This window comes from Filicampus tigris, chromosome 4 (assembly GCF_054856515.1).
Source record: "Filicampus tigris isolate MCC_2025a chromosome 4, RoL_Ftig_1.0, whole genome shotgun sequence".
In the NCBI taxonomy this organism is placed as follows: Eukaryota; Metazoa; Chordata; class Actinopteri; order Syngnathiformes; family Syngnathidae; genus Filicampus; species Filicampus tigris.
In genome coordinates this window covers 1,859,284-2,003,462 of record NC_141220.1, presented here as the reverse complement: position 1 = coordinate 2,003,462, position 144,179 = coordinate 1,859,284, and the positions used below count along the sequence as shown (strand labels likewise).

General features: G+C 42.1%; 3 protein-coding genes, 1 long non-coding RNA gene and 1 pseudogene across 5 annotated transcripts; 3 read left to right on the top strand and 2 right to left on the bottom strand.

Moving 5' to 3' along the window:
- The first annotated feature begins 27,350 nt into the window (after window positions 1-27,350).
- Window positions 27,351-31,477, top strand: LOC147148082 (uncharacterized). Its single transcript, XR_015086559.1, has 4 exons — window positions 27,351-27,422; window positions 28,548-28,581; window positions 29,948-30,049; window positions 30,341-31,477. It is a non-coding gene; the product is annotated as an uncharacterized LOC147148082 (long non-coding RNA).
- Window positions 31,478-35,257: 3,780 nt separating this feature from the next.
- LOC147148081 (uncharacterized) lies at window positions 35,258-40,644 on the bottom strand. Its single transcript, XM_086028204.1, has one exon. It carries the CDS (start codon window positions 39,684-39,686, stop codon window positions 37,317-37,319), a length of 2,370 nt encoding a protein of 789 aa, XP_085884330.1. The 5' UTR covers window positions 39,687-40,644; the 3' UTR covers window positions 35,258-37,316.
- A 3,842-nt stretch (window positions 40,645-44,486) lies between these two features.
- dnajc24 (DnaJ (Hsp40) homolog, subfamily C, member 24) lies at window positions 44,487-63,089 on the top strand. Of its 2 annotated transcripts, none has more exons than XM_086028212.1 (5): window positions 44,487-44,803; window positions 45,078-45,181; window positions 46,297-46,432; window positions 59,686-59,754; window positions 61,765-63,089. In XM_086028212.1, exons 1-5 carry the CDS (start codon window positions 44,776-44,778, stop codon window positions 61,965-61,967), a joined length of 540 nt encoding a protein of 179 aa, XP_085884338.1. In that variant the 5' UTR covers window positions 44,487-44,775; the 3' UTR covers window positions 61,968-63,089. The 2 variants fall into 2 exon arrangements, with proteins under 2 accessions (XP_085884338.1, XP_085884339.1); XM_086028213.1 differs by having other exon boundaries at window positions 44,487-44,829.
- A 25,436-nt stretch (window positions 63,090-88,525) lies between these two features.
- On the top strand, window positions 88,526-89,170 carry LOC147148079 (uncharacterized; annotated as a pseudogene).
- A 2,119-nt stretch (window positions 89,171-91,289) lies between these two features.
- pax6a (paired box 6a) lies at window positions 91,290-139,784 on the bottom strand. The gene is made up of 11 exons (XM_086028141.1): window positions 139,647-139,784; window positions 135,890-135,943; window positions 109,583-109,713; window positions 109,100-109,315; window positions 108,336-108,489; window positions 105,259-105,417; window positions 104,528-104,610; window positions 99,311-99,461; window positions 97,700-97,809; window positions 96,164-96,308; window positions 91,290-92,037 (listed from the first exon to the last, which is right to left on the bottom strand). Exons 1-11 carry the CDS (start codon window positions 139,657-139,659, stop codon window positions 91,952-91,954), a joined length of 1,302 nt encoding a protein of 433 aa, XP_085884267.1. The 5' UTR covers window positions 139,660-139,784; the 3' UTR covers window positions 91,290-91,951.
- Window positions 139,785-144,179: the final 4,395 nt, after the last annotated feature.

The following is a 144,179-nucleotide window of genomic DNA, read 5'->3' as shown; positions in this document are numbered from 1 at the left end:
AAGTAATGTGGTCCAGGCATTTTCTACAGTGGAGTGATTTGGTAGGATGTAGAAATACAGTATTTGGGGGAAATGATGAGTTGAGGCTTTTCGATCTCATTTCATGGAGACATCATTAAAGCTGACATCACATCATAACCATGTGTAAAAAAAAATCGGTGGCTTGATCTACGTGGCTGAATTCCTACTATCTCCACTTTATGCTTCATATTTCATGTGGGATTAAATTAAAGTCAAATATAAAGTCTACATTGTAACTCAAAACATCTTTGCAGATTCAATCTCCCAACTCCCTGCACTCTCCCTCTGCCCACATGGAGTGCATTTTGGACGTCAATGACGATGACGTAAATGTTGGATATATGCAACCTCGTCGTTCAGACTGCAGTCGCATTGCTAAAATAAGTGATACGTATCCAATCTAGGATCACATATGAAAGTGTCCCAAGTCGGATTTGAAAAATTCGGAATTGAGCCATTCAGACTGTCATAAAAAAATCAGATACAGGTTGCATATAGGCAAAAAAATCAAAATCAAGTCAAGTCAATTCAAATTTATTTATATAGCCCATAATCACATGAAAGTCTCAAAGGGCTTCACATATGCACCAGATCATATACACGGCATCCCCTGATCTTAACCCCCAGGAGGGCAAGGAAAAACTAAAAAAAAACATCTGGGGAAAAGTGAGTAACCTTGAGAAGGGACCACAGATGGGGGAATCCCCCTTCCAGGATGATCAGGCTGCAATGGATGCAGAGTGGGCAATATTGAACACACATTATAGTACTACACAGTGTTTGTTAAAGTGATGTGAAAGTTAATCAAATGAAGTGTTGCAGGAAAATGACATCGTGAAGTGAGCAATGGTCAATGTAGAAATCTCCATAGCAACGCCTCAGAGGATGTGGTCACCCTCTGATCTTGTAGCAGTCAGTTGAAACAGCAACCTCCAATTTGGTCATCACCTAATTCCCAAGCCTGGGAAAAGGGGCAAATAAAAAATAGAAGCGGCAGTAAAGGGGCCAAAACAAACAGTTCAACTAAATGCAGGATCGTACAAATAAGTCTTAGATCGTGTTTTAAACCTTTCTACTGAGGTAGTGCCTCTAATATCCGCGGGTAGGGCATTCCAAAGCATCGGTGCCCGGACAGAAAACGCTCTAGAGCCTGCAAACTACTTTTTGTCTCTCGGGATCACTAAAAGGCTGGCATTTTGTGACTGAAGGTTTCAGAACATATGGTATCACTAAATTGACGAGATAGGAAGGTGCTAAGCCGTGCAGTATTTTGTAGGTAAGTAGCAAAACCTTGAAATCGCATCTCAAATGGACTGGGAGCCAATGCAAATTGGCTAATATCGGAGTAATATTATCGAACTTTCTCGTCCTTGTCAAGAATCTTGCCGCGGCATTTTGGACTAACTGCAGACTTTTAATACTAGACATGGGAAGACCAGAGAGCAAAACATTACAATAATCGAGGCGAGGCATAACAAATGCGGGGATTAAAATTTCTGCATCACTATTCGACAGAATTGGACGAATTTTGGCAATATTACGGAGATGGAAAAATGCGGTTCTAGTTATATTCTTAATGTACATTTAAAAAGACAGAGGTGGGTCGAATATAACACCAAGATTTTATGTTGAATCACTTCGGGTAATAGTACATTTACCGAGCCTCAGAGTGGTGTTCTTAAATAGGTGCCGATGACGAGCAGGGCCAATAATCTACATCTCGGTTTTATCGGAGTTAAAAAGCAAAAAATTGAGAGACATCCATTGTTTAATCTCGTCACGCCTCGAAATTACAGCAATTAGCCGGGTTTGTTATCTCGAGCAGCATATATAATTGGGTATCGTCAGCATAACAATGAAAACTAATGTTATATTTACATATAATATCACCAAGCGGAAGCATGTAGATGCTAAACAATAGGGGTATTAGTACGGATCCCTGCGGGACTCCACATGTAACTTTACAAAACTCAGAAGTCGCATTGCCATGAATTACACGGTGCGTCCTTTCTGAGAGGTAAGAATTAAACCAACAAAGTGCTGTGCCTGATATATCAACACATCCTTCAAGGCGTTCTAATAGTAAATTATGATCGACGGTGTCAAAAGCAGCACTAAGATCAAGTAAGAGTAGTATTGAGGTGTCATAGTCCATAGTTAGGGGAAGATCATTAGTCACTTTAACAAGAGTCGTCTCAGTAGAGTGATGGGCTTTAAATCCTGACTGAAGAATTTAGTCAAATAATTAGACCGGAGCCATGGTTTGATGAGAGCATTCGCACAGCTAAACATGAATGCTGCAGAGCTGAACGCAGATGGAAAAAAGACAGGCTGCAGGTCTCTTACCAAATCTTAAAGGACTGCTGGTGTTGTTACCAGAGAAAGGTGAAGGAGTCCAAGAGAGACCATTTGTCGAGTCTGATTCAGGCAAATCGCCAAAATCCACATGCTCTATTTAAAACAATTGACTCTGTACTCAAGCCCCGTCAACCGACTTGCACAGAATCGTCCCCTGAAATGTGCGATATATTCATGCAGTTTTTCATTGACAAAGTTGCTACAGCTAGGGCTCTTGTTTCGAAAGCCACATTTGACCCATCTGTCCAAGTTCCTTGTTCAGCAGTATTCGATTCCTTTGAGCCGGTTTCATTGACATTTTTGGAGGAAGTGGTTTGCCATATGAAACCATCGGGCTCCCCTTATGACTCCATTCCTCCACACTTCTTTAAGGAGATTGTCCCGACAATTGGAAAAATCGGTTTTGGCCATTATCAACAGCAGCCTGTCTTCTGTTGTGGTCCCCCAACATTTTAAGCATGCTGTAGTGCAGATTCGGATATCTCTCGGGTTGGAGCCTTGATTCATGTCAGCCCACTTGGTGCAACACCTCCCCAAGGTGTAATCACTATGTTACATTGCAGACTAACAAGCATATATAAAGCCTGCTTCACATGGCAGGATAATCGACCCGATTTTAGCCCCGAATCTCCCCTCCCGACAATCTTAGGTCAGGGCCGACTCGTAATGGCTCCAAAGATAATCTTAGCGGATAATCCTGCCGTGTGTGGGTTAGGGACATCCGACCTCAAATCAGGGATATTCAACATATTGGATTTTGTTGGGCCCGACTTCGCATGTGTGCTGTGCCCCAAGGACAATCCAGCAGAGCTGGTCTCTTGACCCTTTTTTGCCCCTCCCTCCGTCCTCCATCCTTGACCTGGGTACCCTTCCGGCCGTGTCCCTCCGTCCTTATTCAGAAAAATTATCGTCCTCCAACCCTGTCCATCCCTATCCTTTTAAAGCGGTTCCGTGCTTATGTCAGCCCCCACCCACCCAAAAAAAAACGTCCATGCATGACGCTAACGTCAGAGGTTTATTTAAAGCTCATTATCTGGCTAATTTACGATTCAAACCTGCCGTGGACACGCTTCAAACGTGCCACTAGTAGTTACCCAACTACGCCTACTACTTTCCATTAGGAGCCCCGGCGGGAATGCAGTGCACTGCACACGTTCGGTCTACATGGAGGGGAGTGTCAGCCACTTGATTGCGATGTTGAAACCTTTTTTTTGTTTTGCCAGTTGTCGTCTTGTACCAAGCAAAAGCTCCCCGTCTACGACATGCGTGAATGAAGCGGCTGCGGCATTCAGGTTTCAAATTTCCTGCGGTCAAATGCCAGCGCTCCTTCTTCTTCGGCTCATTATTCTTCTCCTTCCTTTTCTTCTCTCCTCCGTGCAGACTGAACGTGTGCAGGGCATGCATGAACTCATCCTTGAATTGTAACCCGCCATACCATGGCCTCCGGAAGAGGAAGAACAACTTTTGAGGGTTACAAACAAATAAGTACACGTTGGGTAACTGGTGGCATGGTTGAAGCGTTCAGAGGCAATTTTTGTCATTTGTGCATTGTGCATTTCAGGCTTCTTTATACTCCCGCGGGCGACATCCGCGAGCACGTCACTGCGCACAGTTTTCCTTTATACTCGCGCACAAACCCACACGCATCGTTTTGAGAATGTGTTAGTTTCATTCCAAGTCGGAGGGCGTTGTTCCGGCTACTGACGAGGACAACGCAAGGCGGAATTTCCTTTGCCTTTTATGGCCAATTCCGTTTTTTACTGCCGAGCAACTATTAAAAAGACAGTGACAACAATGGATATCGTGCCTGCCACAACAAAGGGACCTAGATGACTAGACAATGCATTTAATTGTGTTGCGAAAACGATCTAGAAGGTGGCGGCGAAGGTGGTACGTGTGTGCGTAGCTTCTTTACACACATTCGTGACATAACACCCACACCACTGCCAAGCTAGTATGCTTCGCAGCAGCAACGAGCTCTGGATCAGCAGCAATGGATCCTCTCCTCCGTGGTAACAAATAAATTGCCGGACCGAGCCAGCGAAACCTGTACGTCATCGCAACATGTGACATAACGGACCAATCCTGAGAGAGTATGCGCGCGAAGTCGGATACCCAGCAACAACGTGTGCGCGGCATGTGTTGCAGACCTGTTGCCAACAAATGTGGCAGTTGTCGCCTGCGCCAACGTGGGAGTGTAAAAGAAGCCTAAAGAAGCCTTTCGCCGAGTAGGTTGAGATGAACTTTGGCCCCCTCGCGACCACGTCACACGCATGAGGGCCTGAGGGCCGATTAGTGGGCCGAACTAAAATCCACCTTCGCCCTTGCTTATGAATGTGGGTCGTGTGGCTGCACACCACACACGGTACATTCAAAACTGTAATACTGTTTTTTTTTCTAGTCACGTATGGAATCTCGCAGAGTTTGGAAGTCGACCGACAATTTTAAAATCTGGCCGTGTGAACCAGACTAAATGTGATGCAGGTGTTATTTTTGGGAATGGAAATTTTCAGGTTGATTCCATATTTTTCCCCTCAGAATTATTATTAAGATTCTCGTTCTAAAAGATTCCCCTGTCCGGGTAACGCATTTTTACTAAGTACAATCGTGAAACAAGAACAGCTCATCATTATCTGTATTTGTACTACAGGAAAATCCTCATTGGGTAACTATTCATCTATTCATGCTTCACGCTCAGTGATTGGCTAGTCACACACAGAGATCGCCCCTCCCTAGACAGACTTGCCAGCAAGAGGAGCCTGCATTGCTCTTTCACACTCAGACAGGTACTGATGAGGTCTCTGTGCTTGCTTGGTTTGATTCAAATCAGTACTCAGCTCGCCTCTATTTCGCTTTGTATGATATTTAAAGTTACCGGTAGCGGGCAAACTTGTTTCGTAAGGTACGTTGAGCATTTGACAAGACAGAACTGTAAACTGCTCGTGATGCGTTGGTCACTGCCTGTGTGTTTTATAACTTTAGGTGTTTAAGAGGTTTTGACTCCTTTTTTTAAATTGTAATTTTATTTTTATCTACTGTATATGTATGGTTCAGTGGTCATCTGTGATTGGCTACAGAGAGAACTTTGCTACCACTTGTTAAGCCTTGAGCTGTGGTTAGCCATCACGGTAACTTTTATGCCTTAATATGTTCATGAACTAAAAGAACATTGATTAATATCAGTTAACCTAAGTTGGATCGGGAGTTTTTGAATGACAATAATTATGCCACTTGGAGTAGGCTTAAGAAACATTTAATCCTTTTGGAAGAAACGTTCACTCCAATGTATGAAAACCATTGCTGTGTATCTGCCCAAATGTATGTAACATAACATTATCCTTGCTATAGGGTCCGTGCACCGCGTCATCATGACGTCATCATCCGCCATGTTGGGAGCTACGGTGAATGACACACGTTAAAGGCTGTGTATTTGTCGATTCAAAAACATGCAAGAAATTGGTGGAGCTTTACAAGAATAAATTAGACAGTGACGCCAAAGACAGATATCTTGCTAAAATTGACATTATAAATGGTTTGTCACCGAATCGTATTGTATTGTACTCATATCTGCACCATTGCTATGCCAAGTGCCCGACACATCTGACATTTTGGTGGGAGAAATATCTAAACTTTACACCTGCTGGAACTATGTCTAAACTTTGACACGGGTAGTCTAATTTTGATGCAGGTATTCTAACTGTAATTTGGTGACTTTGATTGGGGAACTAAAAGACAGATAAAGCCCCTAATAACTTAGCACCTTGGGTCATTGGGACACACAGACCACTCCACCATAATAAGGTGACTGCTCAAGAGAGTGAATAGCAAAGTGACACTATAGAACAAATGTGCACAAGACAGCATTGTTTTCTGTATCTGAACATGAAGGAATTGCAGTGAAGAAGCCTAACCTATGTGACACCTGCTGTTGACATTCATACAGCAGAAGAGCTTTCCGTTCAACTAAACAGGCCCACATTTCACACTGGAAGTAAATCTGTGAGTAAATTGAGACAATTTGTCAATAATTCACGCAAATGTCACGAAACAAAATGTATATACTGTATACAATTTTTTGTGAGATTTTTGTTTAGTGGTGTGCTATAGATCAGTGTTTTTCAAACTCTGTGAGATATTGTCAGGTGTGCTGTGGGAAATTATCTAATTTGTGCGGTCTAGCGCTTGGCAGCGTAATCATGTCTTACTACATTGTAGTACTTTTCCATATCAGCAGGTGGCAGCAGGTAGCTAATTGTCTTTGTTTAGAGACAAGCGAATTAGTGACGCATGTTTATCCAAACAGGCCCATGTTTCACACTGAGTAAGTATCAATATGAAACATTATAAAATATTTTTTTTCTTTGTGTTTATTTAATTCCTTTTCAAGAAGTTATAATATAACGTCATCCTACAATGTTAAAAAATGCTTATATTGTTAAAATAAGCTTTTTATTTTTCACAATTTCAGCTGGTGCTGTGCCGCGGGATTTTTTCAATGAAATAAATGTGCCTTGACTCAAAAAAAGTTTGAAAAACACTGCTATAGATTATAGATGTTGTCAGGCCTGATTGAATCTTCTGATCACACCCACTGTGTAAGATAATGATCATACCCATATAATCAAGGATCCAGAAACTGAAACCCAATGAATGTATTCCTGAGGTAAAATAGTTAAACTATATTGTAATCTTTTACTTAGGCAAAAAGAAGTTGTTTTAGGAATTTACTTTTACTTTTTACTAGAGGTCCTGTAAACAATATCATTTATTTTACATTACATTACATTACATGTACATTGTTGTATTTTGCACTGTATATGAAGAATTGTGATTATAGACAAGAATAAAATTGTAATGTATCCTTTCTGCAAAATCAACAAACTATTTACTCCACTTTTTTGGTTTTCAGACTACTGTATTTCCTTGTATTGACTGAAAATTAAGTCACATTAACGACCTCCTCTGCAATAATACCAATTGCCACATGATGGCAGCCATGTGTTTCTGTAACAATTGTTTGTTTCTTACTCATTTTTTTTGGGGTGGAGATACTGTACCGACCGCTTCCCAGTTAAACAATATTTTGACGTACTGGCATGAATAATGAATAAAAACAAATAATTAAAAACACCACGCTGAATGTAGTTGTTTTAATTAGTGGGTGTCCGGCTCATGTTTCTCTTCAATGAGCCGGCACCATCTTAGTGTAATGGGAGGCAATGACCCGAAGTGTGTTAGATACGCCCAATCTACTCTGTACTTTTGTTTTGGTCCCTGTCATTGCACGATAGGATGTTGTAAATGGCAGTTTTGAGAGCTTCATAGTATATGATAAACCAGCATTTTAAATAGGACTGTTGCTAGAATGCCACTTTCTGTTTCCTAAGTTTTAGGTTCGCCTTCTATCTCATCATCTGGCCTTTTCCAAACAAGCTCTCTAAAGACATTTATTTTCTATTAATTTTTGGTAGTTATGGGGCTTCCTTTTTCATTCCCAGCGCATAATGTAACTTAGATGCTTGGTCTGACATTGATAAAGGCACTGGCGGATGTACCTGATTTTCAAAATTAATCAAATTAAATAGATAAAATTCTCTCAGAACTTGCTCAATAACATTTGTTTTTTGTTCATGCGCATATGGCCCGGTACTAAATGTCATGCAGAGCAGTACCGTGATGGCCTGGAAATACATTGGCTGTTTGGGAAAATTTACACATATTACCAGAAATTCAAAATGGCCACCTTGCCATTGGCTGTTGTGTTCCACTGTATAGAGAGCTGGTAGCGCACGCCATGCACTTCTCAGAGCTGGGCATTCCGTCGCAGGAACGGAACAGTCCATTCGTCCACCCTGGACAGAGGCTCATTTTGTGGATGATCGGACGGAGGACGAGAACTCTTTTAAAAAGGACGGACTAAGCAAGGACGGAGGTAGGTTTTCGTCCATCCTGCTAATCGCCCCTATCCGGGTGAAGTCCCAACTGACGTGTTGTGTTGGGTTCTATTAAAAAGCAGGAGTGCTCTTTTTCATGTGTCCTCCCTACCTGCAGTATTGTTCTCACAGGCATAGTCTGCCCTCTAGTGGACGCCCATTTCACTGACGAGGGAAAAAAACCCACTGAAAGCTATGATCCGGAAGTGGAAGATGTCCGTTCTTCTCCTAAAATAACATTGCCTTATTTTGCAATAATTATTTTTATTGCGAAATAACGCAACAAAAAGTGAAAACGTGCAACAAAATCACCCAATAGTATTGTGTTATTAGTGTCAGTCAACGCAAACATATTTTTTTCAAGAATATGTTCTATGAAAGCCCACTAGTTGAAACGGGGCATTCTGATAAATATTGCATTCGTGGAATGAGTGTTAATCCACTCGTTTTTAGCCAGGTTCAGAAAAGAGGTCAGCCGTGATTGGTGATTGGTCCTCAAATGAAGCCACTGATTAGCAAAACTGCTCCTCAAAGAAAAAAGCTTTGTTGAACACCACAAGTCAATGTGGTTAATGTGTATGTGGCTGCATGAAAAGGGACTAGAACACCCCCCATCCCTCCAAAAAATGGTGAAATTATTGCTCAAAATATAAAATTGATGTAATAAATATTTAGCTCATTCTGTTTATTTGCATAAATAATACAGCACAATTACTGGAAAACATCCAGGAACAACAGAGACACTTAGATTTAGCCCTGAGTAAACACTGAAGAAAATAGTAAACAGCACAGAAGAAAATGCCCAAACCTGTTCACTCAATCAGCCAACATCGCAGCACCTTCAGCGCTGCATCTCTTGTTAGTTTTATTGTTTGTTTGTTGGGGGCGTTTATCTTGTGGTTTTCAGCTCATTATTTTTGACTGCGTATTGTTCGCCAGACAGTGATCGGATGACAGCATTTGTTGGCACTCCGCCTTGGAACAAAATGCTCCAAGGCACCTTTTCAAACCCATAACAGGTCTACTCCACCCCTGGCAAAAAAAACTCACACACGTATTGACATCATAATTACACTGTAGAGACACACAAACAAACCTACACAAATTTTCACTTGAGGATGGGAAAGGGTCACAGGGGCACTGAGAGTCATCAGGTCTTTGATTGGATGTTTACAAAGAAGGGGGTGTCATCATTTGTCATCTCACTAAATATCGACCTAGAAGTCCATCACTGATAGACAGATGTAGACAAGATGTGAGAATACAGACTAACTGACACAAAGAAAGACCAGCAAAAGATACAGAATTATATTGTTAAACCATTTAATCACGCATGCACGTTATATAAGATCTCGGGTGCATGTTTATTGTTGTACATGCATTCCCAGAGATTGATTACTTATTGGTAAATATTTATCTGTTAAAGTCAGGTGATTTCAGAGTTGCAAAAATATGATTGAAGAATAATGTAAAAATCTAATGGAGAAAACATTCACTATAGTGCTATTTATTATGACAGTAATCAAATTAGATGTGATGACATATTAAAGTATCATATGGTAAAGAGAGGTTGGTAATTTGTTGGTAAAGCTGATTTCGCTCTTATCGTGGAGGCGAAATCGGAAATGACGGAGGACGTCACCGCATACGTCAGCTGAGTAGTAATAATAATAATGTAATCTTTATTAGTTCCACATTGGAGGAATTTGCATTGTTTCAGCACCAATAGTGGATACAAGAAATCGAAAAATAGTATTCCAGAGAGGTTTTGTACATCGCACAAAGTTGAAACCTGAAATATTGTCAGTGCATTAACTATCCAGTGAAATCTGTCAGCAATGTTATTTGTTATTTTGCGTGCTAATTGTTCATTTGGAAGTTTGAGATCTAATTAATCTAATTGAATAGACTTGCTCTCTTTACATGAATCAGGGTGTCCCCTGCCTACTGCCCGAAGACAGCTGGGATAGGATCCAGCACTCCCTGCGACCCTTGTGAGGATAAGCGGTATAGATAATGGATGGATGGATGCTCTCTTGACTCCAGTTGAAAACAGAATTGTTAAAGGCTAATTAATTTACGGGCACCGTCATTTTAATGAGTTCTAGAAAACTAGCATCTAATTCCGATTTGAGATTTGCACAATAAATGTTATCCTTATTCATATTTGATATACAGGTGTTTATTTGATCAATTTAGTTTATCTAATGGAGTATATAATCAAGCTTTTCAGAAATGATTCACTTTGTAAAAAATGTTATTAATTTAACGGTTTTTACCCTTCATTTTATATTGTGATATATACCGTTACCATGAAGGTCTGCAATTGGTACGGTGACATGAATTTTGGGCCATGTCGCCCAGCCCTCGCATCAACAATAGGAGGGGCATATGCCTTGGACTGACGGCCATAAAGTAAAAGCGCATCAGGCGGTGGATATACACAGTAGACACCTCCCATTCTCCTCCCCTCATCAACAATTATCCCAGCATGTATGTTTTGGTAAAATGATAGAAGGAACCGCAGAAACCCACACATTACTTCGGTGACGATACAAACTCAACAAATATGACCGAGCCAAGAGTCGAACTTTGAAGCTTTGAATTGTTCAATGAATTTTAAACTAAGAAATACATAAAAATCCTGCCTATCCGTCGACATCACTCCAAGTTTTTTTAGATCTGACAGAAAAGTTGTGAGATGTCAGGACTTTTTTTCTCTCTTCTCCAGACAATGTCATTTTGACTGAACCATGGCCCATCTGTGTCTGTGATAGGATTGTGACGACAATGATGAAGACAACGATGAAGACAACGATGATTATGATGGAGGGGAATTAGTTTTCGATCAGCAGCAATGTCAGGTCATTGTGCTGCATCTCACCTCTATGTCTGTGTGCCTGATCAATACCAACAGCTCACAGTCCATTAGCAACTTTTTCTCACCTCACTCTCTCCATCCTTCTCTCTCCTGCAATAAGAATTACAGTTATCAATATTATTGCCCCTCTAAGCAACTTCAGATCTACATCTCTTTGATACCTCGCTTTTATTTCAGTATTTGCCCTCATTTTGGTCAATATCCTATACTGTACATCTGTTGGTACACTAATACTACATGGTTGCTTTTTTAAGACATTATTAGTATTAAAAGGAGTCAACTGGAAAAAAAATCTTGACAATATGTTCTATGAGCCTCTACTACTCCATTCTGATTAATATTGCATTTGTGGAATATGAGTTAAAGGGGCAATGTGTAGAATGTTTTGATTTTTCAATGCTCGTTCATAAAAAAACAACAACACTATTAATTAATCTAATATGTAATAAAATCTGTTCTATCACATCAACGTAATTTTTTTAATATAATCGTAGGTGAAGAAACCACTTATTATATTACAAAGGGCGTGCCTCAAACTTAGCCAACATAGCTCCTCCACATCATGACTACAGCATGTGTGACAAATGCAATGCTTTGTCACTTGAGGGAATACGAGAAGTCGTTTGTGACAACATTTTGCTTGTACCTCTGCTGAAGAAACTGGTGGAAGACTTGCGACGTGTAGTTTCTATGAGCCACCGTAGTGTGTATGCTTCAAAATACACGCGCTTCGAGCGTTGGTCGTTACATTCTATAAGTTCACCACTAGATGGCATTAAATTCTCCACAGTGTAGAATCCACCAATTTTGGTCCATCTCAGGCGTTTATTTTGTCACTTGCGGTCAACTGAAAATGACTTCACAGTTTCTCAGAGCTCAGGTAACAACCATAGCTCAGCTTCAGAAAAAAGATGAGCCATGATTGGTTGTTACTTGAGCCCTGAGCAACTCTGATGTCATTTTCAGTCAGCAATATGGCAAAATGGCGGCCCCTGAGATAAAAACGAGTGGATTTTGCTGCTTAAAGTGGAAGTAGCCCCAAAAATGTTTGCGGTAGTATAATCTCTGCGCCTTCACTAGTCTAAACCTGGCATTCTGATTAATATTGTGTTTGTTGAATATTAGTTAAGCAGCAAATTGCACCAGTTTTTATCCCTCTCAGGGGGCGGCCATTTTGTCACTTCTGTTGAAAGTGAAAATGATATGACAGTTACTCAGGGCTCGGATAACGACCAATCACGGTTCACCTGTTTTCTGAAGCTGAGTAATGATTGGTTGTTACCTGAGCAACTGTGATGTCATTTTCAGTTGACAGCAAGTGGAAAAATGGCCGCCCCCCGAGATGGACAAAAACTGGTTGATTTTACTGCTTAAATCATATTCCACAAACACGGTATTAATCAGAATGCCATGTTTGGACTAGTGGAGGTGTATAGAACATATTCTTGTAAAGAATTTTGGGGGGTAGACTTCCACTCTAATTAGTATTCCACAAATGCAATATTTATCAGAATGCCGTGTTTAGACGGGGTGCAAAAATGGGTGCAAACTTAAAGAGACTTTAATTGGCTGAACATTGAACCCCCACCTCCTCCCCAAAACACTCAGCAATTCTGGGCGACCTCCTGACCAGCCAAGACAATCACCTCATGACCGGTGTCCCGGACGCCCACCAGACTTGCCACGATAGTAAACGTTTCAGGGCATTATGAAGCAGCAGCTGAACTACCGCATCCTCTGTCAAGCAGTTCTGCCTGCACGAACAGTAAATTGGGGTTGGTTCTTTGAGGCTGTTATAATATTTTAGACGTGCCTCAGGACCAACCTCTCCAAGCGAGAGTGGGTCAAAAAATCTCATAAGCTAAATTGCTTTCTCTCACCTCCTGCTGTGACATGCTTGTTTCTATGTGTGCAATGGCCTTAATTCAAGAGGACAAAGAGCCTTGTCAAGGCAACAGCAGCAAGCCAGGCAAATAGAAATGTGTGCACACATGCACATATTTCTATAGACGTACATACAGCAGCTGCAGTGTACTTATATGTGGGCATGTATTATTAGGAGAGCATGCTGCTCTGCTTCAGAGCCATTTAACATTACATCGTATTAGTCTCTCTAATGAGGTGGGTTTGAAACATGCAATAAGAAAGTCAAAAATAGACTGACGTTTAATAATTTTAACAGTTCAGTAGACTTGGTCTTTCATCTTTACAAAGCATATAAAGAAAACCTAAGATACAGTGATTTGAGTATTACATTATTTATTCATATTTCAGTTTTTTGGGTGTTAAGCAGTGCCCTGCGACTGGCTGGCGACCAGTTCGGGGTGTAGTCTGCCTTCGCCCATTGACGGCTGGGATAGGCTCCAGCAACTCCCCGCGACCCTGTATAGGATAAGCGGTTTGGAAGATGACAGATGACATGGGTGTTAAGCATTGGGCAGTCATGAGGCTTATTTTAGGTGGCTGAAAATCCAGTCCACCTTGCTTGCAAGTGGTACCTGCAGTGTGTGGTGAGTACACTGTGTGCGCCTGAGACTCAGCTCTGAAATTGAACTCTATTCAATGCTAAATCATCTTCTTTCAGCTCATAGTAACATGAAGACCTTTGGCAATTTAGCATTATTTAAAAATGTTACAAATCCTTGATTTACCCTTTTCCATCCTTGCAGCGGAATTTATTTATGAAAAGCACAATTTTATGAGCAAAAGTCGTTCCCCACAATCTTTTTGCCTGAACCCTTCCCTCCCCCTCAGTTTTCATGTTTTCATGATAATAGAGTCAAGGGGGTGTGTCAGGGTGTGACATGCAGGTGGACCCAAATAGGCTTGATCCCCTCTGAGGCTCTGCTTGGTCCTCGGCACCTCGAGCAGGGCCTGGTCCGCAGACCTGAGGCTGCGGGAAGGTGCGTAGGAGTGGAGTAGCTCTGAGAGGTACGCCGGGGCGAGGCCATATAATGATTTATAGACAAATAGGAGAATCTTAAACCCTGAAATGCACTGGGAGCCAGTGACGGGAGGCCAGAATTGGTGTTATGTGCTCGATTTTCCGAGCTCCAGTTAGTAGGCAGGCAGCAGCATTTTGGACCAACTGGAGACGTTTGAGGGAGGACTGTCTGACTCCAAAATAAAGTGCATTGCAGTAATCTAGCCGAGATGTAACAAAGGCATGGGTGGCTGTTTCTAAGTGCTGATGGGAAAGGAGGGGCTTTAACTTAGCTAGCTGTCTAAGGTAAAAGAAGCTCGACTTTACAACAGCACTGATTTGCTGGTCCACTTTAAAACCTTTAGGTGTGAGGACAGGGGGCCCAGGTCAACAGGGTGGGATGGAGACGAGCCACTGGGACCGAACACCATAACTTCTGTTTTCTTTTTGTTGAAATTTAGGAAATTTAGTGACATCCAGTCTTTGATGTCCTCTTGGCAGGACAAAAATGGTCTTAAGGAGAAAGCCTCTTTTTTGCTTAGCGGAATATAGATTTTACAGTCGTCCGCGTAGCAGTGGAAGGAGATTCCGTGTTTTCTAAGGATGGAACCCAGGGGCAACAAATACAATGAGAACAGCAATGGCCCCAGAATAGAACCCTGTGGAACACCATACGATAGAGGGGCAGAGCGGGACTCAGAGGAACCTAGGCTAACAGAAAAAGTCCTGCCAGCTAAGTAGGATCCAAACCACTCTAGAGCGCATCCACTAATGCGCACTTGGTGTTGCAAGCGAGTCAAAAGAATATTGTGGTCTACCATATCGAAAGCTGCAGTCAAATCCAACAGAACGAGACATACGTGGTCTCCAGTGTCATTTGCCAGGAGGATGTCATTGAAAACACATAGCAGGGCTGATTTTGTGCTATGCATCTTCTTGAAGCCTGACTAGAAAACTTCCATGACATTGTGTTCATCCAAGTAAGATCTTAGCTGTGAGTGCACCACTTTTTCCAGGATTCTAGACATAAAAGGCAGCTTGGAAATGGGTCTAAAATTTTATAGCACTTTCAATTTGGTGCAGCGCGTGGCTGGCTCCACTCACAAACAGGACATACTTTAGACCTTGTCCTTTCTTATGGTCTATCGGTCTGAAATTTGAAAGTTTTGGACAATGTGTTGTCGGATCATATGACTGTTTTCTTTAATGTAATGTTTTCCAGTGCTGTCAGAGCTAATGCTAGCGAGCGCAAGGCCCGGGTTTTTAACCACTTCACTGCTAGTCGGTTCTCTGATGCCTTTGATCGGCCTCTTCAAACACAGAGGAGCTCAGCACTTGGTTCCATTCATCTTGCCGTAATATTTTGCACCCCGTGGCTCCATTAAAAATGATATGGCAAATAATTAGACCGGAGCCATGGTTTAATGAGAGCACTCGCACAGCTAAACAGGGATGCCGCAGAGCTGAACGCAGATGGAAAAAAGACAGGCTGCAGGTCTCTTACCAAATCTTAAAGGACTGCTGGTGTTGTTACTAGAGAAAGGTGAAAGAGTCCAAGAGAGACCACTTGTCGAGTTTGTTTCAGGCAAATCGCCAAAATCCACATGCTCTATTTAAAACAATTGACTCTGTACTCAAGCCTTGTCAACCGACTTGCACGGAATCGTCCCCTGAAACGTGCAATATATTCATGCAGTTTTTCACTGACAAGGTTGCTACAGCTAGGGCTCTTGTTTCGAAAGCCACATTTGACCCATCTGTCCAAGTTCCTTGTTCAGCAGTATTCGATTCCTTTGCTCCTGAATCCGACGCATCAACCTCTACCACAAACGGATAGTCAGGGTTAGGATGGGTTAACACGGGTGGGTTAATAAATAATGCCTTAAGACTAGCAAACGCTGCTTTGGCTTTCTTGGTCCACTTAAATGAAACTTTATTGGAAGTAAGTTGGGTCAATGGTGCTGCTCTTTGACTATAATTTCGAATAAATCTCCTGTAAAAATTTGCGAACCCCAAGAACCTGAAATTGTCTGCGAGAGGTGGGGGATGGCCAGTCTACCACGGCTTGTGTCTTGGATGGATCAGCTCGAAGCTGACTCTTTTCGACAATGAAACCCAAGAATTGCACTGAGTTGGCATGGAACTCACACTTCTCAGCTTTTACGGCCGGAAGGGTGCCCAGGTCAAGGGTGGAGGGTTGCGGCCGGACCAGCAAAAAAAGGGCAAGTGCCCAGCTCTGAAAAAACCCCAAACCAAAAGTGACCAAAAGACCATTTTTGCAATGTGGGAGGAAACCCGAGTACCCGGAGAAAACTCACACAGGCATGGGGAGAACATGCAAACTCCACACAGGAAGGACGGGCCAGATTCGAACCCACAACCTCTGCACTGTGAGGCAGACGTGCTAAGCAGTCGACCACCGTGCCGCCTGAGTTTGGCAAATTTTAAAGTTAATGTCCGAGGATCAGGCCTGGCTGGGAAAAACTGCCAAAAATCAGTAGGGATAGTGGAGAGTCCAACTTGAAATCACTGATTTAAAGTTAATTAGTAGCAGGTTTGGGGAGTAACAAACTACATGTGACAATATGATGTAATCTAACTACAAAATATATGTAACTGTAATCAAGTATATTACTCTGAGAAATGATAAGATATTCAATTATAGTTGCTTTTGGAAAGTTTGATGATCATAATTTTGGTTACATTTGCAAAAATGGCCTACAAAACTTGGATGATGAAATATTTGATTTTCCTTCCTCCTTTGCACCTTGTAAAGCCAACACTTGTGAATAACATTGGCCGTCTCTGGCCATGTGCCATTATCCATGACATCGTTTTTCCTTCAATATGGCATCATATCTGCACTTTGTGGTGTAATACTTTGTACATTCGTTTATCTGAGAATGTGGAAGAAATGCTTCAAAGACGTTTGACTTTTAAATGGTTTCATCTTTATAATTTTGGACTTTTTTGGAGGAGCGTTAATGCCATCGCTTAAAAATACATAAACATGAATTTTAAAAAGTAACCAAAATATAATCAAATGAAATTAGTTTTAATCACTTTGAGAAAGTAATTGAAATAGATATGTTACTCGCCTCACAGTGCAGAGTTTGTGGGTTTGAATCTGGCCCCCTGTGATTTGCATGTTCTCCCCATGCCTGTGCGGATTTTCTCCGGGTACTGCAGTTTCCTCCCACATTCCAAAAACATGCATGGTGGATTAATTGAACACTCCAAATTGTCCATGTCTGCCTGCAGCGCTCCATCTGTTTAGCTAATATTGTATGGAACTATTTTATGTGATAAATATTGCCCACTCAGCATTCATTAGAGCATGGTCCCTTCTCAAGGTTTTTTCTTCTTTCCCCAGATGGGGTTTTAAATCAGGGGAAGTCCCCAATATTTGTCAACTGTGGCTCTTTAAAAGTCCTTTGTGACTCTTTTGTGATTTAGGACTATAAAAATTTACCTTTCCCAGCACTGATTATTAGCATAGTTCACTGACTTAAAATGTAATGTCTCTTTTATTATCCCGTTGCCAGGATGTCTGATTGATTACTTCAGATTAAATTGATTTGTTCTCAGTTCCAGGGTGCATGCCAAAGCAGAGTCTTGCACAGGTTGCCATTCAAACCAGGATCGCCCCTGCGCGTGACCAAAATTCATTGATCACGCTCCAAATTAGCCTCAGTATTAGCCGCAACCATCTGCTCTATGACAATTTTTTGTCTACTCATCTAATCCTCATTTTGTAATGTTGATACATTATAAAGTATTCTTTATGAAAATAAAAACACTTTTGAGCACAAAAATGTGATGTGTAGATAGGCCATTTTCAGATTTTTCAATGGTGACGTCCGCGCGAACCATCACATTTTAGACAATGCCAAAAGCTAAATAATCATCAGATTCGCATCAAACTTCACAGAACAAAAAGTTACAAAAAACTATTTGAATTGTAAATTTGGTTTTGATTTGAAATATGCGTGTACATTGAATCGAACTGAATCTAATTGTTCTACTTTATAAATATATCGAGATACCGATTGAATCATCTTTTATTGGAGGATATTTCTTTGAAGGAAATGCCACATTTTTAGTGCTGACATGTTCAGTCATATGTATAAAATAAATAAATTAATTCAAGGACAACAAGAAACTCATGTATCATACCCTCTGTAACTCAGCCGTACGAATTTAATCGTCAGCCCATAGAATCAAAACGTTACACTTTAAACTCAAACATTCCTAGAATCATATTGCTGATGTTTATCAAATTGTGTTTTATTGGAGAGATGCACACCCCTAATAATTGTTAATCACATTTCAATTATGACAAAATCCTATGAACGTATGATTTTGGACCGCACCACAAAGTGTATAGAGGGAGTTGACTGGGTAACACAAAGGACGAGCACAAGTGGACAAAGCCTGCTTGACAAACACGCGACAAAGAAAATGAACCAACAAAGACTGAAGGAAAGCAGGCCTTGCGCCGCCTTAGCAGAATCGGAGGGCAGTAGCAGAGCTTGCGCTGCCATTGCAGAATCGGAGGGTGGCCGCAGAGCTTGCGCCACCATAGCAGAATCGGAAAGTGGCCACGGGCCTCGCGCCGCCTTAGCAGAAGCGGAGGGCGGCCGCAGAGTTTACGCTACCGGAGCATGGTCGGAGGGCAACTGCAGAATCGGATGGCGGTGCAAGCAGAATCGTAGGGCGGCCACAGAGCTGGCACTGCCGTAGCAGCTGCCGAGGTGCTAGCACGGGGGCCTGCCTCATCAACCTGCCACCATAGAGGTTGGGAAGCACAAGAGACATGATGGGCTGGGAGTGTATATAGTGAGGAAGGAAAACTAGAAGAAGCGGGATGAACGGGACTAGGTGAAGAAGTACACGGTGAACAAAGTGACAAAAAAGGCGGGGAATAATGTGGCTTGGGTATAGGTTTGGACAGACGCGACTTGGAAAATGCGGGGATTTACGGGAGGAACCAGAGCCTTTACTTGGGCGCCTACGTTGGCCACGCTGGAGAGGTCCCGCGTAAATGGCCAGCCGGGCACTCAAGTAAGGGTCTGAAGGGAAGGGTTCAGCGGTGGACGCTAACAGTACAGTTTCGGAATGACGCGACTTGGAAAAAGCGGACGTACGGGTGGAACCAGAACCTCCACTCGGGCGCCAACGTTGGCCACCCTGCGGGGGTCCTCTGTAAATGACCAACTGGGCGCTCAAGTAAGGGTCTGATGGCAAGGGTTTTGGTGTGGACACTAAGGGATCAACATGAGAAAAACGTGACAAAAACTGACAAGGGCTCCAATAATTATTGGGGAAGGGACCAGGAAAACCTAAATCAATGTCAAAATGGGAATTGGAATCAGAAAGGCGTTTAACTAAGTCGTGGCCATATTCACAGTCAGAAAAACAGTCTAACAACAAAACATTGGGTGGTGCTAGAAGTGGAACGTGAAAAACTACGACAAGTAGATGGCAAAGGTGAGAGGGACGGGAAAGAAAAGACAGAGCTTATACAAAGGATGTTGGGGTGGTCGGCAGGCTGAGGGCAGTAGCAGGCAGAGTGGGACTTGCGACGCCCTGGGCATCTGTCATTGTGGAGGAGCGACAAGAGGTTCCCAGTGAAAAGGCCAAACAGCAGCCGGTGGGACAATCACTCCCTGATTGGCGGTGGAGGAATGGTTTGGAGCAGTTGGTGACGTCTCCGACTTGATGGATTGTGTCTTGGTCCACGACTAGTCAGTATGTTCTGTCACGTGAGGAGCGGCATTTGGCCTCAATAGCAGATGTGACACGAAAGTTGAAAAGTAAGTCTTCATCCACGAAAATACAAAGTAACTACAAAGAGCAGGACTGGAGGAATTCTGACTGGGATAAAACTTGCATACTCACTGAAAGAAGGTTTGACGTACTGACAAGGTGTCACTCAGTAACTCAAGCTTATAAACTGAAAGACATCAGGCCTATATGGCATAATGAAGGACAAAGCATAAAGGACCATAGCAACTGCATAGCAACTGATACAACAAGGAACAACCAGTCACACCAGAATGATATTCTATTGCCAAGGCTTTTTTTTTTTGTTTTTGTTTTAGCATTTCAAAATGACTGCTTTGAAAAAATCCGTTAATACAACAAAGCTCTGTTTCTACTGCAAGTTGCTCCTTTTTGTTTAAGTTTACAGGCACTCTTGTACTGCATGGATGCACATGCACATACAATTAATACAGTGCACGCTTCAACACACACACACGTAGAATTAATTCAGTGCATGCATGAATTCATGTCACACGTCACACGCCTCAGCATACACACACAAGCATTGTACACACACAAGCACACATACACGCACACACAGAGAAAAAAAGTATTCACAATCTTTAGTGGATAAAGGGCATTGCAGACATTTTTGACATGAATGTAACTTATACAAATATCTGTGTGTAAGAAATATAGACAGAGTTTAAATTTTGATGTTTCAGAAAAGCAGATATAGTTCCTTGTGTCTGATCTATTTATCGTTTGTTAAATCATTTTTGAGTGTTCTCTTCTCATTCAATATACAAAGTATATTGCAGTGCTAATACACACGCACACACACACACCCACACAAACGCACACATCCACGCACACCCACACACACACACACGCACACACACACATATACCCTAACACGCACACATTCCAATATGGTTTGTGGACAATGTGGCAATGTGGCCTCCTGTGTCGCCGTTACTAAAAATAGGGTTAATTGGATTACTAATAGTAAAAAAAGTAATACAAGAGGACAAATGAACCCCAAAAAAAGAGTGTCACTGTAATGTTAATTACTAACTCATACAAGAACACTAGCAAAATTTAGGACTGGGACTCGATTAAAAATAAATAAATAAATAATTTTTTATTAATTGCATTTTAATTGCATAAATATATTTGTCTCAAAAGGCATTCTTTTAGTTTAGTTTAAGTGGATTTTAATGGACTACTGAACCAAATGTGAGCCAAATATGACTGAACCACAAATGCCTATATTGTTATCCCTGGAAAAATGCATTGCAATTGCATTTCAATAAAAAAAACAGTACACAGCAAAAATGGGAGAGTTAAAATGTCAGGGTTAAATTTTTGGGAGGTGATTTTATCTCCTGAAGAGTAATTTAAATATTTTCAGAGTTAAATTGTGTCCATAGTAGGTATTATTTTACAGAGTTATAGATTAACTCTGCAGAGATGTAATTAAGCTCCGCCTTCACACTGGCACTTCTGAAGTTTGAGAGGGACGAGTGTAACAGAGTTACTTTGGTACTGGAGTGATTCCACTTGTTTAGACATAATGGCTCAGCAGCGCCCCCTCTCTGTCATGCGGTGGATATAAATATCTGGGTGTGTCGCAATTGTCGCCAGTAGGGGCGGGCGATACTGGGAATTTTGATATCAATCCAATACCAAGTAAATACAGGGTAGTATCGGCCGATACCGATACAATACCGATACTTTTTGCTTGGAAATGTTATGATCCCCCTTGAGTTTGTATATGGAGAAAAGTGTTTTTCACATGACAGCGACGAAATATAACAATGTGAAGTTGACAATTATAATACCTTCCAATGCACAATATTTTGTAAATAAAGTCAGAAAGTGCAAATGGAGTAAATAATACAATGTAAAAACTTTTAATACTATAAAAATTAAAATACTTCTACTACAACGACTATTGAAAATCCTCTGCCAGAGTACATTGTCTCTGTGTCCGCGGGCGTGTTCTGGCTTGGGGATCTCCCCCCCTCCTCCTCCTCCTTCCGCAACGTCTTCGCTTGCACCTCGTTGCTCTCTGTAGGGTCAGCTTTTTCATGTTTGTGTAAATTTGTAGTGTTACCACAGTAGCGGAGCACTTTATTACACAAATCACACTTGGCACTGTCCTTTTCTGTTGTTGTAAAAAAAAAGTCCACACCGCGCTAGCCTCCCTCCGTTACTTGTTTGGCTCTGCCATTGCTTTAGGTTCCGGCCGCTCTCTCACTCTCCCGTCGCCCTTTCTGCCAGGGAGGGGCAAAAAGTGTGCCTGGGAGAGAGTAGCAGGGCGAGAGAGAGGGGGGGGGGGGGTGCGCTATTTGCGCAGAGAAGTGGCGCTTTGAGGAAATTGGTGGAGGAGCAAAGTATCGATCACAGGACAATGGTATCGATCCGATCCAAGTACTTGCTTAGTATCGATAATATTGGTATTTGGATCGATCCGCCCACACCTAGCTGCCAGTCCATGTGTGTCGCTGCCGAGGTGAGTTGGGTGCCGCTGTGCATTTGTTAGTAGACAATTAGCCACAAATGCTAACTTAACAATTTACCCCGTAGCGTGCCGATAAGGCTTTCTGGAACTGACCAGCGCACGTCGTGTGTTTATACAGAAGGAAGTAAACGAGTCGAGCAACCGTTACGTCTCCTGTCACAAATTCCAGCATAACACAACACAGAGAGCAGGAGATTTGAGGTCCATTCAAAACAAAAATGGTTACACGAGTCAACGCTATTTTCCTCCTCCTCGCTTGTCACAGAAACGCCGACATTCGTACAAAAGGCATAAAGTCATTTTCACTCTCAGATGAGACGAAGAGACTTCCCAGCCAAAAAAGTGAAGTGTTAAAGTTTGGGTCTTAAACATAGACATTATTTTTTACTTTAATTCGTTTATTCTGTCATCGTATAGTTACACATTCCACAATATACGCACCGCAACAGCCAACAGTCATACAGTATACTGGTCGGCGACAGAATGGCACCGGCAGAAGAAATACTTATTTAAGCCTGGCTTGATTTGTTTTAAACTGCGGCCTTGTTAATTTAATACATTCTGATTGAAACAGCATCCAGTCTTGGGGTTGATTGGAGCAGTGACGAGTAACTAGGCAGAGTTGCATGCTCCTCCCACACCTCCCTTGCATTTCTCTAATTTTCCCTCTCTCTTCCCTCGTCGGTTGGAAAAGTAAATCATGTCACGGCATTCTACAAGGTAAGTCTCATGTTTGACTTTGTAAAACAATTTTCAACTAATGCTATTAAGTACAGTATTGTGTAAAGTAAAAGATGTCTGGGTTGAATTTTTTTTTTTTTTTTTTTTTTTTACTGTAGTGTCAATATGTCTTGCCAGGACAGAACATTAAGGTTAAAAGTCATGACAGGGGTGGGGCCAGAACGTGGTTAATGGGTGGGCCTGGAAAAATCAGGGAGGGCCTGAATATTTCTCTCACTTCGTTCTGTAAATGCAGTAAATATAAAAATTTTCAACATAGATAGGTGAGGCTTATATAAAGGTGCAGCTTATTGAAAGTTTTTCAGGCACCGCGCGAGTGGCTGCCCGCTACAGCAGCTCCGGCTCACTGGTGAGCCTTTTCGTGTGTTTTTTCTACCTTACTATTATCCTACCTCATACCTTTTTCACATAGTTGATGATCGTAAACTTGCGTAGCAATGGACACCAAAATTGCAGTATTCTTGCTGCTGCTGGTGGCTATTTTTTGCACGATCGTGTCCGGAGACTTGGCTCGGAGCCGCGCCCCCATTGTTTACAGCCGGAATCAGCTGTTAGCATTCCGTGCTAACCCTGTGCCAGCTCCCGGGTGAGACCCGATATCCCCCGTGAGCTGAGGAGGAAGAGACTGGGATCTCGTGCAAGGGGTAAACGCCGGGAAAGGAGGAGACGATACCATCCTGTCCTCCTGTCTGTTATCATGGAGAATGTTAGATCTCTCCCTAACAAGATGGATGAGCTAGTGGCGCTTAATCGGCATGAGAGGGACTTCCGGGAGTCTAGCCTGATGCTATTCACGGAGTCGTGGCTAACAGCGCTAACGCCGGACGCGGTCATTGAATTGGATGGCTTCCAAATTATACGCGCGGACAGGACGCTGGAGAGTGGTAAGAGGAAAGGAGGAGGGCTGGCTGTGTTTGTGAATGATAGATGGTGTAATCCTGGGCACATCATGATTAAGGAGCAGCTTTGCAGCAGGGATATTGAGCTGTTAGCTGTTGGCTTGAAGCCATTCTACATCCCGTGAGAGTTTAGTCATGTGATCGCGGTGACTGTCTACGTCCCCCCTGCTGCCAACGGCGACACAGCCTGTGATGTCTTGACTGCAGCCGTGAGCAGGCTACAAACACAGCACCCAAATTCCCTGCTACTCATCTCTGGCGACTTCAATCATGCCTCCCCTTCCTCCTCAGCCTTCATTCACACAGTATGTCACCTGCCACACCAGAGACAATAAAACACTGGACCTTTTCTATGCCAACACCAAGAAGGCATACACATCACTGCCCCTCCCCCCGCTGGGCAAAGCTGATCACAACCTGGTGGCTCTCCAGCCTGTGTACAAACCTCTGGTCCACAGGCAGCCAGCTGTGACCCGCACGGTTCAAAGATGGTCTGGTGAGGCTGAGGAGGCCTTAAAGGACTGCTTCAGCACAACTGTGTGGAAAGTATTCAGCTATGCTCACGGGGAAGACACTGACACTGTTACAGACCATTGCTCACGGGGAAGACACTGACACTGTTACAGACCATATACATTTCTGCATGGAGAACACCATACCCACTAGGACAGTGAGGTGTTTCTCCAACAACAAACCCTGGATCACACCAGACATAAAAGCTCTCCTGAAGGAGAAGAGGGCTTTTGCGTCAGGCAACAAAGAGGAGCGGAAGATTGTGCAGCTGCTGCAGAATAATGCCAGGGGAGTCTGGAGGGGCCTGGAGACCATCTCAGGCCACGGACGACAACCCAAGACCCGGACTGGGGGGACCTGCAGTGGGCAAATGAGCTGAACCTCTTTTTCAATAGGTTAGATCAGGTGCCTGCCCCCACTCAGTCTCTCCTGCTGCAGCCTCCACCTACTCCTCCTGCTGGGTGTGTCACAACCTGACCTCCCCCCCCTTTTTTCTCCATAGTCTGCAGCTCCCGGCTACACCAGACAGCCCCCACTCCCTCCTGCCCAGCCTTGGCCTTCACAACATCTCAGGTGAAGAACCAGCTGAAGAAGATGAAGGCGAGGAAGGCAGCGGGTCCAGATGGCATCAGCCCCCAGCTCCTCAAATCCTGCGCAGACCAGCTGTGTGGAATTGTCCAGCACATTTTCAACCTGAGCCTGAAGCTGGGCAGAGTCCCCCAGCTGTGCAAAACAGCCTGCCTGGTCCCGGTGCCAAAACCCCTCACCTGAAGGAGCTCAACAGCTTCAGATCAGTGCTGACGTCTCACCTGATGAAGACCCTGGAGAGACTGGTCCTCGTCCACCTGGCCCCCTGTTGAGCTCCTAAATGGACCCAATCCAGTTCGCATACCAGCCTGGCATCAGTGTGGATGATGCCATCATCTACCTCCTCCACACTTCACTCTCCCACCTGGAGAAGGCGGGGAGCACTGTGAGGATCATGTTCTTTGATTTCTCCAGTGCTTTCAACACCATCCAGCCCACCCTATTGGGAGACAAGCTGGAGTGGGCTTGAGTGGCCCACCACCTCACCACATGGATCCAGGACTATCTCACAAACCGGCCACAGTATGTGAGGACACAGGACACAGGGCCCCGCAGGGAACTGTCTTGGCTCCCTTCCTGTACACCCTCTACACCTCGGACTTCAACTACAGCACCCCTACCTGTCACCTGCAGAAGTTCTCTGACGACTCTGCGATTGTCGGCCTCAACACAGGCGGAGATGATCGGGAGTACAGAGAAATTACTCCGGTTTTTGTGGACTGGTGCCAGCAGAACCGCCTCCTGATCAATGCGGGAAAATCCAAAGAGATGGTGGTGGATTTCTGTAGGCGCCATCACTCTGCACCTGCACCAGTGAATATCCGGGGAACAGATGTTGAGAGGGTCTCAACTTACAAGTACCTGGGTGTTCATCTGAACAATAAACTGGGCTGGAGCAACAACACAGTTGCTCTCTATAAAAAGAGTCAGAGCTACTCAGGAGACTGAGGTCTTTTGGGGTTCAGGGGACACTCCTCAGGAACTTTTATGACTCGGTGGTTGCATCGGTCATTTTCCAGGGAGTGGTCACCTGGGCAGGCGGCGTCTCGGCCCGGGACAAGAAGAGGCTGGACAAACTGGTCAGGAGGGCCGGCTCTATCCTGGGCTGCTCCCTGGACTCTGTGGACTCAGTGGGGGACAGGAGGATGATGGCCAAGCTGTCATCAATGCTGGACAACCCGGCCTACCCCCTCCAGAGCACCCTAACAGCACTCCACAGCTCCTTCAGTGACAGACTGTTACACCCTCGCAGTGCAAAGGAGAGATTCCGCCGCCCTTTCTTGCTTGCTGCTGTCAGACTCTTTAACAAGAACATTGTGTAGTCTCTACAAACTGGCGGACATTAGTGCAATCGTGCAGTCCTGCACCTGCGCTTGTATATCGTGCAATACTCAACATTCCCCACTACTGTTAGTCTAGTTTTATTTTCATCAAATGCTGTTCCTTATATTTCACTGCACCACTGCAGCACTGTCACTTACTTAGAGTATCTTTTCCTCTGTACTATGTACAGGTTAAAATGAGTGTTTCTTCATACTTTATATGTATATGTATGTTGGTATGTATATACATGTGTTTATACATGTGTATATACAGATAGTTACTGCGTATATTTACATAGGTTTGATTCTGAATGTTTGCCGTTAATGTTATACATTAATGGCTCCATTATGCCGCCGTCTCTATGTGACCTATATCTTTGCTGCTGTAACACTGAAAATTTCCCCACTGTGGGATCAATAAAGGCCTTCTTATCTTATGTTATATTTCCCAAAATGTTCTTAAAATAGAGCGGGTGCGGCTTATATGCGGCATGTAGCCCGGAAAATACGGTGGTTCTCCGCTTTCTTTCAGTCTTTGTTTGTCTTGTCACTTGTCAAAGTCGAGTCCAGTCCTACACTGTAAAAAGCCTGACTGGGCAAAATTAATATTTACAAAATAAAATATAGTAACCTATCCATAAAAAAACAACACTGTGTAGTTTGCTATAATATTTTGTCAGTGTAATCAAATGAAACTCATTAATCAATTTATTTTACTCATTTTTCTTTGAATAAAATAAGATAAAATTAATGAATATAATTCAATTATATTTTATTAGGAATGTCAGCAAAGTGGTAAAATTAATAAATGCTGTTTAATGGCATCTCTTCGGTTTTAATCGTTGTACACTTCCGGTCGGCGCCCACTTCCAGGGCCATTTTTTGAGTGTGCCATGAAAAAGTATACATCTGTCCGCCATTGCTGCATCCGACTGCAATTTCCTCAACAGGTAAGAGGTTTCACTAACACCAAACACACACACACCGACATTTAACTTCGTTAATCCAGCAGTTGAACGTTGTTTTGTTACTGCGAGTTACAAAACAAGTTTAATTATAGAAAGTGTAATTTTGACGTCGTGATTCTGAGTCAGCCGGGTTTACCCGCCTCAACTACCTTAACTAGTTTGCTAACAGTCGTACCAGTGAGCTAATATTGTTCTGAGAGGCGAGTACAAATAAAGTTTAGAGTTTTCAACTACGTATAATTGTGTTCGAGTATAACCCGTTGTAAGGGGCATATTCACAGGCTATATTCCTTTTCCGTACAGTACTAGCAGGGAAGTTTTTTTTTGGGGGGGGGGGGGGGTAATCCTCCCCACACACACGCACACGCGAACGCACGCACACTATCCTGATTTATTCTGGTTTCCAATAGTAGAAAATGGGTGGATTGTTCTTTGTCGTGGCGACAACACATTAATTACGCTGTAACGCCGACTACGAACGGTGTTACTGACCAGTAAATGCCATGCGCACATTTGTGTTTTTCCCTAGCTAGAGCATATTATATAGCTTACTTGATATTATTTATTTTGTTTTCTGCTTGGTTCGAGGGTTAGGGACCACCTGCTAAGATGCAATGCATCATCTGATATTCACTATTATGTCAGGTTTTGTCATTTATTCTCCTATGCCCGTCCATGGTGTCTGTATGATTTTGCAATTCACTGCTAATTTCGTCTTGAGGTCAATGAAAAGGTTTGACAAGTTGAAGGATCTATTCACAATTTTTGCTATAGGCTACACCTGAATAAAACGTATGGAATTAAGTCGTTGAGCACTGTAACTATGTACCACGGATATGTTTATGTATTGGCATGGGAAATTCTGGTCACTAGTAAGACTAAGAAATTATCATGTAGTATATTAAAAAGGGATGACCATGTGAGCTTGAGGAACGAAAAGCATTATCATTACAATCCAAATCATTGCCCATATTTACAAAAGCAAATGTAACATTTTATTGCATCTTATCTTAGTTGATTTTCATACCTCCTTCTGAATTTTTGATAAAAATGTTAATTCATCCAAATGACTCGGAACTATTCTTCCCTACTCGATTTCTTTTCTAGGTCCAAAAAGAATCATTTCAAGTCGAGACAGCAGGTATGTATTACACTTAATATACTGTATGTTACATTTTATATACAGTAAAGTAAACCCCCCTCCATCACGGCATTTACATTCCAGACCTCCTTTCCACACGATAAAGGAAAACCCGTGACACAGATATACTATATTTTCAAACACCCGATATTTAGTTACATTTACCGTACTTGATTTTTTAAAAACATTTTTAACAACAAATACAAAAGTATTTAAACAATTTTAATACAATGAGAGCACAAAAGCAACGGATAACACAGCAACGTTGTACTGACAGTATTAAAAAAAAGAAGAGTAAGACCTATAACAACACCCCAAAAACATCATATACTACAATTACGATGAGCAAAATAAAACAGAGTTTTATTATATATTGTGTGGTTTTGGCGCTCTTTTTCCAATACCATGATTCTAAATTACATAAAAAATATCCTTTGTATCAGCGTTTGTTTTTTGAGCAGTCTGATAGTTCACTCTGAAGTTGCAACTTGAATTTGAATTGAAAGCATAAATTACAGAATTTTTTTTAAATTTAGTTTGTGAGTAGAAGAGTGTCCAACCTCTCTCGAGAGGACTGGTGCCAGAGCCCAAGCCCAATATTGATTGTAAATACTATGGAATATCTTGGTTTTAGTTTTTATAATGTTCCATAATGGACGAACAATAAAACAATTGTGGGCATCAGTACGAGGAGTGCTTCTTTACCAGCGTAGATACACTGCTTGTGCTGCGAATTAGTGTGACATAGTAAGCTCTCGACGCCGATTGGCTCTTGCTGACGCGAGGTCGCTAACGAAGATCTTACGGTCCTAAAATATTTGTGATGAGCTGTCGTTTAGCTGATGGAACAGGGTCTAAAATAACGATGACGGACTGACGGTCCTAAAAGAGCGGTGACGAACTGTAATTTACAGATAATATAATCGTTGTTAAAATAACGATGACAGTGTGACATACTGACATAACAGTTTTGGTTCGGCTTGACATAATGACGGACTGACAATGATGGACGCGTGGGTAGCCCGGTCGCTGGCGAATGATGACTGGCAGACTGGCAAAATTTACTGATGCGCCAACCTCTGCTAATAATGTATTCTAAGCGTGAATATACAACTTACAGGTATTGCATCTTAATAGGCATATCAGAAGATTGACATGGGTACAGTTGAGTTAGAAAAACGTTCTGTGAGCCATTGATATTGGCCACACTTAGTATCGGCTACTTGAAAATAAGTCTGGTATCAGCGAGATACTGAAACCCGGTATCGGTATTTGCCCATTCCTAGTTTCTATAAATTTAAGTAAGCTTCTTAATTTAAAGACCTGTATCTTTATCTTGAGTAGGCTGATGTTTATGTTACTCCAGGCTCCAAGCAACCCGTCGATCAATGACACCAAAGAGAATGTCATCCGGTGTCTGCTGTTATACCTTCGAGAATCGGTTGATGAGCTCCTCAAAGAGTATGATGTAAGTTGGAATTCATCTCTCTCTCTCTCTCTCTCTCTCTCTCTCTCTCTCTCTCTCTCTCTCTCTCTCTCTCTCTCCTCTCTCTCCTCTCTCTTCTCTCTCTTCTCTCTCCTCTCTCTCTCTCTCTCTCTCTCTCTCTCTCTCTCTCTCTCTCTCTCTCTCTCTCTGCCTCTCTGCCTCTCTGCCTCTCTCTCTGCCTCTCTCTCTGCCTCTCTCCCCCTCACTCACACACACTCACATCCAACTTCTTTAAGTAACTATAGTCTAAAATACCAAATATTTGTTTTGTAGGATGCAGACAGCAATATGGAGCTGGACCTTGCTCTGCAATGGCTGAAATTTTTTAGCACAACAAAGAATATGTCGGAAGGTAAAAAGAAAATAGGGATCATTGTCAATGGGACAAAGGCCCTGACTGGTCTCGATAACTTCTCAAGGGCTTGTGCCATGCTGAGTGGCTTGGCTTATGCACCTAATCTTTCCTATCCAAAGGAGCTCAAATACACATTTGAAGCCTTCCAAAAACTTTTTCTTGAACCGGACAATTTAAAGCTTTCCCCAAAAGTGAACAGCCTCAAGAACAAACTAGTGGCTTAAAGTGGAGGTGGTTTAAAAATGTTCTTTATAATAATATGTTCTATGCGGCCCCACTAGTCTAAACATGGTATTCTGATTAATATTGCGTCTGTGGAATCGCAAATCAACTAGCAAAATCTGGTGTGTAAAAAGGGGTGAATTTTGCTGCTGGATTCATATTCCACAAACATAAGAATATTAAACAGAATACTGTGTTTAGACTAGTTAGAATAGAATAGGATATACCATTAAGATTTTCTCTGTGTTGACTTCCACTCCAAGGGTCCTCTAGCACTCAATTTTGTTCTTAAGTCAAATGTTTAATTTGTTGGAAATGTTCATACTCATTTGAAGGGTGTGATGTAGAAAATATGTGAATGCTGAGGCTGAACTGGATGAGCTGAACAGTTGAAATGAAGTTGAAAAAAGAATTTCGAATGGTTTGAGTCAGCGGAAAAATTTGGAACTCTGGTTGTAAATATTTATAATGGTGTTAATTTAGGGCTTTTAAATAATGTTAAATTTTGGCAAATAGAATGAGTTGCACAGTGTGTATTTTGAATGGTTCAGTCAATAAATGCAGAAATTGGAGGTAAATTAATTACTATATTAATACATATATAGGAATATTCAATGTAATATAATATATAGTAAATATATATGTATACATACATACAGTACATGTATATATGTATAATTGTAAATATTTATGTAGATATATGTATGTATTAATGTGTATACATAAATGTATGTATATATGTGTATATGTTTATATTTATTTTGCCTGTATTTCACTGATTTAAAAAAATGTACATGTATTCCAAACCAAAAATTCTTTTGAAAAATGTTGAAAATGTGTTTAACAAGGTTGCACAATTAAATGTTTCTTTACTGTTTTAATATGTGTGTGTCACTTATTGCTACAAGAAGACATGACAAGTAAATTTGACTCGAAAAAATTATGACAACAAAGTGACAATCAATAACATTAAATAGATTTAAAGTAATGTGGTACCAAATATAACTTAATGCAACATATTTTAGTTATTGAATCCAAATCATTATTTTTCACACATCTAGAAAGATAGCCTCAATTTTACCCATAAAATTAGTACATCTAAACCAATCTCATCCAGATATTTAAGAAGTGGAACTCACGTTCATTGAAGATAAGATAAGATAAGATAAGAATGCCTTTATTGATCCCACAGTGGGGAAATTTTCGTTGTTACAGTAGCAAAGATATAGGTCACACAGGGGCGGCGGCATAATGTGGCCATTAATGTATAACATTGACGGCAAACATTTAGAATCAAACCTATGTAGATATACGCAGTAACATGTGTATATACACATGTGTATACACACCAACCTACATCTACATAAAAAATATGAGGAACACTCATTTCGGCCTGTATATAGTACAGAGGAAAAAATACTCTAAGTGACAGTGCTGCAGTGCTGTAGTGAAATGTAAGGAACAGCATTGGATAAAAATAAAACTAGACTAACAGTAGTGGGGAATGTTGAGTATTGCACGGTATTACAGTAGTGGGGAATGTTGAGTATTGCACGGTATTACAGTAGTGGGGAATATTGGGTATTGCACGATATGAGCTCAGGTGCAGGACTGCACAATTGCACTAATGACCGCCAGTTTGTAGAGACTACACAATGTTCTTGTTAAAGAGTCTGACAGCAGCAGGCAAGAAGGAACGGCGGAATCTCTCCTTTGCACAGCGAGGGTGTAACAGTCTGTCACTGAAGGTGCTGTGGAGTGCTGTTAGGGTGCCCTGGAGGGGGTGGTCCGGGTTGCCCAGCATTGATGACAGCTTGGCCAACATCCTCCTGTCCCCCACCGAGTCCACAGAGTCCAGGGAGCAGCCCAGGACAGAGCCGGCCCTCTTGACCAGTTTGTCCAGCCGCTTCTTGTCCCGGGCCGAGACGCCGCCTGCCCAGGTGACCACTCCCTGGAAGATGACCGATGCAACCACCGAGTCATAAAAGTTCCTGAGGAGTGTCCCCTGAACCCCAAGAGACCTCAGTCTCCTGAGTAGGAAGAGTCTGCTCTGACTCTTCCTATAGAGGGCGTCTGTGTTGTCGCACCAGTCCAGTTTATTGTTCAGATGAACACCCAGGTACTTGTAAGTTGAGACTCTCTCAACATCTGTTCCCCGGATATTCACTGGTGCAGGTGAAGAGTGCTGGCGCCTACCGAAATCCACCACCATTTCTTTGGATTTCCCCGCATTGATCAGGAGGCGGTTCTGCTGGCACCAGTCCACAAAACCCTGAGTAAGTTCTCTGTACTCCCGATCATCTCCGCCTGTGATGAGGCCGACAATCGCAGAGTCGTCAGAGAACTTCTGCAGGTGACAGGTAGGGGTGTTGTAGTTGAAGTCCGAGGTGTAGAGGGTGAACAGGAAGGGAGCCAAGACAGTTCCCTGTGGGGCCCCCGTGCTGCAGAGGAGCACGTCAGACACACAGTCCTGTGTTCTCACATACTGTGGCCGGTTTGTGAGGTAGTCCTGGATCCATGTGGTGAGGTGGTGCGCCACCCCCGCCCGCTCCAGCTTGTCTCCCAGTAGGGTGGGCTGGATGGTGTTGAAAGCACTGGAGAAATCAAAGAACATGATCCTCACAGTGCTCCCCGCCTTCTCCAGGTGGGAGAGGGAAGTGTGGAGGAGGTAGATGATGGCATCATCCACACTGATGCCAGGCTGGTATGCGAACTGGAGTGGGTCCATTGAGGAGCTCACCAGGGGGCGCAGGTGGACAAGGACCAGTCTCTCCAGGGTCTTCATCAGGTGAGACGTCAGCGCCACTGGTCTGAAGCTGTTGAGCTCCTTCGGGTGGGGGGTCTTTGGCACCGGGACCAGGCAGGATGTTTTCCATAGCTGGGGGACCCTGCCCAGCTTCAGGCTCAGGTTGAACATGTGCTGGACAATTCCACACAGCTGGTCTGCGCAGGATTTGAGGAGCTGGGGGCTGATGCCAGCTGGACCCGCTGCCTTCCTCGCCTTCATCTTCTTCAGCTGGTTCCTCACCTGAGATGTTGTGAAGGCCAAGGCTGGACAGGAAGGAGTGGTGGCTATCTGGTGTAGCTGGGAGCTGGAGTCTGTGGAGAAAAGAGGGGAGGGGGTGACACGCCCAGCAGGAGGAGTAGGTGGAGACTGCAGCAGGAGAGACTGAGTGGAGGCAGGCATCTGATCGAACCTATTGAAAAAGAGATTCAGCTCATTTGCCCACTGCAGGTCCCCCTCAGTCCGGGTCTTGGGTTGGAATGGATATAAATCAATTTAACGTAATTAATAAATCTGAATCAATATATTTCGGATATTTAGTTAATACAAATCAATTTCCATAAGATAATTGGTATGTATAAATTAACTTCAACTAATTAACTAGTGGCGGCACGGTGCTCGACTGGTTAGCACGTCCGCCTCACAGTTCAGAGGTCGTGGGTTCGATCCCGGCTCCGGCCTCCCTGTGTGGAGTTTGCATGTTCTCCCCGTGCCTGCGTGGGTTTTCTCCGGGCACTCCGGTTTCCTCCCACATTCCAAAAACATGCACGGTAAGTTGATTGGATACTCTAAATTGCCCCTAGGTGTGATTGTGAGTGCGGATGTTTGTCTCTGTGTGCCCTGCGATTGGCTGGCAACCAATTCAGGGTGTCCCCCGCCTACTGCCCAAAGACAGCTGGGATAGGCTCCAGCACGCCCCGCGACCCTTGTGAGGAGAAGTGGTACAGATAATGGATGGATGGATAATTAACTAGTAAATCTAAATCAATATCATTCAGATATTTAGTAAATATAAATCAATATCTTCTACACAATTAGTATGTATAAATTAATTTCACCCAATTAATTAGTAAATCTAAATCAATATCTCCCAGATATTTTGTAAAAATAAATCAATTTCCTCAAGATAATTAGCATGTATAAACTAATTTCACCCAATTGATTAGTAAATCTAAATCATTATCATCCAGATATTTAGTAAATAGAACTTGATTTCATAAAGATAATTAGTATGTATAAATTAATTCCACCTATTTAATTGGTGAATCAAAATCTAAATGACTCATAAATTTAGTATATCTGAATTATTTTTTTTCAGACATGTAGTAAGTTTTAATCAGTTTTCGAGGTGACATTGATGTAGATTCACTTTACCTGTGCAATATTATTAGTCAATCCAAAATATTTAAACCAGTGATTTCATTATTTTGTATTTAATAGTTTTGTTTGAATCTACTTCATTAAATCATCCATCCATCCATTATCTGTACCGCTTCTCCTCACAAGGGTCGCGGGGCGTGCTGGAGCCTATCCCAGCTGTCTTTGGGCAGTAGGCGGGGGACACCCTGAACTGGTTGCCAGCCAATCGCAGGGCACACAGAGACAAACATCCGCACTCACAATCACACCTAGGGGCAATTTAGAGTATCCAATCAACTTACCATGCATGTTTTTGGAATGTGGGAGGAAACCGGAGTGCCCGGAGAAAACCCACGCAGGCACGGGGAGAACATGCAAACTCCACACAGGGAGGCCGGAGCCGGGATCGAACCCGCGACCTCTGAACTGTGAGGCGGACGTGCTAACCAGTCGACCACCGTGCCGCCTTCATTAAATCAATCGTTTTTAACCAAAGTTAAGGTAGTAAAATCTATTCAATTATATCAATTGTCACTTTGTTGCCTCAATTTATTTATGTAGATGATGGTCAAGCTTTTTACAGTGTAGTCCTAGTGTTTGTTTGTTTTGTTTTGTTTTGGTCCTCGTTGTTTTTTGGACTTCAACATTTTTGTTGTCACAGTACCTTGCTAGCCTTTTTGTTTTTCTTTAATTAAATACTTGATATTGCACTCTAATTTTGCCTCCTACGTTTGGGTCCTCCTCCACAATAACCTCACAAAATTTGTGGTTTAAAAAAATATCAATACATTCTTCCAATGCATTTCAATGGGCGTCAGTGATCAGATTTTCGCTATTCATGGGACGGCCTATCCCTTGTGAATAGTGGGGGTCCCCTATTTGTCCCCAGTGTCATGTTTATCGTGGAGGAGGGCCCAAATTCAGGAGGCAAAAATAGTGTGCAATATAAAGTATTTAATGTAAAACAAAAGGCAAACAAGGTGCTGGGATAATACTAAACTAACAAAAATGTCGAAGACCCAAATAACAAGGAACAAAACAACTAAAAAAACATTACGACTACGACTTACAGAGACAGGATAGAACAGACGAACTAACAAGGGCTGAACGAAAGCGGGGAACTAAATACAGACAAGTTGACGATACAACGAGGAACACCTGGACAAGACACAGAGGGTAGGGTGGAGCTGATTGACTAACACCAGGGACCGGGATGACAAGCACAGGTGGATTCAACTTAACGAGAGACAGAGAAGGAACACAAGGAAAAACATGAAACTACAGTCAAAAACCAAACTCAAAACACAGACCATGACAATCCAGTATATCAGTTGTGTCGTCTAAAGAGTCATTACTGTGTTCAGCTGATCTTTTCTGCCGCTAATGAAGCAGAGCTTGTTGCTATTATATTCTGTTATTCTTTCAGTTCACACGTTTCTAATGAACATCTGCTCCATTCCCCTCATTGGCAACCTGCAACACAGACTACTTTTTTTAAATTAAAAAAAACAGCCCATTCTAAATATTCTGACAACAGTGGAAGCCCCAAAGTTAAAACCTTCTCTAATTTGAAACTGATTTTTCCCACTGAGGTTCCCACAAAAATACCCCTTTAACTAAAAAATGAGGGAAACAAAAGTCATCATGTTCCACCTCACAGGTCTATTTGTAACTTTTTTTTGTTTGTAAACTTATAAAATCATTCTACAACATCCAAGTGAGCATGTGATGTCAAATCAACATCAATATGACATCAAACGCTGATATCAAATTGCCATAACAATTTGGTCAAAAATGTAAATCAACATGACAATTATTTTATGAGAATTATTGATGGTATTTTGGTATTTTGACATGAGCTCAATATCAAGCTTCTCTGAAATGTCACCCAAATAATGATATCGATGTGATTTTGAAATTGTTTCTGTCAAACCTCTGCAATAAAGGAAGAAGACGCAAAGATGCTGTACCATCTTGTATTGCAAACCGTGTTGGCTTCATTTATGTAGATGAATATTCGGTCTCACAGGATCTTCATCATGATTATAAATGATAAAGGTCCTGCGAGACGAAAACGACCTAAATGAAAACAATTCTGTTTGAAATACAAAACAATGCACAAGATCTTTGCATTTTTGCAGTGTTTCATGCACATGACCTTTAAAATGGCAATTCCATAAAGTGTATTATCTACAGTTTTGTAATTGTAATCTGTTCGGCATCATCTACGCTGAGTTTGTGTTCTATAATTATTGCTCCAATAGTTTCCCCCACAGCATTCTTTCTAAATTATCAAACATACAAGTACATTTTTATTTTGAAATGATCATCCCTGTTTGGGTTGATTTCCACAGCTATGCAGCTGTGCTAACAGGTAACTGACTAACTACAGGTGTAAACTACATCAATCAATCAATCACATTTTATTTATATAGCACTTTTCATACATAAAAATGCAACTCAAAGTGCTTTAAAACATTCAAAGCAAAACATAGAATTATCTTCAATCAAAAGAAAAGATAAATTATTTAAAAGTTGTTGAAAGCCAAACTAAAAAGGTGTGTCTTGAGCTTCCTCTTAAAAATATCAACAGTCTCTGCAGACCTGACATCCTCTGGCAGGCTATTCCAAAGGTGAGGACCAAAATGGCTGAATGCAGCCTCGCCATGCATTTTGGTCCTCACCCTTGGAATAAATAAAAGGCCGGCGCCAGAGGACCTCAGGATCCGCGAGGGCTGGTATGATAAAAGCAAATCAGATAAATAAGATGGCCCAAGACCATTAACACATTTATAAACTAATAAAAGTACTTTAAAATCGATCCTGAAACACACAGGGAGCCAATGCAGCAATTTCAAAACTGGCGTAATGTGCTCCCGCCCTCTGGTTCTCGTCAGCACCCGAGCGGCTGAATTCTGCAGTAGTTGCAGTGGTGAAATGCTCTTTTTCGGGAGGCCAGAGAGCAGGGCATTACAGTAATCTAAACGACAGGAAATAAAGGCATGCATCAGCACTTCCGTGTTAGCCTGAGAGAGAAACGGGCGGACTCTGGCGATATTCTTAAGGTGATAAAAACCAATCTTGGTTACATTTTTAATATGAGGAATAAAACTGAGCTCAGAGTCAAAAATGACGCCAAGGTTCTTCACACAGTGTGAGGGATTAAAAATGTGTAGTTTTGGTAAAAGCTTCTCTCTCTGACCTTCGGGACCGATAACTAAGACCTCAGTCTTGTCCTCATTGAGCTGTAGGAAATTATCTGCCATCCATGACTTGATATCTAAAATGCAATTTAAAAGGGTATCAATGGGTCCTGTGTCATCAGGAGACACGGCAATATACAGCTGCGTGTCATCAGCATAGCTGTGAAAGCTGATGCCGTGTCCCCTGATGACATCCCCGAGGGGAAGCATATAAAGATTAAAAAGTAAGGGGCCTAAAATCGAACCTTGAGGAACCCCACATTTAATTTCATGAGTTTTAGAGGAACAAGTATCCATACTTACAAAGAAATATCGGTCTGTGAGATAGGAATAAAACCAGTCAAAAACAGTACCAGAGATGCCCACTAGATTTTTAAGTCTATTTAATAAAATTTGGTGATCTACTGTATCAAAAGCAGCGCTTAGATCCAGTAGCACCAAGACTGTGAGTTTTCTCACGTCTGCAGTGCACCTAATATCATTTAAGATCCTTAAAAGAGCAGTCTCCGTACTGTGGTTCATCCTAAAACCAGATTGATATTTCTCCAAAATATTATTTGTATTTAAAAAATGATTCAACTGGATGAAAACCAGTTTTTCTAAAATCTTACTTAAAAACGGTAAGTTGGATACGGGTCTGTAGTTATTAAAAACGCTCGGGTCAGAACCGCTCTTCTTCAGAAGGGGCTTCACCACCGCCGTTTTAAAGGCAGCTGGGAAGACGCCTGTCTGAAGAGAGCAATTGACTATATTTAAAATTTGTTCTTCAAAAAATCCATAAAATGTCTTAAAAAGAAATGTGGGAATTGGATCCAAAAGGCAGGTTGTTGGGTTTACCTGGGAGAAAACTCGAACAAGTGTCCTTGCATCAACCAGGGCAAAACTTTCCAGTGTTTCCTCATGTAAATATGATTGTCCGGGTTTATTAAAACTTGTGTTTTGACGGGCTAAAAGACTGGATCTTATGTCATCGATTTTACTTCTGAAGTGGTCTGCAAAGTCCTCACAGAGAGCATCTGTTGGTCTCTGTGGGGACTTATTAAAATCAGAACTAGTTAAAAGTTCAAAGGTGGAGAAGAGAACCCTGGGGTTGTTTTTATTGACTGTAATGAGGTTTGAGAAATAGGAAGATCTTGCCAGTTTTACTGTTTTATTGTAAGATTTCAGTTGTTCGCATAAAATTTCATAGTGTACTGTAAGTTTACTTTTTCTCCACCTCCTCTCTGCACTCCTGCATTTTCTCTTTGATATTTTGATAGCATTGTTTCTCCACGGGGGTACAGTCTTTGTTTTTGTTGTTTTAATTAAAAGTGGAGCTACTGAATCTAATGATGATTTAAGATGTAGGTTAAAATTGTCAACAATAAGATCACAGGGTGCAGGTAAAATGTCAGCAGGAGTGTTTTTTAAGATCTCGATAAAATTTGCTGCCACCTCAGAAGATAGGTAGCGTTTCTTCACTGTTCTGACCGGGACTGCTAGATGGTTAAAACTGGCGATGTTAAAATAGACACAGTAGTGGTCTGACACTGCCAAGTCAACAACAGAGGACACACCAGCAGACAAGCCATAGGTTATAACCAAATCCAGGGTGTGTCCTCTGTTGTGAGTTGGCTGCAAGACGTGCTGTTTAAAATCCAAGCAGTTTAAAAGGTTTGAAAAATCTCTGGATAGTGGGTCCGAGATGTTGTCCATGTGTATATTAAAATCGCCAGTTATTAATATTCTGTTATAACTGGAATATAAAATGGATAAGAATTCTGAAAATTCTGTAATAAAAGAAGTGGAATGATGGGGAGGTCTATAGACGGTAATGCAGAGAATAGGGGGACTGCTAAAAACAAAGGCATGGTGTTCAAACGATAAATAGCTGCTAAAAATGATCTCCTTTGATAAAAGAGTATTAATAAAAATTGATGCAGTCCCGCCTCCTCTTTTGCCATCCCTTGTAGAAAATAAAAAGTTAAAATTCGGTGGGCAAGCCTCGTTGAGAGCAACTGGAGCATCTGTACCAAGCCATGTCTCAGACAAAAGTATACCATGTAAATTATTGTCTAAAATCAGGTCGTTTATGATAAAAGTTTTGTTTAAAAGGGAGCGCACGTTCAGCACGGCCAGATTAATTATTGTGCTGGACGTGCGCTCATGGTGGTACGAATGAGCAGTATTAACATATACTAGATTACCACTGTTAAAACCACGTTGTTTGTGTGTGCAAGGGAAGCGTCTGCCGGTGATGGTTTCAATGGGAAAATTGTCCGATAGTGGTAATGATAATGAGGGCCTGCAGGGGGAGCTAGTGAGGGTGGTGGTACTGTGAGCAGCTGGTATTGGCCTGTAAGTGATGGTAGTGACATTGTCATTGCAGCGTTTATGAGTAGAAGAAGAAATATGATTGGTAAACAAGAGTCAGCTGGGAGTGGAATTGGTTACGACATGGTGGATGTTAGCGGCTAAAATCTTGCTACCAAGAGAGTTCGGATGAACACCATCCGGCTGGTAAAAAGACGGGCGATTCCAGAATAGGTTAAAGTTGTCAATAAAAGCAAAGTCAAGGTGGCCACAAGTGCGTAGGAGCCACGTGTTCAAGCTTAAAAGGCGGCTGAAGCGCTCGGCTCCGCGAGACAATGCCGGCAAAATGCCACTCACCCAGACCGAGAGATCGCAGGTTCTTAACAAGGCAAAGAGGGCGTGAAAGTCTCTCTTCGTCTGCTCAGACTGTCGGCGTATTGTCTCGTTTGTCCCAACGTGAACGATGAGCCGGGTAATGGATGATGGCAGAGAGTCAAGAACACCCGGCAGGATGTTAACTATGTCCATGACTTTCGCTCCGGGAAAACAGCGGGTGACGCAGCCGGGATAGTGAGTACGTCTAATGGTGCTGTCGCCAATTATAACGGTGGTCGGTGGGTGACGTGAGGAGGGAACGCCAAGGGACTCACCACCGGCGGAAGATTCACGACCCCACTGTCCAGGATGGCTCCGCCGAGGCCGAGTGAAGACGGTGGATGACACCGATGAGTGTCGCCGATGATGCTGGTGATGACGACCACCCTTGTACCGGGACACCGCGTCCCGGAGCAGCCCGACGCGTGAGTGGACGGCCGTGTCACCGGCGGACCCGCCCAACATGGGGTTCCCGGCCGAGGTCGTCGCCGTGGGTGGCGGGGAATCCGAGGGAGCCCCTGGGAGCACAGCGTCGGACGCAGCAGTCGGTGTCTCCGACTGCTGTAGTGCATGTCCAACACAAACAGCACGAGTGAACATAAATGCAATACAGAACAGATTGCCCATCATAGTTGAGCTCGGCATTCCGCCTAGCTCTCTGCTAGCCTATGACGGACGCCTATTTTGCAGGCGATGAACGGGAAATTTAATAAAAAGATGGAATAAGCGAAAGTGGATTTTTGCCCGTCTATGTAATCGTCTATAACCTGATAGAGCCCCTGTGGCGACCAACCGGCTGTTGGCACGTCACGCTGGAAAAATACACCGCAACGACAGACCATGAAAGTACCTTCTGCGCATGCATAAGATGTAATACCCTTCCATACAATCGGCGGCGGTAGTCACTATTTCTCATTGTTAGAAAAATCCAACCGGAAAGCTGTTGGCCGGGGACGGATTATAGAAACGTAAACAATGCATTCAGCTATATTCTTTGCTCACGATGAACTCCCACGCAAAGTAAACAATCACGTTCTTGGTATTGTGAAATACTTAAATTGTCAACCCTCGCTCTTGTACTTGTAAGAAGATTAAGGCAGCAAAGGCGTGCTCACTGTTTATCCGCATTTGTCACTTCCCGTTGGTGCTCCGAGTGCTGATTTGCTAGCTAACAGCCAATCAGAGTGACCAAACGTCACGATTGGCGACGCCGATTCAATATGCGTAAAAGCCCCCCAGACGCTTACTTACGGGTTATGACACTACGACGGTGGTCGCTACACCAATCAGATGTCGCATATATATATATATATATATATATATCTTAATTATTAATATTAATAAAAAGTGAAAATGTGCAACAAAACCACCCAATAGTATTGAGCATTAAGACCTATATATATATAGGTCTTAATGCTCAATTAAATTTTTTTGGTGTGTAAGTGTTCATATTACATTATAAATACGACCTCGGTCTTGTCTGCTGTATGAACACATCCGTCGTCAAAGTGAGCCGCATGCGCAGAAGAAGAGTCACTGCCGACATGTTTGCAGAAGTAAATGTGGTCCAGCATGGCGGGGCATTTATACAGTGAAGCGATTAGGTAGGAGTTTGAAATAAATACGGTATTTGGGGGAAATTATAAGGAGAGGCTTTAATATCTCATTTCATGGAGGCATCACTAACGATGACGCCACGTCATAACCATGCGTAATCAATCTGAACCATGGCTCAATTACTACGATCGCCAAAAATGTCCATTTTATGCTTCATGTTTCAAGTGGGATTTAATTAAAGTAAAATATAAAGTCAATAGTGTTATTCAAAACAACTTTGCAGATTCGATCCTTTGCTGTCAGCACCTGACCTGCCTGCGTGGAGCGTATTTTGGACCCCGGATGACGTCACTGTCTGATATATGCGACCTGGCCGTTCAGACCGCGGCCGCATTGAAAAGAATCGGATACGTATCTGATCTGGGACCACATATGAAAGTGACCCAGGTCGAATTTGAAAAAATCTGAATTGAGCCGTTCAGACTGTCATAAAAAAATCAGATACAGGTTGCATATCAGCAAAAAAAAATCCAACCTGGGTAGCATTTGCCTGCGGTGTGAACCTAGCCTAAGATACGTCAGGCGTTGTGTCTTTGGAAGAAGTTACAATGCACTTCAATGGGACACTCCGAATGTATTTTCCCAAACTACACAGAACCGCAACATAAGATGAAAGAGCCGCAGGTTGCCAACCCCTGGTGCAATGTGTCCCAATTCTCTAAAGTGCTCCATTGCTACACCTGTTTTGCGCTCTTCCTCCACACTTCGGTTGAGCAGGCATCTACGACCCCTCAGCCAAGCATATTACCCGCAATTCATTGCGGATTTGACTAAAACAGCGGGAAGCTGGCGGCGTTTGTAGGAATTCCTGCGCTAAAACGGCTTTTCAAGTGTAAATATGAAATTATTACATACTTTATCATTTGTATATGTGTAATTTCAATCAATGTTTTAAAGTCACCTACGTATTTTTAAAGTCACCTGTGTACCTATGTTATTTTCCCAAACTACACAGAACCACAACATAAGGATGAAAGGATGGTGTCCTAGTGTAGTCGCCATACTTGGCGACCTTATGCGCATGCGCCACATATCCTGCAGTGGCCACAAATAGTGCAAATAACGGAGCAATAGCTGCCATCGACTGGTAGCCTGAGTCCGAATTTTTACTTCACTACTAATTTACTACAGTTTGAACATAATTTTAAGCAGAAAAATTACAAAAATAACACCGTGTTTGATGACCCATATCCAACACAGGTGGAGTAAATTGACCACGTCACATGCACTGTCTCAAATCTGCAATTTTCTTTCGCTTCAATGAGGACTGTAGGGTGTATTGTGGGTATTGGGATTGAGCCATAGTCTGCTTCAATCTCATGCATTGATTCTCTAGGTAACAGCCAATCAGAGTGATCAATTGTCTGACGGGCGAGGCCATTTTGCATACTACGATGGCTCAATGGCTCATTCATTCAGATCATATCTAAAAGGCACAATGACACAAACGAAATATTTTAATTCTTCCCAATTCTAAATGTTGCTTATTACAGGTTTGTTCCAGTTTATATTACGATTGTGTGTGCAAGAATGGTATATGTGTGCATTGTATTTCATGAAACCATGACCGTGGATTGTATGATAAACAATTAGTTCTCTGCCATGTTGTCTGCTTGCTATGGTGTGAAAGTAATACTTTTGATTGATGTTGACTGCAAGAATTCAATGTTCTTTACTTAAAACACATTATTATAGTTTGTTTGTACATTTGTTCTTGAGATATGCCATTAATAGTAATAATAAGAAAAAAAAAACAAGTGGCAGAGTGTCAGGGGCTCTAAGAATACTGCATCCATGGAAAATGGCAGAAAAATCATTGAAAATTTTCCCCAGAGGGTATGGGTGGCCACAGAGAGACAAGGGGTAGCCTAGCCACCCTGTAGCTCCCTCTGGTCATGGAGCCTCGCAGAGCCAACTTCAATATAACTGAATCTCAGTATTGTGAATTATGATTTACAGGAGTTAGGTTTACATTCCACAGTAATATTTTTTTCTTGATGTACTTTGCTTTAATTTCACTGTTAATTGCTCAGACGAATCTATAGCACTCAGAGATATGAGAAAATTTAATTTCATTCATTTTTTTCTCATGGGCTGTGTCCGAATGTCCACATTATTCCCTATATAGTGCACTACTATGTTTGGATTAACAATAAATTATAATATATTCTTATTGCACCGATGAGGCTGACAGGAACGGTGGTCACGTGACATACGACGATGAGCAAGTAGTTAGCTGGCTGTCCGAATCGCCAAAACGAATGAGGGAACGATTATATATTATGCGCAACAGACGTTCCGAAATCGGATATTGGCATGAAATTAGCACTCCTGCAGTATAAAGCCAGCCTTCTCTTGCTTCAGCTGAAGAGTGTGTACACGCTTACAGTCAGAAGTCACACGCGGAACAAACAGTTGCATCCTTGTTTCCTGCGGACTCACAACAACAGCGGCAACTTGCCTCTCAGGAATGGAGGCAACATGAAATCTCTTTAAATATATGGCGAACGACAACAGCATTTCCCCAGGTTTGAACTCTTACGACAAACAAAATGTGTGTAATTTGACAAAACGTGAGGATGAATGTGTATTTGCATGTAGACATGTAGACAAATTCCAACGAATACATTTCGTTATATTTAAGTCATCGCTGTGATATAATACTGTCTACATATGTCCCATATGTGGAAAAAAGCACGCCTAATTCTGACTAGAAATACAATTAAATGAGTTGAGTTGGGCAGATTGTTTCCCTTTTTTGGGTTTCTGTTAATGTTGATTTTTTTTTTTTTTATATACTAGGTATGTGTGACATAGCAGAGAAGGATTTGTATTCTGTTCTCGGAGCCAGCCCTTCAGATTCAGTCCAGCAGCTCCGACACAGATATCAGAAGCTGGCCTTACAGGTTGTCTGTCTGTCTGTCTGCCTACCTACCTACAGTACTTTGATATATTTCAAAACCTGATTCTATAGTAGAGCTGTGTTTGCATTGTTTTCGATATAAGCAGAGGCTCGTTACCTTACTTTAATAGAAAATTGGGGTATCAATACTTTAGTGGAGTAGTTATTTTTAAACCAACTTTATACTTCTACTCCTTATATTTTTATGCAAGTATTTGTACATTTTACTTCTTACACACAAACAAAAGCCTCGTTACTATTTCATTTTGGATCATGTTTATTCCAGTTTATTATTGTTCAAAGCACCAATCCACATCAATTGTGCTAGGACAGACTGAGTGATTTTGTTTGTAGTTGGATGAGAAGTATAAACTTATTCAACATTCCCACACTATTGGTTGTACGCAATGCATTGAGCCTGCACGTGACACAAATCAATGACCACTTGCCACACTCAAACTAGTACAGCCGTGTCCTCTCCCATCCGAGTACCAAAAAAGAAAAGGTTTGCAGCCAGAAAAGCGAACCAACCATCGCACGTCCCTGGTAGTACTTGGAGGAGTTATTCTAAAACAACTCGTTTCAAATGTACTTCAAACTTTGCGAACCGAACCAAAGTGCCACCAGCTCATGGCTTTCAAAATCTCACCTTCAAGCTTGAAAAATAATATTGAGGTAAGCTTGAAAGTTTATCATCAAGGGTGTCAAGGATGTGAGACTTCATTAGATTTCAGTCAAATGTTATATAAGTTTCATTTATCGCTATACAGGAGGGTTGTAAAAAATGGGTTTGAACCGGAAAATCTTTTTTTTTTAAATCTAAATTTAAAAGATGCATCGAATTGAAATATATCGAGACAGGTATCGTCTTTTATTGGAGAGAGATTTCTTGGATAGAAATGGTGCATTTTCATAACTGACAAGTACAAATATATGTAAAATGACAAAAAAGTTGTTGCATCATACCCTCTCAAACTGTCTTTTGACACCACTGGATAAAAGTCGTTTGCACTTGTGCTGCACATGAAATGTTTTTCTTCAGAATGTCAATCTCTTTCTCGTGTGTGTGTGTGTGTGTGTGTGTGTGTGTTTTCTCCCAATGCTTGTGTGTTTTAACAGTGCCACCCTGACCGCCTTGGAGATGTATGTGACTCAGAAGCAGAGTCTGCTAGAAGGAAGTTTCTTGAAATTGATGCAGCCTGGAAAATCCTCTGTGAGCACAAAACTAGGAAACAATATGATCAACAGAAGAGAGGTAATAACCTTATTAATAAGATTATTATTATTATTATCTTATTAATAATAATAATCTTATTTCGATAGTAGCGGTTGAAAGAGTATTAAAGGTTAAAAGTAGGAGGGCCTTTTGCACTGAAAAATGGCGTAAAACAAATGTGATTCAGCTTGTCAATGTTGTGCATGTGAGTGTTTTTTTAAGTGGTGCAGACCTATAAAACATCATGACAACAGTTGTTTGTAAAATTCTGACCATTAATTTAACTACATGTGTGAAAATATGAAATATTGCTCCAAAGCAGCTGTATTTTATAACAGCAGGAACCATGCAGCGCGATCGACCAACTGTTTCTCATTCATTTATCTGACACAATTTACATTAAAATATACCCATAACAGAATTTTAATCAACAAAATACCCTTATAAGACACTCGAGCAGCGAGTAATAATCTTTTTAGTCGATGAAGTCATTGCCAGAGTGCAATCAAAGTCACGTGCGTAAAAATGACTGCTCTCGTATAGTTCTAAATCCAAGCGGCGCTTGAACAACAAGTCACTCTCAAGACGAAATAAACATATCTGTCAGAACAACACTAATGTAAATGATTGTGTGTGTGAATGCGCGGATGCGTGTGGGTGCGTGCGTGCGTATAGGTGTGTGCGTGTGTGTTTGAAAGGGGTCTGTTTGTGTGAGTTGAATCCAATGCTTGTTTTTTCAATTGAAGGGGAAGTCAACCCAAACATTTTTTTTTCAAGAATATGTTCTATACAGGCCCCCTAGTTGAAACAAGGCATTCTGATTAATATTGTGTTTGTGGAATATGAGTCAAGCAGCAAATTCTCAGGGGTCGGCTATTTTATCACTTCTGTCAACTGAAAATGACATCACAGATGCCCTGACGGCTCAAATAACGACCAAACTCAGTTTAAGAAAACAGGTGAGCTGTGATTGGTTGTTACCTGAGCTCTGAGCAACTGTGATGTCATTTTCAGTCGACAGACGTGACAAAATGGCCGCACCCCAGTGGTGGCTAAAAACAGGTGGATTAACTCTTAAAAAATATGTTTGGGTTGACTTCCCTTTAATAAAACATTTGCATAAGAAAATCAATTCCCTTATTCATGTTAAGGGTATTACAATTCAAGAAAATAATGAGACAGAAAAATCAAGGGATTTTTTTACAATTAATAAAATATGCGATTAACTGTGATTAAATATTTTAACCGCTTGACAGCACTAATATATATATATATACAGCACTAATATATATATATATATATATATATATATATATATACACACATTTATTTATTTTAGAGGTGTAACGGTACGCTAAATCACATTTCGGTTTGGTTTCTTGAAAACTTCGGTTCTGTATATTTTCGGCACAAAAAAAGTGATTTAAAAAAAAAAAAAAAATTATTTTGAAAAGATGACAAGTAAATGTTACATTTTTTTTTTAGAAAAAAACCCAAAAGCGAATCATTCGGGTGATATTCTAAGAAATTACACCAGGATAAGAAATCGACTAACAATAAAGTTCTCTTAATTTTGTAAATTATTAAGACACTGAAACCTTTAAACACTCAGCAGCAACATCCTATGAAAGACACATCTAAGTATTCAAGTTTAAGACAAGTTGGCATTACAGTACATATATACACTTTTTGTGATTAAAAAAAAAATACATGCAATAACAGTTACATTTATTGCAAATGATATTAATTAAAACTCTTTTTGTAATGAAATACAGTAACTTTAAAGTCTTTATGAAATTATTTACACTTTTTAGGCATTGAAATCTTTGAATGTTGAACAGCATATTGTAACAAATTGGATTATCTGTGTTGTGGTCGGATTTGTGTTTTGCTGAGTTGTGATGTTTCCAAGGTTCATGAATGTATCGTACGGCTAGCGAGAGGAGCAGCGGAGAACGAAGAACAGAGCTGTTGTACTTTGTTTTTGGCTAAAAAGACTGCTTGCTTCCTTGTCTAAGAAACATTCAAAGTCGGATATTCGTTATTACGTTAGACGTGTTACCTGCAACATCGCCGCCAATCTCATGTAGCAATGTCGTCACACAACTTTGGGACTTATACACGTACCTTTCCCCATCGGCGATTTTAACGGGAAAGTTAGAATGTTCATAAACAGGAGACCGCAGTGGGCGGGGGCACCTTTGAACTATGGCTTGTTTGCGTATGCCATTATAATGCCATTTATCCATGCATTTATGATTTATCACGGCTTCTGGCGTCCTGGCTCCTCTTTAGTGCCGCCGCCCTCCTCTCCCGCATGCAACACTCAATAGCGCCCGTGCGTAAACTCGCGCTAATAATAAAAACTGGTCAGAAACGATATGCAATTTGGACCGAACCGAACATGTCATACCGAAACGTATTAATACACTCACCTGTACCGTTACACCCCTAATATATATATTAGGGATAGACCGATTATCGGCCGGGCCGATTATCGGCACCGATATTTGGCTTTTTGACGAAATAAATATCGGCATCTGCCTTTTTGCTGATGGCCGATAAATCAATTTAAAACGGTGGAAATCAAAACAAAGATATGTGAAAAGTTTAACATTTGTCACTTTAAAAATTTCATTTACTGTAGAAAACTACATGGAGCTATTGTTTAAGTTTTCATTTATCCTTTTTAAGATATGCTGACAACCCTGGGCGCTCACTGAACTTTTTGTTAGAATTTTATAACAGAGATGTATGTTGTTAAAAATGTCTTGAAATAATAATTTTTAAAAAAATCAACATTATGCAAACCTCAAACATTGTTCAATAAACATGCTTAAAGACGTTACAACAAATCTTTCTTTACATTTTGAAGCCAATATTTTCTTTTTTACAGAAAAATAATATTGGCTCCAAATATCGGTTATCGGCCTCCTTGAGTACTAATAATCGGTATCGGCCCTGAAAAAAGCATATCGGCCTATCTCTAATTTTTACATACAAAGCTATTATATAAGTGCCAATGTTAAGCTCATCCAAGCGTCACTTTAAAGACGTTGCAACAAAGTTAAGAGTAAATCTCTCTTTAGATTTTGATGCCAATATTTTCTTTTTTACTGAAAAATCAGTTATCGGCTTCCTTGACTACTAATAATCGGTATCGGCCCTGAAAAAAGCATATTGGTCCATCTCTAATATGTATGTACAGTAAGTATTCCCACTTACGGACCTGTCAAACGGAAATTCCCTCACCCGGAAAAAGAACATGCATTAAATTTTTGAATACTATATTACATTAACGATCGTTTCCTTACAACGGAAGTTGCGGTATCCGGAACTCAGAACCCATAGCGAAGCCCGCAGTGGCGCAAACTCAAGCAGTCCCCGCTCTATACTACGTAAAAACTTTGACCTCTCCGCCATCATCGGATCAAACGGAAATTCCCTCACTTGGAAAAAAACGTATGCGTTAAATTTTCTGGTACTATACTGTATTACATTAATGATCGATTCCTTACAACGGAAGTTCCGGTGCTGTATCCGGAACCCATAGCGAAGCCCGCAGTAGCGCAAACTCAAGCAGTCGCTGCTCGATACTACGGAAAATCTTTGACCGCTCCGCCATCATCAGATCCAAAACGGTGACATGTAAGTTACTAATTAGGCATGTGTTTTACTGAAATTGCGAAAGATTTCAAATGTCCATCCATCCATTATCTGTACCGCTTATCCTCACAAGGGTCGCGGGGCGTGCTGGAGCCTATCCCAGCTGTCTTTGGGCAGTAGGCGGGGGACACCCTGAATTGGTTGCCAGCCAATCGCAGGGCACACAGAGACAAACATCCGCACTCACAATCACACCTAGGGGCAATTTAGAGTATCCAATCAACTTAGCATGCATGTTTTTTTGGAATATGGGAGGAAACCGGAGTACCCGGAGAAAACCCACACAGGCACGGGGAGAACATGCAAACTCCACACAGGGAGGCCGGAACCGGGATCGAACCCACGACCTCTGAACTGTGAGGCGGACGTGCTAACCAGTCGACCACCGTGCCGCCAGATTTCGTATTCATTTACATTTTCGTCTGTCGATCATGGCACCCAAACGAAGAAGAACGGTAATGACCGTGGAAGAGAGTGGAATGCATCCGATTAAGCCAAGCTAGACACAAAGTAAAAAAAAAAAACATCCAGGAGACACTTGGAAAAACTCAAATCTACGAGACTTTGAAAAACAAGGAATCGATTCTGGCTCATTACGATTCCGGCAGTTTGCCTGCTCAGAGGAAATTGTTTGCGGCTCGACGGACGAAGTACAGTGGTGTAAATGACCGTGTCCTTTTGCATGCACAAGAATCACCAGACGTCAGTGATGATCAACGGGACAGTTACTTGCAATTAGCAACAAAACTGTATGATACATAGACAAACATTTTCATGCAGCAAAGAATGAAGCCAACACAACAACTCAAAATAGACGAATCTTTTCCTAAGTCTGAGAAAAAGCAACATTAAAATACAGTACAGTTTACTGTAGTTAAGTACATTAATGTACTGCATTGGTGTTACAATATTTTTTTCAACAGTATTTGGACCATGTTTGTTATACTGTACTGTATTTTGTTCATATACCTGTACTTTATAGTGCAGTTTTTGTTTAGTAAATTTTTTGGGGAAAATGTTTTTGCATTACATTGCTTGTGTTGTTAACATGTTACACATGTATTTTGTTAACATAATTGCATGTTCATACAGGACATGTACCATAGTCATTTCCCACTTAAGGAAATTCCGTTATAAGGAAAGATTGGACGACGTCAATATATATATATATATATATATATATATATATATATATATATAATATTATATTAGACCTGCACGATGTGTCTTTTGAAGATTGCGATGTGCGCATGCGCGATAATCACATCGTAGGACGTGCGATGTTTCAACTTTTTTTTTTTTTTTTTTTCTTAGAACACGCAAACTTTTGTTTTGCTTCAAAAAAGCAGCAAGCTTACTCCGTACTCTTAAGGCCCAGATAAACCAAAACGACGTTCACCAACAGTGACAGACGCTTACACCCTGTGGCGTCCGGCCGGCTGTTGGCACGTCACGCTGGCAAAGCACACCGCAACGACAGACAGCAACGCTGACCATTAAAGTACCTTATGCGCATGCATAAGATTCAATACCCTCCATACTATCGGCGGCGGTAGTCACCATTTCTCATGATTAGAAAACTCCAACCGGAAAGATGTTCCGGCTGCGGTATTGTGGAATACTTACATTGTCAACCCTCGCTCATGTACTTGTAAGAAGATTAAGGCAGCGGAGGTGTGCTCACTGTTTTTCCGCCTTTGTCACTTCACGTTGGTGCTCCGCACGCTGATTTGCTAGCTAACAGCCAATCAGAGTGACCAAATGTCACGACTGGTGACGCGGATTCAACATACGTAAGCGCCCCCAAGACGCTTACAGACGGGTTCCGACACTACGACGGTGGCCACTACACTAATCAGATGGCGCTTAAAGACGCAACAACGCTTAACGACCTCCCACGTCGGTTTGGTGTATCAGGGCCTTTACACAGCCTGTCTCGCTCACCCCCTCCCTCCTTCCTGCCAATCAGTCACCGGCCCCTCCACTCTGTCTGCTCTGAAAACACAGGCGACATTGAGGAGACGACAGCGGCAGAAGCGGCAGTGGATTTAGTCCCTAAAAGAAAGTCAACATCCAAAATATGAAAGTATTTCGGCTATAAAAAGGAATATTCAGAACAACAAAACATCCTTTGCCAACAGTGCCTCGCTGTTGTCGCTGCAATCACCGTCACAAGCCTCTGTATGAGCAGTTTAAACTAAGAAGTAGGACCCGAGGTGAAACTTCATCTGCTCGAAAAACAATTACAGACACCTTTGCCAGCATAACTCCTTATGATAAGAAGTCTGAACAGCACCAACCCCCTTAGTCTGGATTAAATGATATTATATGAATACAATGATGTCATGTTGAGTTAACCAAATTATTCCCAAACAAATCTATTCAAATCATCTGGTGGAAATTCAATTTTTAACATCGCAGTATATATCGCAAACCCCCCAAAAATCGCAATGTCATTATATATATATATATATATATATATATATATATATATATATATATATATATATATATATATATATATATATATATATATATATATATATATATATATATATATAAAGCAGTATAAATAATACATATTTGTTAGAATTTATTTTTAAATGACTATTTCCACATAATTTGCTATTAAGTGAAAGAGCTGTCTCTTTTCAGGGAGTTGAGCCTAAAGAGAGCTGGGTCTAAAGAGCCATGGAATACTTTTACTTCAACTTTATTTAAACTTTTACTAGATATTTTTTTCCTTTTTTTATTATATAAATGCATCACAATAACTGTTTTAATATTTAACTTTGTTCACAGTCCCTTTGTCATTGTGGTTATCTTCTTACTGTTACTTCAGCAGCAGTTATCCTCCACACAGTTCAATCACTAATTAAAGCCTGAGCAAAGTTTAACACTAATTATTCATGGCTCTATCATTATCACTGTCAAAGTGAACAACTTGATAATGACTTTTATTCACAACCAAACTGTTAAAACCAAGTGTGAACATTTGTTCACCTCTCTGTTCATCCACTTACACAATTATTAATGACCCACGAGCAACAAGATATACATGCGTTCCTTCTTTCATCTACTTTTATTAATTTAGGGAGAATGCATATCCAATATTTGGGGCTCATCATATTTTCCCCTCATGATCCATAAAGGAGGAGTAGAAAGAAGCCTAAAAATAAGCCTTTCACCGAGTAGGCTGAGATCAATTTTGGCCACCTTGCGAGCACGTCACACGCACGAGGGCCGATAGTGGGCCGGACAAAATACACCTCCGGCCATGCTTATTTAAGCCATTTTTCAAAATTAGTCACCCTCCCGCCCCCGCCCACGAAATGGACATCCGGCCGGGCCGGAGGGTCCGACCGGTCCGACCCAGGGACGGACTACCCAGCCCTGCTGATTATAACAACATAAACAATGCATTTGGCGCTATTCTTCGCTCACGATGAACTCCCACGCTAAGTAAACCATCACATTCTTGACACGGTATTGTGAAATACTTACATTGTCAACCCTCGCTCTTGTACTTGTAAGAAGATTAAGGCAACGGAAGTGTGCTCACTGTTTTTCCGCCTTTGACACTTCACGTTGGTGCTCCGTGCGCTGATTTGCTGGCTAACAGCCAATCAGAGTGACCAAATGTCACGACTGGCGACGCCGATTCAACATACGTAAACGACCCCAAGACGCTTACAGACGGGTTACGCCACTACGACGGTGGCCACTACACTAATCAGACAGTGCTTAAAGACGCAACGACGCTTAACGACCTCCGACGTCGGTTTGGTGTATCAGGGCCTTTACAGGAGCGTCACCCTCCCGCGGAGGTGGCGGGTCCTTCTTCTCTTCCTATGCCAGTGCTTGTCCCGCGGGATGACGCCATTTCTCTGGCGGCTTCGGCGTCTCTTTTTAATGACGTTGACAGTGACCCAGCATCGGGGCCTTTGGGACAGAGCTCGCCGTCATCTGCCCAGAGCTCGCCCATCGAGGCGGGGGATGCCTCTATGCAGTCTGTCTTACGTAGTGCCTTGAAGTGCCCCCGTGTGGATATGCCCTTGCATGCCCAGTCGGCACCGGAGAGTGCCTTCTTCCAACACGGACGTCCCTCTTCTGCCTTTTCTGTCCCCGCATCTTGGGACTATCTAAGGGAGCTGCACGCCTGCTGGAGAGATACTGGTGCCCTCTCCTGGCTTTCGGCGGACGCCCGTGCCTCGGCGGCTATGCACGACGTTGCTGGTGCCGGCTGTGATCGCATGCCTGGCATGGAACCGGTCATTGTGTCCCTCATCGTGTCCCCAGAGTAGACACTTCGACCAGCTGTTCGGTGTCCTCGGCCCCAGTGTCGAGTGACCGACGACCTTCTCACGAGGTCCTACAACGTTGGTGCGCGTGCTGGTCGCATCGTTAATTCCTTGGCTCACCTGATGCTCGCTCTCTCAGCATCCCTGCAGGAGGGTAGTGTGGATTTGGCCGTGTCCTTTGCTGACGCGGCTCTAAAGGATTTTGCTCTGATGACCATTGAACACGGGTGGGTGATGTCCTTTTTGGTCCAAGCGCGCCACCAAGTGTGGCTGGCACAGTCCCCCTTGACGGAGGCCTCTAGGAGGGCTCTCCGCAGCGTTCCTGTGGTACCCGGGGAGCTTTTTGGTTCAGCTGCGGTGGGGGCTCTGGAGAGGCTTGTTCATGTGTCCCGGATGGGCATCAGGGTCAATTTGCCCAAGTCATTCTGACCCCCTCTCAGAGGACGACCTTTATTGGTATGACATTGGACACCAGGACTATCCGGGCCCTACCATCCTCTCGCCGGGTGGACGATGTTGTGCGGCTCCTCGCACTCTTCCGGGTGGACAGACTGCTGCCGTATTTCTGCGGCTTCTGGGCAAGCTGACCTACGTGACAGCTGTTGTCCCGCTGGGTCTGCTGTCGTTGCCCCCTGCAAAGGTGGCTGAACAGCTTTCACTTGGACGCCAGGTGGCACCGTCACCGAAAGCTCCGGGTGTCTTCAGCGAGCCGTGGTGTCTCCCCGACAGGATGGATCTGTTGTCCCAACAAGGAGGTCGGATTTGGCATCCCGACCCTCTCCGCCTCCGTTTGTTTGTTTGGCCGCTGAAAGGCCCGACCCCCTGCTGAACAGCTGCGCAGGACCGGTCGGGCAGACCATTCTTCATGCCAGGGCGACGTCCACTCGGCTGCAATACGCTAACAGGTGGAAGTTGCTACCTGCTGTTTGGCCGCCCCCCGCCGGAGGGTGCGTGTTCCCAGTCTACCAGGAGCGTTGCCGCGTCCTGGGTCGCCCTGAAGGGAGTGCCTCTGGAGGATGTTTGTGCTGCTGCCTCATGGACAACGCCCAGCACTTTCTCCAGGTTTTACAGCGTGGACGTCACCTCTCCCCATCCACTGAGCGTAGTCTTTGGTTCCGCGGAGGCTTCTCAGTGAGGTTTGTTTCTGGGTTCCTCGTGACTGCGCTGGTATTAGTCATTCAGTGCTTTAAGCACCGCCCCCTGGCGGTCAGTAGGGATAGAACGAAAGTTACGTCTATAACTACGGTTCTATGAATCCCGTATGACCGCCAGGGCATCCTGTCACTCGAAATCCTCGTGTTCACGCGAGAAGATTCCGTAGGAAACGAACCTCAGGTGACACTGAAACTTATACACGTCCAGTGTCATCCACAAGTGACTAATTTGGTATGCATACTTGAACTGCGCATGCGCGAAGGGAACATTCAGTGCTTTAAGCACTGACCCCGGCGGTCATTCGTTTTCCTGGTCCTTTCGTTTTTCAGTTATCTTTGTGACTGAGTAATTGTTGTATTGTGCCAGCAACGGTTTTGTATTTCTTCATGCTTTTGAAAATATATATAGATTTTTGTCAAAATTACGGCAATAATATGGCTGTTTTTTTTCAGATAATATTGCATGATAGTAGTCACCATAAATAAATGGAAAAATATACAGATATTACATGTGATCGGTATCGGTATTGGCCGATCACACTCATGCATGATTGGTATCGGTGTCATAAAACCTGATCGGGACATCCCTATTTATCTTAACTGAGGCGAAGAAGCCCTGAGGTTCTTTAGATGTTGTTCTGGGTTACTTTGTGACCTCCTGGATGAGTTGTCACTGTCCTCTTGGGGTAATGTTTGTAGGCCAGCCGTTCACCATTGTTCTATACTAGTGTTGCATGGGATACCAGTACCGTACCGCGATTTTTTGGCATCAAAAGCGGCTCGATACCGTTTTTTTTTTAACACTGGTATTAAAAAAAAAAAAAAAAGCACACGTAGCTCACCAAGACAAGTATACATATGCGCAAAGGCGCCTGTCTACAGACATGTGAGAAACGCCTTAGGTGGCACCACACCTTCTGCATGTGTTCAAGAGGAAGATGGCCTCAAGCAGTGAAGCGCTCGCTGTCCCTCCGCTCCTTCTTGAAAAGCACGTGTGAAGTGTCATATGGAACTTTTTGGCTCACATGGCCAACAGCTACGGCAAGTCGACCAAGATGACAAAGCCCGTCTGTAAGGCTCGTTTTAAAACTAGAGGTGGGCTTGATGTGGGAATACGTCCAATCTGGCCAAGCACCTCGCTGACCGCCAGAGTTATACCACCAGTTTAAAGAGCGACAGGTTGTGATGCATTTGTAACACTTCACTCAAAAATAAGTACAGTGTGAATTATTTTGTTAACAATTTGACGAGGCATTCGACTAGCGTGGAGCGGACTAGAGAAGAGTAGACACACACATGCATACACACACACACACACACACACGCACACTCACTCTCAAAGCAACATTACATTGTGTCATTATCAATTAAATGAACTGTAACGGTGCAAATGTATTGTCAATATAAACAATGGATGACATGAAATGCAGTCAAATGGGTCAGGAATATGGCATTTACAAGCTTATAGTGAATATCTACATGTACATACTGCATATTGACATGTAGTTAGGTCCTACCCACTACAAAATGCAAAACATATTTATTTTCAAATATATTGAGAATTCTTTGTTAACAATGTATGTTGATGTACCTTGAATAACCGCATGAGCCAATGTTGCACAACTCAACATAATTAACTATGAACATCATTTTTTTTTAATGTTATGCTGCCAATTGATTGGATGCGAGTCTCAAGTTCCTTTTACAGATGTTTATTGATCAGCAAAACGCCGTAAAATGTCTACACACTGTAGACACCTAAAAGTTCAGACATACGACATAAAACAACATATTACATTTATGACAAAGATAGCTTTGCTTAGCATCATAGCTAATCACGATAGACAATGCAAAATAGTGCTGACCACTTTGGCCCGCTACAGTCTTCTCCAGAGATAATCCTTACTGTCAAAAATGTGATGCTTGAATAAACTTGTTATATTAAATTTGTATGTTCGCTCGGCTTTGGCAAAACAACGAGGAAAGACAAAGAAAAAGTAAGCAACACGCATGTTAAATGCCGTTATGACAAGTGCTTCTCAGTCTCTGCGTAAAGCGTACGGAGATTCTGTAAGACGCAACTTCCGGTATGACATTTTCCAAAAAAAGCATTGTATTTCAAAATATAGATGGTAGCCATTACAAATGTCATGCGATCTACCACTACTACCTTTGCGATCGACTGGTAGACCGCGATCAAAGTATTGAGCACCCCTGTTCTACTACATACTACATACCACCTAATGCAATAACAGTGCATAGTGCCCTCGTCTGTTGAACTCTTCCAACAGCAGTCACATCCTGTTAATTGCAAATGTATTGTACTGAATTGTAGTGTAATTCTGGTTAGAGCGCCCCTAGCGGTGGAAGAAAAATTCACAGAATAGCCGCAGCGGTCTATAAGGCCCATGATTCAAAACCTAGGAAAAAAGTAGCGGCTTGTAGTCCCGAAAATATGGTATTATGATTCAGTTACTGGTTTGCGCTTAACATGGCACGTGGATGCATGCATATTTGTTTAGTTTGCGGCACGCCCATTCATTGTTATGGAAAGGGACACGGGACGGTTACATTGCACACAGGCTGGTCTCTAGTTGGCAGAAGGCTTCCAAGTAACAGCTGTGGGTGATCGTTTTTTTGTGATTGCCAATGAAAGGCATTGATCGACATAAGCCGATCACATACTTGTCCACGGAAATCGGCCGATCATGATCGGTGGTCTATCGATTGGCGCAAAACTGCTTATTTTAATCACAGACCCCAGCAGCCATGAATTGGTTTTCCATGTTGCTGGCATTGGGCTAAAACCTCATAAGTCACATTTTGGTGAATTTCATCTTTTTTCAAAAACCCATACTAATGGTCAGTCCACATGTGCTGGTGTTATTTTTACACATTAATGGCCAATCTAAAGTGTTGAAAGTGGCTTGCTCTCTTTCACGATGTAATGCAAATGGTTGAACAAATTGACAATTTTTAGGCTCTCCTGAAAAGTGACTATTATGGAGGTACAATGTTTTGTCCTGACAGCAACGATATATTAGCTTTGGAAAGTGAGTCAGTGGCAGCTTTCATGCTCAGTGACCGTAGTTGTTGATTTGCATGGTTGTCTATAGCTATAGTGTTTAACAAATGCATTCGACCATCTGTCATAAAGGAACCATCCAGCATCATGACATTTTACTTTTTAGTTTCTTGTGTACAAATAGCTGGGTGTCTGGAATACCTGTCCACCCATTGTGAAATTAAACCAAGTTAATGTTTTACCTGCCTATTTCCGAATTATGCCAAATTCTGACCATTTTTGGTTCATTTACACTGTAACTGTCCCCACACTGAGTTTCTTTGGCCATGTTTTGGTAGCTAGGCTGGGCTATGATTTGCCACTTTCAAGCGATGACTGGAGCCCGACTGTCTGAAACACTCAATTAAAAATAATGATAATAGAAATGAAGAGAGCAGACAGGAGTACAAGGCCATGGTATTTGAGGTGAAGATGGACGTGGCAAAGACCAAACAGAAAGTGGATCATGAGTTGTAGCGAGATTGGAATGGTAAGGTTACAAGGACTTCTCCACGAAGGTGTGGAAGTTGAAATACATGTTCAGACCTGTTCACAACTATGGGGCGTGTGGAAGAGAGATAAAGAGGAGAATCCATGTAAGATGGAGCAAGGTGAAAAATGTGTCAGCCAAAGTGAAAGAAAAGGTTTATAAGACTGTGGTGGGTCCAGCCGTGTTGCAGGGTTCGAAGACGGTGACCAGAATACAGGACACAGAGTTGGAGGTGACAGAGTTGGGAGCAACGAGGATAGACAGGATCAGGAATGAGCTTATCAGAGTGGACAGACTGGTGAGGCCAGGCTTTGGTTAAGCACAGAAGGGGGATAGCGGGTATATTGGTAGAAGGATGCTGGAAATGAAATCGCCAAGTAGGATGAAAAGAGGAAGACCAAAGCAGAGATTTATGGATGCGGTTAGGGAAGAGTTGCAGATAGCTGGAAGAAGAGCAAAAGCTTTTGAGAACAGGTTAGGTTAGGATTACCTGACATGGCCTTCAAAATCCTGCTACTGGGTTAAGGCAAAGCTTCATGAAACTAATGAAAATGACAACAGTGCGTAGTGTGCGGAAAAGTTTCCCAATTGTTTTTTCTCTGTTTGATTTTCTTCAGCTCAAGAACTTCAACAGGTCTGGCCAGTTGACTCTACAGTTTCACTGGAGGACATGACGTGGGACCATGGTAAGTACACCTGAAATTGTGTCATTTTAATTTGGTTGCGTGTGGGTATTTCCTAAACATAAATACTACAGTGGTGCCTTGAGACATGAGTGAACCAATGTACAAGCTCTCTGAGATATGATCCATCATTTGCCCCGATTTTTGTTTTTGTTTTTTGCTTTGACTTGCTAGAAAATAAAGTGCTGTGGTGTGGCAGCAGCGGTCTTCACAACACACTTCACAATATGACTGGATTTGAAAAATCGATTAATCGAATCAAATTGAGGTTCCTTTTGGTAGCCCAATATCGATTCCGAAAACCATAAACCGATCCCTTTAATTGTCTTTTCCCCATAAATTCATGTGACTTCTCACGTCACACAAGATAATGTCACTATGCAAGAGTAGCGTATCAAAACATGGCGGAAGCACTGAAAGCAGCACTAACAAGTTTGAAGAAAGATTTTTGAAAGACAACAATGAACTGAAACTTTGTGACAATCACAGGAATGTGAATGTCATGAGTTACAGTCTGTTTTTACTACTTTATTTACACAGCCTGCCCTGTGATTAGAATTGATTAAATGATTATTTATCATGTTGAATCAAACATGCATGATTAATGTAACTGCACTAGGTTCAATTCTTAATATAAATATTCACATATTTACTAATGTACCAACTTGAGCAAGACGTATCTATTTGTAGCATTGCTTCCTCTGAGAATGTCTTCCAAATGAAAGTAAAATTGGTACTTCGTGCAATCCTTCCTTAACTGAATTGAAAATCACTGTGAATCGTAAATCGAATGATACTCAGCCCTACTTCACAATAAGCAGCAGTTTAGCAGAAGGTGAACAGACAGAGAGCTATAACCAGAGCTCCAGGCTGCCACTAAATCAGGGGTGTCCAAACTTTTTGCAAAGATTGCCAGATTTGGTGCGGTGAAAATGTGTGGGGGGCAACCATTCAGCTTCCATTTACTTAAAATTTTCTCGATGTTCGTTACCAGTCACCTTGTCGTAGTTTGCATGTTTCGTATGGTAGTGACTTTTGAAATTGAATTCCTCGAAATCAGCCAATCTCTTAGCAAACTTGGCAGATACAGGTCCCCAAGGTGGCAACAAACCAAAGTCAGAGGTTTACTCAGTTTATTATAAAAGAAAACAAGCCAAAGGCAAAAAGACAACAAAACAAACAACTAACTAAGTAAAGTTACACAAGGGTCCGAGAGCGACACAGACGCGCCAAATCCTGTCATCCTACGGAGGTTCTTTGGGTCTGCAGCATTTAGGTCTTGGCCAATCGGAGGGCCGCTCCTCCTTTTGCTGCTTCCGCCTCCTCAGCCAATTGCTGCCGGCCACCTTAGTCTCCACAGAGATACTAGTCAGAGTGAGAGCACTCACTCCCACAAACTCTCACACACCTACACGAGAGAAACAGCAGCTCATCACGGACTTGTGTATGAATGGACTAACAATGCTGCTTACCCGTCGTTGCAGGAAGTGAATCCACCGACTTACGTTGCTACTCGCTAAGCGTGCCTAACGTGTACGTTTTCACATTGTTTTCTGTCTGCACGGCCACAGTGGCTGTGTCAATTGCCCGCAGAAATGTGCAAAAGCCAAATTGCGCAATAGCAAACCTCTAATAAAACCAGAAATTTTGAAAGACCTCTCAAATATCGCAAAAAAGCCTTTATACTTACATCTGGAGTTTTTGGAGACGTGTTGATTTGGAATTCTATCACAAAAATGTAATGAAGTGAAACACATTTTTTTGCGTTTCCATTGGCCATGTGACCAATGTTCCCTGTAATTTCCATCCGTCTGCGCATTCACACAAACGCCCTAAGCATTCCTTGGACCACGGTGAGCAACACCAGTATCACACTTGTCCAAAGCCTGAGATCATAACGCGTTCCATGATGTTACAAAAAAAACGTCAAACCACCTAACGTACGCCACTGTTGTTCAGCCAAAGCATTGTTTTCTCATTCTGTATAATAGTTGCATATTCTGTGCTTTTCAGATGAGTGTGTATATACATATTGTTGCCGCTGTGGTGGGCAGTTCATCTTCCCTGAAGAAGAGTTGCCATGGAGGCAAGGGAATGATGAGGAAGAGAAAACAGATGAGACTCAACATGTGGTTGTATGTTGTGATACTTGTTCTCTCAGCGTTTATGTCAAACTGTCATTACATAACAAGACTCTAAATTCTCAATGCCAATGAAAATATAATACATCAGTAACCTTCTGAGAGGGCAGGCCCATGGTAAAGGGGAGTGTCCCGCTTTCTCGTTAGACATTATTTAAAGTGCCTGTAGTGACAACAAACATGTTTTGTACATTTGATACATCATGGAGAAAAACAATGTTAACATGCAAGCTTGCCAAATTTGCTCATCAATTGCTTTGATTTATTAACATTTTTATGTATTACCTTTGTGCCAGACTCATTTTCTTTTGGTGACCACTGTTTTTTTTTTTTTCAGCAGATGGGTACTGACATTTTTTGCGCCCGTATGGGTATGATGTGCACACAAAATTCTCATTTTTGGGTCTGATATCAATCCCATTAACAACTTTGACAATTGTGTAAGGAAATAACGTGCACCTTCACTAGATGCTACATTGCCCGTTGTCCTGAAGGAAAGTGTCTTTTCTCACTGTCCTCTTAATAGCCTGCAATGGCTTTGTAACTGAACCCCAGTCTAAAAGTGAATGCCATCTTACTACTCCAGCTCTGACTGATGTCTTTCGCCCTGACAACACCCTCAACGCATACACACATCATTTCAGCTATGCACAATGTACATACACAATGTACATACAGTGCAATATGTTACAAGTATGTTTCTCTAATATGCTTCAAACTGTTGTTCTGTGTGCAGAGGGGCTCTTCTGCTATTTAAATGGTCTGGTCTTGTCATGTAAGCACTGCCTTCCGGACTCGGACATGGGGAGACCATGCACACGTCACACAGGGGGGCTTAGAGCGATGATTAGAAACCAAACCTCAGAACTGTGCAGCTGATCTAAAACTGGATATGCTTAGCTCTACCATGTGAATGTCGCAAATGTGTTCGAATAATGTTCAGAAGAACATTTATCCATGCATGTTCAATGGGATCGGTTACCATACGTTTGTGTGTATGAAAAGAACCAATGTGATATTAGAACTTTGAATATTTCACTTTTTCACTTCAGCCACAACATGATTGTATTGTTTTAATTGAGGTTGGTCAATGGACAACACTAATATTAGTCAGTCTTTACAGCATTCATTATGGTTATGGAAAAATTTATTTTCTTACATGTCACATATTAATAAAGTCAATCGTGAATGCAGCAATTAAGTGTGTGTGTACCTGCAATATACTCCTGCTTGTGGTAGTCATTCATAACACTGAGCCTGTCACTGGATTTCTTCTGAGCTAAAGTAATATAAGGTGATGTTTTATACCCTGGAGACCATGTTTTTTTCTTTTCTTTTTTTCCCCCAGCAGGTGGTATTTTTCCCGCAGCATCTACCTACTCTGCCTACCTCGCATAATACTTCTTTTAATATATCATGCACCCTACCCAAATTACACACAGACAGTTGTAGAGAAAAACTTACTGCACAATGGAGTCAACCCAAAAAATGTCTTTACTAATTATGTTCTATGAGCCTCCATTAGTCAAAACATGGCATTCTGCTTAATATTGCTTTTGTGGAATATGAGTTAAGCAGTAAAATCCACCCGTTTTTGTCCATCTCAGGGGGCAGCCATTTTGCCACACTAACGACCAATCTTGGCTCAGCTTCTGAAAACAGGTGAGCCGTGATTGGTCGTTACCTGAGCAGCTGTGATGTCGTTTTCAGTTGACAGCAAGTGACAAAATGGCCGCCCCCTTAGAATGACAAAACCAGGTGGAGCTTACCGCTGAACTCATTCCACAAACACCGTATTAATCAGAATGCTGTGTTTTGACTAGTGGAGGTGCATAGAACACATTATTGTAAAGACCATTTTTGGGTTCAACCCAGACATATTTTTTTCAAGAATATGTTCCCAGCAGGCCCACTAGTTGAAACACGGCATTCTGATTCATTTTGCGTTTGTGGAATATAAGTTAAGCAGCAAAATGCACTAGTTTTTAGCCATCTCTGGGGGCGGCCATTTTGTCTTCTGCCAACTGAAAATGACATCACAACTGCTCACAACGACCAATAACGACTCAGATTCAGAAAACAGGTCAGCCGTGATTGGTCGTTGTGAGCAATTGTGATGTCATTTTTAGTCGACACAAGACAAAATGCCCGCCCACAGAGATGGCTAAAAATGAGTGCATTTTGCTACTTAACTTACTACATTCCACAAACGCAAAATTATTCAGAATGCTGTATTTCAACTAGTGGGCCTGCTGGGAACATATTCTTAAAAAAATATATGTCTGGTTTGACTTCTGCTTTAAGAGTAAATCTCATTCAGACAAGTGATCCCAAACACTGCGTAGCGGCACATTAGTGTGCACTGTGCAGTGAGATGATCAGTTATGTCTAGGACATTTCACTTGATTGGCTGGAAATTACTTAAAGCAGAAGTCAACCCAAACATATTTTTTTCAAGAATAAGTTCCCAGCAGGCCCACTAGTTGTAACACGGCATTCTGAATAATTTTGCATTTGTGGAATATAAATTAAGCAACAAAATTCATTTGTTTTTAGCCATCACGGGGGGCGGCCATTTCGTCTTCTGTCGACTGAAAATGACATCACAACTGCTCACAACGACCAATCACGGCTTACCTGTTTTCTGAATCTGAGCCGTGACTGGTCATTATGAGCAGTTGTGATGTCATTTTAAGTCGACTGAAAACAAAATGGCCGCTTCCGGAGATGGCTAAAAACGAGTGCACTAACACTTATTCCTCAAACGCAATATTTATCAGAATGCCCTGTTTCAACTAGTGGGCTTGCATAGAACATATTCTTGAAAAATAAATGTTTGCGTTGACTTCACCTTGTCAACTCTAACATATTTTTTTATTTATGCAATAACTTCCCCTTTAAAGGCGAAGTCAAACCTAAAATATTTTTTTCAACAATATGTTCTATGCAAGCCCACCAGTTGAAACAAGGCATTCTGATTAATATCTTTTGGGGCAGAAAACCTTCAGACCTAGGCTACAAGGCAAAGACAAGAATCAAGAAAAGTCTACTAGAACAGTTCACCTTTATTTGGGGTGAATATGAGTCACTTAAAATGGCTGACTCCAATTTAACAGGAGTTTGAATGTGATTGGTTAATTCTGAACATAGCACGTCCTCTGTAATGAGGGTGTGCATGCGTGCAACCAAATTATCTCAGTCAGTTTTCTTATTCCGCTTACCGAGCTTTTAAACATTTTTGTTGTAAAGATTGCACTGTGCAGGTACAGTACATCATATTAGTGGTTTTCCATTTATCTTGGTTTCCTTTGTGATATCACAAAAACTTTGCATCTGTACAGGGGTGTGTAGACTTTTCTTTATTCACTCTACATCAAGTAGCAGATTTAGTTTGTAACATCGTAAATATATATATTTAAACAAACTAACGTGTAAACTCATATAGCAATGTGTATGCCGTACTGCATCAACATGCCATCAAATTCTTTTGTTTTACAGCAGTTGGAATGTCATACCAAAATAAGACACGAGCATAATATTCATACAATTACAAAGCTTCTTTGTGTCTCATACAAAGTGGGCAAAGTAAGGAAGACAGCATTTTTTGGAATGCTTGCCAATATTTTTTTTGACTTCTTTAAACGAACAACCAAATGAATATAGAATTAGTTTCATATGGTATCTACAGTGCTTATTATTCACAAAATAAAAAGTAACAAGAAAAAAACCACACATCTTTGCAGTAGAAATGCATTCTGTGACCCGGCAAAATTATTTTGTGACCCCACAGGGGTGCCAAATCCCAAGTTGAGAAGTGTTGCCCCAAATGACAGAGCTATTCTCCTCTCAGCAGGATTGCGACAGACACACAAAAGGGATAAAGACTGGTAATGACTCTGCTCTCTCTGGTCACTCAACCTGCAAAGGTCACTCAACCTGCAAAGGTCACATCTGACAGAGACTCTGAATGATGATCACCTGTCATCATTTATCGCCTTTAATCCATGTGGTCATGCTGCCATCCTCGCAGAGCTGAAAGAGGAATGCCCAAGAAAGTTAAAAGTTTGACAGAAGTGGGTGGAAATGAATTTCAGAATCCTGCACTAATTACATTTTTTTTTTTCTCCCTCTCTCCATCACAATCAGCAAAAGTGGTCAGCGGCATTGGAGATTATCCAAACTGGGGGTGGGGGACTTGACAGCTGATGTTTAAATGAAGGGTTTGGTAGAATATTGATGTGACAGACAGACTCACAGAGATGTGCAAAGAAACAAAATCACTTTCACCAACACACCACCTACAATTAGAATTAGAATGCTTTAGATCACTTTTCAAGCTCCCCCACCCACCTTTTATCACACAGGCCTGTCCTTTTGCCGCACTCATGGAACAATTCAATATGGCAATCAGTTTTGTAGTTTTATTTTTTGAATGAGCATTTACAAACATTCCATATGCCTCCAAATGTCTCCCCCTCTTTTTTTTCTTTTTCTTTCTCACAAAGCTCAACAGAATGATACTTTATCAGGAAAACATTGAGGACATTTCACCTTGTATGATCTTTTTCCTGAAATACTTTGTTCCCTTTCTGCTTTCACCATTATTTTAACTCGGGATAAAAATCTCTTCTTTTTTTAATGTAATTTGCTTATTTAGGTATTGGACTAATTTTGTTAACATATGTAGCGGGCAAAAAAAAAATTCACAGTGACCATTAATAACCGTGATAAAATAATCCATCTATTATCCAAAGCGCTTATCCTCACGAGGGTTGCGGGCATGCCGGAGCCTATCCTAGCTGTCTTCGGGCAGTATGTAATATTAAATTATAATAAGAAATATTGCACTTCTTGTAAATATATTAAGTATTATATATTTCATTTGTATATCGTATTTGAATCCAATTTGCAGTCATGTGACCAATAGCGGTTGGACACGGGTTATCACGTTACCCCAACCCCCCCTTATTTGTGAAGAAGAACTGATACCCCATTGGGTGCTAACTAATTGGCTGTGGCAGGCATGGGCCCTAGAGGGTCTCAGACCTTGTCAAGTCATTAGCGTGTCGTTAGCTTGTTATTAGGTGAAAGCTTTTTTTCCCCCCTTCCTCATCTTAATAACCGACTCAGAAAACAAACTTGTTCTTTATACTGTAAGTAGCTTCAATTGTGTTTCTTCTAACCTTACTAGGATCTCTATTAGAGACCAGGGATCATTGCGGTTGCAAAGAGCATCGAGGAGGCAAAAGGAGATTACGCTGGTTTGTGCGTCTGTTTATGTGTGATTATGGAAAAAGTTGCGCAGACATCCTCAGGCTTTTGTGAGACACACGACACACACTTAAGGGATGGTCTGAAATTTGAAAGGTATTGGTTGGAGCACCCACGGAAAGAGTGCTGTGCAGTTCTCAGTCAATAGATCTGAAAGAAATGAAAAGCAGAGTATCTTCCCTGGTGCTAACCTGCATCAGTCCGGGTTAAATGTAAATAATCTGTCTTGGTTTATAGGTCGTCAGTCGATCAGGGGACCCCCAATTCCCTACCCTCTTCCATCTGCTTAATGTGTGTATCCTCCCTTTTTACACTGTTTGTAACCCCTTCCCTCACACTATTGTGTTGTTTTCATTAGTCAAATCCACACAGCATCACAGAGAAGACCAGCAAGCAGGTTTACATTTTAGAACATATTCTTTAGATTAAGATTTACTCAGCTACTAAGACTATACTCGTACAGTGCGTGGTGAGCTAATCATGTCCAATAAAAAAACAAAAAGGCACTATATTTTGTTCATCAATTGTTCATTGTATGTGCATGCATGCAGCAACAATACCAAGTGCTTCTGTAAACTATTTTTTTTTTGTTGGTCATTAAGGACAGTGTTTCAAGAAGGGAATTAAAAAATATAAATGTTTAGGTTCATATTTCAGGTTTGTATTAAAACACACACGCACACATACTGCATATATATATCACACACACACACACACACACACACACACACTGTGATCTCTTTTTAGCTGTCTGTGTCACTATAAGAACACCTTGTTGTAAGTGTAAGGCTCGGGATGGAACACAAGGTACCACTAAGATTGGGGTGGAGCCAAGCCATGTAATATTTTATGAGTAGGTAGGTAGCAAAACTTTGAAATAACATTTCAGGTAGACTGGGAGTCAGTGCGAGGTGACCATTACCCATTGGGTAATATGATGATGATTGTCTCGTCCTACTCAAGAGTCTTGCTGCAGCATTTTGTACTAACTTCAGGCTTTTACTTGTATTGTATTACAATACATGAGAAGACCAGAAAGCAACATGTTACAATAGTCAAGGTGATGTACTTTATACAGTATGTAGTTGAAGAAAGAGAGTTGTGTCCAACAGAACACCCCCACTGTGTTGCTGAATCACTTTGGGTGCATTTGTTAAAACTCAGAGTGGTGCTCTTAAACAGGTGCAGAACTGATAACCACATCTTATTTTTTTCAGACTTAAAAAGCAAAAACTTGAAGGACAGCAGTTGTGGAATCGCAGAAAGCCACTTCTCCCAAAAATGTTTTCCATATTTCCCCCCTTTCTCTGTAGAGAACATATAATGAAAGTCTATCAGCGTTTTCTGAAGAATTTTTGGGGTTTGTAAAAAAAAAAAAAGGGTTTTGTTTTGCGGGACCCTATGAGATAGACTTGATCCCCCCCAAAGGATAAAAGTCTAGCTCCGCCACTCCCGGCCGCTGGTAAATGACAAATAACGCAGCAAAATGTATTGACATGCCTACCTATGGAAATTTCTCTTATGTGATGAAGGATTTGTGTTCTTTCTTCTTTATCGCCTTAAATTACAATTTGCATGAATTAACGCAGTTCTCAATGATCAAGTTTGAAATTCAAGTTTTAAATGTTTTAAACAAAGCAACAGAGACTGAACTGGTTGATGTAAACGTACAGTTTAAACAAACACAGGCAAACCCTTCCCTCACACACGCACACACCCCCACTTCCCCCCAACACATGCGCACACACACGCACGCCCACACTACAAACTAACACACCCTCTCCTCAACACTAACTCATGCACACACATAGTCTGTAATCTGCCACAATTACACTAAAGGCCTCATAGAGTGATGGAAGGTTATTAACTAAATGGAGAGATATGTAGGTGTCATAAAATATTACAACCCCCACCCACCCCACCACAAAGAATAAACCGAAAACATTTAACTTGCGTTTAGAACTAATAGCCTATTGTTGCACACTGAAATGTAAAAAATTTTATCTAACGTCACAAAAAAACTGTACATACTATAGGTTAATAAATCTGTCTTATGGTGTGTAGTAGGGCTGCTCGATTAAGCGATTTTGAACCGTAACCGAATTTTCTGGATAAAACGATGTTAAAAACGTTCAAATCGGCACGTTCGATTTTGTTATTTTTGGTGTATCTAAGTGTAGCCCAGTTGTCCTTTCTGTAATGTGTTCTGTTTGTACATTATCTTCATATTTGTACTTTCTGTTACTCTTGTCTTCGTATTAAGGTCTCGGTTTTCCGGTGGTTACTTCCGTGTTTGTCATGCGCTCACATGAGTAGCGCGTTCAATTCAATTGCTTAAATGCTGAAGCGATTGTCCGCTGGCCGAGGAGAAAGTGACACATGTGGGGGATTGTTTGCTGCAGGAGCCGACTATCTGAGCCGACTGCCGAGTGAGTGAGGAAGTGAAGTGGAGCGTATGCTCAACTGACGGAATTGGCCAGGTCGATGGTGAGCTAGGAGCCCAGGATTGAAACTTGGAAATTGCCTGGAATAGAATTGAACCAAGTAAAATGCTGTTAATACCAATGGATTGTTCTGTGTGTATTAAGTTAAATTGACTGGCATTTTGAGTTCAAAGAAAGAAAAATTAAGTTTAAATAAAAGACGTTCAAAATACTTTATTTTTCATTATTTTTTATTTTACAAAGTAATCGTAATCGGAAAATCGGGTTCGAGAGAAAATAATCGGGATTTTCTTATTAGGCAAAATCGAACAGCCCTAGTGTGTAGCATAGGCAGGTGTGACATACTGTAGGAGTGAGATAATATTCCTCTCTTGATCAAAAACATTTCTCAATACCAATATACAGTACTAGGTCCGGATGTGTCACTAATATTACACTGACTTTTCTTGATGTAGCTAAAAACATGTCAATCATTTCCATATAAGGAAACTGGTTTATTTCCAATAAGGCCATTGCTGCTTATGTGAAGCAAAGTTCAAAACTCAAAATCAAGGATGGGCAACTGGCATGCACCTGGCGCCCACACTCTGAGTGTCCCTCGATCAATGAAAAAAAACAACAGCAAAGGTTGATTTATAAACATATTTTCTCTACTATAGTTATGAGTCGTAATATCACCATTCACCACTAGATGGCACACATTGCTTAATCGTGTTTTAGGCTTATACTACAACTTGAGTAGGCCTAATAATTTGGGGATCCTGAATGATATGCAGGACATAGATTGTTAAGTTATGTGCTCTCATTACATTATTTATTTGAAAGAATGCTGTGTTCGATAATATACTCAAACATCAATATGTTTATATTTGTTTTATGTTTGATGTCATATGTTCCGTTTACTGCAATGTTATGAATATTTTGTCATTGTCGGAAAATTTCTCATTTACGTGCGGACACTTTACGTTGGTTGTATCTTAGTTACGGTTGTGTGTGTGTGTCAAGAAGAGCAGGCGGATGATGAAGAAATAAAAGAGATGGTAGAATACCGCAACTACTGAAGTGTTGGTGCGTTGACAAAACAAATAGATATGGATATCGAAGCTGCAAGCGCAACATACATAATACCTGAATAATGTTGACATTTTGAGTGAGTTGATTTTTGTGGGGAAAAATGCACAAAATTATTTCTTGGGTTTAAAGTGGAAGTCAACCCAAACATTTTTTTTTTTTTTACAGAATATGTTCCATGTAGGCCCACTAGTTGAAACAAGGCATTCTGATATATATTGCGTTTGTGGAATAAGAGTTAACCCACCCGTTTTTAGCCATCTCAGGGGGTGGCCATTTTGTCACTTCTGTCGACTGAAAATGACATCACAACTGCTCAGGGCTCAGGTAACGACCAATCACGACTGACCTGTTTTCTGAAGCTGAGCCGTGATTGGTCGTTACCTGAGCCCTGAGCAGTTGTGATGTCATTTTCAGTCGACAGAATTGACAAAATGGCCGCCCCCTGAGATGGCTAAAACGGGGTGGATTTTGCTGCTTAACTCATATTCCACAAACACACTATTAATCAGAAAGCCATGTTTCAACCAGTGGGCCTGCATAGAACATATTCTGGAAAAAATATGTTTGGGTTGACTTTAATGTTGGTTTGCTGTTAAGCAGTTTTGTGCCAACCTTGAATGGGAATTTTTGTGCACACGATCCCAGTGTACTGTTAAAAAAAATCACAGTATGTGGTTGTTTGATTGTTCAAACATGTTGTTGTTGAAGGCTGGACCTTTTATACATGCATTGAATATAATAAGATATTGTGATGTACATTTGAAATCAATTTTAAAAAATCAACAACAGACGTACTGTAAGCACGGATTTTGCCCATAATTAAAATGGCATTTTTGTCATGCGTCTGGTTAGAAAGTGCATGCTCCTCCTATGTGGCATCCCAGAAACACTGATGAAAAATTGTGCGACACCCCCAACCCCCTCCCCCCTCCCCTCTCCCCCTGCCCCTCCATCATTGAAATCACCCATCGATGCTCTAACTGAACAAAGTGTCGAGGCACTTCTTTATTACAATGAATTACCTATGTGTTTACATATGTTGTTTACTAATTGGTGGTGTTTTTTCTGAAGTCTCAGTATGGTTAACTATGAGAGCTCGAAAGGGCATTGAGAAGAGTTTGAGCTGCTGTGAGGGCCATTTGTAGCAAAATTCTCTCAATTAGGTACTTGTCCTCACAGGCTCCCATGACAGCACAGAGTCTTGGCCTTTTCTCTGGAGGCAAGCAAAAGGACAATAAACAACTGTATGAAGAGCATGGCGCGGCCAGATAGAACTGTTGTACTGACTGAGGTTAATCTTAACAGGCTTAGTGATGAGGGACGTCCAGTAAGAGGCTTTCGCTCTATTGAGCTCAGTTGAAAAGCCAGCTAGACACAGATAGCTGATGAAGACGTCCAGCCCACACCGATACTTAAGACTGCCACCTGAAAAAAAAGGCTGCCACAGGGTCTCAAATGTGTCTCAATAAAACTTCCCCATGCATGGCCTGCATAATCTGAAGACCCTGTATGATTAATCGTAACTAACAATGAGCATCTTTGCACTTATTGCCCTCCTATCTGAGAACAAAAGTGAATTATCGACATCACTTGAAGGTTAGTGCAGTTTAATTGTTTAGTAACTAAACAATCAAACTCTGAATAGAAAACAAATACCATCAGTAAGACGAGTCATTGGGGGTCAAGGAATTGATTCAGAGGCTGTGTAGCATACACTGAAAATATGTTTAAGAGTCACAGTATGTCATCAGTGAAGCGTCCCCCAAAAAGTACTTATTTACGTGTGTTTCTTTAAAATTTGGAATACAAGAAACAATCAAAATAAAAATAATGACCAATCATGGCTCGGCTTCAGAAAGCAGGTGAGCCGTGATTGGTCATTACCTGAGCCCTGAGCAACTGCGATGTCATTTTCAGTCGACAGAAGTGACAAAACGGCTGCCCCTGAGATGGCTAAAAGCGGGTGCATTTTACTGCTTAACTCATATTCCACAAACGCAATATTAATTAGAATGCCTTGTCTCAACTAGTGGGCCTACATGGAACATATTCTGTAAAAAAAAAAAAAAAAAGTTTGGGTTGACTTCCCTTTAATTACCAGAAGATGAAATGATATCAATGTTGCCTAAATGCTTGCATTAACTTTAGCCCAGGCACAATAACAGTAGTTCACATAGAAACACAATTGCACACTGATTCTGTGACATCTTTTCAATGCTAGGCATCAACAACATCAACATCAAGTGTATACCCTCGTCAAGATTAAGGATGTCAGTTTAACTCAATGAGTTTCACAATTCAAAACGGAATATTTTGAAATGTCATTTGGTGATCTGATTTGCTCTTTTGGTCTCCTTATACAATCATTTCACTCTCCAATATCAGCAAGTTGCAGCTTGCATGCTGCAATCCATACAGAGGTAGGAACTATACCACACATGCAAATCAAATTTTCAAATTTGAACATTAATGAAAACCACTGAACAAGGACAGCAAAAACAAACATTTTCATAAAAATGTCCATCAATTTTGCATATATTAATTATTGAAAATGTAAATTTATTATATTTTCTTTCATTTTCAAAGTCATTCAGTTAGGAGACACAATTTTTTTTAATCCCATACATATGTGCTGGTTATATCTTATACGCTATATGTGGGTGATTTGAAGGCACACCCCACACACCCACCCACACACACCCATGCACTCACGCACACACACACACACACACACACACACACATGAATTCAGTATGTCAGTGTTATTAGAACACCAATTCAGCTATTTCAGTTTAGGACAAAAGAGAAGCAATCTACCGTTTGAGAAAGCTGCCCCGCTTGGGCGTTCCAAACAAATGTTTTCGGTTGATTTAGTATGAAGCGTGGTTGTTTGATAATGCAATTAATTTTGAGTCATTAGCGTTGGTGAACAAATAGACACAGTTGTGGAAAGGAACGTCATGCAAAACGCTTTAAGTAACCCCCGTAGTTTAAAGCTTATACCCAATTGTTTTTCTTTTCTTCTATTCAACGGTCTGGAGAGGACAGTAAACACTGGCACCCGCGGTGTACGATAAATGCTAATTCAAGATCCAAGCCAATATCATCCAGCTATCTTGTGCTGACAACCATTCAGTTTGTTAAGTCAGTATTAACCCCTGTCGTTATGAGTCAAGCTGAACTCTTGACTGGGCATACCTATTGGAATTTTCTCTATTCTGCCCGTCAGCGATTCACAGTGGTAACAAACAATCAACACACTGGGGGCTACAGGTAGTGAATCTGATGCGCTGAATGCCCTCAGAGCGCGGCTCTGAGGCAGTATTTAGATCTACTCCAGCAGCATTGAAATGAAGTGAGCCGTATTAAAATGGAGGGACTGAGTATTGAAGCGGCATTGAAGAGCACTGAGGTTGAATTGAGATGTTTTTAGTCATATTTAAATTGTACTGAAGCCGCATTGAGATGTATCAGAGCACAGCTAATTGAAGCTGAGCAGAAGAGAATGTCGTGCTTTGTCGTGGGACAGGATTGTCCGTGCTGTTGCAGCACAGCATTGTGGCCAAAAGGGATCCTCCATTCTTTTGTGGTGTAAGAAGATTGGCCACAGTCGAAAGTAAGAAAAGGAGAAAAGCCACAAAGAGAAGGAGCACTTGAGCTGCCAGAGGTGATGTAAGTCTGCCTTGGCTGTGTGTTGTTTACCTCAGCGGCAAGAGGAGGGCCAGTCTCAAATTGAATTTGTCGAGTGTGTGGCCCAGCAAACCTTCTTATGTGATGTGTGTCCTGGTCCCGCTTCTGTGTTTGATACGTGGAACAGTCTGACCTCTGCATTTGAAGTGCCGAGCAGTACCACCCCTCTATTGTTTGAGGAAAAGCCTCGAAGGCGGAGGGCATGGACCTTTACAATCCTCGGTTCCACATCAAAATTTGGATGGATTGCTCATTTGGTTATCACCCTCTTAGGTAGTCAAACATCTCATTGTTTGTTTGTTTGTTTTCTTCATTCACAAAGCTAACTAATGTGAGTAGCTGCTGATGCAATGCATTTGACAAAAAACAGGGTGGGCAATTTAAATGCTGGAGGGGGCCACCGTTTTTCATCAGTGATACTTGGAGGGACACAAAGGACCACGCACTTCCTAACCAGATCTACGATAAAATGCTGTTTTAAACGGACGAAATGCATGCATAAATACAAAATACAAACTCTTAATATGTTTCATTTTGGAGGATATATTTATACATCATATTTCTTTCTTCCAGTGCAAAGGGGTCTCTTGCATAAAAATTACCATCGAAGGACGGCACAAAACTGCTGAACATAAAAATGACATTAAGTGCGAGAACTCATTTGAACTGTGAACATTTTAACACCTCTATGTGTACAAGCCATCGCAGTAGGAAAATACAAAAGCAGTGGAAGCTTATGCAGCAGTTACATGAATGAGTTGTCCTTGCACTGGTAAAATGTGACGGTGTGCAAGAATAACCGATATTATTGTTATTAATAATAATTGTTATTATCGTTGTATTATTGTTATAGCACATGAATGATCAAGGGTGGAAAGACACATGAGGTCCGTAGACACACGTCAAAGGTAATAGTGTGCAAAGCTTACTCGTATATATTTCAGTGACTAATAAAGGTGCCGGTCGGAGATGTCAAAGCTCACATGGACACAGAAAAACACAAAAAAGCGAGGAGAGTATCTGCAAAGTTGACTGACTTGCTTAATTCTTAGACCCGGGAACACAGGATGGAGAGAACAATTGTGAGGAAAACACTAAAAACTGAAGTGACATTTTTTTCTTTGTTAAATAATATACTTGTGAAACTTCTGTTTTATTATTTACATTATTACACTGAAAATATAGTAAGACATATGTTGTTGAATATTGTTGCTGGATATTCTACAGAAGCAATATTATTAAGATTTTAAATAGAAAAACATCGAAAATCAGGGGTGCCCATTACTCGATCGCGAAGGCATTGTGGGTAGATCGCCGGTCTATCATCCGCCCTCACTACTGTATTGCTACGTTCACACCAACTGCGTTGGGAGCCTTTTGGGCGGCGCGTTTCAATTGGAGTTAATGTAGATCGCGCGGGCAGGCGCTGTTACGTGCGGCGCGAATGATGCGTTTGGAGCGGTGGGACGCGGAGCGAAGCACCGAAACTCCGCCAATTCGCTCCATTCATAACTTTTTTCAATCAGCATCGGGCATACTACGTCATACACAGCCACACAGCGTCCTGTTCACTCGGGGGCTTTTTTTTTTTTTTTTTTTTTTTTTTTAACAGTTCTTGAACTTTACCAAGACAGCAATATTGTTAGCGTTAGCATAGTGTGCAAAAAAGTTGACTTGTTCTATACGCGCTAAATGGAGCGAATGGGCATATTGTTGTTGCTGCTGCAAATCTGCTTGAGGCTGGCTATCAGCAGGCACTGTCCGGACTATGCGTCCCTGGCTGATTCCATTCAGTGCAAGTCAGCAGAGTAAGGTTTGAGGTGGATAATTATTTTAAGTCTCTTGATCTAATATATAATAAATGTAAATCAATAATTACTATACACGCAGACGTTTTTGAAGAGTAACTCAGGGATATCCCTGTTTTGAAAGGTGAATTTATTTTATTTTTATTTGATTTTACTGTAATTTGTTTGAATGTAAAATTGTATTTTTGATAGTATTGTATACGTATGCAAAGATGATTACTATGTTGTACTTAGTTTTTTTTTTTGTTAAGTAAAAAAAACAAACAAAAAAAAGTCATCAGACTAAGGTAATTACAAAATATTTTATGTTGTATTGTGCTATATAGGTTGATGCAGTCATGCAAAGGTAGACCAGCATATACAGTACATATAAAAATAATTCTCAATATATTTATAAATAATGTGTTTTGCATTTTTAGTAGGTGGTAGATCATTTTGACTCGGTCATGTCATAAGTAGCTCTCAGGCTGAAAAAGTGTGGGCACCCCTGATTTAGAACATTGTCATATTTAAGTAAGACTTCAATACAGAGCTACTATTGTTTTTTTGTCTTATTTTCTACCCATGCAGAGGAGGCATAATTTAAATTAGCGCTGAGCAATATACTGAAAAATATATTGTCATATTGCTTGCTTATTCAACTGCAGGGCTTCATTCCATCCCATTTCAGCAGCATACAGTTTTCTATGGTACTCACGCTTGTAACTGAGCACATGTGCTCCACCTCCTGACTGCTGCTACTTGACGTCTCTTCCGGATCCCCCTTGCCCTCCCACCTGCCAGTGGCCCCGACACATACGCTGTGCATTCTGCCTCGCATAAAAGAAAACAAAACAAAAACACTCCGCCTCTCATTTGTCGCGCAAAACGTCAGTCAAATTAAATACATGGTACTGTGAAAATCAATTAACCGGAAATTTTCATGAATTTATAAAACCCTCCCAGTCGCCTGGATAGGGGGTAAATAAGTGGACATGTCCAGGCAAAAGAGGATGTTTGGACACCCTAATCTAGGGGCATAATTGAATAACTTAATTAGATAACTTTTCTTAATTAGACTAGAATACATTTGTTTCTTCCCACATGAAAAAGTGTATTTCTTTCATTAGACAAAAAAGATGTCATTTTTTTGGGCACATGTTAAATATCGCAATAATATCGATATTGCAATATGCAATACCCATATAGCTTATTGCATGTTTTTCCAATATCGTGCAGTCCTCCTTTAATTATATTACGGTTATCGGGTATGGCATCTTTGAGTGTACATGTCCATCGGGAATGTATGTCAGCACTGCCACCCCAAACTTGGTGATTACTTTCTGATTGTGAATAAAGTATAGGTGAGCATATACAGCCCCGATCCCACCCACGTCATCGAGGGATCGTTGCCCGTCCACAAAAAAAATCACGAACTATCATGGATCTGGCGGAAAAAAGGTCGGGGACCACTGCGCTACAGTGACTACACAGTAGGTATGAAAGTGAATCTTGAGCGGCAATCAAGCCATTGCAGCAAACCATATGAATTGAACACTTTTACAAAGAGATAACTTAATGTGTGATGTTGCATGCTGTGGGAAAAACGTTTGGATATTGTTATTAAAAGTCAAGTTTAACAATGTGTTACCAGCGTTTATTTAGATGCCAAGACAAGTGGGTGCGCTGAGTGAAAAGATGCTTTGATTGATGAAGTCATCCTCCATGGACAGTTGACAAGCGTTTGCTGTCAATAGGTTTTTGTGGGACAGTCACTCCACCATTTTATTGAGGCTTGGATGCACAGATGTTTGTAAGAAAGTACCCCTCTGAGGTGAAATAGAGATGTCATAGTGAATAAAACTGATCTAATTCCCATCTGCTCTGTTTCATTTCATCCATTTGGCTTTATCTCTCAGTTCATTCTCTGGCTTTCCTTCTCTTTATTTGTCTGCGAAAAGGCAAAATGCCTTCCTGTCACAAATCCATCCTGTGACGATTAACATGCAAATGTTTTTAATTAGAATGTAAATTGTCAACATAATCATTTTTAATTAGAATTTCAATTGTTATTGTTTGTATGAAGATACAAGCAGTATGTGTGAGGTGAGATGCCTGTTCGACATAACTTATTTGTTCTTTTTATTCAACGATTTAAACAATCCAGGTACTTCAATTACATTTGATTACAGTCCCTAACTTCTCTGTTTATTGCGGGCATGCAAGCGCTGATAAAGATCTGACAAAATAAGGGGCACAATAACATTGCCGTGTTTCAATAGTTTCTTAACAAAATTCAGACATATGGAGGAGGTGGTTATTTATGAGATAAAGAAATGTTCTGTATCTGTGGAGATGTGTGCTTTGGTAAGGGCTGGTCCTCCTCTCCTTGGTGGGTTGTGATGCATGGGTGGCCTCCTCGTGCACCCCGGTGTTGGAGTTCCAGAGGGCTAGGGGGTCTGCAAGTTGGCCTCGGCCATTGGGGAAGAAATCTGTCGTTTCTCAGGACCTCCTCCTCCTCTTTCCTCTGCTCGTCATGCCCTGCTGCAGTTGCCTTTCGCCTCCCTTGGGGGGTGGGCGGGGCTGCCAGCTGGCCTTGGGCCTATTGTTGGACTTGGCACGTCTCTGTCAGGGGGGTTGTGGCACTGGGTCTGAGTAGGCCGCTGTACATCAGGGCGTGTGGCAGGCGCTAGTTCTTGGGTGGTGGTCTCTTCCTTCTTGGTCATCTGGCTGGACATGACTGGCCCCCAGGAGTAACGCCTCTTAAAATACACAAGGCAAGGCAGTTTTACTTTTATAGTGCATTTCATTCATGTGGTAACTCAATGTGTACACAATTAAAAAATACAAAATTTAAAAGCATTTACAAACAAAATTGAAGTAAAGAAATAACAAGACGCTTACCATAATTGTGAAAGGAACATACAGTGTTAGTACAAGATTTTGGGAAAATTTATTTGACAAATACTTTAAAAGACCTTAATCATAGGCATGGTGAAAAAAAGCACCGTTTTTAACCTAGAATTAAAAGTCTTAATACTCAGGGCTGACTTCACTTCTGTTGTTATCTTATTGCATTTCCTGCATCATAACAGCTAATTGCTTTTTCACCATGTTTGCTTTGAAATCTGGCCTCTACCAAAATATCCACAAACATATGGAGAGGAAAACTTTGGTCCATAAAATTGGAAATCCTTGGGCAATCGTTCTAATATTTTCAGAGGTTGAAGTGAGCATAAGTAGCAATGTGACGATCAATCGCTGTATTCTGACATTAAGCTTTTCTACATTGTATGTTTAAGACTGTCCCTGGCACAGTCACAGTTACGACAAACTACATTGGGGTCTGAACTAAAGAGCCATTTAAACTAGGGATGCTCTGATCGATCGGGCACCGAACATGATTGGCCGATATTTGTGAACAATTACGTGATCGGAATATCCGATCAAAGCCTTTTATTGCCGATCAAAACATCAGATCACCAGCAGCTCATGCTTGGCTGCCGCCAGACGAAATGGGAAAAAGTTGATTTGTTTAATACGCGACGACGTCCACGCGACGACGTCCCTCCGTCCAAAATCACTCGCGCCGCCCAGAGCTACATTGACTCCAATTGAAACGCGCCGCCAGAAAGGCTCCCTAACGCAGCCGCGGCTCCGCTGCGAGCAGAGGGGAGGGACGCAACACAAGGCTGCGAAGCATGAGCTGCAGGTGATCGGATGTTTGCGGCGTACTCAAACATATATATGTCTATATACGGTAAATGTTGTCAATGTAATACTTGCCAGTGGTTGTCACAAATGGCGCTATTCAAGAGTGCTGACTAGCAGCAGTATTGCGCAATTTTTTGATACAGTAGTGTCAAAAATATGGGGCAAAGTAAGTACAGTCTGTAGGGTATTAATAATAATTTCCCCTCCAAAGAGGAGTAAATAATCATCAAAATCGAATTAACAGCTGCCATTGCCAACTACTTGGTAGGTGGAAGCATGAAAGAATGCCATCTGTTTTTCAGGGTGGCAAATCGGTCTTTTACTTTGATTTGACGCTAATGACATAATTTGGGCTGACAACACACTGCTCCAAAATGATTTTGAAGTCCCAGAGATTACATTTTGGCACATATGGTAAATGCCTGACTGATTGAAGAAAAACATTACTCAATGATATTTAAATTAAATAAGTAATATTGTAGTCTTGAAAATATCTGGGAAACGCTAATTTGGCTTATCTCTTTATCTCTTGGCTCTCTCCACTTTGTAATCATTCCTTTCCTTGCCTGAAATGTTTCATATTTCATTTTTATTTTGAGTTTGATTTGATTCTCGACTTTCCTCATCACAAATTGCTTTACCTTTGAAAATCCTTTTGACTCAAATTTCATGTACTTGTAGATGTTGTTTTCGTTGTTGCTCTCTCACGTCCGTATATTCTTATAGTTCAATATGGATAGACGAGTGATATTCCTAGTCCAGCATTATTATTGTTATTATAATTATCCGCCATAAGTGAGTGAGCTCAGCTCCTGTTTCATGGTTTAAGTTCACTTTCTAACCCGGGGTGGTCAACCACTCAAAGGCAAAGACAATTTTGAGTGTGTTTCTGCAAAGAGCCACATACACACAAGCATACATAAACTGCTCCGTCACGACCTCCCGTTCAATGTACAGTATACCTTTGTAGCCTGTGAAATGTTCTAAGCAAGTTGATACGAGTGCTTCATAAATTTGGGGAATGATGTCTACTTTTCTACCTGAGCTTTAAGTGAACAATCTGTGTTTGAGAAGTTCATTCGCCTTTTGAAATTCCTGGTTGATGTTTGAATGAGGGAACTCAAGTGCCGCTCAAGATTTGAAGCCTTGAAAAGTTCTAATGATCCCAGGCAGAATGAATGGTTTGCCATTATGCATTTGGTAGGCCAACACTATTCAACTTTTTTTTCCCACTCCAAGTCGTTTGTGTCAAAGTGCACTTGGTACCTTGATTGACAAATGTAATCCGTTCCATCACCTCGTTTAAACGAGCCCTCACACAGTATTGCTCACTTCATGTAAAACAGGGGTCAGCAACTTAGTTTGGGCACGGGCCCGTTTTCTCCTAACAATGCTATCGCAGGCTAAAATTACATTTTCATCAGACAAACCCATTGTAACAATATCAAAAGCTGATGGTTTGGTTTTATCACGTATTGATGTCATGATATGACTTATTGCAATATTGTGTGAAAGCTCACAGCACTGCAGTAAGCCTCACTGTATTGCTGGAAAGTTCACAATACACGCTCTGGTAACTAATTTGACAGCATCATATTTCTTATTTATAGCATTTGAAATGCAATACAGCCTACTGACAGTGATTCCCTTGCTTATCAAATCAGAAATACAGGAAACCTCTGAATAAAGACAACACAGGTAGCCAAGCCAAGACACGTAACAAAAAAAAGAGATCTAAGAATCACCTTGTTCGTTTCTTTTTCTGTGCTTACTGAGATGCTTAACTTTGGAGGGGTGTCCTGCTGCGTTGTCCAAAAAGGGGTTGAAGTCAGGCGAAGTGGAGGTCTCCACAACAGGCACCACTCTGCACCACGTCGCAATGACATATGAGCCGCATCAAGATTGATTGTGAAGCTGAGCTAACGCAGGGGGACCCGGGGCCGCTAAATGCGTTGAAAGTGTCCATAATCAACGTGTGCTTCAATCACATTAGTTCTATTTTTATTTTTTTTTCAATTGAAAGATTAATGTAGAGTAGCTCTGAGTATACACGGCTGGCTTTTGTTGAGATAACTCGAGGGAGAAATGTCATGTGCCAGTCAGCCAATAATCAGTGTCTTTCTTCAGACGTGTACATTACGTGGGTTATGCAGCCAATCGGATGCCTGTACTGCGAATACGGGCACCCGATTGGCCGTGTAACACCAACCCAGAAGTGAGGCTCTGAAATGCCACACTGACACCATTCCGTTCCGTGCTCCACACCCCTCACCACGTACACAACGATTGCAGTTGACGGCGCCCTACGAACAGCTAAGCTCATTTTTGAAAAGGGCTTCAGGAGTCGCATGAAACCGGCCAAAGAGCCACATGCGGCTCGTGAGCCGCAGGTTGGCCATGCCTGCTCTAACCCGCTTCATCTTCTTGTAAACAGCCAAGAGCTTTACAATGTATTTCAGAATAATGGGTCCCATGCACAGCGCATCATCGCTGACACCGCAACCAGGGTAGCCGCCATATTGGGAGCGCACTGGAGGCGACGTGACTGCAGTTCTTGTTTCTCGCTTGATTCAGACGGACGAAATATGTAAAATGGTGAACTGTTGCTGTGTTAGGGGGTGCAGCAATGCCACCCATGATCACAAAAGAAGAACATTCAACAAGGGTTTTTAGATGTTTCCTGCTTGGCAGAAGACTGAGGGAACACTTGTTTCGGACATATTAAAATGAATTCGGATGGCTTCGTTATCGGCGAAAACATTTCACCATAAACAACCTTCCATCTTGGGCGAGAGTATGCTACGTACATTTTCACAGCGGTAAGTTAAAAATAAAGTTTAGAATCCTCTTGCTTTCTCTCTTTTAGTCACACACGTGCATGCATCAGTGAGTGGAGTAAAAGGAAAGAATTAATGATCAACGATCACATACACTGTTAAAAAAGAAATAAGTACGCACAGCTGGGCAGTCCGTCCCGGGGCCGGAATGGTCTCTCCCTCTGTCCAGGACGTCACGGCCATTTTTGGGACAGAGGACAAGGGTGACAAGTTTTAAAAAGAGGGTGGACTAAGCAAGGGCGGAGGTGGATTTTAGTCCAGCCCACTAATTGTCCCTCATGCGCGTGACGTGGTCACGAGGCGGCCAAAGTTCATCTCAACCGACTCAACAAAATGGGCAAATGACAAAAATTGCCTCAGAACACTTCAAATGCGCCACTAAGTCCATACGGCCCGTAAACCCAGACTTTGTAAACTTCCGAGAAAACTTTGCAAGGACTCACCAGTGCGTCTGTGATATTCCAACCTGTCCACTGATTTTGTCCTTTTTATCAAAGTGAGATGCATCTTCACTTGGACAGAATATTGACTTGATTAGGTGCCGCCAACTACGGTCCTGTCATCTTGGCCGCGTAAACAAATTCGCGCATGGATCATTCATGTGACGTCTGGAGCGCTGTCACGGGAACTTCCTGTACATGGGGATTGGCTGAAAATTGTCATAGTATATGGTGCGGGTGTGTGATTGGTCCGCGGACACCATGATGACATAATTGACAGACGAATAAACAAATGACTGAATAATGTGGAATTTAATGCATTCTGATAGAGCGGGCTACATGTACTGCAGCAGCAAGTGACCCTTTCTCCGGCCACGGCGTTGCACAGAATCGCCTGCAGCTTGGTTCATGGCAAGAATGTAAAATGATTGACAGAAAAAATCTTTTCTTTTTTTTAAAATTCTGATGTAAGCCAGTTTCTAAGTGCGACTCTGCGTAATTCGCGTCATGTTCCATCTTGCGACAGCTCATAATTCTCATAAAATCTCATGAAATGTTCTTGCGAGACTCACGACAGGGCGTGACACCGTTGAGAGGTCTATGGGCCAGGCCCACGCAGTCAGAAATGCGAAAAATGTGTTTCCATTACACTTTTGTGATCTACCAGTACTTCCATATTGACAAAACCACCTCATGAGAGTGTAAAAAGCTTTTGCGATATTTGAGAGGTTTTTCAAATTTTCTCTGTTTCCATTATCAGTTTGCTAATGTGCAATTTGCATTTTGCACATTTCTGAGGTTCATGGAAACCCAGCTAGACATCTGGCACGGTATTTATGGCACTCGCAAGTTTCAGATCTTTTCGTGTTGGAGGCCAAGGGTAAGCTCCCTGTTTTTTTATTGTATTGTGAATGAGGTCTACGTGTGAGAGCTACATGATATTTTACAGAGCTGGGCATCGCCTAACCGTCACAAAGTTCCCGTCTGCATATTTAGCCGACCCACGTGGTCCCAGTACGTCCCTTGGCGATAGCCAATCGGACTCGAGAACTTAATGTACACGTCACACGCAGGCGCCGCGCAAGCAGACCAAAAAATATCAGATAAAAACAACAGACACACACGCACGCACAGCGTGGTGATTGGTGAAATAAAAACAAAATGTCATTGCGTCCGTGGGACCAAAAGGTACATAACACTGGCTTATGTTTTCCTTACTCGGCCGCGTGTCAGGAGTGCGGCACCTACGTGTAACGTGGTACCGGTTAAGTCCATTCACGACGCCGTTTGGCTGACTCAGACCGACTGAGACCATGTGGGTTAGATAAATATGCTGCTGACAGAAACTTTGTGACGGTTAGGCGATGTATCATGTTGCATTTGATGTGACCCTGCAGTGTCTACTTCATTGCCCTCAGCCTCTCTGTCCGACGAGAGGGATGAGGAAGAGGAGGAGGAGGAGGAGGAGGCGGCGGCAACTTCATGAAGGATCTCCTCAGCTGTCAGACAGTCAAAGCTAATTTTCATTTTCAGTCTCTTGTCAAACCAAAGCCGTGGACATAACACAATGACTTTATAGGATATAGCATGCAAACAAACCATTGTTTTAAGGTTGAAGAGTGGCGGCATGGCTGACTGAAAAAGTGGTCGATTCCCAACCCAGAGGTTATAATTTTGATCTCCTGCCCCTTTTACCAGAGCTGGGCACTCCGTCGAACTGACGATTTGGTCCATCTATCCGCCTATGATAGACGCCCATTTTGCAGGCGATAGACACAAAGAAAAAGGTGGACAAAGCATAGGCGGAAGTGCCTATTTTGATCTGTCTATGTATCACCTCCGGGGTGGGGTGGCAGCAGCTCCTAAAAGGTGACGTGTTCAGTCCGGCCGCAGTGAGGCTTCCATTGCACATTGGCCGTAGTGAGTCTCTGTGTCAGCTATGGGTCCTACAAGGGGCCGTATTCAGTTGGTCACGGTGACTGTTTTTGACAGCTCAACTCTCCGTCCTTATTCATAAAAAGAATTGTCCTCCAACCCCATCCGTCATCGTCTATTTAAAGCGCTTCCATCCTTACATTCCGTGTCTGTCCTCCCTGGCGGCCCCCCGCCCGACCCCCCAAAATAGCATCCGTGTATGCCATGGTAGGGATGCTAATGGTTGAGGTTTCATGATTCATAAACATTATTCAAAGCTCATTAGCTGGCTAATTTTCTATTCACATCCACTTACCGGCTGGATGTATTGTGAGTGGATTGAATTGTTTACACTGTCCAAGATATCATTTAGCTCCCAAGACAACCACCGTCAGTCGCTAAACGGAGCCCGCCAGGGTACATCCTGCCAGGGGACGCAATACGCAATTGCGTTTTACTGTCAAAGGTTTTGCGTTATAATATAATACGCTTTCAGTTTTTATTGCGCTATTTTGCATGAAAATGAATATTGCAAAATAAAGGATTGCAAGTATATTTTAGGAGGAAACAAAAGACTTCCACTTCCGGGTCATGCTGTGGCACTGGCAGAGATTTTTACACTCAAGAGATGTCCCAGTACCAGATAAGGATGTACTTTGCATACAAAGGGATAAGGTATGTAAATGTTAACAGTTACTTAACAAAACAAAATTGCCATGCCCCTTTTTCCTACACCTTATACAGTACATACCTAGCAAAAATGTGTCACCACATTATACACAGGCAGGCAGGGCACGTTTCTGTCAGTCAGTGGTCCACGGTATTATTAGACAACACATGGTATGTGTTGAACCACTAAAGGGCAGACTATACCTGTGCAATGTCACTGCAGGGAACACACATGAAAAGCGTTGTGCTGCTGGCAGTTAATAAAGGCGGCTCCATGGTATTGCAGAAGAGAACAGTGGTGTTGCCTTTTAAAAGAACCCAACACAACACGTCAGTCTGTACTTGACCTGGTTAGGGACGAATAGGGGGACGGACGAAAACCCACTTCCATCCTTGCTTAGTCCATCCTTTTTAAAAGATTTCTCGTCCTCCGTACGTCGTCCAGGACGGACGGACGGAGCATTCCCTGCGACGGGATGCCCATCTCAGTCCATTTCACATCAGCTGCGGTGAGTCTTCACATTTCACACAACAAATTCAATAAAATAAATATTGCAAAATAATACAATGTTATTTTAGGAGGAGAAAGACTTCCACTTGCGGGTTGTAGCTTCAAGTGTACGGCAGCGCTGGCCTGAAAATGAATGACGGTTTGGAGAGATTTTTATGCTCCAGAGATGTCGCAGACAAGGACATCGCGTGCAAAGGGATAAGGAATGAACTAAATGTTAACAGTTAAGTTAACAAAACAAAATTGCTAGGCATCTTTTTCCTCATCAGTGAAATGGGCATCCTGAGGCATAATCCAAGTTAATACATGTGTTGAATCGCTCGAGGGCAGACTATGCCTGTGAGTGTGATATCGCAGAAGAGAACAGTTCTTCTTTTCCTTTCGGCTTTTCCCTTCAGGGGTCGCCACAGCGAATCAATTGCCTCCATCTAACCCTGTCCTCTGCATTCTCTCACACCAACTACCTTCACGTCCTCCCTCATTACATCCATAAACCTCCTCCTTGGTCTTCCTCTAGGCCTCCTGCCTGGCAATTCAAAACCCAGCATCCTTCTACCAATATATTCACTATCTCTCCTCTGCCCAAACCAACTCAGTCTGGCCTCTCTGACCTTATCTCCAAAACCTCTAATATATGCTGTCCCTCTGATGTACTCATTCCTGATCCTATCCTCCCTGGTCACTCCCAGAGAGAACCTCAGCATCTTCATCTCTGCCACCTCCAGATCTGCCCCCTGTCTTTTCCTCATTGACACTGTCTCAAGACCAAACAACATCGCTTGTCTCACCACAGTTTTGTACACCTTTCATTTCATTTTAGCTGAAACTCTTCTATCACACATCACACCTGACACTTTTCTCCACCCGTTCCAACATGCCTGTATACACTTCTTCACCTTTTTTCCACACTCTCCATTGCTCTGGACTGTTGACCCTAAGTCCTTAAAACCCTCCACCTTCTTGATCTCTTCTCCCTGTAACCTCACTCTACCACTTGGGTCCCTCTCATTCACACACATGTATTCTGTCTTACTGCGGCTAACCTTCATTCCTCTCCTTTCTAGGACAAAGCTCCACCTCTCTAGTTTCTCCTCTACCTGTTACCTGCTCTCACTGCAGATCACAATGTCATCTGCAAACATCATATTCCATGGATATTCCTGTCTGACCTCGCCTGTCAGCCTGTCCATCACTATAGCAAACAAGAAGGGGCTCAGAGCTGATCCCTGATGCAGTTTCACCTCCACCTTGAACTCCTCTGTCACACCTACAGCACACCTCGCCACTGTCTAACAGTCCTCATACATGTCCTGCACCGCTCTCACATACTTCTCTGCCACTCCAGACTTCCTCATACAATACCACACTTCCTCTCTGGGCACCCTGTCATAAGCTTTCTCCAGATCTACAAAAACTCAATGCAGCGCCGTTTGGCCTTCTCTGTACTTCTCTATCAACATCCTCAAAGCAAATACTGCATCTGTGGTACTCTTTTTTGGCATGAAACCATATTGCTGCTCACAAATGCTCACTTCTGCCCTTGGTCTAGCTTCTACTACTCTTTCCCATAACTTCATTGTATGGCTCATCAGCTTTATTCCTCTGTAGTTGCCACAACTCTGTACGTCTCCCTTGTTCTTAAAAATAGGAACCAGCACACTTCTTCTCCATTCCTCAGGCATCTTCTCACTATCTAAGATCCTGTTGAACAACCCAGTCAGAAACTCTACTGCCACCTCTCCTAGACACTTCCAAACCCCAGCAGGTGTATCATCAGGACCGACTACCTTTCCACTCTTCATCGTCTTCAGTGCCCTCCTCACTTCATCCAGACTAATCTTTGCTAGTTCCTGGTCCACAGCATTCACCTCTGCTAGTCTTTGTTCTCTCTCATTTTCCAAATTCATCAGCTCTTCAAAGTACTCTTTCCATCTTCCCATCACACTACTGGCACCTGTCAATAGATTTCCGTCCCTATCTTTAATCACCCTAACCTGCTGCACATCCTTCCCATCTCTGTCTCTCTGACTTGCCAACCGGTATAAATCAGTCTCTCCCTCCTTACTGTCCAACCTAGCATACAAGTCATCATAAGCTCCTTGTTTGGCCTTTGCTACCTCTACCTTCACCTAACGCTGCATCTGCCTGTACTCCTGTCTACTCTCCTCAGTCCTCTCAGTGTCCTACTTCTTCTTAGCTAACCTCTTTCTCGGTATACACTCCTGTACCTGTACCTTCTCATTCCACCACCAAGTCTCCTTATCTACTTTCCTTCCAGATGACACACCAAGTACCCTCCTACCTGTCTCCCTGATCACATTAGCTGTAGTTTTCCAGTCATCTGGAAGCACCTCCTGACCACACAGAGCCTGTTTTAACTCCTTCCTAAAAGTTATGCAACACTCTTCCTTTTTCAGCTTTCACCATTTCATCTTCTCCTCTGCCTTTGCCCTCTTCCTCTTCCTCATCACCAGAGTCATCCTACACACCACCATCCTATGCTGTTTGGCTACACCTTCGCCTACCACTACTTTGCAGTCACTGATCTCCTTCAGGTTACACCGTCTACACAAGATGTAGTCTACCGGTGTGCTCCTACCACCACTCTTATAGGTCACCCTATGTTCTTGTCTCTTCTGGTAGAAAATATTCACTATAGCCATTTCCATCCTTTTTGCAAAGTCAACTACCATCTGTCCTTCTGCGTTCCTCTCCTGGATACCAAACCTGCCCATCACCTCCTCATACCCTCTGTTTCGTGCACCAACATGTCCATTGAAGTCCGCACCAATGACAACTCTCTCACTTCTAGGAATGCACTGCATCACTTCATCAAAGTCCAGCCAGAATTTCTCCTCCTCCAGCTCACATCCTACCTGTGGAGCATATCCGCTAACAACATTGAACATCACACCTTCGATTTCTAGCTTCAGACTCATCACTCTATCTGACAATCTTTTTACCTCCAGGACATTCTTAACAAACTCCTCCTTCAAGATAACTCCTACTACATTTCTCTTCCCATCTACACCATGATAGAACAACTTGAACCCTGCTCCTAAACTTCGAGACTTGCTTCCTTTCCACCTGGTCTCCTGGACACACAGTATGTCTACCTTCCTCCTCTGCATCATGTCCACCAATTCTCTACCTTTTCCTGTCATAGTTCCAACATTCAATGTCCCTACTCTCAGTCCTATACTCTTAGCGCTCCTCTTCTCTCTCTTCCTACGAACACACTTTCCTCCTCTTCTTCTTCGACCAACAGTAGTCCAATTTCCACCAGCGCCCTGTAGGTCAACAGCGCCGATGGCGGTCGTTGTTAACCCGGGCCTCGACCGATCCGGTATAGAAGTCATAGGTTTGATTCGCATCTTTGATTTGGCAAAGGTTTTACGCCCTTCGTGACGCAACCCTCTGTATTTATCTTGGGCTTGGGCACAATAAGATACTGGCTTGTGTCCTCTTGTGGCTACATTCGCAGAAGAGAACAGTCGCCTTTCTTTTTAAAAGAACACAACACGTCAGTCTATACTTGACCTGGTTACGGACAATTGCAGGAATGGAACAAAACCCACTTCCATTCTTGCTTGGTCAGTCCTTTAAAAAAAACGTCTCGTCCTCCATCCCCAAAATGGACATCCGTCTGGGACGGACGGTTCCGTCCCGTCCCTGGGACGGAATTCTGGTTAACACATTATGTCAGCAAATATATATCACCATTTGAACAAATCACAAATCTGCCTCACAGTCAAATGTTTTGTATTTGAATCACGGGTCTGAAATTATCTTAGTGAAGTTTGCATGTTCTCCCGCCGTTTGGGTGGGTTTTCTCCAAGTGCTCTAATTTCCTCTTGAATTGAAGACTAAATTGCCTGGAGGGGAGGTGAATGTGATTGTGTGTCTGATGTGCCCTTTGATGATGATGATTGAATCATTCCACGGTGTACCCAGCTTCTGACCACAATAGAATAAATGCTTGAAAAGAGCTTATTGGATGAGTACATTCACATAAAAACCATCTAGTCCAACTACAAGCCTTTGTTTCTTTGTGTGCTCCAGGTAAGCTCCATAGGCAGCAGTTGCTTGTCTTCGGAAAAGAAAACTTGAGTAAAGGGAATGAATTGTGGTGTGACAGTGAAGCATGTGGCTAACACGTCTGCTTCACAGCCAAAAGGTGCTCAAGGCAGGCAGCTCTATGTACAGTGAGTATGCATGTTTTCCTTATGCTTACGTGGGTTTTGCCCTCTTCTAAAACCATGAATGCTGGGTTATTTGAAAAATAGGATCGGAGTAATGTGTTTTACTGATGCTCATTACCTTGAGTGGTGCACTTGCAACAACAACCCTGTGTTCTGCCATTTCAATGGCCGTTTTATGATAGGAACAATAATGCAGGTATTTTTCTTTCTTTTTTTTTTGTTTTCATTTGCATTTTTACCTTCCAAAACGTCACATAAACTAGTAGCCAATGTGACAGTTGTTATTAGCCTTTAGTTAAAAAACTGCCCCGGGTAAACGACATCTGTCCTTTTTTTTTTTTTTTTTTTTTCAAAAACATTCACAGCAAGTCATGGTTCTATAATATGTATTTTTTTAGAAAGTTTATTACACTTCACATCCTACCTGACATATCCTCCAATTATCCATTCTTTAGGAATGACAATGGAGAGCAACAGAAAAGCCAGTAGTTGAACCCACACTAGCTGAATGAAAGGCAGAAATGGAATTTACATGTTGTAGATGTACAGTATAATAGCAAAAACATCTGACTTTTGTTATTCTGTCATTAACACTTTTTTGGTTGATATAATGGTTTGTGATTGCCCGAATCTTTCCTCTGAGCTCTTTGGAAAGCCTGCCACTTCATAGCTTGGTTTTGGCTCTTAGCTGCTTTGTCAGCTGTGACACGTGTGTTTACAGTCACAGCTGTGACTGTCCAAAGCTACTCAAGATACTACGAAAGTATGATAAAGGTCAAATAGATTTATAAAACAAACAATTGCACCTGAAATGAGTTTATTAAGGAAATCTTCCCGAATCACTGGAGAAGACAAATACTTAACACATGGACATAAAAACAGATTCATATTAAGACACAATTGATTCTGTATAGAAGCTTGTGATTCAGTCTGTGTGCATTTGGTATAATGTTTCAACATGAGCATTGGACAACAGACAACCTCCACCCCTAAATCCACCACTGTAAAGACTTAGTGTTAAGGGTTTGATCAGATTATAAACCGACTCTTATCTGACCAAGCATTTCACTAAATTTCAAGAATTCTGTACACATTGCAGTTTTTTCTCATGAATTCTTCCAATAAAACACATTTACAGCAGACAGTCCATTTTCAGTGTTTTTTTTATCGGTATTTTGTAAAATGTTTATTCACATATTTAGCGCAATTAGTGTAAGTCTTTGTTAGCAAAAAAAAAAAGTCTTCTCTTTACTTCAAGCACCACCCCACATTTTGAATGGCAGCTGATTCATATGACATGGTAAGATCTATTGGTGCTTATCTTGTACTGGTTTACAGTATCTGGTAGAAGTCCTCTGGCAACATACCCAAACTCTCTGTCTTACTTGCCTCAAGAGTCAATCTCATCCTGAGTGGTAATTCTCAATGAAAGGTCCTTTTTGACGTTTGAGTTTAAAGTGAGGATGTTGTGCACTTCGACTAAATCAAGTGCTATGACAAATGATATCACTGCAGACGGGGCCAATACTGTGACATGTCTGTTTCATTTCCTGGAACTTGGACTGGAACTGAGACTCCTGGAGAAATCAGACCTAATGAAAGAGGTAATAACAGATTTGTAATTAGAATACATCCTAAAGAAGCAAGGAGAATTAGGCTGGTGGGGAATTTCTATGCGTAATCATGCAATAATAATACATTAATGTAATGTAATGAAGGATGGATTAATTTTTAATGCCCCCTCACCAAAAACATGTCAAATAACAGAATAAAAGAATAGAGATGAAACAATATATTTAGCGGGGAAGGGAAGGAAGAAAAAGGAACAAGGATTTATTCCCTCTATTCTACAATGTTTTAACTCTCCTACCCAATGCATATCAAACAACTTTATGGGCTCTACTTTCAGAAATCCTGCACATTGCTTTGTGTAATTCTGCACAGAGGTGGGTAAGACCCATCCATCCATCCATTATCTGTACCGCTTCTCCTCACAAGGGTCGCGGGGCGTGCTGGAGCCTATCCCAGCTGTCTTTGGGCAGTAGGCGGGGGACACCCTGAACTGGTTGCCAGCCAATCGCAGGGCACACAGAGACAAACATCCGCACTCACAATCACACCTAGGGGCAATTTAGAGTATCCAATCAACTTACCATGCATGTTTTTGGAATGTGGGAGGAAACCGGAGTGCCCGGAGAAAACCCACGCAGGCACGGGGAGAACATGCAAACTCCACACAGGGAGGCCGGAGCCGGGATCGAACCCACGACCTCTGAACTGTGAGGCGGACGTGCTAACCAGTCGACCACCGTGCCGCTGGGTAAGACCCAATGTTGGTAATTTTGCCGATGAGTACAGCTAAGCAGAGCTGCACCGCTGTGGTAGTTGTCACCGCCGATTTCAATCATGGCTAACCAAAGTTGCTCCTTGCTTTCCCTTTAAATGCGAAGCGCTAGTCGTGCACTAGAGTTTCAACATGACGGAAGCAAATCTGCACAGTGAAGTGGGCACTTGGAGACCGTCCCCACCCCAGATCGTTCATGTCACCCACCATAACTGTGCTGCCCAGTAGAATGATTAAAAGAAATATAATAAAACGATTCAGAGAGCTGTGCCCTGCGACTGGCTGGCGACCAGTTCGGGGTGTAGTCTGCCTTCACCCGTTGACGGATGGGATAGGCTCCAGCACCTCCCCGCAACCCTGTATAGGATAAGCGGTTTGAAAGATGATGATGATGATTCGGAGAGCCTGCCTGCTGTTCACATATTTCTGAATGAAATACGCTGCATCTACCCTGCGCCAATGTTAGATGTGGTCTGATCAGGCGTAAGGTTTAAATTGACTTTCTGCCACCAAACTGTATTCCGCCAGGCCCATTTCCAAGACATTCCTTTACTGTGCTGGCCTGCCCAGGTTTGCCATTCTGACAATTTGGCAGTGAGTTTGGAGATAGGTTGTCTGTCCTATGTGCTGGAAGATGTAACAGAGTTATCTCTGTGCCACTCATTTCTTAATCTCACTTTGTAGTTACTGAAGACAATCCAAATTATTTTGAGTTTTTGGCAAAGCTTTTTTCAATATCCATCCATTATCTGTACCGCTTCTCCTCACAAGGGTCGCAGGGCGTGCTGGATTCTATCCCAGCTGTCTTTGGGCAGTAGGCGGGGGACACCCTGAACTGGTTGCCAGCCAATCGCAGGGCACACAGAGACAAACATCCGCACTCACAATCACACCTAGGGGCAATTTAGAGTATCCAATCAACTTACCATGCATGTTTTTGGAATGTGGGAGGAAACCGGAGTGCCCGGAGAAAACCCACGCAGGCACGGGGAGAACATGCAAACTCCACACAGGGAGGCCGGAGCCGGGATCGAACCCACGACCTCTGAACTGTGAGGCGGACGTGCTAACCAGTCGACCACCGTGCCGCCCTTTTTTCAATATATGTATGTATTTTGTTTTTATTTAATCTATTTTTGGTTTTAGTTTTTTTGTGGGGGGAGCCACATTTTCCCAGCAAAACGCATCTTGGCGGTTTATCAAAGTTTTGTGAGGAATTTTGGGGGGGTCAATTTTATGTATATATTTTTTAATTTATTTTTTTCCAATGCATTTCAATGGGTGTCAATCATAGAGATTTTTGCCATTCGTGGGGGATAGGGACCGGGCCGGCACGCAAATAGCGAATTCCATTATATTCTGTATGTGTAAGGTAATATTATTGTAATAATGATGTTTGGGCTCGTCATTCTGAGTTACCAGCATGTGTAGTGTAGGCAATCACTTGTTTAGCTCTTTACTATAGTCATTTATTAATGCATGCAGAACTGCCAAATGTTACGGATTACCCGTATTTTGTTGAGGAAATCGCTGAATGCTAACTTTTTATGCATGTAAGACTAACTGTTCCTGATAGCCCAGGCCGGCCGGCCCAGCCAGTACAAATTTCTAAGACAGTTAGCCTAAGGACTTGAGGTTTACATTGGAAATGATCTTTAAATAACAATTTGACTACTAAATTAATTGCTTTAGGTTTGTAATTCAAGTGACAGATCTTTTTTTATGGCAGACTAAGACTACCGTATTTTCCAGACTATAAATTGCTCCGGAGTACAAGTCGCACCAGCCATAAAATGCATAATAAAGAGGGAAAAAAACATATATGTCGTACTGGAGTATAAGTCGCATTTTGGGAGGAAATTGTGCACTTAGTACACATCATTTCCACTGAGCTACGATGGTAACATTTAGCTAACATTCACACATGTAGCATACAAGAAAGTTACTGTAAGATAACTTTAAACTCATCAAAACGGTTGTAGATCGATTAAATAAGTCTTTTATTTATCCCCAACCATGTAGAATGTTTCCAAGTCTCCAAAAGTATTCATGTATTCGGTCGTAATTATAACTTGTCTCCACTGTGCTCGTCTTTTTACGTGTGTGGCTGCATGATGCAATACCCCAGCCAGAGGCAGGCAACTGCCTGTTTGTGGTTCGTTCTTATTCAACCATCGTCTGTAAGTAACTTAGACAATTGTGTGTACCGCTTATGAGCATGCAACATTTATATAGGAGCTGAATTGTGGATAATTGCACTGTGTTGTTGACTGAAGATACTAATCGCTATTGCTAATGCTAATCGCTATCGCTAATCGTTAGCATAGGCTCATCTTGTTCATGAGTTTCAAGTTTCTTTTGTTTCGACAATGACAATGACAATTGTGAAACTGCACAAGAAACAGAAAATACAATCAATCTATGCATTACATACACATGTATTTTCATAGACATGAACAAGATAATCCAATAATGTTCATCCTGTCTTCTTATTCGTTAAATGAGTTTCAAGTTTCTTTTGTTTCGACAATGACAATGATCTTTCTATTTTTTTGTGAAGAGAAAACTCTCTTACCGTGCTGACAGTTTCGGCTGTCACTTGCAGCCTTCCTCGGAGCCTGTCACTGCTTCCACATGACGTGTCTAAAAACAGCTGACCTGGTCAGGGGAATCGTCAAAATAAGGCTCCCCGACCCGATCAAGGCTGCGCTCCAACCCCCCGCAAATGCGCTATATAAATACAATTCTATTGTATTATTTTGCTCCGGACACGTCACATGGAAGCAGTGACAGGCTCCGAGGAAGGCTGCAAGTGACAGCCAAAACTGTCAACACGGTAAGAGAGTTTCTCTTCACAAAAAATAGAAAGATCATTGTCATTGTCGAAACAAAAGAAACTTGAAACTCATTTAACAAATAAGAAGACAGGATGAACATTATTGGATCATCTTGTTCATGTCTATGAAAATACATGTGTATGTAATGCATAGATTGATTGTATTTTCTGTTTCTTGTGCAGTTTCACAATATAAACAGGCAACTTTGCTGCAATACAATACAATACAAATTTATTTATGTAGCGCATTTCATAACAGCTAGAGAGCAGACTACGTGAACTATGAATTGGAGGTGGCGTGATTAAATCTGCCAATAAGAAGACAAGTTAGAAATATTGGGGGCAGAGTGAATTACGCTAAAGCGCCTGCAGAGGGAGACAAAACATCATAAATACAAGTCAGCACTAACAAGTCATGACAGTAATAATGTGTTAATAATTTCACACAAGTCGCTTCTGAGTATTAGTCGCACCCCCTGCCAAACAATGAAAAAAAACTGCGGTAATTTGCCAATTAAGACAGTTCATACCACAATACCTGTCGATGTAGCAGAGGAGGTCAATGGTTGGTTGTTCATGTGCTGTTGCATGTGGGGAGGAGTGTAGGTCTCATAACTTCTTCCATTTACCGGTACACCTGAGCTGGTGGGCAGCATACACGAGTAAGATGTCTGACAAGATGCCTGAAAGTACAAATGAATAAAACTCATGAAACTACATAATCAAAAAGGGGGCCCACAAAAAAATAGACACACACTCATCAGAGGTGTTGGGCATTCCGACAATACTGACGGAAAGTCCGTCAATCCGTCACTGATGGACGCCTGTTTTGCTGTCGAATAACGGGAAACTTTGAAAAATTTTAGCGCTGATGGAAGTGGGTTTTCTTCCACCACTGGATCAACCTGAAGCAATAATGTTATTAAACAATAAAAATATAACAATATAACAGGGGATTTGAATATAGGGCTGCAGCAAATCAATATTTTAGTTAGAGCTACTGGATGCATAAATCGGTGGTAACTCGAATCGAGAAGAGAATTGGCCGTTAGAAATGAATGCCGAACCAGGATTTTCAGATTCAAGTCAGAATGGGTCACGCCATAACAACAACACTAACCGGTACGCCGCTCTCCCCCGCCCTCCAATGTCCTCACTTTTGTTACCTCCACAGTCCCCCCAGACTATAGCAAACCACAGAAACTGTGACCTATTAAGTTATACAGTCTTACAGTATTAATGTAGTAGTAGTGTAGTGTGGTGCGTTCAAATAAGCTTTAAGTTAAACTGTTAAGCAGTCAGTCAATAAAGACCAGCTAGGCAGTGTATAAACACCTCTGTTTAATCACTGTTGACCTCTCACACCGTCCTAGTAATGAAGATTAAATACAAAAACATTCAGGTTAGCTTAAAGTTAGATAGCAGCTGTTACGATGCAAGTGGATGGATTTAATATTGGTCCAAAAGAAGACACTCATTTCTGCCAGTTTATGAAGTTGGATCCTGGAGGTTAAAGTAAGTTGTTTTAAACTAAAAAGGAAAACCTTTCTGTAGGTCGATGTGGCTGCGTTACTGTGTCAGTGTAAACTAAGATATTTTTTCAAAAAAGTACATGTGAGGTTTGGTAAAGCGCTTTTGGTAAGTGTTATGTGTTTTGTGTTTTTGGGGCTACAATTTCTCAGCCGTGTACACGCATGTGTGGCGCACATAGCAAGACAGCGGCAAAACATAGCTACAACATCACATGTTTAACTACACTCAAGTGTGGCTAGGACATTATTATACTGTTTAACTTTAGAGCCACATTCGCTAATAGGTTTAATGACCCTGGGCCATTTGGACCAGTGGACTTTGCTGGAAGTTTCGATCAGACCCTCAAAAAACATTTGGGTCGGCATGGAAAAGGAATGCAAAAGCAATGCTCAATTAGTATAAAGCATAACAATTCAGAGTGAGTAATGAAATGTAATATAATTACCTTCAAATGACAGTTTAGAAAGTTTATCATATAACTGGGTTTTGGAAGTAAAATATTGTACAGTATCGTATATGTCACATCATAAAATAATCTTACTTGCATAGGCAGGCTGGCAGCCATACTGAAGGGTGGCATGGACGGTAGGCTGTAGCTGCAGGGCAGAACTGAATCGGACCTCCCCAACATAGAGCCTGATGTGAATGACACTAAAATATAGAATACCAGGGTTTAGAAAGGTTAAAATTGGGCATAACCATCCATCCATTTTCCAACCCGTTGAATTGCGAGCATGCTGGGTGGGGCCTATCCCAGCTGTCTTTGGGCAGTCGGCGAGGTACACCCTGAACTGGTCGCCAGCCAACCGCAGAGCACATACAGACAAACAACCATTCACACTCACGGTCACACCTATGGATAATTTAGAGTGTCCAATTAATCTACTATTCATGTTTTTGTAATGTGGGAGGAAACAGGAGTACCTGGAGAAAACCCGCGCAGGCACAGGGAGAACATGAAAACTCCACACAGGAAGGCTGTAGCCCGGGATCGAACCCTGGACCTCTGTGCTTTGAGGCGGATGTGCTAACCAGTCGCCCACCTTTCTGCCTTGTGCATAACCTTATTGCAAAAGTAATTAAAAGCAAAACAAAACAAAACACCTGTCCATCTGTTGAGCCGTGCAATTAAGTGTACCAGGCCAGGGTGCACAGTGCCTTTTACAATTTTTTTTCAATGAAAATAAGCCGATGGGTTTATTGTGTTTTTATCCCTTTGGCAGCAGTTGTGCCAATGTATATTTTGATACATGCTTTGGGGTCGGTAAACATTTCAATCAGTCATTCAATCAATTTATCAATCAAGCATTTGCTTGGATGGGCTCCAGCTCACCTGCAATCCTAATGAGGGAACAGTACAAACAAATTTTAATTTTGCAAATTTGGCCATTACCTGATGTGGAGTACGCAGAGCTTGGCACTTGACCTTTTTTTGCCGGTCCGGCCGCGACCCTCCACCCTTGACCTGGGTACCCTTCCGGCCGCGACCCGCAGGCCATATTCATAAACATTGACGGCCCCCACCCCATTCCCCCCCCCCCCCCCCCCCCAAAAAAGCGTCCGTGATTGACGTCACTGCGGGAGAAACGCTAACGGCAGAGGCTTTTTAAAGATCATTAGCTGGCTAATTTACTATTCGAACCCGCTGTGGACACGCTTCAAATGCGCCAGTAGTATTTACCCAACTGCGTGCTTCCTTGCAGCAGTTGTTGCTCGTGCAGACGCGGGAGTAGAGAGAAGCCTAAAAAGAAGCCTTTCACCGAGTAGGCTGAGATGATTTTTGGCCGCCTCTCGAGCACACGCATGAGGGCCGATTAGTGGGCCGGACTAAAATCAACTTCCGGCCATGCTTAGTTCAGCCATTTTTTTACAATTTGTCAACCCCCACCCCTCCGCCCCAAAAGTGGACGGACTGCCCATCTCTGGTTATACGTTATAATGATGAGAATGATTTAAGTAAGAATAACCATTGCAATATAAAGGTACAATCCAAATCATCTAAAAATTGAGATAACATATTTGGACTTTAAAAGCTACTTTATTAAACTAGAAAAGGAAGGGAGGACGTTGTTCATATTCAATAACAAGAGATCAAACAGGGATTAAACTAAACAAGGCAACTTTTAGGCAATATTATTTGTTTTGTTAGTACCTGGTGTTGCAGGTTTGGGTAAAGATTGGTAAACACTGGTGTTAAAACTGCTGCTGATGGGAACATGGTTGGAGGAGTTGGACACCTGACGACGTTGATTTCTCAACTTTTCTTCCCGTCTCCACTTTGCTCTTCTGTTGGAAAACCAAACCTATGAATATTACAACAAAAAAAACTATTAATCCAGTGTCAAGACAATTTGTCCCCAAAAGCTGTCCAAATACAGCCCCCCCCCCAAAAAAAAAAAAAAACCAGGGCATTTTTAATGCATTCGTACAGGAGGACGCCATCTACAGGATGTAATTAAAAAAAAAATAATAAAGAAAATTCCATCATTGTTTCTTAAATGGCATGTTTTAAGGTTTCAATTACTATGAATAAAATATTTTTCTTCCATCACTCTTGGGCCTTGTCTACACGTAGCCGGACTTTTTTTAAACAGCCGAATATTACTCCCCCACTCTGTGTTGGAATACACATCCACGTTTGTTAATAACGCAGCCAACTACACCGCGGGAGGGCATTTTCAAGCGCATGCCAAGCCTCAAGGGGCCGCAGTAGTTAGTCTCGCCAAATACTGTCCATATCCTTTAATTCACACTGTTTAGATTAGATGATGCTAAATATTATCATTTTTTGGCGTAAATAGTTTTGGGTGGTAAATATTAGAAAGTTAACTTAATCTGTTAGATCATTGCAACAGATTTTAAAAGCAGGACAAAGTAGCATATTACAAAACACACATTTTGTCAAAAATAAACAAAAGCAGGGGAGCGAGAGGCTCTTGACTATGTTTGCCTCGGGCATCAAATTGACTAGCTATGGCCCTTGACTGAGCCAAGTGTGCTCATTCGCGTCTCGTGCATTGATGACGAGAGGCAGCGCTGGCCATCGACACTTTATACGTATGTCGTGGTAGTATGCTTCAATTGTGCAAAGATATTTTCACACATATATTGGGGTTCTTTTCCTCAGTTGGCAATGAGGGGATTGGTGAGATGACGAGCGGGCAGCACGAAGGCTGAACAATGCCGTGTCTCCAAGTAAAATGTTGGCCAACACATTGCAACTATTTTTGTTAGTTTTCAACCAATTTGAGTAATTTCACCTGTGTGTTGTTTTTTTAAATATCCTGAGCAATAAGTGTTACAGGAGTAACGGTTAGCGTATACTTCACTTGTCACCATGGAAATAAGCCACAACTCGACGGTAGTCGAATAATTAACAGAGACCAAGTCCTCTGCAGGTGCAATATTATATTAGCAAGATACATCAACATTACTGTATTTCTCAGTCGCTTTGGTACATTTCCCAGATCAGAATTGAAATTTGTAATACTCTATGGACATTCTTAAAAAATTTCATATAAATAGCAAAACATAATGGTTCCCTTGCAAAAGCCATGTCATGTCATCTTCCAAACCGCTTATCCTATACAGGGTCGCGGGGAGTTGCTGGAGCCTATCCCAGCCGTCAATGGGCGAAGGCAGACTACACCCCGAACTGGTCGCCAGCCAGTCGCAGGGCACACATAGACACTGTCACTGAGCGGGAATCGATCCCACGCTGCCCGCACACAACTCAGGCGTGTGTACCACTACACTATCAGCGAACTCCTTGCAAAAGCCATTTTTTAAAAAAATCTCAAAAACCATACATCGCTCCAAAGTAAATGTTTGTGTCATTAAATATGTCAGTGCCATCAGAAAACAAGTCTTTATGTCATTATTTACATTTAAGACAGTCAAATTGCTGAGTAATGTTGTCAATATAACAGTGTACTGTGGAGGCATGTGCTGGTGTAAACTGCCAATTAAATTTTGATGACAATTATTCTAAACTGAAAGTTACACCATTGTGTATGTAGAAGATTGACTGGGAAAGATTCACATTTCACTTCAACTGTTTACATGGAGCCATGTATCCCAATCAGAAAGGATCCCAATGACCAATCAGAATGAAAATGCTCCATATAAACACGTCAATCAGAATAAAAAGCCCAATCCGAATGGATTTTCATTTGGATTCACAGGGGTGGTATATTCCTTTTGCCAATCCAAACGAGCGTCATGTAAATTTCAATCGAATGGCCACGCTTCGTACGGTCTGCGCATGCTCTGTCTTGATGTAAATGCATAGTGACATCGTTGTATATGCACTTTAAAATGGCAGTGTCTTACCAGAGATCGTCTGCGATGCGAAAACTTGTTTTAAAGTACTCCTAACTTGTTTTTATCAAGATGCTACTTTAATAAAAGTGTTAAAACAATAGTGAATACGGTGCTAAATAGATGAATGAACTCCATCTTGATAGATCACACGTTTACAAACGGACGATTGGAATAGATCACGTCACATGTAAACAGGTGACCAGAGAGCTTAATTTGGAATGATTTCATTCCGAATGACAAAAAAGTCTCCATGAAAACCCGGCTACTAGTGTGATACAGAAGGAAAAGACAGTACTGCATAGAAAAAAAATGAATACAAAAAAAGTAGAAATGTGAACACTGGACAATCGCTTTTGGAAAATAGCCCTGCTATAAATCCCCCCCCCCCCCCCCCCCCACACACACACACACATATAGACCAGCCTGGATGGTTTTGTGTTTTGTCATGCTGGTCTTGCTTGTGTCACTAGTTAGCAAGACCAGCAGGAAAATTTTTTTAAATAAATTCAAACTGCTTAAAATATGCATCGATGTAAACAATAAAAAAAAAACTATCAAAATTTGGATCACAAAAGTATTTGTAATGATAACAGTCAAATCTATTGTACATTTTCATGTTCTGGCACTAACAAAACAGAACAAGACAAAAATATAGTTGAACAGTCAAAATTATTAGTTCATTTTCAAAGTTTTTTTGTAAAATTACAAAAGTTTACTGTTTGTAACCAGAGGTGGGTAATCCAGGTCCAGAAATTAAAAACCCTGCCACAGTTTGGTTTTCTCCACAGGTGCTTCTGCTCAACCGGCAGGTAAACGAGCTCACTTGATTAGAAGCACCTGTGGCTAAAGCGGAACCGTGGCAGGGCTTTTACTTTCTGGACCTGGATTACCCACCTCTGTTTGTAACAAGGACAAAATGCAGATGTTAAAATAAAAACATATTTTGGTTTTGAAAGCAGTCCTTCCTTTTGGTAAAAAAAAAGATTATAAAAAAAAAAAACGGATCAAAATCGGGAACTGAAAACTGGTTCGAATTGTAGCTTGAGTGAATCGTTACATCACTAATGAAAACAGGTCTGTTTGAATCTTGAATCATGCTCCTGGTCAGCAAGACCAACACAAAAACATGACATAACAGAGTTGGGCTATGCTGTTTTTTTGTTTTGTTTTTTGTTTTTTTAGCAGAGAGTACATGCAAGCTGTATGAATTACAGTGCAGTCTTCCGAAACCTTATGTTCCTGGCTTTTGGGCCACAAATTCAAATTCTCATCCACATCACAACAATTATCTTCTATTGCTGTGAATCATATCAGAAAACAGGTTGCTGATTAATTGAACTAATGCTTCACACATGTCCCTTAATTAGAAAAAGTCAAGATCAACCTGTGAAAAAAAAGTCCAATGAAAATGTATTGTATAGAAACACATTTGACATATTATGACACTTGTACGACCATTTTGCATGTAAAGACTGATGAACGAATACCAAATTGTTGTGGGGTTTTTGAGACGCTTAACTCATTAGAATACATTTTGAACAACATGACATAAGCAATTGATAAAGTAGGAAACATCAAAAAAATGGACATAATCATTGCATGGATGTACCAAAACATTTGAAACTTTTTCATAGAAATGGGAAACTGCTTTTTTGACGTGCACGAGTGACACAACAAGAGAGCAAGTAGTTTTGAGAAATTCAATTCTGATCTGAGAAATGTACCAAAGCAACAGAGAAAAACTGTAATAATAATAACGTAGGACCCAAGACTAGGTGAAATTAACCAAGTGGGTGTTTTGGAGTAAGGTCTGTGTGGCAATTGATTACATAACACCGGCGCATTTCAGTCTGATGAATGCTCCCACACTTTCACCATTATCTCCTTGAACAAATTTTTCTATCTCGCTCTGTCAACCACATATGCCAAATCAACTTTTCAATTTTTTTGTACGAGGCGACTATGAACATGCCAAATGCCAATGACGCTCATTTTCAAATGTTTTATTTACATGCCCTGCGGCAATATGACTGACTGCAGGACATAGGCTGCTGCAATATGATTGGCTGCTGCATCCAGAAAGGACACACCCTACAGCATCCTGTTGGGAATGGCAGTATCTGACATAAGTGTGGCAGCGTTGTTCTGAATCCCAACTATACTAACCCAAACAAACGTGACTGTTTTTATTTTGTACAAATGTAATACATATTTGTAAGGGTCACCTTGTATAATTCGTGAAGCCTTTCCCGCCTGGATACAGCAGCCAATAATATTGCAGCGGGGCATGTCCTGCCCAAAAAATCAGCTGGAATTCCTTGCTGCCCGTGAAATCCGTCCTTCAAAAACACGGTATTTCATTCCACTTCTATGCGGATGACTGTCAAATCTATGTCCTGCTGAGCAAAAAAGACGCTTTTCTCCTTAAGACCACATTCTTCACCACGAAAGACCGATACAGAGTCTGCATCACAGCAGATGCTGAACTGATCCTCGTGTTGATCTCATGCTCCATTCTACCCTCACTCATGAAGAAGACCCTAAGATACTTGAACCCCTTCACTAGGGGCAGGATCTCATCCCCGACCTGGAGAGGGCACTCCACCCTTTTCCAACTAAGGACCATGGTCTCAGATTTGGAGGTGCCGATTTTCATCCCAAGCACTTCACACTCGGCTGCAAACCACTCCAGTGAGAATTGGAGATCGTGGCTTGAAGAAGCCAGCAGTACCACATCATCTTTAAAGGGTAGAGATGCAATACTGAGACCACCAAACTGGACAGCCTCAACGCCTCGGCTGCGCCTAAAAATTCTGTCTATCAGGGAAGCCCAGACTTCCCTCCCCCCCACTTGTAACTGTCGGAAAAAAGTCCAAATTGAACATAACCAAACCAATCCCACATGCTGTCTTTGCCAAATTCCTGCCACATGCTTCACAGAGGAAATAACCTACTTCATGTGTTATGACAGCATAGGCTCATACAGTATACACCCAAATTTACACAGTTAGCACAAATCGAAAAGTGTGTGAACCAAAACACACACCTGTATTCGTGCCTCAGGTAGGTCTATTTTGTTGGCAAGACGTTCTCGGGCGAACACATCTGGATAGTGAGTTCGCTCAAATTCTGCAACAAAAACATTTTGCTTCATTAAATATTTGTCATGTTGATGGAATTCCAATGGTAGTGTTTAAAAAATATGAGATCAAAAATTTGTGTTATTTCGCAGCTGCCCTTAAAGGGAAGTCAACCGAAAAAAAAATTTGCAATAATATGTTCGATGAGCTTTCACTCTAATCATGGCATTCTGATTAATATCACGTTTGTGGAATATGAGTTAAGCAGAAAAATCCACTCATTTTTATCCATCTCAGGGGACGTCCATTTTGTCACTTCTGTCGACGAAAAATGGCATAACAGTCTCGCAGGGCTCAGGTAACGACCAATCACAGCCCAACTGTTTTCTGAAGCTGAGCCATGATTGGTCGTTACCTGAGCCCTGAGCAAATGTGATGTCATTTTCAGGTCAAAAAGGTATGTGGTCATATTTGCTGGGTGAGGAAAAAATCTTTTGCTTCTGTAGCTTGTCTGATCTATGAGACTCTGAAGGCATATACAGTACACTAGTATTTGGTCACACCCATTCTCCGTGGTAAGTCCAGTGACATACAAGACAGAATGTAGTCCTCATGGAGTGTATCAAGTTTAATACCTAGCACGGCTTGATGAATGCATTTAAAGTGACTAAGAACTGCTGCATAAATAGATGCCCACCTTTTTCAAGTGCTTCTATTTGGTCTTGGGTGAATGATGTTCTGTTTCTCTGTAGTTTCCTCTTCAGCTGAAGCCTCATTTGAGTCTCCTCCGAATCTTCACTGTTGGAACTAGCTGATATTGTGTTTTCTGCTCCTTCTGCTTGCGAACACAAATCTTCTGGAAACAAGAATATTAGTTGTTTTAAACTTCCCACTAATATTATGCTGCATACTGCAGTATATGGAAAAAGAGCACATGTTGCTTTTTGTGTCATCTATTGAAAAAAACCCAAACTCAATTGGCTCCTTTTGAAGCAGCTGTCTCATGATTAAACTCCTTACTTTATCTATCTGACGATAAGTGTGGCGACTCCGGCCGCTTTCACTTGTACCTGCATTTTTATGCTGTCATATTGTCTTCGTTCTTAAAGTCAAATTCGTTTTAATTCCACCATTTTGTATAGGAAAAATGATTTTGAATAAATTGAAAGTAGGTCAGCATCCCAAAAAGGATTTCGTTTGATTTCAGAGACTCCACCATACTTGGCTTAATACCAAAGCAAAAGTCCCAGACGTCTTGGATATTTAGATTCTTTTCAATAAAGGTATTATTCAAGTGAGTGAGGAATAAGAGCAGTTCACTTGATCACAACATGTAATTTCTAAACAGATTGGCGCTTGACTCCAGCTCCCCATGGAACCCATGTTATTTGTGGTCCTGGTCTAATTATTCATTATTCCCAGCAGACAGAGAATGCAAACAAGAATAAAGCCATTGCTCAGTGTCACAGTCAGTCAGGCAGAAACAGACACAAATGGCGCAAGACACCACCTTTTTTCTCCCCAATACACACACATATGCACACAATGGCAGAGACATACTATAGACTGACTGTTCGAATCCCAAAGTGCTGCTGAAAGAGGAGGAGCAACAGACTCCCACAGCAATTTGGTCTCTTTGGAGGAAGCAAAGGAGCTCCAACAATTCAAGCTCTAACACGTCTGTTTAGTGTGCGTATATATATATATATATATATATATATATATATATATATATACACACACACACACACACACACACACACACACATATATATGTGTATATATATATATATATATATATATATATATATATATATATATATATATATATATATATATATATATGTGTATATATATGTGTATATATATATATATATATATATATATATATATATATATATATATACATATACATACACACACACACACAGTTTTTATGGTCGGAAGGGTTTACAAAATTCTTGGTTCAGGTCAATTTTCGTTTTATGGGGTTTTTGGTTTGATTATGCGTTGACTTGATTTTGTAGGTAAATGTGAACAAGTATGTTCACAGCATTATGTTTAATTACTCTTACTATTATTTACATGATTCCTTTTCTATCTATGCCAGTGACATATAATGGCATGCATAACAAATAACTTCTCTTCACTTGGATGGCGAAAGGTACAACCAACCTGTGTATCCTGTGTAACCTGTTGCCATTCATACAACAGAGTAAAGAAAAAGTCGACTAAGATGTGTCATATTTTATATGGATAGTGTAATAATTATGTGTATTATTAATGGTATACATGTCTCAATTAGCTCAGATCATCACTGGATATGAACACACGCAGTTTCATCGTTTTGATTATCAACACCACCACACTGAATTTCCAATGAAACGAACAAGATGTGCTTTAATTGCAGACTTTTATCTTTAATTTGAGAGGATTGACGCAACACCCAAATCAGGTATTACTGTAGGACAGTTACTTGGTCTATATTTATATGCCTCTAATTATTTATTATTTATTTTTTACAATGGGGGTCGGCTAGCTACAGGCTAGCATCGATTATCCTCGGATTAAACCGAGTTTCCGTGAGAAGCACCTCAGTCATGAACATAGCGGTTTCCATCCATCCATCCATCCATCCATCCATTATCGATACCGCTTATCCTCACAAGGGTCGCGGGGAGTGCTAGAGCCTATCCCAGCAGTCTTCGGGCTGTAGGTGGGGGACACCCAGAATTGGTTGCCAGCCAATCACACGGCACACAGAAGACAAACATCCGCACTCACAATCATTCCTAGGGGCAATTTAGAGAGTCCAATCAATTTACCATGCATGTTTTTGGAATGTGGGAGGAAACCGGAGTACCCGGAGAAAACCCACGCAGGCACAGGGAGAACATGCAAACTCCACACAGGGAGGCCGGAGCCGGGATCGAACCCACGACCTCTGAAGCGGTTTCCAGCCATTTCTAATTCCAACATTCGCTTTATTAACCCGACATCTTGTGTTGGGTATACAGTATAAAAACTCATGTAGCAATGGTTTCTGATGCTAACGCAAATGGAGCAGGGAAAAAAAAGTAGCCTCTGAGGTTGGATATTCCCGACAGCAATATGATTGGCTGCCACGTCACTGGAAGGATATGACGCACATGTCACGATGCGCTGCTGTAACTATAGACGCCATTGGCGTAACCATGCTCACTGCCATCTTGGATTAGCGCTCATGAAGGGGGAAAAAAAAAAGAGGGAATTGCCGGAATAACTCTGATTGAACCGAAAGTTTTGGACCGATTTTTTCAAAAAACCTTCCCCCCTAATATATATATATATATATATATATATATATGTATACAGATAATCTGCGGACTTCAACCTCCTGCATGGACTCTAGCAAACCTTCTTCTTCCACCATGTCAAAGACTTATATACGGATTTTAATGGAAATGAGTGGAGCCGCTTATCACCATGTTCACACCTACAACGACGGAAATGTCGAAAATGGTCACGAAAATGGTCCGTTAAACATGAATACCTATTTAAAAGCTTTAAAATTGAACTACCTGCCCTGACTGAATGAAATGGAATGAATGGAATGATATGCAAGGCCAGGATCAGCCACCTCTGTACTCACTGAAACCCAGAACACGACCACCATCCTCACTACTGAGGGTTCCCAAGAGACTACCTTTCCTAGCCTGTTTTGCACTTTAAGTAACTGGAGTGGTAACTACAGTATCATTGCAAGCTTAGAAGAGGTAAGAGTCAGTTTCTTACCTGTGATAGTGAGTGTCGACCCAGGGTACCACCCAGTGCGCCCACCCCAGGTAGCTTGTCCATTGAGCATCTTTAGCTTTTCAAACACCCCCTCATTTATTACTTGCTGCTTGTCACTGGCCAGGTTCCTGAGTACTCGATTTATTGAGGAAACCTGACCAAAAAGACAAAATGGTTACATTATTTAATGTCCCAAATTTTGCTTAATGTTTTCACATACGTGGATCAACAAACAAAAGCTGAGGCAGCACAGCTGGAAGTATCTTGATGTTGTAATATATCATACAATATTATAGTACTGTTGCACGAGTCAATGTTTCCTATAGGACATGTTCTTGATTCAAGGCAAATATTTATTTGCAATAGTATCCATTTATAAAATGTTATTAATATATCATCCTATACATAAAATATGTATGCAATATTACACAAATGTAGCACTGTCCAATGATCCACCCTAGTCTAAGCCACAACATGGGTCAATTAAAGGTATTATAATGCAAAGGTATATGTTAAAAGTTAAGTAAGCAAGTCCTTATGTGGTTAAAATAGTCACAAACATTATACTGTCAACAATCAAGTTCCAGCAGCATGCCTGCCTAAACAAATGTGTTTTTGACTGCTTTTTAAAAAATGACTACTCTCTTGGCTTGAATGGAAGGTAAGACACTTGTAATCAATATTAGTATGATAACCATTTACATCAATATTCAAGTTTGATAAGCTATGCCTGTCATCAACAATGTGGAAAAATAAAACCTTACACTAGGTATATTGTCGTTAGTGCAGGCTTCCTCTGCCAACAGCCTGTCTCTGATCTCCCAGGCAAAGATTGATGGACACTCTCTCTTGTACAGAGCAATTTTGCCTACAACTTCTGGAGTGGCCACCCTGGGTTTACTTCCTCCAATTGCTCGAGGGCGAATAGAACCTGTCTCGTAATACCGGCCCAAGATCTTACTCACACAGCCGTTAGATACCTGGACAAGATACACATATAACACACACGATGTTTGCTGAATAAAAGTGTTTGATAGATGATTGTAAAACAAACTGCATCAGTGGATTAAGAGTCCATTTGTTGCCTGATGGGCAACAAATAGTGAACACTAGAGTCATTTCAAATAGTACGGCAAACAAATTTATGTATCTGTTTATTTCAGTGCAACCCGTGAAACTAAATAAAATGCTTCAGTAAATAGTAAATGATACATGAACAGGAGGCTAGCGTTGTACACTGGGCGTACCTGCAAAATTCTGGATATGTCACATGGTCGAGCTCCGCTGTGGGCCAGCTCCACTATCTTCTGCCTGGTGGAGTCAGGCAAAGGTCTCCCATTCACAAAGACACCTCCAAGCTGGTTTACTCCACTGTGACCTACACTCACAAAAAACAAAACACTGAATTTACAGGAGCAGAAGCTTGATGACAATGACTTGTCGAATTACAACGAGCTGGTTTGTCACAATTAATTGACCATGCAATCGTAAAACGTGCATGCCATTATCCCACATCCGTTGGCAAAATGAGAGGCCCTTTACATGCTGTATAGTTTTATTGATGATACTGTATAGGGAATAATGTCTCTAAATGGATTCAACAGTGGACCCTCTTTATTCACAGGGGATGGGGACCAGGTCGACCCGCGTACAGCAAAGGTTCACTAATAATTGACACTCTGTTAAAGGGGGCGAACGGTGTCGAGGAGTGGTGTGGTGACCCAAATACAGGAATGTGAGACATGTGATAGGTTTAGGTGTTTCTAATAATAGTGACGGATGACGTGGGCGCTGGTGACACAGGGATGGACGTAGCGGGTGACACAGGGCTGGACGTGGTGGAAGACACAGGACTGGACGTGGCGGAAGACACATGGCTGGATGTGGCGGGAGACACAGGGCTGGACGTAGCGGGAGACACATGTCTGGACGTGGTGGGAGACACAGGGCTGGACATGGCGGGAGACACAGGGCTGGATATGACCGTAGAAGCAGTGCTGGACGTGACTGGAGAAGCTGTACTTGACAAGATCGGGGAAGCTGGACTTGACGAGATCAAGGCGAAACATAATTATCCTAACAAGACTTCACACCCGTGAAGACACAGACAGACTAGGACAGCAGACACTGACATAGACAAACCAGGACTGCCTAGACTCTGACATCAACAATGACCCGACAAGGACTCAACAAAAACTAGGAACTCAAATACAAGCATACTTGACGAGACAACTAGAAACACCTGGACAAGGCACATGAGGTAGGAGGGAGCTGATTGGCTAACACTAGGGAGTGGAATGCACACTGATGGACACAATAATCACTGACGAGACAGACACAGACACACTGAGAACACAAAACAAAACAAAACAAAACGCAAACCAAACATGACCCTCCCCCCTCAAGGGACGTCCCTAAAAACAAAAAAACCCCAAAAAAGACCGAGTGGGCGGAAGGGGGCCTGGAGGTGGGATCAGAGCCCGTCAATCAAAGGCCGTTGGGCGTTCATCCCGGAGGCAAGGTGGCCATTGCGCTTGCGCCGTCGGAACAGGGAACGGAGGATGGCCGCGAGGACGTGCGCCACCAGAACAAGGAAGGTAGGGCGGCCGCAGGACGTGCACCGCCGGAATGGACGGCGGTTGCAGGACGTGTGCCGCCGGAACGGGAATGGAGGGCGGCTGCAGGACGGATGCCGCCGGAACAGGGAACGCAGGGCGGCCGCAGGATGGGCGCCGCCGGAACAGGGAGCAAGTGGCGGCCGCAGGATGTGCGCTGCCGGGACAGGAACAGAGGACAGATGCATCTGCCAAGGAGTCGGCGCAGGGGGCTGCAGCTGCCGAGGAACCGGCGCCGGCATGGGGACTTGCAGCTGCCGAGGAGCAGGCGCAGGGATGGGGACTTTCAGCTGCCGATGAGCCGGCACGGGGACGGGGACTTGCAGCTGCCGCGGAAATGGGCCTGCTGGGTCCCTTTGTGGTCGGGTCATTCTGTCATGGGATGCGAACGGTGTCGAGGAGTGAGGAATGTGAGACATGGGACATAGGTGTTTTTAATCATAAGTGACGGATGACGTGAGCACTGGAGACACAGGGCTGGATGTAGCGCGAGACACAGGGCTGGACGTGGCGGGAGACACAGGGCTGGAAGTGGCGGCAGACACAGGGCTGTATGTGGCGGAAGGCACAGGGCTCGATGTGGCGGAAGACACATAGCTGGATTATACTATGCCAGGAGACACATGGCAGATTTTAACACCAAGGGCTCAACAGTATATTCTTGCCAAGCGCAAATGCTGGTGCATAGTGTTGGTGTTTTCGCAGCACCAAGCCTGGCATATTTCGAAAAGGGGAGTTTACGCCGTTGTGGGCGTGACCACAGCCGACTTGCTTTATAGCCATAATAGCCCTTCTCATTTCCTTTAAAATTGGTGCGCGAGTCTGTGACATGGCAGAATTAGAAGGCGCGCAAAGTGCGTTTATAAGGAATGGCAAGCATAGTTCCACTGGCGGATGCTGCAAAGTTGGCCAGGCCAATCACAGATCACCGCTGTGAAGTGGGCACTTGGATTTAAACTGCCTTCCACCACAATAAAATTTGCCCTTGTGTGGACACCCCCACAGACCCCCCCCCTACACACACACACATGCATACACATAATGGTGCTGCGGCCATGAGTGTTTTTACAGTTTTTCTCTCTCATTGGTTTGGCTCATTTTTTGAAACAGAAATGACATTTTCATAACATGACAAATAACATGGGCAAATCCCCAAACCACCTTGCAATTATTCACAACAGAATGTCATTTCTCATTGATTTCACCAAGTTACAAATGTCTTAGTATACTGTATGTCTCATGTGTCTCAATGCATCTTTGCAAATGGCTATGTACAGCCTGGAGTTTAGCACAATGAGCTCACGTTTAGCACATTTTCCAAATAAATACATCTTGTTCATTTTTAGTGGTTTTACAGGGTGGCAAGGGGTGGCAGCTTCCACCCCCACCTACAGTTTTGCCACCCCACCCTAATGAATCTATCAAACTAAATTAAATATATTATTCTTAATTTTCCTTATATTGTCTCCATTGAGTGTATAAATGTTTTAATAACCTGTTTAGAGTTTAATCCCACACTCCGACCCCCCTTCATTCAAGTAGAAAATGGTTGCATCCTACCACGGGTTGGCGCACCAATTAAGGAAAGCCTTCAGGAAGAGTTTTATGGGAGTCTGCGAGCTCCCGTCATCTCGATCTTTTAGGGTAAAGTGGTAATCTCCGATGTATCAGATCAGCCTTTTCCTAATCTTGGCCTCCCTACGACAATATCAAACATGTTTTATATAATCGGTAAGTCTTTCACTCTGTGCAGTGATTTGAGACAACCAACAACCAATAGAGAGATAACAAAACCGTAAATAGGAAACTACAATCACGAGAGACACATGAATGAGGGGGAACCACCGGCGAAAACGCAACTGCTCCGCAAAATGTGAGCATCCAAAAAAGAAGCAGGTAGTCACAACAGCCAAGCCTCTGAAAATCAGAGCTGGGCATTCCGCCTAGCCGACGGACCGGACCTGTCCGAACTTGCAGAAACAACTCCAGACACTACGACCGTCCACATATGAAGGATGTATTCTTTATTCGTTTTCCGAAGCCAAAAAATTCAGGGGGATAAATGTGAATGATTGGTCAACTTGTGCAGACATCCAAGTTTAACGGCAGCAAAGTGAAGCTTTTTCCCTTAATATGTAATAAACATTTCGCTGGGGGACATATGGTGTTACAAATGACAATCCCGACCCCTTGCTGGCCACTGCCTGCATCAAAGAGGTAAGCCATTTCGATAATTTTCTTTCTTTTTTGCTTGGAGGTTGGCCCTACTCCTCCTGCCTGATGTCAGTGAATAACCGAAAAATGTAAAGCCAGACTATTTTGTCCTATTCAGGTGCTCCAGTGAACTCCCCAAAATTCCCATAAGGCGATAAAGGACCGCACATTTTTAGTAAAAATGCCCAGCTCTGCTTAAAATTACAAGATACTGAATGTAACAGAAGTCCCTGATAGTGTTGTGGTACACACGCCTGAGTTGTGTGCGGGCAGTGTGGGATCGATTCCCGCTCAGTGACAGTGTCTATGTGTGCCCTGCGACTGGCTGGCGACCAGTTCGGGGTGTAGTCTGCCTTCGCCCATTGACGGCTGGGATAGGCTCCAGAAACTCCCCGCGACCCTATATAGGATAAGCGGTTTGGAAGATGACATGACATGACATGAATGTAACAGTTGAGGCTGCACATCTCTGACACATAAGAAACACTACTTTGAAAAATGTCAGTTTTTGTTTTGTTTTTTTATTTTGAATAGAATTTTTGATTTCATCTTAAGCATACATACATGTTGGAAATACAGTATTGTGCTGACTCCGGCCGTGGTAACCAGCTAATGTGTGACATGAGGAGCAGAATTTGGACCCAGCAGCAGAGAGGACACATAAGTGGAAAATTAAAAGTCTTTATATTAAAAATTATAAAGTAACAACAGAGAGCAAGGCTGGACACAGCATGCTATGGAAGAAAACTGGAAATTCTGACAACGTATCACTGAGCAACTCTAGTTTAAATACTGAAAGACATCAGGCCATGCCCAACCCTTTGTGACACAATGAAGGATCATTGCAACTGACAACATGAAGGACCAAAAGACAGTCACAAGAGTAACCTCCCCTCAATGGGCACCATTGGGTGGATGGTTTGGGGGTTGCGGAGTACTGTTGTGAATGTGCGAGGACTGTGTGAGGGAAATCTCAGTAGAAGTCCTGGAGAAGGTAAGGGTTGAGGATAAGCAACCTACAGACCAAGGAAGGTTCCTCATGGCCATGACCCTCGCTGTCACTATATATTGAAATCCCGACTTTGGCAACGCACATCCAAAATCTTCCAGACAGTGTCGGTGGGGCGACCATCAATGATCAGGGGTGGAGGAGGTTGTTATAGGAAGGAGGGCTGAGAAGGCTAGAGGAGACCTGCTTCAAGAGAGAAACATGAAAAGTGGGATGGACCTGGAGGGAGGCTGGCAGCTTTAGACGAATGGCAGATGAGTTAATGACCCTCTCAATTTCAAATGGTCCAATAAACCTGGGGGCTAGACTTCGGCCAGTTGACGGTTAAGATGGGCTATGCGGGAGAGTGCAGCTCTGGCATGCCTCCAAACGGCATGCCAACAGCGGAGATGGGCACGGACAGAGGGAACAGCGACCTCTTGCTCCTTGGAAGGGAACAGTGGGGGTTGATGCCTACAGGCGACCATAACCAGAGACATGTCAATGGAAGAGGCTCCAGGAGGCTGGATGATGGGCCAAGACACACCTTAGGGCTAACTCCAGGTCTTGATTGGCTTTCCTCAACCGTCCAATGGTCTGGGGATGATGAAGGAAGCCATTGTCCCCACTACCCCATTTCAAGAGGTGTGGCACTCACTTTTGTTTGGTAGGTAGTGCGGTCTGTGTGTGTGGGCAGGCTATACCAAGTGTTGGTAGTAGGTAGGTAGTTGGTTTGTTCGCAGACCCAGGCAGCTTGGCACAACAGTTAGAAACGGGTGGTTTGCGCTGGAGAAATTGATTTCCTGTCCAGTCCATGCAGGATGTAGATGCACATAATTATATTTACGGAACTGCAAGAAGACCCTTTCCGTCCGTAAAGTTGTCCAGGGAAATCACAGATCACCACTGGGAAGTGGGCACTTGGACATAGACCGTATTTCACCCTGATAGCATGCGTCCGTGTGTGATAGCTAACCACCCCCATAGCTGAGCCGCCGCCAGTGGAGAGGAGCAGGGGGGATTTCTACAATGATTCAGATTTTATCCTTGAGGAGTAACAATCAGGTTACTTTCAAACGGATAAAATAATGGCTGTTTGAAAATCTGCTGTTTGATTATGTTCAACCATCAGCTGCTGCAGCCAATGTGAGTGACGTCATGCATGCTGTGATCACAAGATCACAATTTCAGCATCTCAGCGCTCTCATTCTGGTCAGTGGAGACTTCAGTCATGTTCCTCTTTATCATATCCTAATTTCATACAACATGTAGACCATACAACAAGATGGAATAAAACTCTGGAACTCTTGCACGCCAGTGTGAAGGTCACATACAGTTGTACCTCTACTTACGAACGTCTCTTCAAATGAAATTTTCAAGTTACAAAACGCCTCAACAGGAAAAGATTGCCTCTTGTTACGAAAGAAATTTCAGGATACGAAAGGTAAAAATACAGAATGGGCTGCTACTCGGAGCTCCAGAGTTTCCTGAACACAACATACTCATAGCTGCTCTGCCATTGGCTATTACGTAGCATCTTCCTGGCATCCCATTGGCTAAGAGGGACCTCTACTTATGTGTCTAGTAGATAGACAGGTAGATAGATATATGTGATAGATATGTCTTCGGGCCATGAGGTGTTCTGGTATTTTTTTTTTCATGAATTAGAAAAAAGGAAAAAGGAGAACATCTTTTTTTTTGTCCATACAAACAAAGCAAGAGATAATAGAAAAGTATGAAAAAGGGATGCGTTTGGTTGATCTCGCCAAAGAATATGACCGTAATGTATCGACAGTCGCCAGGTTATTAAATCAGTTCTTTACAAAACGCCAGGCAAAAACCACTTCTGAGAGAGAACATGAAACAAAGAGGGCAAAAAGCGATGAAGACAGCAATTAAAAGGTAAACGACCATCATTTTTATTCTTTATTCTTTGTTTTTTATAAAATATTTATGTCTGAATATTGGGGGGCTTGGAACGGATTATGGCATTTACATGGAAATTTTCTAATTTTCTAATTAATTTCGTAAGTAGAGGTACCACTGTATGATTCTTCTTCGCTCCCTCCTTTGGGGAATCTGACGGACAGCTACATACACGTTTTTAAAGATGATATTTTTATTGTTTTATTAAAATCCATTCATTATCCTAACCATTTATCCTCACAAGGGTGTGCTGGAGCCTATCCCAGCTGTCATCGGGCAGTAGGCGGGGTACACCCTGAACTGGTTCCCAGCCAATCGCAGAGCACACAGAGACAAACAAACATACACACTTAAAATCACACCTGGGGGCAATTTAGAGTGATCAATCAACCTAGTGTGCATGTTTTTGGAATGTGGGAGCAAACCGGAGTACCCGAAGAAAATTAATAAAAAATTTTATTTATAAATGTGTGTGTGTGTGTGTGTGTGGGGGGGGGTGTGTGTGTGCGTGGGTGTGTGTGTGTGTGTGTGTGTAAAGCTCTTTAGGCATACAGGCACCGTATGATCTAGATGCATTGATATATAGTGCTCCATTTACCATTTTAATCAAATTGGATTTTTCATCTGCTGGACTATGACGTGCTTTTTTGGGGGGATCGAAGGGGGGTACGGACTGATGATGGACAGGCTGGCGGCCCGGTGAAATTTACATGATGGAATCAATACGGAAGCACGGTTAAAATAACATGAAAGACTGACCAACTGACGATTACAGTTTGGTTTGGCTTGAAAAAATGCTGGACTGAAGATGACGAACTGGTACCCAGGCCACTGATGAATGATGGCTCAGCAATTATTTTTTTTATATTGCCCACGTCTAATTACAACATACTGTAATGTTGTCCCTGCGGAAGGGTGGGGTTCTGTTAACTATGACTACTGCTGAATTTGTAGCCAGTTTATTACGATGGTGACAATCAGATCATGCCCGTGACTATTACGTGACTTCAATCAGGGTGCTTGTCATCATGAAAAAAAAAATATATTGAATTTGGTGAGTTTGGAACAGGCACGTCTAAAGAAGCATGTGCAAAACTGCTTCCGTCGGCGCTTAGTCCGTCAGTGTTTCAAAGTTTCCGTCATTTGCCAGCAAAATGTGAGTCTGTCAGTGACGGATTGACAAACCTTTCGTTGGTATTGATGGAATGCCCACCTCTGCTTCTACCACGTACGTCTGATAGCGATGCAGATTGACTGCTTTCAAACTTGCCAAAGGTTTAGCGTCTTCACGGCATGTGTGAGAATTCATTCTCCACCCTGAGAAACATGTTTTTAGTCCACAGGTGCACAGCGGTCTGTTAGATTAGGCCTCTTTAGCACATCAGTAGATAGGTGACTTGAGCTAGGCTGTTGTGTCACTGTGACCTTTTTTCCTCTTCCTATCCATCTGCACTCTGGCACACAAATCAAATTGGAGCCAGATAAGACATTGTCTCATATTGTCACATGGACTAGGTAGAGCCGGCCTCCTGTGTGGTAGCAGCTCAATCAGTATAAAGAATAGAAATCCTTTCGGACAGATTAGACCTTCTCCTGCATCTTACAAACAAGGGCTGCACAGTTGTATACTTGAGCTTTCTGGCTTCAACTCAACTGAGAATATACACTGTTCCGGCAGTTACTGATATATGATATATATATATATATGTATATATATATATATATATATATATATATATATATATATATATATATATATATATATATATATATATATATATATATATATATATATAAAATCATAATAATAGTACTCTAACAGAAACACAGTGCAAGAGAACATGCTAGTTCTCTTTTTATACATTTTTTATAAACAATAAGGCTGGGTATTAAAAATCGATATATTGATTTGAATCCGATTTTCATAGCCCAATATCAATCCATAAAACCATATATTGATACTTTTCCCATAAATCTATGTGACTTCCAGCGTCACACGAGATCTTACTACGCAAACGCAGTGTATCAAAACAACATGGTGGAAGCACTTGAAGTCAGTGCCAACCGGAGCTGGGCACTTGACCCTTTTTTGCCGGTCCGGCCGCGACCCTGTACCCTTGACCTGGGTACCATTCCAGAGTCGACCTCCCCACCCTTATTCATAAAAATGATCAACCCCCACCCTGTTACGCCCCACCCAAAAAAACGTGCATGACGCCGCCGCAGGAGAGATACTAACGGAAGAGGTTGATTTAAAGACCATTAACTGGCTAATTTACTATTCAAACCCGCTGTGGACACGCTTCACACATGCTTCAAACGCGCCACTAGTATTTACCCTGCTGCGTGTGCTTACTTCCATTGTGAGCCCTGGGGTTGATTTTGTCGTATTGTATAATTATTTGGGTCCAACAGACGACAAGTCTGCAAGCATTCAACAAGTTACTTATTTATTTTCCACAGTTCCCCTCCTTCACACTTCCCGGCCTTCAAAATAAAAGCATACCAGCAAAACACTACACAGCAGGTTTGCTACGGCATATTTCCGGAGCGAGAGAGCAAGAGAGAGAGAGAGAGAGAGAGAGAGAAAGAGAGAGAGGTGAATTAGAGCGAGATTCGTTAATTTCCATGAGAAAGTCATGCTGTGTTGCTTGTAGTAGGGAAGATGCCAGAAGAAGTGCATGAACTCCATCTTGATGTGCCAGCGTCATCCTTGAGTTCTGCGTGCAGCTTGACTATACTCGTGGAGACAAGTTGTTTTGAAACAGTTGCGTTCCAAGTTTGGGGGCGTCGCTTCAAAAAGACAGCAACAACAATAGATATCGTGCTCACGCCTCTGCCAAACTAGTTTGCTTTGCAGCAGCAATGAGCTGCGTGGTGCATCCTCTCCTCTGTGGGAAATTGTATGTCATCGCAACATGTGACATAATGGACCAATCAGAGGAGCAACAATTCCTGATGTGTGCGTGGCATGTTGTTGCAGACCTGTCCCCAACAGCACAATGCGTAGGTCATGTGAATCAATGCGGCAGTTGTCGCTCGAGCCGATGCGGGAGTAGAAAGAAGCCTAAAAAGAAGCTTTTCAAGTAGGCTGAGATTAAATTTGGCCGCCTCGCGAGCACGTCACACGCATGGGGGCCGATTGGTGGGCCGGACAAAAATCCACTTCCGGCGAAAATTTGTCAGCCCCCACTCCAAAAATGGGCACCCGGCCTGGCGGGAGGGTCCGACCGGTCCGGCCCCGGGACGAACTGCCCAGCTCTGGTGCCAACAAGCATGAAGGCAGATGTATGGAAGTTTTGGGATTTATAAAACAAAAAGACCACAATGAACTGGAGCAAAGCAGTATGCAAGATTTACTACGTGGAAGGGAGGTATTGTAGGAACACAACGAATCTTCGAAGCCATTTAACAAGACACCCCCCTGCGCAAACACATTCCACCTCAGCCCAAGAAGGCATTTGAAATCATGTTACATCTAAATCCTCCGCAAGTCCAGAAAATAACAAATGCTACAGCTACAAACATTTGCAAGGGCAAACAACCATACTGTGCAGTTGACGGTTTCAGCATCCTATTAAGATTCTGGAGCCACGCTACACTATACACACGCACAAAAAGTTTAGTGAAGTAACAATCCCAAAGATTTACGCAAATGTGAAACAAAGCATTGCAACATCACTTAAATCAGCATCAAGACTCACCGTTATCTTTGACTGTTGGACATCCAAAGCAACGGAATCATGGCTAACAATCACTGCTCACTACATTGATGACGAGTGGAATCTAATGTGGCATGTTCAACTGACTAGTGCAGTTGAAACCAGCCATAATGCAAGTCATTTATGGAACCCATTGGTCCAAGCAATTGGAGAACGGAAACTTACAAAGAGCCAGCCATCGTAACGGACAAAGCTGAGAATATTGTCCTTAAGGTTGAAATGATGGACCTGTTGCACATCGGCTGTTTTGCACACATACCGTACTTTCTGGACTAGTCACGTTTTTTTTCATAGTTTTGTCGGGGGTGGAATTTGTACTCCGGAGCGACTTATGAGTGAAATTATTAACACATTATTACCTGTGTATCATTTCACATGTTATTTTCACCCACATAAAGAACATAAGGATCAATCCATCTAAAGGCAATTAAAATGCATGAATAATTTAAACGTTTAAAGTCGAATATTGTGTTAAATAAGTAATTGAAATAGTATGATAAAAAGACGATTTGACTGTCTATCAATCCATCTATACACAATAGTGTACTGATCCTTTAAAAGGCGCCGTGCCTGGCAGTGCATGGTCTTACATCATCAGCCAGCCACACACACACACACACACACACACACGCCTGCACGAGCGGAGGAGAGAACAGATAATTACGACCAAATAATAAAATACTTTTGGAGACTTGGAAATATTCTACATGGTCTGCGATAAATACAATACTTATTTAATGGATCTACGACCGTTTTGGTGAGTTTAAAGTTATCTTACCGTAACTTTCTTGTAATGCTACATGTGTGGATGTTAGCTAAATGTTACCATCGGAGCTCAGTGGAAATGATGTGTACTAAGTGCACAATTTTATAAATTTGATTTATATGGACACATTTATTTGCATTATGCGACAGAGACAATTCGGATTCCGAGAGGTGGTGGAGGGGGGGGGGGCGACTTATACTCCAGTGTGACTTATATCTGTTTTTTCTTCTGTATTATGCATTTTATGGCTGGTGCGACTTGTACTCCGGAGCGACGTATAGTCCGGAAAATACGGTACGTAATTTAGCTTCTCAAGTGGCGCTCAGAGTTTCCGCTGTGGCGCGCCTGCTCGGTAGCATAAGACGCATGGCATCATTTTGTCGTTGTAGCTCCACAGCAAATCACAAGCAAAAATGACTGGGCCTGTGTCTGCTTAAGCTGTTGATTGACTTTGTGACACGCTGGAAGAGCTCATTGCTGGACTGTTTTCTGAAGCAGCAACCGGAAATCTCAGCAGCTCTGCTGTCACCTGAAGTACGCAGGAAGGACAAAGATCTATGCAGCCTTTCAGAGGCTGACATAACAGTTGTAGCAAGTGGAGGTAAAGTACAGTAATAGATATTGTAGTATTAGGTCACATATGTAGGTAGGAACCTTGCATAGGGACGGCTGCGCATGGGGCAAATAAACAGTTGCGCAATAATACTTCAATCATGTGTGTCATTCCTCTTGATGCCTACTGCAAATATAGTTCGGCCAGACTCGCGAACTAAGAAGACATGGTGTCAGAAGAAAGTTTATTCTGTTATAAGCTGAACCTGACCGAGGGAGCGTCCAGTGTGTGCAAGTTTTTGTTTCGGGTGAGCCAGATCAGGCTGCGGGCGGGTGCGTGTCTCAGTTTCAAGTCTCTCACCTGAAAAATGTACGTTCAGGGCAGAAGACTGGACGAAATTGATAAAGAGGTTTGAAAGGTTTTGCATTGCTTCTGGGTTGGAAACGCAAGCGGATGAAAATCAGGTGAATACGCTTATCTACACCATGGGGGAGGAAGCGGAGAACATACTAGTTTCCCTCCACCTGAGCCCGGTGGAAGCGAGTGGCTATGACACAGTCAAAACAAAGTTGGATACCCACTTCGTGGCTCGCAGAAATGTCTTAAAAGTTTAATATGTGGCAACAAGAGGGAGAGTCGGCTGATGGCTTTCACGCGGCACTACAATGTCTCGCGGTGTATTGTGGATACGGAGCTCTTCATGACGAAATGGTGAGAGACAGATTTGTTGTTGGCTTGAGAGATAAAGGTTTATCAGAACAACTGCAGATGGACCCAGAATTAACACTGGAGAAAGCAATTAACAGAGCGCGTCAAAGTGAGCTAATTTAGAAGCAATGTTAAAGTCTAACATTAAAGTTGACTTCACCAACACTCAGCTTGACAGTGGCCTAAACAAACACAGTGGCAACATGAAGGGACAATTAAAAAAAAGCACCGAAGGATAGACAGACACAATGCAAACGATGTGCTGATGCGAAAGGACATAGTCTGCAACAATGCCCAGAAAGAGAAGCAATGTGTAATCACTGCAAGAAAAAGGGGCATTACGCAAGAGTGTGCAGAATGAGAAAAATAAATGAAGTGAGTGCTGTTGCAGAAACTGATGATTATGCAGACAAAGTTACATTCCTGGGCTCCTTGTCAGCTGATACAATGACCAGTCCATGGATGACAGACATATATGTTGTGAAAGGGCTGAGCACACCACTGCTGGGTGGGATGTTGCAATGAGACTGCAGCTGGTCACTAGAGTGGAGAACATCAGCCTGGATTCCAAGGAGTCTGTAAAAAGGGAGTTTCCAAACCTTTTCAGTGGAGTAGGTAAAATGGAGGGTGAGTACAAAATTGTACTGAAGCCTGAAGCACAGCCTTTCTCTCTCTCGACGCCCAGAAGCATCTCTCTCCCACTCCTGCCAAGAGTTAAAGAGGAGCTAAAGCGTATGGAGCCGCAAGGAGTCATCTCTAAATTGGAGGTGCCAACGGAGTGATGTACGCCTATGGTGGTGATGCTCAAGTGGACTTGCAAGAGCAGGGTGAGAATATGCACGGACCTCACTGAACTAAATAAATCTGTCATCTGAGATAAACACCCACTTCCCTCAGTCAAACACACTTGAGGTCAATTGGCAGGAGCCAAGGTGTTTTTAAAGTTGGATGCCAACGCTGGATTCTGCCAGATTCCACTGTCCAAGGAGTCTTCTTTGTTGACTACATTCATCACTCCATTTGGGCACTACTGCTACAACCGCCTCTGCTTTGGAATCTCATCTGCACCAGAACACTTCCAGAAGTGCATGTCACGCATTTTGGAGGGTCTGGATGGTGTTTTATGTCAAATGGATGATGTGCTTTTCTGGGGAGCCACATAGTGTGAGCATGACGAGAGACTGAGGAGGACTCTGTTACGTCTGCAGGAAGCAGGCGTCATGCTAAGTGAACAGTGTGAGTTCTCAAAGAGATGGATAAAGTTCCTGGGACAGGTTATTGATCCATCAGGGGTCGGCGCAGACCCTGACAAAGTGAGTGTAAAAGTTATTAAGGAGCCGGGCAACATCAGCGACGTGAGACGTTTCCTAGGGATGACAAACCACCTTGTTCCTGCCTGAACTGGCAGAGAAGACACGTCCTGGCTGACGTTATACGACCAAAATGCTGAAACACTTGTCTCTGCTGATGCATCCTCGTTCGGGTTGGGTACTTCTCCAGAAGCAAGCAGACGCTAGTTGGAAACCAGTGGCGTATGTTTCGAGAGCCCTCTGCAGCACCGAACAGCGGTATGCCCAGATTGAGAAAGAGGCGCTTGCCTCAACATGGGCCTGTGAGAGGTTTGCAGAATCTGCCATTTTCTGGTGAGCTCACGGTTCAGAATGGACTGCTGCTGTATGGTTGCAGGATTGTGATTCCAGCGTCACTTAGGGCAGACATGCTGTCCAAGCTTGACGAGGGTCACCTGGGAATTACTATATGCAGGGAGAGGGCAAAACAGTCGGTGTGGTGGCCGGGTCTCAGCAAAGATATGGCTAGGACAATCGAGGACTGTGATGTGTGTGCCAGGGAGAGGACAAATCTCAGGGAAACAATGTCTACTGAGGGCCCATTGAGGGCCTGGGCCATGGTAGGAGCTGATCTATTTCAGATAAATGACAAATATTGTCTGGTCATTGTGGACTATTTCTCAAGGTTCTTCGAAGTGGCCAGGCTGACGTCTACCACATCGGGGGCAGTGATTGAACACTTCAAGTCTATCTTTGCTCGTCACGGAGTTTCTGAAGAAGTGCGCTCCGACAACGGGTCACAGTTTGCTTCTGTAGTCTTCAACATGTTTGCATCGGAATGGAGGTCCAAACATGTGATGTCCAGCCCACGTTTTCAACAGTGCAATGGGGAGGCTGAGTATGTGGTGAGGACCATTGAGGGTCACTCAAAAAGTCTGGCGACCGAAATCTTGCACTCATGGCCTACCGTGCTGCTCCCATGGCGAATGGCTACAGTCCCACAGAACTCCTCATGGGAAGGAGAATAAGAACAACTGTTCCTGTGATTTCATCTCAGCTCAATTGCAGATGTGCAGACATGGAACGGTTGAAGACTACGGAACAGAGGTACAGACAGATGCAGCGTCAAAATTATGATCGCAGACACCGAGCACAAAATATGCCACACCTCCGACCAGGAGATCAGGTGTGGGTCAGAGACATGCAAGAATGTGGCACCATTGTATCTACTGCGAGCACGCCGAGGTCCTATGTTGTCGAGACACCCAGGGGTATGCTGCAAAGGAACCGATACCATCTCTTGCAGACCACTGGAGGAGCCGAGACATCAAAGGACTTGCCGGAGGCCCAGGTAAACGCTGATCCTGAGGAGGTGAGTACACCTGCCATACCTGACGTTCTTCGTGCAAGCAATGAGCAGAATCCAATATGTTTTCCTGCAAGAGTGAGGACAGCTCCCGAATACTTGAAAGACTTTGTTTGCTCATAGCTACAGGAGCTGAGCGAGCATGGGGCAGAATAATCCTCACACTCAGTTGGAGGGTTTGGGCAGTCTACCCCATCCCTCATAGAAGATATAGGAATGAGTAATTGACAAGTCTCTTTGTGGTTTTTTTTCTTGAAAGGATTATTTGTTGCATTATTGCCAGAGAGTATACTGACAAATGTTTGCTGGTTGTTAAAGGCATATACTGAGTTATAAAATGTTTATACGCTGAAATGTGTTCCTCAGCTAATTGATAGAATACTATTTTGTATTTGGTTACTGGCACTGTATAATACATGTTATTGTGTTTGCTTATGCGCGCACAGGCATCTTCCCAAGAAAGATTCCTTCAGAAAGAGGGGTGGAGGAGTTTGAAGGTTTCCTTACATGTTCCAAAAATCAGAGTCAGTATTACTCTACAGCCGTATGCAATAGCAGAGCCTTTTTCAAAAATGTTGCGTATGGTGTCTGATTGTTTGTTGTGTCAGTGCCGTCAGTGATATTCTGACCAAAATAAGACACAAGGGAGTTCAGAGTTCAGGAAGCTTCAAAAGCAAAAGCAAATTTTGCTTAAAGGCCTTTTTTTTTTCCTTATCTTGCTGTTTTCTTGATTTTCTTACATTTATGAAAGACCTGACGGATTGCCCTTAGGATAATTGAGAATCTTTTGAATTCATATTTACAATTATTTATTCATTTGCAGAGCTGGGCATCGCCTATTTCCCATCTGCATATTTAATTGACCCACGTGGTTCCAGTCGGCCAAACGACGTCAAGAACGGACTTAACCTGTACCACGTCACACGCAGGTGCCGCACTCCTGACACGAGGCCGACTAAGGAAAAAGAGAACAAACAAAACAGTATTGTGTACCCTGCGGTCCCACAGACGCAATGACGTGCCCCACATTGTTTTTAATTTCATCACTCCGCTGTGCGTATGTCTGTTGTTTTTGTTTGATGTTTTTCTTTGTTTGGCAGCGTGCCTGCTCGTGCAGCGCCTGCGTGTGACGTGAAGATTACATTCTTGATACCGATTGGCTGTCGCCGAGGAGGGACGGACCTGGACCACATGGTCGATTAAATATGCAGGACGGAAGGCGGTTAGGCGATGCCCAGTTCTGTTCATTGGTATGGCTGTGTCTCTTAGTTAGATTTGTTTTGCAACCACTAGGACATTAACACAAAAATGGTTGAGCACCAATCATGATCAGCCGATATTCATTAAAAATTACATGATCGGAATATTTGATAAAAAGCCTTTTATTGCCGATCAAAAATTCTGATCACCCGCAGCTCATGCTTCGCAGTCTACAGCCATGAGAGACCAGCCTGCGTGCAGTGCACGGCACTAACAAACAGAGGCTAACATGTCTGCTGTGTGGAGTTTGCATCCTGTAATATATGCCATGAAAAGGTACCTCGTGGGGGGAGCATGGCCAAAAGTTTCAACACAACTTAATCCGGCATTTGAAGAACAAGCAATTGGAAGACTATGGTGAGTTTACGAGGCTTACTACATTGAATAAAGTAAACGCAGCAGCAGCAACAATGAAACGGCAGCTAACTTAGCCCATGCTGACCAACTCAAACCCACATCAGCGCGACAGCTAAAAGGCAACGCAAATAACCAGGAAAATAATTACATTTATCAGACTTAATGACCAACCATGCTCGATCGTGGTAGACAATGGATTCCGCCATCTGCTCACCCGCTACGTGATACCGGGACGCAAATACTTGGACGTAGCTCTTCCTGAGCTCCACAGAGAGTGTACTGTCTCCTCAAAGAATGCCTATCCTATTTAAGTTTTACAAGTGTTAAATGAAGCTCGGATGTCAGTCCAGTGTCAATGTTTAATCTAACAAGTGAGTTTCCAAAAGACAAAATACACATGGTATGGAGAGATAATGCCCGGAACACGGTGAAAGCTATGACCGATAATAATTGGGCTTCCGAGTTTGGGGTGTATGGCACACACCCTGCAGCTTGTTATGTATGATGCGGTACTGACAGCACAGTATAAGTGGCATTATTGCCACAGGGAGACGCATTGTATGTCACCTGTGGGCGACAGAGCCACTATATTATTTTACAATTCACGAAAAGGTTAACAGTGACTTTTTTTCTCGTTGACAAATGCACAAGATAGTTTGTCTATGCACAAGACATTAAAGCATGTTTCTGGGTCGTTTCAATTTAGGAACATATTGAATAGTTTATTCGAGGGAAGCCTGCATGCATCATGGTCTGTTCTTGTTTTGGTCATGGTAGAGCTGCTCGATTAAGCGATTTTGAACCGAAACCGAATTTTCTGGATAAAACGATGTTAAAAACGTTCAAATCGGCACATTCGATTTTTTTATTTTTAGTGTATCAAAGCCACCGTAGTTTCCTCTGCATTTCCACTTCCTCCCACGAACGCGCAGTCCAGAAAAACTACAACAACACCGGTGCTACCGGCGATTCAGCTATTTGCTCAGGCAATTGAGCGTTTAGTTAATAAATCGGGCAAATATAGATCTGTAGTGTAGTGTGTGCCCCGCATGTACAATACAACCCTTGAGCAAGTAACTCAACGTCTGAAAGGCGTCACTTTTTTTCTCCTCTACAACGGACCTCTGGTCATGACTATGCATCCGTACTTAAGATTGACAGTGCATTGTATAATTTATTTTTAAACTAATCATTGATTTATTTTTTAAGTAAGACCAGGGAGAAAAGTGAAAGTCTAGTCACTAGCTGTTTGGCAAAATGACTTGCTGACAGACCGTTTGGTTTACAGAATTGACTGTCTACCTTCTCTCATGTTGATGATTTAGTTTCAGATGGTATATGCACTTTCTTCTTTCATTATTGGTTTAATTAAGAACAGATCTGAAATCTATTGTGTAAGTAAAATGCTGTTAATCCCAATGGATTGTTCTGTGTGTATTAGATTAAATTGACTGGCATTTTGAGTTCAAAGAAAGAAAAATTTAGATGAAATAAAAGACGTTCAAAATACATAATTTTTCATTATTTTTTATTTTACAAAGAAATCGTAATCGTAATTGTAAAATTGGGTTTGAGAGAAAATAATCTGGATTTTCTTGTTAGGCAAAATCGAACAGCCCTAGGTCATGGTTTGTTTTTGTTGTTCCCTGTTGCTCCAGTAGGGGCAGTAGGTGGATCCGCTGCAGCGTACCTGTTTGCAATCTCAATCAATCGACAATTTAAGGACTGCCAAGCAGGCTACTCACCGTCGGATTAGTTGCCTTGCTCATGACTGATTCCAAGATCTAGAATTTTCTAGACCCGTCTTGTTATCTTCCACTTGCTCCGTAGTACACTTCCTTCGTTCATGTAAGTAGTTTTATTATTTAAAGCTTTACTCAGTTTGTATTATACGCGTTTTGGATCATCTTGTTCTTTGGCAACAAGCAATTTCGGTTTTTGCTATTTCCTTGCCTTTTGCAAGCGCTTTGATTGACTACGTTTCTCCCTAGTCATTTATTTTATGTTATACTTTTTCAGTCTGGTGATATTTTTTGGGTAAATAAATACTTGTTTTTGTTTAAATTCTTTTGTGTCTGCATTTTTAGAATCCACCTCATTCTGGTATTAACCAGAAATCTTGACAGAATAATCCGACCATGGATTCTACCGACTCTGAAAAGATCATGAAAGCTTTGGCCAGTCAAGGACGACTGGTGGGTGAACAGCAGACGGCTCTCGGGGAAGTCTGCGAGGCGGTCGCCCTGTTGGCCCATCGGTTCGAAAATTTGGGTCGCAAGTCAAGCACTTTAGCTCTCAAGCCACCGCATGTCCAGACTTAGCCCATGTGCGGCCGGGAAGTACCCACCCATGGGGCAGTTTCACGAACCGTCCCTATCCCATCCGATGTGTGGCCAATTTATACATCAATGTACTCTTATTTTCGATCAGAAACCGTCTACTTATGCCCGTAATAGCACCAAGATAGTCTTCATGATGAGTCCGTTGACTGGCCAAGCTAGTGCTTGGGCCATAACCGTGAGCAACGCACGCCCTGAACTCCGGTCTTCCTTCCCGTAACTTCTCGCGGAATTTCGTCGGTTGCTTTTTCACCCAGTCCGTGGAAGGGAGGCTGGAGGGCAAATAATGGACTGCGTTCAAGGTAACCAGTCTGTAGCCAACTACTCGATGGCCTTCCGTATTCTCGCCGCGGAGAGCGGATTTGACGATTGCGCCTTACGGACTGTTTTTCGTCGGACTTTAAACTCCTTCTTGAAAGACGAACTAGCCGTCCACGATGACACCGCAACTTTGGAGGAGCTCATTGCTTTAGCTATCAGACTGGACAACCGCCTGAGGGAAAGACGTCGGGAGCGTGGAGGTAAGCCGGTTCGCTTCAAGCCAGAACGACTCATGGTCCCAGCGCCTGCAGCCCCTGCAAGCGCTGTGATTTACAACGTTTCTCCCTGATCATTTTATACCAGAATTTTGTGTTGTACTTTTTCGGTCTGGCAATATTTTTTGTGTAAATAAATACTTGTTTTTGTTCAAATTCTTGTCTGCATTTTTAGAATCCACCTCATTCTGGCACCAGAATCTTGACAGCATGTGACTATTTTTTGTACTTTGATTATAGTCTGAACCATGCAATATTTAGGTGGCTTGTTATCTATTTGACTTTTTGCATAATTAAGTCCGTTGAGACTGATTATTTTGATCGGTTAAAAATGGCATTACTAAAAGCTGGTAAATTTAAGTTTTTCATTATCTTTGTGACTGAGTAATTGTTTATATTGTGCCAGCAATGGTTTTGTATTTTTTCATGCTTTTGAAAATATAGATTTTTGTCGGCAATAATATGGCTGCTTTTTTTCCAGATAATATTGCCAATAGCACTCACCCTAAATAAATGGAAAAAGATACAGATATTCCATGTGATCGGTATCGGAATCGGCCGATCTCACTCATGGATGATCGGTATTGGTATTTGGTATCATGAAACCCTGATCGGAACATCCCTAATAGATAGACAAACAGATAACTTCATCTGGTGAGGGAAAGTAGATTTGGTAGAAAGTTTTTCAAACCTTTCCACATAGCCAGTTTGTTAAATTGTGAAAGGTAGAAAACAGAAGTTCACTTTTTTGATAGGTTACATATTTTGTGCATTCTCTCAAGCCCCATTTTGTGCACACACAGCGTTGATAAGTGAGGTCTCTGAGATGGACAAATCAGTTCATCCATTTTTTTTTTCTTGATTTTCGATAGATTTGATCTGCTCTCCCGATCCCAATCGACATGGACCCACTTCTTCACGCCACTTGAGACATGTCACTTCTGCTCAGCTGCAGCTTGCCTCCCCTCAGGTCTGCACAAACAACTTTGCCCCTTCCCGGTATTGGTCCCATGGGCCACACTCACGCCACTACACTCTCTCAACATCTACAGAGCAGGTCGGGAGATTGTCCAGTACATTTTTAACCATAACCTCAGCTTGGAAAAATTCGCAGCCCTGTGGAAGATTTCCTGCATGGTGCCGGTTCCTAAAACAGCCAGGACACGACAGACTAATAAAGGCCACGGAGTGGATCATCCTTTGTCATCTGCGTTTGTCGCTGCCTCCGCTGCAGTCCGACTATCGGCCTGCTGTTGGAGTGGATGATGGAGTCATTTTCTGCTGCATCGAGCCTTGGCTTACCTGGAATCGTCCTGGGGACGACTGTTAAAAGTGTCTTTTTTTTTTTTTTACTTCTGCAGTGCTTTCAATACCATCACCGCCACAGCCAACGCTATGGGTGGGCCATAGGGGGCCCCCCATCAAGATGCTTGTTCTCTGCCCCATTTGAGGCGTGGCTCTCTAAAAATAAACATTAATTTATTTTAGGTCATTGAAGCTAAGTACTCCTCCGGTGAACAGTCAAGCGACATGCTGGCGTCACTCGCCAGTGTGCTGGCTCTGTGACGCTGCTCGCACTACCCCGTCTCATCACTTGTCGTACTAGTTGAACTCGCGCTGTATCTGCTGTTGAAAAATCTCCTGCGCAGTTGGGTAACTAGCGGCGCGTTTGAAGCGTTCAGAGGCAATTTTTGTCGTTTGCCCATTTCGCCGAGTAGGTTTAGATGAAGTTTGGCCGCCTTGCGACCACGTCACACGCATGAGAGACGATTAATGGGCGGGACTAAAATCCACCTCCGCCGTTGCTTAGTCGGACCCTTTTTTAAAATTGTCACGCCCCCGTCCTCTGTCCCAAAAATGGGCGTCTGTCCGGGACCGTTCCGCCCCCGGGATGGACTGCCCAGCTCTGGATATCATCAACCATTTAATGAGCAGCAGAGCATGGCCTCATCCCCCCGCTTCGTCTTAATGAGTCCCAAAGAAAATTAAAAATCATGCAGGCTTATCTCGTAAATTTGATTTTGCATATTGAATTTGTACTTTCATTTACTGTTCGGTTAAGGTACTGTGCATTTATAATGATAATAGAAGCAAAACAAGTCCTAACATTACATTTCAAGAATAAAGTTATAATGTTTCAAAAATGCGTAATTGTAACGAATGAATTTATAACCCTAAACGCAAGTTGGCCCCTCTTTTTGGAGACCTGCCATCTAGTCATCACTTTACTTCAAAAAATAAATACGTTTTTGCTTGTAAAATGAGCAATTTCTAATTCTAATTTATTACTTATTCAACCTTTATTTCAACAGGTTGTCCCGATTGAAATTAAGAACCTCTTTTTCAAGAGAGACCTGACCAAGGCAGGCAGAACACAAATGGCAAAACACAAAGTTACAGAGATACAAAGAGAGACACAGTAAAATATACAAAGTACAGCATCTCGGATTAAACCATCTATGAGTCACGGCTAGTAATAAATTGTTCAAACAGCCGAGCTAAAACATCGACTTTCCATGGAAGCTGCTTCCATGTCTTTCCATTTAGATTTAAAAACATTTCAGGACACCGATTCCTTGAGCTTGGAGTCATTCTGCAGGAGATTCCGGGCTGAGGTGCAAAGTACCCGGAAGCTTTTCACCCAAATTCAATGAATACTACCGCGTACTTATCTGCCTGATAAAAACACAAAGATGGGGGAAGATTGCCTTAAATATGCGCCAGTGAGCGAGCGGTCGCCAATGCTGGCTGGCCATCCAACCCGAGAGTACAACTCACAATGATGGGACAGAGCTTTACAATTTGTTATGAACCTTGAGGACGTGTGGATGCACCTTTGCACACTGAAAATGTGCTTCAGTACACACTTTTCCTGCAGGCATCTTCTCACCCTCTTTCTTTCTCATAACTCTTCTCATTTTTAGCTTTTTTCGCAAGATACAGTAAATGCATTTTAAAATTACGAGAGTCATCCATTAGTATGCCGGGTGTTTGTAACAGTGAGGACCTCAATCTCCTTTCCATCAAGAGTAGAAAATACAGGAGTATTATGTGGTCAGGTGCTAGATGGGTTATAAACAACAACAACAAACTACGAGCTTAGTAGTAGACCTACAAGGTCTTATCTGCATTTAAAACAAGTTTCAGCTCATGTAGTGTGTTCTGAATGACCACAAAGATATTTTGTAAACCACTTGTGCAAGAGATGTAGCAAAGCAGCAGTATGCAATGATGTCACCCGCATAAAGCTGGAGTCTTGCATTTGCCACACTTTGACAATGATTATTCACAGAAATAGCAATAATCATTTGTTTGATCATTTTTGACATTCAAGACTTAATAATTGTTTTTTTTAGTACTGTACTCTCTTTTTGTAATAGTTTCATCTTCCTTTTCAGTGGGCCGTCAGTTGTCCTGTCGCTGTGAATGGTGCTTCACTACCACATAATACAATGCGGCAATTGATTGAATTTGTCAACAATCAACATTTTCAGTGCTATGCCAAAAAAGTGATGGCTCTGAATTGTGTCTTGTAGTACTGTCACATTGTTAGTACCTTTGAAATACTTGTATAGTGACTGCATGTTCAGTAACCTTGTTATATCACCTCTCATACAGCTTCCATTATTGAGTTGATTTCTGGTCCAACACAGGAAGGGGAAGTCCAATTGTTTGGATGAGGCTTAATGCTCTGTCTGCCACTCGACCACATAGAGTGGTATTGCGCTGTTACGCGGGGCAGGTTAAGTAGGGATTAACTGTACAATTAATCAGTTGTCTATTGTCTGTTAATGGCTTAGGAGGGGAAAGCATATTGCAGCTTTACGGAGCACTTTATAGGGCATTAATATATTATACATCATCAGCCAGAACACATATGAACATACACATAGTGCATATAGCAAGCAGCTGTCAAATGGCTTCACGAAAGCCGTACTGTACAGCCCATTTGTATATTTAGAGGCAACCGAGCTCTATCCCAGGTGGTCGGGCAAAGGGTATACTATGTACATCATCAATCACGGGGCATATATAGAGACAGATGATCATTCACGCTAACGTGTGCACCATCGCCGAGTGTCAACTGAAGCCACACTGCCAGCGTGAAATCAGGCAAGTAAACCACTATGCTACCAGTGGTGTTATATAGCATTGCAAACATCATCAAAGCTTGAAAACGATTCAGCTTTTGAGTGCATAATTCAGTGTGTGACGTAAATATTAGCTTTTCAAAATACGATATGAACATATTTAGTTTTCTACCGTTTTTGAGAGCAGATGAAAACTTGGGTTAGGGACATTGTGACTTTTGGTCTCAGTGTGGCATAAAATAATTGTATTATTTTCAGTTAAAATTCATTTCAAATTCTATCCACCAAAGAATAGTTGATATAAACCCTTAAAAGCACAAGAGTGATTTGACATTTAAACAATTAATGGGTATAAAGTCCTGGATCAAAAGAATGGTTACCATGATTTTTTCAGAACTATTATTATGTATATTATTATATTGTTCCTTGTAAAATGCTTCCTATTTTTCTGTGTGTTTGAGACATAATAGTCTCTCAACTGTGACCAGAATCGTTGGTTGACTTGTCTGAGGAGGGTCGTTTCGCTCAGTCGAACCCTTGCCTCGCTGCCTCACACATCATGTTTACACTGTGTTCAAGTGTGATCATCCTGCAGCACACATCTTCATCACAGAAGCATTTCCCAGAGGAGCAACCCTTTTCGCTTACTGACATACAATTAATAGACAGACATATGGCGTCAATTTGGCTGCGCTCCCTTTGCGAATCTGTCTATTCCCACCTCCCATACACCACCCCCCTCCCACAAAAACACCCACCCATTGAAAAACATACGAGTGTGTGAGTCCTCCCTCATACACCCACATGCATGCAAACCATGCCGCATACAAACCAAATGAGCCCTTGCCCCTGGGACCACAACAGGTTTCACTTTGAATCAACTCATTGAAGTTGAGCAGCAATTTACATTCATACATTATCATTATATATATATATATATATATATGTATATATATATATATATATATATATATATATATATATATATATATATATATATATATATATATATATATATATATATATATATACCTTAAGAGGTACCCTTTCACTCTTACCACTTAAATTTCTCTTTGCATCCCTGCATCTGATTCCGTGTAATATACAGCAGAATGTGAATTGAATTTCCTTGAATTATAATGAGTATTTTATTAAATCATACAGAGCAAAATCAATACAATTTCAAGGGATGAGGGGACAATATACAAAACAGTCATTTTGTTGGAAAAACTTTAACATGTAAATTACTGACATTTATGGCAATATTGGGCAATAAAGCAAGGAAGTTGTTTTTAGTTATCTCTAAATTGAGGTTCAATGAAAGGGACAACCAGTCTGCAAACTCATATTTCGTTGCTGTGAAATGCAGGAAAGCCGATTTTCACAACAGCAAAACCTTTTTGAAAATGTGTTGATTTGCCCAACTTAAAATGTTATTGAAGTTCTTTGCCTTGAAATTCTGCGTTCATCCAGCATTTTTTTTATAATGCAGTTCAAATACAGGGAGAGAGCTAGAAAAATCTACACAAAAATGTCAGCATGTGAGACGGCATTTTAAAACGATGCAATACTGGATTTTTGTCGTTGTATTTGATGATTCCAAAGTATAGGGGGTAATTATGTTTCAATAAAAAAAAGCATTGCTATCAGAATGAAACATGGAATTTCTCCTTGAATGACAAGAGTTGTTCCTTTCCGAATAACATCTGGATATAAACAGTAGCATTGGGTAACTGATAACTGAAGGGATGAACACGTTAAAGGACACAGACTAATCGACACACCTTCACTGCAAACAGCATGAACCTCTTGTCCAGCAGAAAAAAAGAAAACAGAAATCAGGCTGTGTTCATCTTAAAACTCAAATATCCAAGGCAGGAATTAACAATGGGGCGGCACGGTGATCGACTGGTTAGCACGTCCGCCTCACAGTTCAGAGGTCGTGGGTTCGATCCCGGCTCCGGCCTCCCTGTGTGGAGTTTGCATGTTCTCCCCGTGCCTGCGCGGGTTTTCTCCGGGTACTCCGGTTTCCTCCCACATTCCAAAAACATGCATAGTAAGTTGATCGGACCATCTACATTGCCCCTAGATGTGATTGTGAGTGCGGATGTTTGTCTCTGTGTGCCCTGCGATTGGCTGGCAACCAGTTCAGGGTGTCCCCCGCCTACTGCCCGAGGGCAGCTGGGATAGGCTCCAGCATGCCCCGCGACCCTTGTAAGGATAAGCGGTATCGTTATTGGATGGATGGATGGAATTAAAATGTCAGTAAGTCAGTCAGTTAGTTAGTCAGTTAGTCTGTCATTCTAAATGTGACAACAACTCTAAATGGGTAGACCAAAACGGAGGGTGTTATGTGCTACGCACTACAAAATGGTATAGCAGAAGAACAAACATTTTTGTGAATGGCGAAAGGGTTTGAATCTTTGAACAGAAACCAGCGCCAATGTAGGACTACCACAACACAAGAGTCATATTCAGCAATATTGGAGACCCAAAGTGGGTCAGTGAATGGCTGCTGAGACTGTTTGACCTTTGTCGCTTGCCCTTGTATCATCCAAAATGTTCACACAGAAAATAACTCAAATAAAATAATAATAAGTATCTCATCATAAATGCCCACAATAATAACAAAGGATAATAAAATGCCATGTAAATTGAAGTACATTCAGACAAAATGTCGATCTAAGAAATGCAAATTGTTGACATGGTATGCATCTAAAAGCTGAATTCAGGATTCAATAAAAGAGTCGCCAAACCAACCGTTTCAAAGGACACTTGCTTTACAATGGTTCAAAGGAGGCAATGAGAAGATGAATAAACTCACTGTTTTGCATGATGGAGGCAACTCCGCTCTCCCAGCTTGTTTGACTTCTGTAATCTGTCCAAAGAGATAACATCTTTGATTATTGTTATCATAGAAAACATGTGCAGCATTGTCTTGTACAACTCATCTTATGTCGAACAAATGATGTGGAAACTGATGAACATCAAATTCTGGTCACTGTTGATCAAATAATTGAAAGAGAAGGAAGAGAAAAGAACCATAGCAAAAATAGTCCCGTGAAAGTGGCTTTGTCATTTACATATTTTGCTTTGACAATGTTATAAATAGTTTGTTGAGCGTTATAAACTCATGATTTTTAATTGGACAAAATGGCCCAATATTTGACATGAAGTCTTAATGTTCCCTGGAAAAATATCAATTTGCTCTTAATTGGTGAGAAAATTATTCATTGACTTGTATTAATTGTTGATGTGAGTGGCATATAGTGACAGGCAGAACAAGTAAATGTTCTTCCATTGTGTGAAAATGTTTATTTAGTGATGTGTCTTTAAACATATTTTGGGGGAAGGATGTAAAACATGTGAAGGTTGGGAGACACTTCTGTCCAGCCAAATAAGTTGTTATATAGGCAAACTTTACAAAAGTACTAAATGGAGAAACTATATATAAATAGCATCAATTTACAGCAAAACAAAAAAAAAAAGAAACTCAATATATTATTCATGTTCTATATGTTTTTTAATAATCTGAAAATTATTCCTTAATGTGAAGACATGTGTGTTTGTACTATCTGTTGTATATTCTCCAGCTTTTCTTTCAGAATCAATATTTTCTATGGCATAATAAATATACTCAAAATATTCCCACAAATGTAGTTCCTGACTTGCAGCTGAAATTGACTGAAGTACCCCCCCCCCCCCCCTCCACACACACACACACACACACACACACACACAAGTATTTCCCCGTTTGGTATTGCAAAAAAAAAAAAAGTCTAGCAAAGCAAAATTTTAGATACAAATTATCTAATTGACCATCCACAGATAAACTTGTAATCGTAATTGTCATCCCCAAGAAATGGATTTTAAAAAGCAAACAACAAAAGCTTGCTTTTCAACAGGGTTGTCGTCGTTCATGTTGAGCCCTGTTAGTTTTTGTTTTTTTTCAGCTGCATTTGTTATTTTATTTATTAGAAAAGACAAACGCAACCGGGCTGCTTCTTACATGCAATACTACTACTACTACTACTACTACTAATAATAATAATAATAATATGTCCAATTCAAAACGATTCCGTTTCTTAGCTTCCTCTTGCAAACACAATCTCAACTTACTAATGCTGCTAAAATGCAAAAATGTAGACAATGAATTGTTGTCCAAAAATTCCAATAGGCAATTACTTTGTTCAGTTGTTCTTGATTTTAGCAGCACCGTTATTTCATTTCTGGCATCATGTGTGATGTATTGTATGGAAAGTGACGTGACACGCACTGCTGATCACCTCATTAATGTAGTGCATCCAAATTGTCCACTAAAGCGCTCTGTGCTTGCTTTAAGGGTGACTTGAAAGCTGTTCTCTTTCCCCGAGGCGCTTAATGAACACGAAGCGGCTCCGTGAGACGCGGGCCGCGCATGCACACCCGGGCCGGCTGCGGGCACCTCGTCCCGGCTGCCCGGCCGGCACCTTCCATCCTGTGAAAGAGGACAGACAAAGAGACCGGCCGGGCAAAGAAGCCGGAGCTCCGCGGCCGCTTTTGTGTGTCGGCGGGATTTTGCTGTCTTTGCCTCGTTAGTTGCGGCTCGTTCAAAAACAGCAGCACAAAACCGCGGCAGGGAACCCAGTTCGAATGGAGCTCTATCCAACAAATAGGAACGTTGCAGTCAGACGCCTAATTTGAGCGTGCTCATATGGAGGGATGGGGCATGCAGAGGGGAATGGATTGATTTCACTTTTACAACAGTACAACTAACTACCACTACTTATTATAATAAGAAGAATTTGTAAAGCGCTACAGAAAATGCACGGAAGGTCTTTGGTACCATGGCAATTCAAAATATGTATGATATTAGAGAGAAAATAATTGGCGTGACTGTATATCCTATGTCGGCCTATAATTCCGCTGCGAGTAAAATTAATACTACAACTCAATAGCCGTCTATGTCAAACAAGAGGCTTTGCCAAAATACAAAGTGCACGGCGAGAACCAATAAATCGAGTGAGCACATGTGGAACGGAAGCATGTATTATTAGTAATAATAATAATAATAATAATAATAATAATGTAATAATAATAAGAAGAAGAAGAAAAAGAAGAAGAAAAAGAAGAAGAAGAAGAAGGAGAAGAAGAAGAAGAAACATAATAATAAAAACAATGATAATAGAAATAATGATAATCAAAATAAAAAAGAATAAAAATAATTATATTTCCATTTGGGCAAATGTATCTTAATGTACCCGTTACACAGCTTTGATATTTTAAAAAAATCATACTGTCTAATATTCCAGCACAATGTAGGCCCTATTTCTTTACAGTGAAGGCGGTAGTAGGCCTACACCGCTGCAACAAGTACCTATTTTTATTTTTTTCATTTATTCATTTCATTATTATTTTTGTAATAATAATGCCTCTACTGTCGGCAGAACCATAAAAACACTCCATCCGACTTGACAACGCATTGCATTTTAATCATCATTTTAGATCTTCGGTGCTTCAGATAAATATGACCACTTTCTTTTTTAGGAGACTAATTTATTTATTATTATTTGGAATGCCGTGCGGTGCTGTATGGTATTCAAAGCTAACAAATGACTTGAAAAATTAAAGGAAGGCAACTGACACAGGTGTATTAAAGTATAGTAGACATTTATTGACAACATTAACTTATTCTTTTACAAGAGAATAACTCAGCTTGATAAACACTTTTGTTTAGTGTGTGTCTGAAATATGAAGTGGCTCAGGTGGTTCCACGCGCATTCAGACGTGTTTGTGCAGGTGGTGTTTCTTCATTTGAACACTTGGTAGCGGGTCACACAAAAGCACATTTTTCATGCATGTTCAGATGTAGGATTGGATGATATAAGTCCATCCTAATTAATCGTCATGAACACTATCTTAATTGGAGAATGAACTAGTCGAACTAATTCTATTAAATCCATTTTCAATTCAACTTTTTATTACAAGTTCATATGAGGAATTATGTAATTCCTCTCCTATCAATCGAATGAATTGTTGTCCAACTGTTTGTAAAAAAAAAACAAAAAAACAAAAAGAACTCCTTCCCAAATTCTTCAGCTTTCCAGCAATTGAGAAAACTCCTCCAAAAGCGACCCAAAACAGTCAAAGGTACAGACCATTACAGTTGATCATTTTGTAGAGTACTTTTGTTTAGTAAAATGAGTTGTAAACACAACTGTGCGGTAAGATAGGTGATTTATTATAATTGTAGAATCTCAGGTTAGGTACCGTTTATCTTTTGACACTTTTGGTCGATTATGAGTATGGAAGACCAGACAATCGCAGTCAATTGGCACAATCAGTGAGATAAAAGTAAAGGGAAATCCCAGCTTCCTTTCAGAGATGAAAAAAGTTGCCGTTTAGAAGAGAAAGTGCGCAGTGTTTTGGGGTTGGGTCCTCCAAATCTGCAGTTGCATCGGTTAAATACTCATTTAGTTACATATCTTCAAATAACGTTCAACATTTCAAGTAACTTTCAGGTCCAGTCTCTGACGGATGCATATTGGCAAGAGATGAAGAAAAAAGAAACTACAAGCAAATGAAAGAATGAGCGGGCCTACCTTTTTGTGGCATTCTGTGAGAAGTAAACTTTTAATTTGCTCCTTCTTCTTCTTCTTCCCTCCAATTAGTTTCTCCTTGACTGAAGAGACAAGTGAAGAGAAAGACAGACGAGGGAGAAAAGAGATTGGGAGGCTGCTTGGTCGAGTGGGAGGGTAAAGAAGAAGGAGGGGGTACTGGGAGGTGAGCAATAACTAAGAGGGGGAGGGAATATTTAAAGCAGAACAGTGATGAGTTCATTAGTGAGTGCTTCTGTGGGGGGCTCCCCTGCTTCAATTTGGATTGGTGAGCGAGACAGAGAGAGGGAGTGAGAGAACAAGACTCTCTCTCTCTCTCCCTCTCTCCCTCTCTCTCTCTCAGTTCACAAAGTTCGAAGATGCACTGTAACATTCTCTGTTGTGGCCCGTTTGGCCTGTTGCTTGTGACAGGCGATATGGAAAGAGTACCCTGTTCAAACTAAACTTGACCGATAATATTATGAAGTCCTTTGTGTTCTTGAATTAGGAAACCGCAACTATATTCATACTTATGTCCATTCCTTATACACAGTATGAGCAAGTAATTGTCAGTATTCAATATAGAAATATATTTTTTCTTTTTTTTTTTCTTTATATATTTAACACAGCGGCACGGTGGTCGACTGGTTAGCACGGCCGCCTCACAGTTCAGAGGTCATTGGTTCGATCCTGGCCTTCCTGTGTGGAGTTTGCATGTTCTCCCCGTGCCGGCGTGGGTTTTCTCCGGGTACTCCGGTTTCCTCCCACATTCCAAAAACATGCATGGTAAGATGATTGGACTCTCTAAATTGCCCCTAGGTGTGATTGTGAGTGCGGATGTTTGTTTGTTTCTGTGTCCTGCGACCAATTCAGGGTGTCGCCCGCCTACTGCCCGAAGACAGCTGGGATAGGCTCCAGCAGGCAGGCGACCCTTGTGAGGAGAAGTGATGTAGATAATGGATGGATGGATATTTAACACAATTAACTTCAACTCGTCAGTCAGTGGGGCCATTGGTCTCCCTGTTGCCCCTACAAGATTGGGTACCCCTTGTGCGCTATCTTTGCACCTGCCTCCCGTGCATTGAGGTGGGCGACGAGCACTGGTTTTGCATTGAGAAAAGAGAAAAAAGAAAAAAGTTCCACATCATTAAATGGTTTTCTTTAAGCATGAAGCAATTGTATTTGTTTCCCTTAATGTACTCGGGTTGGGTCTATGTAATTTATTATAGTTAAAAAGGGATACTTGTGTTGGGATGGCCAGGTTTTCACTAACAAGTTCATTTTATATAGTTTTTGATCAGGAAAATGAAAAGAGTTGTTTCTATTTTATCAATTTATTTAGTAGAAATTAGGAAATCAGTGACTCCATGAATAACGCCTTCTTTTAATGAGGAAAATGGCCGCGTTCTATCCTTGTTCGTTCGGAGTCATTGGAGGGACCAATTACAAATCCTCCATCGGAAATCATTGTACTTTCATTGCTTATAACGTCCAAAAACGGTGATCAATTGGCACCAAAATTCATGTGGACTTCCCTACTGCTGCCCACTTCAACATATCAAAAGGATTAACCTCTGCGTGGCTGATTTATATGAGAATGAGGAAATGTGGAAGTGAGCAGAGCTACATAGATTTATGCTGGGACGAGCGCATCCTGCTTCTTTGCTAAAAACAAAAACAAAAAAAAAACACTGCTTCTTTGCTGATCACCGTTAGGACGGGGGAGGCATTAAACACCAGTCAGGATATTCCATCCATGCCCGCTGCCAGCCGCCATCTGCCTCCTGAGAGTTGACATGACTTTAGCGTTGCTGAATGTCCAAAATATAACCAGTTGGGGTTCGTGTGCGCATTCATGCTCTTGTCCGCTTCAGCCTGTGTAAGTGTAGAGATCACCACGGTATTTTTGATTTTGTGGAGGTGATCATGATGAGATCACGTTTTATGTCTATAAATCCAAACTATTGTGCAGAACACTTTTATACTTTCACAGGTTGAAGTGGACAAGAGTAGTAATGTGCTACACAAATAGCACATTGCATTTTGGTGGCGATCAGTCGCCGTTTTAGACAACAGACAAAGCGAGCAATAGTACCACGCTTGCCTCCCTCCTGTGACATAGACCGCTGAGACCGAAAAAATAACAAGCCGAGCTCCAAAGGGGGGCGGGCCAATTTGTCGTAAATCTAATCACAAAAAAGCCCTTAAATTACAACTGAGTCTTATGGGGGGCATTTTAGTACTGATGTCATTTTTACATGCAAACCTATTATACACGTGCCAATGTTAAGATCATCCAAGTGTCTTTTTAATGCACGTAATTAGGATTGGGTGCACCTTAATTTATTTGGTGGTAATTTACTGGGTGGCACACTTCACATTGGGGTTTCAGTTTCTGCATTCACTGGTAAATTTTAAGTATGTCACGTGAATTACATCTTAATGTTGAACACTAAATCAGCCCATTTAGGCTATGCAATAACAATTCTCAACAATTAAAATTGAAGTTTTTATAACAAATATTTGACTTTCTACATTTTATTCACAGCCTTTGACAACATGTACATTTATCAGATAGTAAATTCACAAAGATATTTCGGCCATTTGAAGGCTTCTTTCCACCAATCCGACGTCGACAGTTGGGAAGTGGGCCAGGTGTCGGTATGTGCCGTCTTCTTGGTGTAGGGCTCAAATTTGTAACGTCGGAGCCATTGTCAGGGTGTGGACATTTTCGGCTAATTCAACATGTCGAATCGGCCTCTAGCTGTCGTGAGAATTGATCCCTCTGATTGGCTGTTAGCTAGCAAATCAGAGACGAGAAAAGTCTCTATAGGACGAAGACAGACAGGTTTAGCGGATTTTGTGCTTCATTTATATCTCGTTGTACACATATTGACGACATGGCCAACTGGACAAAGAAAGTGAAGAGGAATTCATCAGCATGATTCAGGAGAAGCCACCTTCATGAGCCGCATCGCGTCATTCTATGGCTAGGCGTCGGCCGAGCCAGCCGGGCAGGATGACCGACCCCGTGAAGGGCGACTGCTGTCACCGCGGTGTCCCAGCTGCCGCGCAGCTGTGGAGATCTGTGGGAATTGGCCAGGCCAGAGTCGCCGAGCCGAGGAGCTGAGCGCGAGTGGGGACGAGCTAACGTGCTATTGCTACGTAGCTTCAGCGGCAGGAGCCCGAGGCTGCGCACACATTTTTTTTTTTAATCGGTCGTACTTTGTTCGTAGCTCTTCCACGCAGCTAACTAGGAATCGAAACTTAGCACCGACGTTCTAAAAAAATCTGAACGGTTCCTGGTGAACCGGAATGATTCACTCAAATCCGGGATTTCGGTGTCCAACCCTAAGCAAGTGACAGCCGTGCATGTGTCTGCCGAGCAATTCATCCTCATCGTCAATATTTTGAAGCAGATGTAACGCCTCTTCTACTCTAAAGCTTTATTTTTTTCAAGATACATTTACAGATCATGGTGACCAGCAGCACCTTTATCAATGCAGCCGCTGGTTGCCATGGAAACCTTAATCACGCGTTCAAAAAAACTGACGGCGTCAAAAGGGGGCTGGATTAACTTCGAAAATAACGCGCTAAATTGACAGCTCTAATTATTATTATTATTATTTTAACACTGTCGCATAATACAGTATATTGTAATGAACTGCGTTCATATTTTATTGATATGTGTAGCCATGGTGTTGTGGAAAACATGTCATGTTCTGTTACTTTGAGTAGTTGTATTTACAAGTTCATGAACGCACCACACACAGTGAGAGAGAGCAAGAGAGAGTGAGAGAGAGCAAGAGAGAGAGAAAGAGAGAGCAAGAGAGTGAGAGAAAGAGAGAGAGAGTGAGAGAGAGAGAAAGAGTGTGCTCTCTTTGTGCTTCGGCTTTGTCACAAAGTCCATGCGGTGTGCGCTTTTGTTGTAAATAAACGGGAGTATACTACCGTCTCTACCTCGGAAGACGTTACAATGTATTGTTTTCAAAATATCGTTTAGTATAGCCAGGAAGCAAGCCTCGATGTAAGCTAGATAATAAGGAAATACAATCTGATACTCATGAAAAGGTAATTTCAGAATAAAAGTGTGAAAGCCCCCTCCCTGAATTTTCATGGTCGAGTGGTTTGTGTGCCCCATTGATCCTTGGAGCTAAGTTGTCGATGCTTTATGCCCCTGGCAGAGCCACCCATAGCAAAAAGATCGTAGGTGAGGCACCAGACAAAGTAGGACTCATAGATCCAGGGCCCCCTTTACCAACGGGCTTACTTGGGCTTGAGCTCAGGGACCTACGGAAGTCGGGAGCCTATCAGAATTTTAAAAAAAAAAGTTGCTGATTTTTCTGTCAATCAATTTACATTCTTGCCATGAGTTGACCAAACCGCAGGTGATTTTGTGCAGCGTCGTGGCAGTAGTGTTGTTCCGATGCCATTTTTGACCCCGATGCCGATTCAAATACAAAGCTGTGCCGATACTGTACCGATACCAGACTTTTGAAAAAAAAAAAAAAAGATATATGTGAGCCTTTTTTCCCTTGT

Coding starts and splice junctions, on each gene's coding strand:
- LOC147148081 (XM_086028204.1), bottom strand. CDS start 39,686: ATGGACAACATCTCGGACCCACTATCCAGAGATTTTTCAAACCTTTTA.
- dnajc24 (XM_086028212.1), top strand. CDS start 44,776: ATGGCGAACGACAACAGCATTTCCCCAG. Junction 46,433..59,685: donor ATATGATCAACAGAAGAGAG/GTAATAACCTTA, acceptor GATTTTCTTCAG/CTCAAGAACTTCAACAGGTC. Junction 59,755..61,764: donor GGACATGACGTGGGACCATG/GTAAGTACACCT, acceptor TGTGCTTTTCAG/ATGAGTGTGTATATACATAT.
- pax6a (XM_086028141.1), bottom strand. Junction 109,714..135,889: donor TGCCTCCATCATGCAAAACA/GTGAGTTTATTC, acceptor TTGTGAGTGTAG/GTCACAGTGGAGTAAACCAG. Junction 104,611..105,258: donor AATAGAAGCACTTGAAAAAG/GTGGGCATCTAT, acceptor TTTTTGTTGCAG/AATTTGAGCGAACTCACTAT.